The following is a 144,179-nucleotide window of genomic DNA, read 5'->3' on the forward strand; positions in this document are numbered from 1 at the left end:
TGGTTCAGGCAATCGAGGCCCTACGTCCAGTCTGAGAGATCGATCTTGTATTCCTTGCACCGGAGTGCTCGTAGTAGGGGGTTACAAGCTAGGTGAGAGAGGGAGCTAGCCCCAGGTCTCGGCGGAGGTGGTGCGGGTTGCTTGAGGCGTTGTTCTCAAGCAGCGTGGAAGCGTGTAGTTCTATTGGGGTGTTCGTCTTTCCGTTTGTTCCCCTCTCCTCAGAAATGGTACCGGCTACCTCCTTTTATAGCCACAAGGAGGAAGCCAGAAGTACATGAGAAGTTTACTATTTGCTGACGTATTCTGCTCCCTGGAGCAGCGCGGCGTCGTGGGAGTTCCCGTTGGTGTCTAGTCAGTATGGTCTGCAGGCCGACGACATGCTGTGCTCCTGTACTTTCGTTGACTTGGTGAAGTGCCGAGACCTGGTGGCTGAGGCCGAGACCCGCTGCGCTGAGGCCTTTGCAGTCGGCGATGCGGGGTCTTGGCGGCCATCGTCGTAGTTGATCTAGGCGGAATAGTGCGGAACGTGCGTCTACAGGATATGGTACCCTGTATTGTCAGTAAGGGATGGTAAAAAGGCGATTTGACCGTTGTCCCGTCGCTCCTGTCGCGGCGCACTGCCGATCGTGGCTTACGTAGTGGGTGCAGCTGGGCGCATTGATTGGATGCGACAGCCCGCTAGAGCGACTTTTGAGGTGGAGGCGACGAGGTTGCAGGACGAGCCCAGCCTCGAACGAGGCGGAGCATGGCCAGCTCGCCCGAGGCCCTACCGGGAGTCTCGGGCGAGGCGGAACTCGGTCAGTTCGCTGGTCCCGAGGTCAGAGGTCACAGGAACCCAGTTCTGACTCCCCACGTCGTGTTCGTCCTTGGTGCAGGAGTTTAGGCAGCACTGTAGCTGGTAACCCCTGCACAGTCCCGTCGTGGATGGCAGGGCGCCGACGTGCTGGTCATCGTGCGATGACGTCGTAGGGAGCCGTGGCTCTGTTGATGCCGAGGCCGAGCCATCGTGGGGGCTCGGCGGGCATGGACCCTCAGGCTGCCGAGCCCCTGAAGCAAACTGCCGAGGCTTTGGAGGGAATTATTGGTCCTGGGTACTGATTCCGAGGCCACAGTATCCCACACATGGCTCCCCATGCTGCGTTGTTCTCGGAGCAGGAGTCGGCAGCACAGTGAGGCATGGGCATCAACCATGTGCATAGTGGTTGGCACAGTGGCGGGTAACCCCTGCCCAGTCCTGCCTCCTGTCCCGTCGGCCATTCCGCTGTACTGTGTCGAGCATGCGGCCGACGTCAGGGGCAGCAGTTGGCTGAGTTAATGCGACACGACGTTTTTTCAGAGGGATGGGTGAAGGAAGAGGCAGCAGAGTGCTGCCGAGCCCGCCTCGCGCGAGACGGAGGTCGGCGGCCCGGCCGAGGCCTGCGACGGGAGGGTGTCGGCCGAGGCCTTCGGTGGGGGATCGCCCGAGGTCAGCGGTGAGGGGGCCTCGGGCGAGTCGGAGAATCGGCCGAGGCCGGCGGTGTTTAGCTGGTTTCGATCTTTACGAAGTCTAAGCGGTCGTTTTTTGGTTCTTGCTTAGGGTACCCCTTCTCACGGTATCCGACAGTAGCCCCCGAGCCTTGGGGGGAGTGGAGGCACTCCCCCTGAGGTTCTGACGAGAACTGGCTCTTGATAGTTCCTGTCGGGATGTCGTTTTTGTACTCGAGGTTTCGGTGGGTGCGCGCGAGCGCACCCGCCGGGTGTAGCCCCTGAGGCCCTGGAGGAGTGATTTCACTTCTCCAGGGGCTTTTTTCTCTTTCGAGTGAGGGGTTTTTATTGTGTTTGCCAGGCCCATGGGTGCGAGTTCGGATCGCAGGGTCTCGACGATGCTGCGGAAAGAGCCCCTTAGCCTCCGCCTGGAGTGGGAGGGCCGTCAGGGGTTCCCCCGGCTTTTTGTACGACCCTCGTGCTTCCTTTTCGCTCGGAAGGAGGGGTGGAAGATGCCGTGCTACCCTCGGTGGGCACGAGCGACGGCATTTCCGGTGAGCTGTTATCGGGTAAGTCCGAGTGGAGGCCCGTACCCCGTTCACTGGGGGTCGGCTAGCGGTCCGGAGACGCGCTCCAAGAATACTGGCGGGTTTCTCTAGTGGGTGCCGAGGCCGTTCGCTGGGCCTCGGTGGCTCGATGCCTCCCTACGGTGGGATCCCATTCGGAGACCTCCCTGCCGGTCTCGGACACGACACAGGGCGCGCTCGTACAGGCTCGTCCGTAGTCGTCCCTAACTCTTTTGCCCTGGGGCAGCTGTCGAAACCCCTTGGGGCCCAGCCTTCGAACCCCTGGACCGTAACGGGCTTGGGTCATTTGTCTTTATCTTGGGTGCAGGAAGAGCCCCCGAGCCTCCGCACGGAGCGAGAGGGCGGTCAGGGGTCCTCCTGGCTTTTTTGTCCGTCCCCCGCACGTCCTTTTCGCTCGGACGGGGGGCTGTTTGCCGAGCCCACTCGTGTGCGAGCCTGAGCCGCTGGGTCTCGGCAAAGTTGCAGGAGGAGCCCCCGAGTCTCTCGCACGGAGCGAGAGAGCGGACAGAGGTCCCCCTGGCTTTTGGTTCGCCCCTCGCGCATGAGGGTCTGTCTACCGAGCCCCCCTCGGGTGCGAGCCTAGGTCGTGGGGTCTCGGCGTCTTTTACAGAAGGAGCTCCCTAGCCTCTGCACGGAGCAAGAGGGCCGTCAGGAGTTCTTCTGGCTTTTTGAACGACCCTCGCGCTTCCTTTTCGCTCGGAAGGAGGGTTTGTTTTGCCGAGCCCCCTCGTGTGCGAGCCCAAGTCGCTAGGCCTCGGCAATGTTTTTGCAGGAAGAGTCCCTTAGCCTCTACGCGGAGCAGAAGGGCCATCAGGGATTCTCCTGACTTTTTATTCGACCCTCGTGCTTCCTTTTCGCTCGGAAGGAGGGGTGGAATATGCCACGCTACCCTCGGTGGGCGCGAGCGATGGCATTTCCGGTGAGCTGTTATCAGGTGAGTCCGAGTGGAGGCCCGTACCCCGTTCGCTGGGGGTCGGCTAGCGGTCCGGAGACGCGCTCCAAGAGTACCGGAGGGTTTCTCTAGTGGGTGCCGAGGCCGTTCGCTGGGCCTCGGTGGCTCGGTGCCTCCCTACGGTGGGATCCCATTCGGAGACCTCCCTGCCGGTCTCGGACGCAACACAGGGCGTCCCAAGCATTTCGCTTGCTTGGGCCTCGGCCTTGCATAGGCTCGCCCGTAGTCGCCCCTGACTCTGTTGCCCTGGGGCGGCTGTCGAAACCCCTAAGGGCCCAGCCTTCGAACCCCTGGACCGTAGCGGGCTCGGTGCCCAGTTCCTTTGCCTGAAAGGAATCGGGTGGGGGCTATCTCTCTCCCTACGGCTAACAACAGCAGGCGCGTCTTTTGAGGCGGCTTTTTCGGGGAGGTAAAACGGCGCCTGCTGCTGCTGCGGTTGGACGCGACGTGGCGTCAGCCGACGGGACGTAACTGCACGCGCAATTAATGAGGAGGGAGTGGGCGCGTGGGCGGTAAGACCGGATCTGGGTAACCGCAGCGGATTTTTTGGGAAAACTTTCTCGATTTCGTCGCCCGGTGGTTTCGTCTCGTCCCTGCATAAATACGCAAAGAGCCTCGCCCTCCCCCTCCTTACCTTTTCCGCGTTCGCTTTCGCTGCCTCCGTGCCGTCGTTGAGAGCATAGAGCGGGGAGGAGAAGGGCGAGAGAGAGACTGAAAGAAAGAGGGAGAGAGATTACCGCCGTAGCAGCGTCCTCCGCCGCGCAATGGCTGGTGGTCCCGTCATCCTCCCGGCGGATCCCTGGGAGCGGTCTGACGTCACCGAGGAGAAGCTGCAGTCGCTCGTGGAGGCCGGTCTTCTTCGCCCGATCACCGACCCTGACGAGCCGGAGTGGATCGCTCTAGGGAACGAGTCAGAGCTGAGGCCGTGTGACGGCTACGTGGTGAGCTTCGTCGTCTTCCATGAGCGAGGCTTCGGGTCGCCGGTGGATCAGTTCATGCGGGCGCTCCCGCATTACTATGGCGTGGAGCTTCACAATTTCAGCCCCAACTCCATCGCGCAGGCGGCCATCTTCGTCGCCGTCTGCGAGGGGTACTTGGGGATCGCTCCCCACTGGGAGTTGTGGCTCCACTTGTTCCGAGCGACGTTCACCACCAAGCCGGGGGGAACGAGGGGGGCTCGGAAGGTGACGAGGGCCAGCGGCTGCACTCTTCACGTGCGCCAAGACCGGCAGTCCCTCTACATCCCGGCCCAGCTGTCATCGTCCAACCGTCGTTGGTATGACAGCTGGTTCTACCTCCGCAACGACGACGGAGGACTTCCCCCTTATACCGAGCGGGTTGTAGAGAGTCAGCCAGAGAAATGGGGATACGGCGTCATCAAGGTCGATCAGCCTAGGCTGGAACCGCTCTTGAGGGCCTTGGGGAAGCTGCGTGACCGCGGCCTTTCGGCGGCCGTGGTCGTGGCGGCTTTTCACCGCCGGAGGGTGTTGCCGCTGATGGCCCGGCGGCGGCGGCTGTTCGAGATGACCCCGAGCGATCCGATCGTCGGTATCAAGATGTCCGCCTTCGCCCTTACCGACGACGAGACCCTGCGTCGGGTGAGAGAGGCGGTAGACGGGAAGCCGAAGCTCGACGATTTGATGCCGTTCCCGATGCGCCCGTCGCGGGGGCACATTTCACTGGTAAGTTGGATGTTGCCGAGGCTTTCGCGGCCTTCTTGTTTTCCGCCTTTTTTGTTTGTTGTCTTACTTCGTCGTTCCCGCAGGGGATAAGAGACGTGCGAGGCTCGCCGCCGCCCGTTCCCGAGGACGCTCGGCGGTGAGCCGTGAACAGGGCGCGCGCCGAGGAGGAGAAGAAGAAGAAAGATGCCAAGGAGGCGAAGCGCACGAAGAAGCTCCTCGCGCGCGAAAAGCTGGACGCCCGTCGTCGGCGTCAGAAGCTCGACGGTCTCCCGTTGGAGCCGTCTCCCTCGCCGTCGGTGTCGGATTCTTCGGGTGATGGCTGCGGGCGCGAGGCGGGGACAGCCTGCCTGGAACACCTCCCCGACATTAGGGAGATGGTGCCCAGGGCGCCGGCAAGGAGCCTGACGCCCCGAGGAGGAGGTGTCCCGGGGCCGGTGGTGGCCCGTCCCGGGGCCGAGGCCGACACGCCCGAGGCGCGGGTGTCGGAGGAGCGTGCCGTCAGCCCGATGGGCTCGATGGTGGAGGTGGAGCGAGCGATGGTGGGGGCGACCCCATTGTCTCCGCGAAGGGTCGAGGAGGTGCCGGGGTCCGGCGGAGGCTAGCTAGCACCGGTGGACATGGAGGCCGTGTTGCTGCTGCCACCGCCGCCATTGCAGAGGAGGCTGGCGGTGTCGAAGCGGCTGCATCCCCGTTCACGGTAAGCGTCTTTTTCTGGTGGAGTTCGTAGTACTTCTTGTTTGCCCATTGGTCGCATGCTGACCCTGGGAGTGTCTTTGCTTCCAGCCAGAAGCATCTGGTGGAAGATCCTGCCTTGGCGCCCCGTAAGGCGCTCAAGGTGAACGTTAGCTCCTCCGCCCATCAGGCAGCGGAGGCGCAGGCTGGCGTACAGCGTGGCGCGACGTCGGGCGGGGCTGTTTCGGAGGAGGCGGCTGCCCAGGAAAAGGGTGCCGAGGCGGCCGTGGAGCGAGTGGAAGAGGAGGAGCCCACGCCCCGCGATGTCGTGGGTCTTGGGGCGAAGGAGGCTGGGGCGTCCACCATCGCCGAGGCCATTGAGGGTGAGGCCGGAGCCCCCAAGGCCTCCGAAGTCAGGGCGGTTGACGCCGGGGCCGACGAGGTAGAGACGGCGGAGGCCAGAGCCCCCGGGTCCGTCGAGGCCGAGGCGATGGAGATGGAGACGGAGCAAGTTTTGGCGCCGCCCCTGGTACAGGCAATCTCGTCTGATGATTCCTCCCATGGGAAGGAGGCGGCGGACGTCGAGGCGGCCAGTACCGCGGAGCAGCCAGTCCTAGATCCCTCCGAGGGGAGTTCGGCCCTTGTCCGGCTACGGCCCGAGCCCTGTGGGTGGAACTTCCCGCGTGTTTTCTGGCGGAACCGGGCTGACCCCGAGGGGGAGCCCGTGTTCACCCTTGAAGATACCGCAGAGGGGGGGCATTGGGACACCCTCGAGCAGTACCGCCAATTGGCAGTGCGGTCGCTGGAGACAGCGATGACTATTATGAGGCGGGACTTGCCCGGTGTCACACAGGTAAGTACTTTCCTCTCTCGTGCCGCGTTGTTTTCTCTCCGAGCCCCCTCGCAGTGTTTGACGTGCGTTTTTTGTTTTGCCTCCTTAGGAGCTCGAGACCTGATCCCTTGGGAAATCGGTGTTCCTGCGAAATGAGAGGGATATCTGGGACCAACTCCGGCGGCAGAAGGGCCTGCTTGCCGATGCCCAGGGGCTTTTGTCGGCACGGAGTGCGGAAGTGGAGGACCTCCGCCTTCGTTGTGCTGACATTCAGGCCGAGTTGGCCACGGCTAAGGAGCAGTCCGCCCCTCTGGTGGCGAAGATCAAGGAACTGGAGGAGGAGCGAGACTCCTTCAGGTCTCGGGCCCAAGAAGCGATGGCCTCTGCCAAGGTCACAGCCGGGCAGCTGGGTGCGGAGCAGAGCGAGCATCAGGCGACGAAAGTCGCCTTGGCAGAGGCTACCAAGGCGGCCGAGGCCTCTCGGGTCGAGGCCTTAGACTGGAAGAGCAAGGCCGAGAGTAAGTTCCGCTTGAACCGTGCTCCTTGTTCTTTTTGTCCTGGTTTGCGTTTGACTCCTGACCCCTTATCGCGACGTAGATCTGGAGAAAGAAGCCTCCCAGGCGGCTGAGGCCTCTGTCGCAGCGCAAGCGGCGCTGGATGTTGAGGTCCGGGAGCACGAGGCGCTGCGCAGCGCTGTCCGTACCACCTGCGAGGCCCTGGACGTCGAGGGAGTCCAATCAGCCAGCTCCCTTGGGAGCCGCCTGATTGCGTTGAGCAGCCGCGTCCACGAGAGGCTCCAGGAGGCGTTGCACACGGGCGTCAAGCGCGCCCTGGCCGTCGTCTCCTCGCACTACGCCATCAACCTCGAGGCTGTCAGCGACGGCTACGTGTTGCCAGAAGATGACGAGGAGGCTGATGCGGAGGTCGTGAAGCTGTTGGAGGCGGCTGAGGCACCTGGCACAGCGCTGGCCGGTCTATTTGAAGAAGAGGTGGTCCCTCCCGCGCCGGCCGCCGACCCTTGAGCTTTGACCTGGGCCAAAAGGGGCCATGTAATCGGATTGAGTTAGTTGCCATACCGTGACATTTTTGTGGCCGTCGAGGCCTTTAAAGTTTTTGCGTATGTGCGTCTTTTAACCGTTTTCTGTTCTACTTCCGAGCCTGTTCCCTCTGTCTCAATCTTGGGAACCCGCAAAGGAATTCCTCGGAACCTAAGCCGTCCTTTGGCGAAGGGTGGTGAGGGAGCTGCCGTAGCCCAGAGGCGTAGGCCGTTCTCATGACTCAACCGGCCCTTTGGCCTCGAGACAAGCTTTTGGTCTTTGGGTTTCTTGTGAAGGTCCCGTCGGAGCGCGAGAGAGTTTGGCGTAGAAATTTTTTGAAAGACCATTAACAAACGGTGTTCGGGGCTTAGGGGGTTCCCCCTTTATAGCCCCTGAGGGAGGCTCGGCTTTTGCAGAGGCAGAGCCGAGTCTCCCTTATAGTGCTATTGTGGCGTCGAGCCCCTATTGATAGACAAGCTCTCTGTACAGAACTTCCTCGGAGCCTACGCTGTCCTTTGGGTGAAAAGGTGGTGAGGGAGCTGCCGTAGCCCGGAGGCGTATGCCATTCTCACGGCTCGGCCGGCCTTTTCACCTTTGAGACGATCGTTCGGTCCTTAGGTTCTATACAATCGACTTGTCTATAAGGGGGTTCCTCGAAAGATTATAACAACTAAGAACGCTTTTTTATTGTATTTCGAGAAACAATGTAAACAACGTTTGGAAATTTAAGGGTAGAAACAACGTAGCTGTTCTATGTTCCAAGCGTTGGTGAAGATTTCGCCCTTCTCGTTGGCTAACTTGTAGGTCCCGGGCTTCAGTACTTGAGCGACGATGTATGGCCCTTCCCAGGGTGGGGTCAGCTTGTGGCGGCCCTTGTTGCTCTGCCTTAGTCTCAGCACCAGGTCGCCCACCTTCAGGTCTCGGCTTTGGACGCGCCAGGCTTGGTAGCATCGTAGGGCTTGCTGGTATCTGGCCGAGTGTAGCAGCGCGACGTCTTGGGCTTCCTCCAGTTGGTCGAGGGCGTCTTCGCGGGCAGTGCGGTTGCTTTGCTCGTTGTAGGCCTGTAGTCTCGGGGAACCGTATTCCAGGTCAGTGGGGAGGATGGCCTCGGCCCCATAGACCAGAAAGAACGGTGTAAATCCCGTGGCTCGGCTCGGTGTATTCCTCAGGCTCCAAATGACCGATGGGAGTTCGGCAAGCCATTTCTTGCTGAATTTCTTCAACCCGATTCGCACGGAGGGACCTCCCTTGGTATGCCTGGCATGTCCGAGGGACTCCATGCGAACATATCGACGTTCGCACAGAGAAAGTCGACGGGCACGGCCTCCTATTTGCTGTCGAGGGTGGCGCTGACCTTCAGTCCTCAGCCGTCGGGGACGGTGGGATCGACGGGGATGAGCTTGACGTCCTCGGCGGGCTCGAAGGTCCCGACGCGCCGCTTGGCGTCGGGAACCTCGCTACCAAGCTGGTCGAGATCGGCGATGAGGGTCTCAGCCTCCGCGATGGCCTCGGCGTACTCGATGCACTCGACGTCGCAGTCGTATGCATGTTCGTACGTGGACTCGACGGTGATGATGCCGTTGGGGCCTGGCATCTTGAGCTTGAGGTAGGTGTAGTTGGGGACCGCCATGAACTTGGCATAGCACGGGCGCCCTAAGATGGCGTGGTAAGCCCCCTTGAATCCAACCACCTTGAAGGTGAGGACCTCCTTGCGGTAGTTGGAGGGAGTGCCGAAGCAGACGGGTAAGTCGATGCGCCCGAGGGGTCGTGTGTGCTTTCCTGGCACGACGCCGTGGAAGGGCGCGGAACCGCCTCAGAGTCATGACTGGTCGAGCTCCAGGAGCTCCAGAGTGTTGACGTAGAGGATGTTGAGGCCGCTGCCTCCATCCATGAGCACTTTGGTAAGCCGGGTGTTGCCAATGATCGGGTCGATGACAAGCGGGTACTGCCCGGGGTTTGGAACATAATCGGGGTGGTCATCCCGATCAAAGGTGATTGCCTCTCGAGACCAGTCGAGGTACCGGGGGGTGGCCACCTTGACCGAGAAGACCTCCCGGTGTTCCCTCTTTCGCTGGCGCACCGTGAGGCACGCCGAGGGTCCGCCAAAGATCATGAAGGCGTTGCGTACCTCGGGGAACCCATCATCTTTATCACCGTCCCTCTCGCCGGCGCCCCTTTTCCTGGCGTCATCGTCGTCAGGGAGCCCAAGCCTAGCGTAGTAACGCCGGAGCATGGTGCATTCCTCGAGAGCATGCTTCACCGGACCTTGATGGTGAGGATAGGGCTTCTTCAGCATGTCGTCAAATAGCCCGGGGCCCCGGGGGCCTCGGGGATTCCTGCGATCTGCCGTGGCGACATGGCCGGCCTCGAGGACCTCCTGCTTCCCTGAGCGACCCTTCTTCTTTCTCTTGGGGACGCGGGTGGGCGAGGCCTCAGGGGCCTCGTCCTTCTGCTTCCCCTTGGCGTCGTTGTTGGGGAAGATGGCCCCAACCGCCTCTTCGCCCGAGGCGAAGTTGGTGGCGATGTCAAGGAGTGCGGCCGCCGTGGTTGGTACGTTCCGGCCTAATTCTCGAACCAGGTCTCGGCAGGAGGTGCCAGAGAGGAACGCTTGGACGATTTCCGAGTCCCCGACGCGGGGCAACTCGGTGCATTTCTTGGAGAAGCGCCGGATGAAATCTCGAAGAGATTCGTCCGGCTTCTGGCGGCAACCTTTGAGGTCCCAGGAGTTCCCGGGGCGCACGTAGGTGCCCTGGAAATTCCCGACGAAGACCCTCACCAAGTCGCGCCAGTCGTGGATCTGTGCGGGGGGAAGGTGTTCGAGCCAGGCTCGTGCTGAGTCTAACAAGAACAAAGGGAGGTTGCGGATGATGAGCAGGTCATCGTCCGCACCACCTAGCTGACAAGCCAGGCGATAATCGGCTAGCCATAGCTCAGGGTTCGTCTCGCCGCTATACTTTGTGAGGTTGGCAGGTTGCCTAAACCGGGCTGGGAAGTGCGCGTTGCGGATGGCTCTACTAAAGACCCGAGGGCCAGGTGGCTCGAGAGAAGGACTGCGGTCCTCTTCACTGTCGTAGCGACCGCCTCGGTGTGGGTGGTAGCCCCGGGCGGCTCCGTCGTCGTGGCGCCGTCGCCTGCCAACTACTTCGTGGTCGCCTCGTGCCTCGCGCTGGTCTCCAGGTCGATCGCGTACCGAGGGGGCCCTACCGACCGTCGGCGCGCGAGCAGCCTCGGGTCGGACCGAGGCATCCTGGCCCTGGCGAGGTCACGCCGTGGGTTGCTCCGAAGTGCCTCCGCGCCGGCGGGAGGCGGAACTTTCGGCCTGCTGCACTGCTGCGGTCTCGAGGAGGTCGCGGAGCTCTCCGCGGACCCGTCGCCCCTCGGTGGTGGAGGGCTCGGGCATTGCTCGGACCAGCATCGCAGCCGCTGCGACATTCTGGCTAGCGCGATTAAAGATTGGGGGTGGCTCATCCCCCTCGTTGTCGTTGATGCGGTGATAGACGTCGCGGGCCCTCCATCGGGCTCCTCCGCCCTCACCGCGCTCTTGCTGCTCCTGCTCGAGAGTGTCCCGTAGCTGTTGCAGAAGGAGTCGGTCTTGTTCGACCTTGGATTGAAGCTCGCGGAGCTGCTCCAGGTCTGGGCGTCGATGCTCCACGCGGACGGGATTCTCGTTCCGTGCTGTCGGGGCTTCGAGACGCGGAGGTGTGGCATCGCCCGCCCCTGCTCGGGGCGGGGAATGGTTGCCTGTCCTCCCTTCCTCTTCGCCCGCCCTTGGCATCCCGAGCCCGACGTGGAAGCACTCACGGGATGGATCGTAAGTCCCTTCATCGTCGGAGTCGGAATAGCCGAGGCAGTAGTCGCTTGCGGCCAAGAATTGGCGCAGGGCCCCAGGGTTGTGGAGTTCAGAGAAATCCACCCCGGGCCATGCCTCGTCCTCGTCCGAGGAGTCGGAGTGGGTGCTCAGGTCGAGAGCGAAGCGCTGGCGGCGTTCCGAGGGGTGCTCGTGAGCGGCAGTGTAAGCGTAGGCATAAGAGGCGGCGGCATTTCTTAACCCAAAGGGGTATGGGGACGGTGCCGTCTCCAGATTCTGCCCCGCCGGGGTCGGCTCTTCAGGGAGTGGTGAAGCGGAGCTAGACGACTGGGCATCGCCGCGAGCCTCCAGCGATTTTCCTTTGTCCATGCTCAGGTCAGACAGGTCCCCGGCTAGGGACCCCGTACCAACAGCTGGTCGTAGGATATCGGCGGGGAGTGGCGTGCCGCTCCGGGTTCGCGTAGCGTCGGGGTGGCCTTGCTCGCGTCGTGCCTGGCGGGCGCGGCGAGAGCGGCTGCCCGGGCGCCGCCTGCGCCTGGGCTGCCGGGGCGTGACTTCATCGTCGGACGGTGGGGCTCGGGGAGTGAGGAGCACCATGTCGTACTCATGCCCTAGAGACATGAACTCTAGGCTCCCGAACCAAACTACGGTGCCGAGATGCAATGGTCGTATGGGGTCTGCCATCCGGAACTTGTTAGGATGACGAAGCTGACACGCAGAGTCCCCTACCTGGCGCGCCAACTGTCGGTGTTTTGGAACCGGGGGTCCTCAACCAACGGGTAAATTTGTGCTGCGTGCTCCCGAACCGGATGGTGATGCAAAGAAACACAAGGTTTATACTGGTTCAGGCAATCGAGGCCCTACGTCCAGTCTGAGAGATCGATCTTGTATTCCTTGCACCGGAGTGCTCGTAGTAGGGGGTTACAAGCTAGGTGAGAGAGGGAGCTAGCCCCAGGTCTCGGCGGAGGTGGTGCGGGTTGCTTGAGGCGTTGTTCTCAAGCAGCGTGGAAGCGTGTAGTTCTATTGGGGTGTTCGTCTTTCCGTTTGTTCCCCTCTCCTCAGAAATGGTACCGGCTACCTCCTTTTATAGCCACAAGGAGGAAGCCAGAAGTACATGAGAAGTTTACTATTTGCTGACGTATTCTGCTCCCCGGAGCAGCGCGGCGTCGTGGGAGTTCCCGTTGGTGTCTAGTCAGTATGGTCTGCAGGCCGACGACATGCTGTGCTCCTGTACTTTCGTTGACTTGGTGAAGTGCCGAGACCTGGTGGCTGAGGCCGAGACCCGCTGCGCTGAGGCCTTTGCAGTCGGCGATGCGGGGTCTTGGCGGCCATCGTCGTAGTTGATCTAGGCGGAATAGTGCGGAATGTGCGTCTACAGGATATGGTACCCTGTATTGTCAGTAAGGGATGGTAAAAAGGCGATTTGACTGTTGTCCCGTCGCTCCTGTCGCGGCGCACTGCCGATCGTGGCTTACGTAGTGGGTGCAGCTGGGCGCATTGATTGGATGCGACAGCCCGCTAGAGCGACTTTTGAGGCGGAGGCGACGAGGTTGCAGGACGAGCCTAGCCTCGAATGAGGCGGAGCATGGCCAGCTCGCCCGAGGCCCTACCGGGAGTCTCGGGCGAGGCGGAACTCGGTCAGTTCGCTGGTCCCGAGGTCAGAGGTCACAGGAACCCAGTTCTGACTCCCCACGTCGTGTTCATCCTTGGTGCAGGAGTTTAGGCAGCACTGTAGCTGGTAACCCCTGCACAGTCCCGTCGTGGATGGTAGGGCGCCGACGTGCTGGTCATCGTGCGATGACGTCGTAGGGAGCCGTGGCTCTGTTGATGCCGAGGCCGAGCCATCGTGGGGGCTCGGCGGGCATGGACCCTCAGGCTGCCGAGCCCCTGAAGCAAACTGCCGAGGCTTTGGAGGGAATTATTGGTCCTGGGTACTGATTCCGAGGCCACAGTATCCCAGACATGGCTCCCCATGCTGCGTTGTTCTCGGAGCAGGAGTCGGCAGCACAGTGAGGCATGGGCATCAACCATGTGCATAGTGGTTGGCACAGTGGCGGGTAACCCCTGCCCAGTCCTGCCTCCTATCCCGTCGGCCATTCCGCTATACTGTGTCGAGCATGCGGCCGACGTCAGGGGCAGCAGTTGGCTGAGTTAATGCGACACGACGTTTTGTCAAAGGGATGGGTGAAGGAAGAGGCAGCAGAGTGCTGCCGAGCCCACCTCGCGCGAGACGGAGGTCGGCGGCCCGGCCGAGGCCTGCGACGGGAGGGGGTCGGCCGAGGCCTTCGGTGGGGGATCGCCCGAGGTCAGCGGTGAGGGGGCCTCGGGCGAGTCGGAGAATCGGCCGAGGCCGGCGGTGTTTAGCTGGTTTCGATCTTTACGAAGTCTAAGCGGTCGTTTTTTGGTTCTTGCTTAGGGTACCCCTTCTCATGGTATCCGACACATCCATTTATGGCTGCATCAGTAGCTCATACATTCATGGCCCAAGTCTACAAACTACATGGACTTCCACAGGCTATTGTCTCTGATCGAGACAAGATATTCACTAGTTCTTTCAGGAGGGAACTCTTTAAGCTCGCTGGTGTGGAATTGCGCATGAGCACGGCCTACCATCCCCAATCCGATGGGCAGACCGAGAGTCAACCAATGTGTTGAGACATTTCTGAGGTGCTTCACTCACGCCTGTCCACGGCAATGCCATAAGTACCTGGACCAAGCTGAACTATTGTACAACACTAATTGGCATTCAACACTGGGACGTTCACCATTTGAAGTCTTATATGGCTACCCACCATGGCAGTTTGGCATTGCAGCTGGCCCAGATACACCTGTTACAGATTTGGCGTCCTGGTTATCTGATAGAGCTCTCATGATAGATGTTATTCGTCAGCATCTCCATCGAGCCAAACATCGTATGAAAAAGAATGCTGATGAGCATGCTTCAGAGCATCAGTTTCAGGTTAATGACTTGGTTTATGTTAAGATCCAACCTTACATCCAGTCCTCCTTGGCGCAGCGTGCTAATCAGAAGCTGTCATTCAAATTCTTTGGCCCATATCGTGTTCTGGCTCGAGTTGGGTCTGTTGCTTATTGGTTGGAGCTCCCGACTCCCTCTTCTATTCATCCGGTCTTTCATGTTTCCTAGCTAAAGAAGTCGGTGGGTGCTCACCATTCAGTTACAACACATCCTCCATCTGATACTGTGCTTTGGAGCGTCTCTTAGCATATTCTGTAGAACTGCACCGTCCTCAAGGGTACGCGTTCTATTTCTCAAGGTTTAATCAAATGGTCTAACTTGCCTACGTCTCTTGCGACATGGGAGGATCTGGAATTCTTGAAGCATGAGTTTCCCCGCGCCTCCATCTGGAGCTGGCCTGGCGCGCAAGGGGGAGAGAGTGTTACGACACGGGACACTGTTCAGCATCCGACAATGGCAACACAAGACATTGTTCCTGGGCCTAGGCCGATGCCACCGAGAAAGGTCCACCAGAGCGCGAACGCAGAGCAAGCGTGTGACAGGCGAAGACTGGGTCGCGGCGTGATCAACCAGCTCAGCGCTGCCTACATATATGTAATAGGTGTGAGGGAGAGATTCATCTATGATAAACATTGTAACAAACTTGCCCCTTCTGCAAGCTTCGTCTGATCCCTGCATGCTGCTTTGTTTCCCTGCCTAAAACTTCAATTCCTATTACTACTTCCCCAAATTCTGTATCAAACCTATCCATATCGTAACATGGTCATCGCACCACACCCAACGGTGACGCCCCGCCAGGCTGCAGTTTCTAGGACGTGGCCCTTCGTCCCGGCATGGTTCCACTCGCGTCGTTCACCGCTCGGTACACACCGGTGGTCGGTGGAAGAGCACGCGGGCCAAGGGAGATTGGAACTGGTGGGCGCTCAGCTTTGTGATCAGCCGCTTGAAGCCGATGATCACATCTTATTCTAGTGTTGTTTCTCGGCACAAGATTGGCCAGATATCCTCTCCTGTCTCGGCTTCATCGACACCTGCCCAAGCGCCTCTATGAAACTACCCTGTTGGTGGCTCTGCAACGCCAGTTGCTAAAGGAGAAGATTTTAACACCTTGATGGCATTGGTGACATGGCAACTCTGGAATGATGTAATACTAAGATGGAACCATATGATATTTCGTTTCTTGCTCCTCCACATCCTAGCGCAGCCGGCCTCCTCCATGGACCCCGCGACTGCCTCGAGCAGTTGAGCGCGGTGGCGTCGAACACGGCAGCCGACTTCGAGCGGCCGGATCCCCTTCCCCCTCTCTCTGTTGGCATCCTGTGGGCTTCGGGCTGGCCCGACCCGTTAGCCGTGACATGCTTTTCGGGCTAGGCCAGCACAAAAAAACAGCCCAACAGGTCATGCCTGGGCCGTTGGCTAAACCGAAACCTAGTTCAGCATGGTGCCAGCGAGCCGGCCCGAATAGCAATCTATATCTCCCTCTTAATTAGACCTGAGCTTTTTGCGGGTCGGGCCGCAAAAAGCCCGATTATTTTGGGCCAAAAAAGTCCGTCAACGACCGTCCCACTAGACAAGTTGGGCCAGGCCCGGGCTGGCAACGCATTTTATAGTGTAAAATAGCTAAAAAGAGTATTTCGGGCTAGGCTCGGGCCAAGAAAATTTTTGGTAGGCAGCAGGGTCTGTGCCCAGGCCCTATCCTTTAAGGTTCGTGGGTGGATCAAAACCCGTCAGGCTTGGCCCGGGTCGCGCTCAATTTGCTCAGGTCTACTCTTAATATAAATAAAAATTATGAAGTTATACAAGCAAAAAAAATATTGTGATATGATAGAGGTGCCATGGCCCCTGCTGGCCCACCCTTGGCTCGGCCACTGTATGTTCGTACTGTTACTTATAGATGTGCAAGACTATGGCCTGTTCGCTTTGCTGAAAAGCCATGACTGAAAGTACTGTTCGCTGATTTGTTGTGAGAGAGAAACACTGTTCGTTCACTGAAATAGTACGGCTCATAAGACAAGCGAACATGACCTATATTTCCCAACTATTGTCAAACTACTGGTAGATGCTTGTCTGCAAAGGAAACACGTATTCTAGCGTCGACTGATTCTGCATGTTTGCCGAGCTAGTGGTGTTGGTGTTCATCCATGATAACCTCAACCATCGAATTACCATGACCCTTTTTCAAGTATATGCTTTATTGTCTGTATCGATTGGCAACTTACTAATCCCAACAACAATTGTTAGAGACTATGGCGGCGGCGAGGAGGAGCACAAACATGAGAGTAGGATCAGCCTTGCACGCGCACCATCTCTCGATAAGTCCATATCTTCTACGTGATGGTGCTCGGTCAAGGAATACTCCACCTTGTATCCTGCACGCTAGAGATGTTCTCATTCATCCCTCGAAGATCTCTTGCCCGTCATGGTCGATTTAGAGGCCACCTGTGAGTAGAATCCGTCGATCTATACTACGGATATGCCTTAGAGAAATGCATGGAAAATGATGTTGTTGCTTGGAAGTGGATGCACATGAGGAACAATGCATGCACACGGGGGCATATGCTCTTAGGGGCAAAAAGGCGATGTCATACGGAACATCCGATCCCACTGAGGAATTTTACAACGATCTTGGTTGACCGGTTTAGATATATCAATAGTAATGAGGTCTGGGGGGAAGAGAGATCAAAATCGTGTGGCATTCATCTACGTATACGACATTAGTGATCCTATCCGATCTAAGTAGGAGATCCTATGAATGTATGAATGTAGAATTTATATGAATTTTGATGAGATCTGGGTGGAAGAGGAAATAAAGAACAATGTATCAACATATATTGGTAATTTGGATTGGCAAGACGAAGATAGATTTTGTAATGTGGCATAGTTATGCAATTACAAAATTACTTCTGAAGGCAAATCTAGTGCAACTTTTTCTAGATATCTAGGTCAACATGTAAAAAGGTAATTTGTGACTAGCTGAGAACTAGAATGGCATGTGACCTTAGGTTGGTAGGCCCATATCTACATATATACTAGGAAATAAACCTATTTGTTGTAACATCCCAGATGTCAGGCACATGATAATAAGTAGAGTTTTAACACTTAATAAAACATGTCAAATAGTTTTCATGTGCTCTAGATCTCGAACTTTATGTTAACAATGAACATGTAGAGTTTAAACTCTTTTAAATAAGGTCAAACTCAATTCTTGGAAGAGAATAATATATAAAAGATATTTCGTTATGATAATTTAAACATAATGTGGATTTGTCACAAAGGGTGTGCTGGTTTGGCTTCTAATCATTGTCCAACTAAAATAATAGCAAACCAAAACTTAGGCTTGTCAAAGTCACGACTTCTCGGCGAAAGGACCTTTAATTTAGTGGTTACAAGAGCCTCAGTAGCACATCAGGTCCTAGGTTGGACTCCTCGTGATAGCGAATATTTAGGATTTATCAGCGTTGTGTATTCAGTGATAGACAAGATTTCCGTCGATAGCGAGACATCCGTGGTGACTTCGTCAATCTCAAGAATTTACCGACTCAGTCTTCGAAGATGCTCGTAGGAAATTGTCTTGCCATCATTTTTTTTATCTCGTACTCGGCCTTCATGGCCTTGTATTAATAGACGTGAACTCAGCCAAATCGTTAGCTACCGTATCAATGGAAGGGGTTAATCCACACCAACGATTGACCTGGTCACCTGGGTCCCAACTCAAAGTTACTTTAGCAGTTTCGTGCCATGATTTTGGTTTGATAAAAATTGGAAGGCAACAATCAGATCCAAAGTCTGCAAGAATTTTGGTGAACACTCGGCGGCCGAACGCGGATCAGGCCACCTGCAACTGCAACTGCTATTCTACTGACTCGGTCAGGCAAAAAGAGAAGGAAACGCGGCGCACGGCTGGGCCTCACGAGCAGCGGAGCACGTGCAGAGGCAGAGCACAGTTCGGCCAGTTCCATACGGCCCATTGGACTATTGGAGCGCTTCTGCGAGTTGTGGATCCTCCCCTTCTGGTGGGCCTCTTTTGATTTACACCACAGTGGAACCGCAAGGTGCATTTGGTTTTTGTTTGAGGGGACTCTCATCAAAGTTCAAAACCGCACATCTCCTTTCTTGTATATCTTATCAAAACGAACTGGAAAAAAAATTCAAATAATGGAAACTTTCGCTTCGATATCCTTTAAAGAGGATACATCAAGCCTCGACTATTACAAAGGGACAGGTGGACAGCACACGTAGCTAACAGCCTGATTAGCTATGCTCTTCCGGCTGCAGCTACATATATCTGTAGGAATAAGTAGTTTTTTTTAAAAAAGAATCAAGCTGAAAAACTGCCGATTATATTAAAAAGAAAAAAAACAGACTAGACATTACAACGAAATTGAACAATTTGATCTCTGCAGCAACAGCTGTAGCTACAACCCCACAAAAAGGTAGCCAATCAGGTCCTAAGACATCAAAATGTATAACTCAACTATAATACACTTACATCACCTGAAGCTCTGATCAACAAACCAAAAGCCACTATTAGAAAGGCCTTACATAAACCACGAAGGGGCCGTGTGACTGTAAATGACACTGAAAATTCTTGGAGACGGCAATAGTAGATCAGGATGACAAGTAACACTATGGACCATCAAATCAAAGCAGTATCCTGATGACAAACCTCTGCAATGAATCGATCATTGATTGGCTGGGAAGTTTTGGAGCCTACACAGTCGAGTGAGCTGACAATCAATCTAAACCAGCTGGTAACTAACAATGACAGAGGGACTGGGGATGAACACTGGTAGCTCAGTCTATCAGTCGCTGCCTCAATTTTCCACCAAGGAAGTTTCTCCAGTCCTACGATTTCTTGCGATTCTTGCAAACGGATTACACTACTCTTTCGCATGGTCTAGCGCGCGTTTCTTCCGCTGCCGTGCGTGCCGGTTCACGAACTCCGCGACGTCGCCCACAAACTTCTTGCTGTCCGCGAGGTCGTCCAAAATGTAGAACGCGTGGATGGCGTCCGGGTACTCCGCCACGGTGACCTCCTCGGCGCCCGCGGCGCGGAGCGCGTCCGCGTACGCCCTCTGCCTGTCCTGGTGCACGTCCCACCCGCCGACGCACACCAGCGTGGGCGGGAACGCCCGCCACCGGTCCGCGCCCGCGTCGCGCCTGATCGCGGCGGGCACGTTGGCGGCCTCGTGGTCCCGCGTGGCGCCGGGCGGCAGAAACGCGCGCCACAGCCACGCCAGCCGCTCGGGGCCCCCGAACGGGGCGTCGCGGAGCCGCAGCTCCGACTCCGTCGGCGCCTCGCCGCCGAAGAAGGGCTGCACGGCGACCAGGCCAGCGACGGCGTCGGGGAGGCGCGCGGCGACGTGGTGAGCGACGTTGCCGCCGGCGCTGTCCCCGGCCACGAAGGCGGCGGCGGCGGGGGGGAGACGGAGACGGAGACGGCAGCGCGCCACCCGCGCCGGCGAGGACCCACCGGAGGGCCGCCTCGCCGTCGTCGTACTGGGCCGGGAAGCGGTGCTCGGGTGCGAGGCGGTAGTCCACGGAGGCGATGACGGCTGGGATGGCCGACGCCAGGCGGCGGCAGAGGTCGTCGAACTGCGCCGACGCCGCGGAGTGGAAGACGAAGCCGCCTCCGTGGAAGTACAGGACCACCGGGAGCTCTTTGCCGCCGCCGCCGGGGATCTCTGGGACGAAGAGCCGGACGCGCAGGTGGTCGGAGACGGCGTGGTCCGTGGATGCCACGCCGCCGACGGGGGCCGTTGGGGTGGGTGCCGCGGTGCGGTCGAACAGGGAGAGCAGGAAGCGGTTGACGGTGCCGTCGCGGCGGAGCGAGGCGGCGTGCAGCGCGGAGGCGGCGCCCACAAGCAGCCGCGCGCGCCACGGCAGCGGGGGCTTCCCTGGCCGCGGCGGCGGGTCTGGCGTGCCCATCGATCTCCCCAGTCCTGTCCCTCGGTTTCTCGGGCTGGCACAGGTCGCTGGCGCTGATGATATTGATAAGGGCAGCGGCAATGGAGCGGATGACGAGTCCTTGTCGCGATTTAATCATTGAGATTTGAGAGACGTTTATAACCGCAAAAACGTCCTACTCTCCAGTCTTGTGTTGACGCCTTGACGAACAGGAGACTAGTCGTTCTGACGTTCTCAAACAGAAAGTTGCATAACCAATGGGGTAGGCTTGATCGAGGCATGTAAAAACATATACATGGGCGGCCGATGTAGAAGATTTATTTGTTGCCGAAACAAGTACTGGACCATTGTCGGAGCGTCCAGACGCCGACAGTCTCTATTCACGCTATGTGGTCTCACGTTGTTTACTTATTGTAAACACCGTATGTAAAAAAAAAATATTTGATACCTCTATCTTAAATGGTCACTTAGACTTATCCTCGCCTGTTCGATCTCGTGTGTCTCTCTCCTCCACCATGTCTCCGTGAAATCACAGAGCACCACCACTGCCTCTTTCTTCCACCCAAGTCGACCACGTTGCCTCCTCCCTCAGTTCGTGTAGTGTCTCCTCGGCCTCTTCTTCAACCCCAGCGCTAACCGGATGTCTCGCCACTACGAGGGCGCTGGCCGATGCCCGCTGGGCCCACGTGCCGAGGCGTCTCAGATTGTCCCCAGTCGAGCTAAGGGCATCCATGAGCACGGTCGGTGCTGGTGGTTCTCATGCGTCGCCGCTCGCAGCTGGCTCCCACCCCGACAGCTGGAATAGATCGACCCCGGCCTCCCCTCCCATGTGTTGCAAATGTTTGTTTCAAGTGTTTCAGATGTTTCGGTGGTATGTTGCAAATATTTTATAAGGATGTTGCAAAAGTAGATCAGGACGTTGCAAGTATTTCAGAGGTATATTACAAGCGTCTGTTCCCAATGTTTCATCTATTTTCAGTTTTATATTGCAAAGTGTGTTTATCTGGATGTTGTATATATTTAACACATATGTTGTAAGTGTTTTAACTGGATGTTGCGTAAATGGTTTTCAAGTGTCTTTGCAAGAGTTTCAAACGTATGTTTCATGTGTTTTATCCGTCTTCTTTTGTAAGTTATAAGTGTTGGATCTGAATTCTTCAAGCAGATCGGGTCTTGCACATGGGATGTGTGTGGAAAACGGGAGGGGACGCGAGCGACGTCCGAGCGGCGCGGCCCCCCGTGTGGGCCCGCGAAACGCAAGCTTGACGGGTGAGTCCGGGCAACGAGGGCTCCCGCATGGACGCGCGAAATGGGGGCGCAAAAACGGACTGCAGCGGCGAGCTTCGGGTTGAGGCGTAGAAACATACGTCCGGATTGGATTTTTATTTATTTTTAATCCATTTTTATTTAATATTTTAATAATAATCGTTTCTAAAAATATTCTATAGATCTGACCCTTTTGGTCGTGCCAGTGGACAGGCGTGACCAAATAACGTTGTCGTTTCACATGCGTTGGCGCGACAAGATGTGCCACGTCGTACGACATTTTCGACGTAGAAATCCTTGTCGCGCCACTCTCGTTGGCACGACAGCTCAGTCTTGTCGCGCCACCGGGAGTGGCGTGACAAGATTGAATTTTCGAAAAATCATAACTCTTCAATACGACGTCGTATGAAGATGATTTTTATATAAAAATTGTAGATCTCGACTTTCTAGTTTTGAGGTTTTTCAATTGAGGAAATTAAGATGCTCAAAAAAATTATATAAGATTTTAGAAGCATAATAATCACGTACTAGCGCTTGTTGCATTAGAAAAATAATATCTTTTTTAAAAGGTGCAAAATGAAGATACTTTTATATCAAAATTGTAGCTCTCAATGTGATCTACAACTCTATAGTTTTGAGGTTTTACATTTGAATTTGTTAAGATGCACGAGAAAATAAGATAAAGTTTCAGTTGCATATTAATCGAGATACTTTATATTATTTTCTCGAGCATCCTAACAACTTCAAATATAAAAACTTAAAACTATAAAGTTGTAGATCATATTGAGAGCTATAACTTTGATATAAAAAGTATCTTCAATTGACACCTTATAAAAAAGATATTATTTTTCTAATGCGATAATCATCGTTACGCGATTATTATGCTGCTGAAATCTTATATAATTTTTTTTAAAATCTTAACATTTTCAAATGAAAAAACTCAAAACTAAAAAGTTGTAGATCTCACTGAGATCTATAATTTTCATATAGAAATCATCTTCATCCAACGTCGTACCGAAGAGTAATGACTTTTCAAAAATTCAGTCTTTCACGCCACTCCGGTGCGATAAGACTGAACTGTCATGCCAGCGGAAGTGACGCGATAAGGTTTTTCACGTTGAAAACATCGTCCAACGTGACACGTCTTGTCATACCAACGCCTGTGGCGCAACAACGTTATTTGGTCACGAGTCCCACTGGCGCGACCAAAGATATCTAAATTTTTTTAAAGCGATTATTATTAAAATATTAAATAAAAATGATTAAAATATAAAAATTTAGCGGTGTCGATTAGCGAACCAGTGAAAGTTGTTGCAAGTTGTGCGTGAGGTATGGATCGGATGAAATCTGCAATAGCCACTAGGGGCACCGCCATTCTGTTCTTTTTTTTTATAAGAGCCATCCCGTTCAGCCTATATACAGACCATTTCTTCTCGCGTATTTGATTTTACGGCTATACTTTTCGTCCTCAGGCTGAATCAGTTGCCTAAGATACGGTCCCGAAGTTGCCAAGTCACTGAACTCAGGAAGCAAATCACTAGACTATTAATGATGCTTTAGGTGGCTGAAGTTATGCCTAGCATGTTGAGTTCGTTTTTCATTAGCATCATTCTCAAAAGAAAAATAATTAAAAAGCATATAAATTGTTGTTTGGTGCTGTAAATTGTATCGCTTAGTCTGTCGACTCTTTCAGTCAACATCCCTTGTAGCTTTGTAATCAGCTCAGCTAACATCCCTTAACTTCGTTGCTATCATTTCTTTTTATTTTCTTTCTTCCCCTAAGTAAGGGTGACATGTTTGTCTGTGCACAAGCTGCTGCACCTACAGCAACTTCGCAAGCCTGCAGGGTGAAGCAAGGAACAACCTGCGCAAAGCCCATGGGCTGAAATATGTGACTAGTAAACGGGCTGGCCTGAGGATTTAATGTGAGTTTATATTGGTGTAGGGGTTTATTTTCGGTATAAGGGTTCGTTTGGATGTACTCCATTAGCGTTGAAATGGACTAAGGTGAATACGAGTGCAGCTATACAAGGCCTAGGAGCTCATGCTAGAGTTATAGAATAGAGCAACTTTACCTAATTTTTATATTATATGTCTTCTGATATGATAGTACCCTAAAATTATTTTAGCACATAGGAGTTATTGTTGGTGTTGTTGTTGCTACTGCTTCAGATCATCTAAAATTTGTATTCTATATCTCTTTAGGGATAGAACCATGACTAGGGGCTCATGTTGGGTTTCAACTCTAGCCTATCCCAACTTGCTTGAGACTAAAAGGCTTTATTGTTGTTGTTGTATATTTCTTTAGGGATAGGAGAAAGGGGGTTCTCTTTTCACTAGGAGAGTGGACATGTTTTATAAGATCTTTTAAAAATTATAGGTATAGATAGAAGATCTATGTATTACAGTACCATTATCTTATGAATAATAATTTTTGCGTATATACGATCAAGATGGAATGGGAGAGCCGGTAAAGATACCCTAAAATCATGCAAAAAAAAAAGGTTGGCGGGTAACGGTTGGCCTTGCCCCACTACCAGGCCTGCATGGCCCTTGATGGATGTTGTCATTTATTTGGGTCAAAGCTAGTAAAAAAACTAAGGGAGTGACTACACAACTTTCAGTTGATTTTGTTTCATTAAATCAACCAGATTTTCAACCAACCAAAGACTGACACGTCACAAGTCAATCTGATTTAAAATCTGGAAGATATGGGACAATAAAACAACCATAAATTAATTAGCCAAGCACAATAAAAAAAGTGATTGAAAAACTAAAACTGCCAACAATCAGATCTCAAACGTTGAGTGGATCACACCCTACTACTGACCTCCACAAGATCCGATCCATTCACATGAGAGAAAGGAAAGTGGCACCTCACGTCCTCACATGACATAAAGATTCAACTTGAGTGCCAAGAAAAAAATGATGAGAAAGAAGAAAACTAAGACAAAACTTTTAAGGATTAAGAATAGTTGAAACCGAAACAAATTAAAAATTATACTTACCCTTACAAATGATTTAGCAGAATTCAAACCACCAAGAATTTTGTTAGCATGCTTCACAGGTGCATCTATGGGGTTATTTGGAATAACCTACAATTTTTTTTTAAATAAACGCAATATGAAGCCAAATAAAATATCAAACCATTCGAAGTGAAATCAATTTTCTCAAATTCCTAACAACTAGGATAAATCCACAAAATTGAAAAAAAAACAAGGTTGAATTAGGTTGAACTGACCAATAAAAACAAAGAGAGAGAAAAAACCTTGCTGCCAAGATCAATGCCTCCCTTCTCAACTTCTTTTCTACCTAGAGGATGAATTAGATTCACTGGGGCATCTTGCCTTAATCTTTTCTACAAAGGTGCTGCACTAAAAATCATTAAAAAACACCTCAGATGAAGAAAATGAAATATATAAGAATACAACATCTAGGAAATGAGAAATAAAATAAACCATTGAATCTCATAACTCATTGGACTAAAACTAATAGCACATTTCAACTACGTAACAGGGTCGGTGCTACTAGTAGTGGGAAGATAATAGGGTTTGGTGTGGTGGAGCAGCATGGAGGTGACGACATCTTCGTCTTCCTCTAGTAGGATGAGAGAAGAGGAGGGAACAGAAGGAGCAGAGGGATTGCAGCTCTTGCCTCGGTAAGTACATGAGTTGGGCATTAGATCCTTTCCCACAGTTAAACCTCCCCCCTCAAAAATGAAAATGAAAAATGAAAAATAAAATAAAATGAACCACTGAATCTCAAAACTCATTGAACTGAAACTAAATAGAATATTTTAACTGAAAATGAAACTGAACAAATAAAATAACTTGACTAAACAAAACAACAAATTCTGAAACTCAACCACTGACAAAAGAACTAGCAACTAATAGAATCAAATTACCAAAAACTTGCCCTAGACATAAAATAAACTACATGTTAATGGAAACATCTGACTAAAATCTACTGGACAAATTTAAAAGATGACACAAAAGACTACACTTGAAAAAAACAAATGGCAAAGGTACCAGGTAACAAGTTATTTAACTCCAATGAAGCAAGGTTTCTAAATAACATAAATATTGAACCACTGACACTCGAAAAACATAATAGCTAAAACTGAATAAAAGAACAACTTCTTTTTTTAAGACAATGGGAATAAATATCCGGCTTCATCCTCACTCAAAGGTGCAGAATCAGACCAAATTATTATAAAAATAAATAAAAATAACAACTTCTACAAATGAACAACTGACAAAAGAACCATGTACTGAAGCTGATTACTGAATTCTCATTTCCTTTACAAATGCCAATGTGCTCAAGCTATACTGTACTTATTCATCGGGATCCAACAATTCTATACTTATTCATCGGGCAAACAATTTTTGTTCCCTATATACTCCATATATATATAACATGTTCATGGCACATTTTCACACTGCATGCCTGCATACGAGCACTATTCCAAAAAAGTAGTATGAGTATACGATTCTATCTTTTTTTATAGGGAAACATGAGCAGCACTGACGACGCGGAAGCTCGGGACGTCCGGCGAAGCTGTGGTTCCCAACGTGCCTCGAGCTCGGCGCAGACACGGCGGGTCGCGGCTGCGTGGCCGGTCACTGCTGATACACAGCCCAACAAGAAACTGAAACGGCCCAACAAGAAAGAAAGCCACCGAAGATAACTCGAATCTCAACAAAATCGTAGCAATAGAAAACTGATCGATTAAGAGACAAAACAACACCCGATAGATGAATAGAAATCCCCAAAAAGTAATTATGAATCACTTTAGAAGGTTGGGCCTTAGATTAGGTCATTTATTGAGTCAATTGCACTGGGACGATAAATTAAAACCCTTTTCCTTTTAGGCTGAGGAAGATTTTGCTGGTACTTAGTAATGTTGTTTGATTAGTCCTTAGATGAAATCATAACAGTACAATTTAGAACTTTAGTCACACCATATTTATATAAATATAATGTATTTACTAATTAGTACTATTTCTAGACAAAAGAAAGAAAGAAAAATCCTCATATACATTTGAAAAGAAAGGAAGAAAAAAAAACGAGACCCCATTTTCACCTCCTAATTAGGACTTGTCGCCATTTTGGGGGTTTTCTTTTTTTTCGTGCAGTATAGAGTACATATGCAAACACACTTATAAACACACGGTTAGAAGCAAGCGCGCTCACCCCTAGAAACACAAGCACACAAAATGTGTCCCTATGAGTATCTCTGAAAGATTACCTTACAAATCTCAAGTTTTCCAAGAAAATGATCACTAAACTCAACCCCTCTCCCAACAAAGATCTCCGTCCCCTAGTACATAGCAACCAGCACGGATCTGCACTGCACGTCATCCTTGCTGCACTCACACTTTCTCCTGGAGCAACAATGGTGCGTCTCCTGCTGAGCGCTACCTGACCGCCCCGAGGGCCACCACTACGCGTTGGGTTGATTTCGTTTGAGCCTTTGAGGTACAAAGACCCGTAAACAGTCTCAAACAGAAAGCTGCATGATCAGTCCGTCAATAGAAATTTATGGGCCCTCATAGGCCAAACATAGTTCAAACCAATCACGAATCATTTTTTATTCGGAAGGGCTGGGCCTTAGATTATGTATGATCATTTGGGACCATTGGGCACTTCAATCTCTCACAATTCACAAAGAGGGATAGAGGCAACACCTTTTGATGCTGTGACGAGAAATTTGTAGGTAGTGTGGTTCTTTAGATGTGATCGATGAACAGTGCGGGAGTAGAACTTTAGTCTTAGAGCATTATTATATATATATATAGTAATTTTGGATTTTGGATGCAACATATATACTTTATACAATGCATTTGTTATATTCTAGAACTACTCCGGTCTAAATGAGACAGAGAGAGTGTGTGTGTGTGTGAGAGAGAGAGCAAACCTCTCATATACTCCCTCCATTCCAAAATAAATAACTTTCTAATGTTTGAAATTTGTCAAAAGAATAGCATATATTCTACATAAATATGAAACACTATCTCCTAATACAGAAGCTAATCAGAGGTGTATATAAACGATAACTGTGAAATTCAAAAGATATCCTCTAGAAAAGGAAAGGAGAGATAAGAGCATATGTGTCTTTTGCCAAGGTTGTTAATCTGTCTAAAAATTTTTAGGGAGGGACGGAGTATTCCATGTAGTAACGTTAATTTCAGATGGAAGGAGGGGGAAAATCCTGATGCTCTAGCACTTTCGGAAAGAAAGTAAACCATGTGTCCGCAGCCGCATCCATGCATGCACTTGATGTACTCGTTGGCAGCTGACCCTTGGCAGAATGATCGATCTCTTCAGCGTTGTGCAACTCTCACTAATAATCAATGAGAAGAAATGCGCAAATGATCTGTCAAGTCACGAGTCAACCATTCTTTTGGGCGCGGCAGCCGACCGGGCGCCACCTGAAGCACTAGCCACCAAAGACATATCGCATATATTCTGTGGTGGAATGGAATTGAGGTGTGGAACCACGTAAACACTGGTGCATGACTGAGCATCAGTCCAAATTGAAAAACCTTAAGTCCTGGTTTTCGAACCCGGATTGCGAATCCAGGACTAAGGTGGTGTTTGGATCCAGTGACTAAAATTTAGGAGGTGTATCGGGAGAATGTTGCATAGGGTGTTCGGATACTAATAAAAAAAACAAATTACATAATCCATCAGTACTCCATAAGACGAATTTTTTAAGCCCAATTAATCCGTCATTAGCACATGTGTACTGTAGCACCACATTGTCAAATCATGAACTAATTAGGCTTAAAATATTCGTCTCGCAAATTAGTCGTAAACTATGCAATTAGTTTCGTAATTAGTCTATATTTAATACTTCATGCATGTGTCCAAACATTCGATGGGACAGCGACTAAAATTTAGGAGGGACAACCAAACACCACCTAAAGGCCACCCCTTTAGTTCTGGTTTTGGGAACCAGGACTGAAAGTGGACCTTTAGTCCTGGTTGCTATTACCAGCCGGGATTAAATGGTCCCCAGACCTTGTCCCGGGGCTGACATTTAGTCCCGGTTGGTGTTACCGGGACTAAAGGTTCCTTTTTTTCATTTTATGGGTTCTTTTCAATTTAATTTTTTTTGTTTCGATTAGCTTTTCGTATACGAATTCTACGCTGCTAATATACATCCATATATACGTACGTATAAGGTTCTGTTCGAGCATTATACATAAATAACACACTAAAATGTATGAAACTATATATATAGAAATATTTCAAGAGGTTGTACGAGCATGGAATATGTACATAATAAAGTCACAAAAACCTTATACTCATGCCCTTGGGATTTTATTCAACCTGAATTTTCAGTCGTATAGCTACTAGGTAATAATTCTTTAGGGTCATAGTAGTAAGCGCCTTTAAGATCTATGACCTGATTCATAAGAAATCATGATAATGACTCTTGAATTGCTTTGATTTGGTCACATCGTAGAACCTTTTGTTTCTTCCATTCAACCTTCAATTCAAATAAAAGAAAAAGTATGAATATATATATGATTATATATATCAACACAATGGTAATAAATAAATTGTATATATTTTTTACGTACTTCGAGGATCTCTTCTGGAGTTCTCCTTGAGTACTCCATGAGGAACTCGCGAACGTAGTATCCACATAAGTTATTGCCGATCCCTGCTGCAGACACCACTTTACAAGAAAAAAATTCATCATCAACCAATAAAGCATGGTAATAATGAATTGAACTAAATAAAGATGCGGTGACCTAGCTAGTACTTACTGAGTATTAGACTATATTTAGAGGCACTTCCCAATGACCATAATGGTGTTTCTGGGTGAACGTTTTTCGAGCACTGCCCAACAAAATAAATAAATGGAGCTATATCAATAAAATGGCATAAGAGAGTATACAGTATGCGATACCGAAATTACCACTGGAGAATATCTATCATTTCTTGGTAATCTTCTCGTGGTTTTATCGCTGAGTCAAAGATCTTTACAAGTGTGACAGAACCGCCCGAAATAACTCACTTACGGAGGCGCTTGTCTTTCACTAGACACTGAGCACCCCGAAGGTGAGCTACATCAGGCAGTTCTGTCGAGTACACCCCATGGGAGAACCAAAAAATCTATATTTTTCAACAGGATCCTAAATAGAAGAATAAAGCTTACAACATTTTAGCCATTTCTTACATCACTTTTCATGCAACACCAGAGTATAATATTTATTGTTTATAACTGCGGAATATAACCATATTATCAGAGTTTCAACGTAAATAAAATCATTTAATGACAAGTTAAACATTAACATGATGATCCGTTATATACATCATAACAGGTTATAAGTTTTTCCATTATAAAACATTTTGGGTGAAAGTTTCAAATAAACTATATGTCCGCAACGTTAAGAAAATCCTCGCTGAGCCCACCAGTAGGTTTCCACACACAAGTGTCAGCTCCACAAGTTTCTGTCACTTGCAATAGGGTAGAACAAACCCTGAGTACTCAATTGTACTCCGCAAGACTTACCCGTCAAAAGGAAAGAAAATACTCCAAGAATATGCAAGGCTATCTGGCTTGTGAGTTATTGCATCTATAGGAAGCATTACTAAGCGTGCATCCTTATATTCAATTTTATTAGCAGTCATCATTAGTTCATTAACTAACCATTCTATGTAAGCACCTATTCTACTTTCAAGCAGCTGGTAAGCAATCAGAATTATTTTATCATCTTTCATATTTTAGTTCTTACTATGATGCTAGATCATAGCCAAGTCGTACCATATTACACGACGATTCGTGAATCAATGTAGCCCAGCTGGGTACCCCAAAATACACGCCCTGCTTGTACCCCAGGTACAAGCAGGAGCAACCCACCACTCTCCTGTCAAGGGGTCTAGGTCCTCGTTCAAACTTGGACTCTAAGCCCCCACACCTGAGTCCCGGACTCAGTGTGGTGCTTAGACCTCCACCATCCCCGTCTCCAATCGGTCGGTCCAGAAAGAGCCGGAACCCATGACAAGAGAGCAACGAGCCTTCCCATCCCCCATAAGCAAGTATGTGCTCAGGATAATAAGTCTGTGACCTGACTAGAATCCAATGCAACGGTCGGTCTTTAACCGACACAGACGAAACAAGTGTAATCCGAGCCTCGCTCGAATGCCAAACCAAGTCTAGATCCAAAGTATTATTCCGCCTAGTCTCCAATTATCGTTCATATATATTCTATGTGATAGTCATATAATAACAACAATAATATCTTTTCTATCTCTCGCGAGTGATAGGCAATCACTCGACTTCTACCGGAGTCCTGCAGCATAGCAATCTATATGATCCTGTCCTACTAGTATAAAGATATATATATATATATATATATATATATATATATATATATATATATATATATATATATATATATGCAAGTGGGTTTTCATTTAACTCCTTAAAACTTAATGCACAAACATAAAATAAAGTTCAGAATAATAGGGGTTTTGCACCAAGGCTTGTCTGGGTAAGATATAACCAAAAGTTAGCATTCCATCATGGTGGCACGATCATCAAGGCACCATCTTTTCTGCTACTTCGGTCATCTCCATGATCCATCGTTGTTCCTATTATGATATACATGGATGTAACGTAGAGACAAAATTAATCAATGGTAACTGCAACTCTATAATACGATTACGCTCCGTGAGCTAATGAGCTAGCTTAATTACTAACGTACTAGTCTACGTATCTACGTCGCCAAGTAAGGCTTGTTTTTGGAAAATGTTTTTGTTCTACAAACTCCCAATTATTTTTGATATTTGATTGATTAAATATATATTTTCGTACTAGGGCTCATTTAGTTACCTTAACAAACTAATTCCTATAGAGCTACAAAAATTACAGTGAGTACCTAATAGTTATAGGAATCTACTGTAAAAATTTCAGATCCATTAATACTATCAATTCATCACAATAATTCCTACAAGTTCATATTTTACCCATTTTAAGTGCTTCAAATTAATTAGTCTACTCTAGAAAATTCTATGAAACTAAGTGAATAAAACACATTAGAAAATATATCATGATTTTAGAAACCTAACAAAATTGGTTTCACAATTTTTGGTTAACTACACAATTTTATATTGAATTTACAATTTTACCTTAGAAATTAAATTAGAAAATACATTAGAAAAAAGAAAGGGCCGGCAGCGACCCTTCAGGCCCGACAGTCCAGCGCGGCGGGCTGCGCGCGCGCCGTGGCGGCCCAGCAACGGCCCAAGGCCGGGGCGCCTGCGCGCGAGGACGACTTTGTAGAAAAACCCAAGGCCGGGGCGCCTGCGCGTGTGTCCTCACACCGGCCGCCACCAACCAGCCGGCGGGCCTCGCGCGGCGTCGTCGCTCACGGTCACGGCCGGCCTCACGCACTGCACCGCGCGTACGTAACTCGTACCTCAGCTCGAATATAATTTAACCCACTGCTCTTGTTTGCACTGCACAAGATATATAATCCCCGTCAAATCACTACTTTGATGTGACTGCCTCGTCAACGAAGTGCAATCAGTCCAAGGAAATGATGATCCTGCCAGATCGTCAGTTGGGATCTCCTTCTAAATCTCAACATTGCAATGACAGTGGTGGTGCACACACCACACATCACAATCGAATCAGTCAATCTTGCTCTAGCAGATATTTTTTCGCCTCTGTTGCTCTACTAATTTCGAGCTCATTATGCCACCAGGCAGGGGTTGTTTTTTTGGACGAAACGACTGCCACCTGTGGCGACCACCGACGCGTCACTTGGTAGCTGAAGAGTGGAGAAGAGACAGCAATAAGCAGACGCTGGGAGATCACTGATTAGCGGCAGGTCAGGCTGGTCAGCAGCCGGGGGCACAGTAAGCAGCACGTACTGACAGTCTGACACAGCTAGCACTGTTAAAGAACCAACAGAGAGATCATCGTCAGCTTCACTCCACATCCCCATCGACCACTCCATCAGCTAGCTCGCTCACTCGTGCTGGAGTAATGTGAAATGTCTCAGACAGACATGGGTAGGGCAGCAGGCACTTTTCTCCTCACTACGGGATCATGGCCGTCAGCGTCACTATGCTTTGTATAGCCTCGCTTACTTTTCCGCTTAATGACGATGCGTGCGGTATTACAGGCCACATATTTCACTAACCCTGCCCAGCCGGCCCGTAGATATCAATGCATGTTCCATGTGGAAAGGAACTTGTAACCTGCAAGGGCATGGTCCCCATCCGGTCGAGCAGTACCGGTTGCACTCCAAATTATTATGGAAGTGTCTACGTGACGTTCAGTTAATTTGGCCACTCCTATCAACCGAATTTTTCTCATGTACTTTAACTGTCAGCTACACTTACACTGTCTTATTACTATATTTACAACAACTTCTTCAGTATAATTTATTGGACAGAGTGATATAATTTGGGATAACACAATACCTTAGACAAATATATACCAATTTTCAAAAAAATATAAATTTTTTCTATGGATTCCAGATACCAGAGAAATATATATCAAATTGTTCACAAATATCATTAAATTGTTCACCAATTTACAAATGGAAGAACAAAGAGGACAGAAAAACAAGAACAGAGCTACGAGCAACAGAACAAGAGAGAAGGAAGCAGAGGACAGCGGCGCTCGTGCGGGGACGCTTGCTTGGGATGCCCGCGCCCGCGCCTGAGCCGGGGCGGCGGCGGCGGCGGCGGCGGCCTGGGTGCGGCGGTGCAGCAGGCCACGCGGCGGAGCAGGGCCACCGGCCACCGGGGAGGGGCCGTGCGGGCAACGCGCAAGTAGAATCTGTCGGAGGGAGGGGAGGGGCCGTCGAGGAGGCAGAGGCGTACTGGGACCATCGGATGGTGTGGGGGTATGACCCCCCGGTACCCACAAGACAAGACATGGGCCGCGCCCCAAAGGTGGTCCATCCCACAAGATCAAGGCGTGCACCGCAAGACTACATGAAGATGCGATTTATTGTATAACATCAAATATGATATTTTTCTTGTAACCCTACTCCTCCAGAGTATATAAGGAGAGGCAGAGGTCCCCTAGGCGGGATATATATCGAATTTGATACACAATCAATACAAAATAATAAAGCACAGGTTGCAGGGTGTTATGTCAAGTTGACGACCTGAACCTATATAAATCTTGTGTCTTGTGTCTCTGTTACCATCCGGTTCCTAATCACGCACACCCACTGATCATCTACTACCATGGGTATACCCCTCGGTAGACTGGCGACCAAATCTCGTCGATAGTGGCGCGCCAGGTAGGGGGTATGTGTGCTGATCCTCTGGCGAACCAGATGGCTTACCTCAAGATCTAGCTACGTCGTTCGTGGCAACTCGGCTGATACAGGTAGCATCACGATGCAACTCACGGCGGCGTGTCATGGCGTGGGAATCACAGCGCATTGCTCTTCGTAAGGTTTGATCCGATCTCCAACTTTTATCCAAAAAGCCTAGCTTCTCGTGTGGAGTACGCATGGCGATCTGTACCTATCGCCGAGGTGCATATACTCGATCGAGCAAGACAAGCAGCCTCGATGGCGCCGCCATGCAGCGTGAAGTCATGTTTCTACGATTCGAACGCCAAAGTTCTCCGGAGGTCCAACGCTGCGCTTCGTCTGTACCAATCAGGGAGAAGGCTACATGCGGCAAGCCAGCAGCATGTAGGTCAACTTCAAGTAAGATTGTATAATGATTTTTTGCATTTGTGTATATGCATATATATATGCGTCAGGTGTGCACATGCCGTACGATCCCCTTGCTACTCGTTCGCCTTTTTGAGGATCGACTCCATCGCAAGATCAACCAGAAAAGCTAAGTCAAGATTTTCATTTAGCTATATATAATACTTTTATATATCCAAATGCTTTTGGCTACATCTACTTGTCTTCCTCAGTAGTATTGGCAGGAATCAGCTACGTCTCCCGCCGTCACGTAGCACCTATCACATCATCAATCAAATCATTATCGTTCAGCGGCGATCGTCGTCTGACTCATCGCCCCTCGTCTATGGCAATCATCATCGATCTATCGGTGGTTACGACGGACTAGATGCCCTGAAGTCCTCATCGTTGTTCAGCTCGCGTCGTCGACCCATCGCCATCATGTAGCAGCCCTCGTTGTCGTCCGACTTCATCGACTTGTTGTGGCAGCATGCGACAACATGCCTCCAGGCTAAGTCATGTTTTAATTAAATATGTTATACGTCACATGTATATCCCAAGTATCCGCATATGTCTACATGAGCATTATAGGTAGGAATTCGGTTGCGTCGCCCGACATTGACTCATCATCATCCTTCGGCAGTGCTCGTCAGCCCTCATTGACGGCTCGCGTGGTCCTCACTATCGACTCGACGTTACGAGGCAACTCACGGCGACGCATTGTGATTTTCACTAAGATCAACGCCAACAAGCAAAGGACGACGTATTATCTACAATACCATGCAAGATAAGTAAAAAACCATCACGGTGCTTTGACTGCATCTACATACAGCCTCGAGCATGAAGCAAGAAATAAATTCCCTTGCTACCGATCTACACTCACGGGACGTGACTCCAACGTCATCAATCCAAACGACTAAGTCATGGTTTTTTTCTATTGAGTATTCTAACATATATGCATACATGTGGATAACTTTGTCTACCTTGATAACTGTCAACAGCAGCGGCGACCATGTGCTATCTCCATTTATTTTCCATAATTTTTCTCAAATTACTTATTTCTCCATGCTAAACATCTTTAAGATGACGTATATTATTGCCATTCAAATCGGACTGCGCCCTTGTCTTGGTTGGACATGCTCAAGGGCTTCGCCTCCCCACGCGAATTGACTACGTCAGGCTCTGATTACGCCCATTTGCCCACGACTCTGTGTAGTCGCCTGAGCCGCCCGAGCCGCCCACGCCACCGCGCCGCCGAGCCACCCGAGCCGCCGAGCGAGCTGCTAAGCGAGCCACCTAAGTCATAAGCAAGCCGCGCCGCACCGTGATGATGACCGCCACGAAGAACGACGTTGTGACAACAGCGACCGCCGCCATGACGACAGGCCAGAAAAGCTCGAGGGCTGGGCAATTTCATCACCGTCGACTAGTCACGTTCTCATTTGTGTTTTCCAGAAGCAGCCCTGTCCTCGACTTAACACCTAAACATGCATGAGCAGTAGCGCTCTGCGTCATAGGCAGTTGGCAGTGGCTCCTCAGTGATGCCTATACTCTTAAGCGTGATCAAGAGCTAAGTTCTTTATGGTTCAATGGGCCTCAGGGCATACTGAATGGCTGTGCCAGTTTTCATAGGGTTATCTCTCCAAATTTCGTCACGGTATAGTGCTAAGCACTCTCCATATTCTCCAAAATTCGCCACGGTATAGTGCTAAGCACTCTCCATGTTCTCTAATTTCTCCATGTTCTCTAAATCTCTCCATATTATCCAAAATTTGCCACAGTATAGTGCTAAGCACTCTCCATGTTCTCCAAATTTCTCTATGTTCTCCAAATTTTGCCACGGTATAGTGCTAAGCACTCTCTATGTTCTCTAATTTCACCATGGTATAGTGCTAAGCACTCTTCATGTTCTCTAATCTCTCCACATTCTCCAAATTTTGCCACGGTATAGTGCTAAGCACTCTCCATGTTCTCCAATTTCACCACGGTATAGTGCTAAGCAGTCTCTATGTTCTCCAATTTCACCACGGTATAGTGCTAAGCACTCTCCATGTTCTCTAATTTTGTCACGGTATTGTGCTAAGCACTCTCCATGTTCTCCAATTTCGCCATGGTATAGTGCTAAGCACTCTCCAAAATTCGCCACGGTCAATTGCTAAGTACTCTCTCCATTTTTAAGTGTTCAGTACTCTCTAATTTTTAATCCTATGTCCAGTGCTAAGCATGGGGATTCCGGCCTTTATACAAATATGAATAAACTCCAAATAAACATAAACTGCTCTGCAGGATATAAAATTCACCGATACATTGCTTCTGATAAACTCCGCTCTATTTTCTTCATCACCGAGTTCATATATTTTATTTTTAAATCATGTACTACCCGTCCTACACATTTGTATTATAGGATCATCGTCTAGGTGGTCGCACCATCTGGCCTTCGGATTTCTCCGCAGATTTACTGGTTGGACCGCTAGGTTCATGACTTCATCATCAACCAATTGGTCGGACTGTTCGGCATTCACTTCTACTCGGCGCTCACTTCGTCGCCGACCAGTTGGTTGGGTTGCTCAGTACTTGATTCTTCGCCAACCAACTGGTCAGATTGTCTGTCGCTTCATCGTCATCTACGCTGGGGACTTCGTCTGTCGATTCGCCTATTGGCTTACTACGTTTTGCCGACGCTGCATGTCATGTGTGATATCAAGGTGTTCCATGCTATCTAGATCAGGGTGCTGATCCTGGGCAGCACGTCAGGGACTTTGATAAGTATATCTATCGCAGCAATCTAGTGCTAAGCACTTTCCGTTTTCTCCACGTTTTACTGCTCAATATTATCAAGTTTTACTCTATATGCCTAGTGCTAAGTACGGGGACTTCGTCCTTACACTTAATTCTTTGATCCTGCTACAAAATGTTTCTCTATCTTACAGCAGGCTTGGAGACTAACTGTGTACATTTCACCTTATGGTGAATGTACTGTTTTTTTCTTCTTACTGGTTTTTCAGCTAAGCTGGGGACTAGCTGTGTGCTCGACTAAGCTAGGAATTGGTTGTTTTGACTAAGTGATCGATGAAATTCTTTGATCTTGACACCAGGTGTTTTTTTCACCTACTGTCAGGCTCGGGGACTATAATGTATACATTGCACCTTGCGGCGCATGTATCAATACTAACATCCTCTTTGACTAAGTCATGGATGATGATCATCTGACTTCACCAACGAAGCCTAAGTGTGTACACTTTACCTAAGGTCGATGTCTCCGGCAAGCTCTGTCGCTGTTTTCTCCGTCGATCAACTGGTTAGACCGCTAGGTTCATGACCTTCGTCGCCAACCAGTTGGTCGGACTATTCGGCGCTCACTTCACCACCGACCAGTTGGTTGGGCTGCTCGGTGCTCGATTCGTTGCCAACCACCTGGTCGGACTGTTCGACGCTCACTTCTACTTAGTGCTCACTTCGTTGCCGACCAGTTGGTTTGGCTACTTGGTGCTTGATTCGTCACCAACCAACTGGTCGAACTATTTGGCGCTCACTTCGTCGCTGACTAGTTGGTTGGGCTACTCGGTGCTCGATTCTTCGCCAACCAACTGGTCAGATTGTCCATCGCTTCATCGTCAGCTATGCCGGGGGCTCGCCAGCTAAGCTGGGGACTCCTCGATGTTCAGATTGTTCATCGCTTCATCGCCAGCTAAGCTGGGGACTCCTCGGCGTTCGGATTGTTCGTTGCTTCATCGTCCACTACGTTGGGGCTCGCCAGCTAAGCTGGGGACTCCTCGGCTTTTGGATTGTTTGTCGCTTCATCGCCAGCTAAGCTAGGGACTCAACGTCCGGATTCTTCATGCAAAAGTCACCAGCTAAGCTAGGGACTCCCTTAGCGGTCGGATCTTGCTATGTCTTATCGGTGTGCTATTAGCTTGCTCCATGCTATTCGGATCAGGGTGCTGATCATGGGCAGCACGTCTGGGTTTTAGTACGCACATGTCAGATGATGTCGACAAGCTTTTAGATTTATTTTCTTTGACCCTGCTACAAGATTCATTCTTCATCTTTCCGCAGGCTCGAGGACTACGTGGCTACACTTCACCTAGCGATGAATATAGTGCTCTTTTCTTGATTTACCCTCCTTATTGACTAAATCATGGATGATTCCTCGTAAACGGAGTCTCAGTGGCTACGCTTCGCCTAAGATGGAGAATTTTCAATTTTTTATCTTGAACCCCTTACATCCTTCTGGCAAGCCTTACTTGGCTAAGTCCGAGATTTGCATACCAGTTAAATCGGTCGGCTTCGACTTTCACCGCTCAGTTCACCAATTAAACTGGTCGGCTTCGACTTCCACTACTCGGATCACCGGTTAAACTGATCAGCTTCACATCAAACTGCTCGGACTTGTTCAAGACAGCGTTGCTCAAATGATACAATGCGTTCGGGGACTAGCTGTGGAGGTATGGCCCCCGGTACCCACAAGACAAGACATGGGCCGCACCCCCAAAGGTGGCCCAGCCCACAAGATCAAGGCGTGCACCGCAAGACTATATGAAGATGTGATTTATTGTATAATACCAAATATAATATTTTCCTTTTAACCCTACCCCTCCAGAGTATATAAGGAGAGACAGGGGTCCCCTAGACGGGATATATATCGAAACTGATACACAATCAATACAAAATAATAGAGCACAGGATGCAGGGTGTTACGTCTGACGGTCTGAACCTATATAAATATTGTGTCTTATGTCTCTGTTACTATCCGGTTTCTGATCACGCGCACCCCCACCGATATACTGTCGATCAGATTTCGTCGACAGATGGCCATAGCCATCGGACGGACGCCAACAGACGGCCACAAAAATGGTTGATACAATTGGTTTCTGATTATTATTGATCGTCAAGCTATTGTCTCTGTTCCAATTATAAGACATTTTGGATGTTTTTAGATGTATAGTTTTTATTATATACTTAGATATACATTATATCTAACTATATAATAAAATCAATATATCTAGAAAATTTGAGCGTCTTATGATCTACGAGTACTACTCAATCGGTTCTAAAGTATAAATCTTTACTATAATATATCTAGACACAACATATATCTAAAAAATCAAACAGTTATAATTTTGAAAGAAGTGAGTACTAAATAAATAATCAAATCCCGGCATCCCGCTAATGATAACTGTCCAACAACAATCATGGCAAAAAAAATCAAACTTTATTTCATCGTTGCAAATTGCCATGTTATTAGGCGGGGTCAATCAAGTGGAGCACCCATTAAAAAAGGGACACCGTAGTTTGTGGCTTTTGAGCTCGCGCTTAAAGGAAAACAATAATTTGTGGCTTTTGAGCTCGCGCTTAAAGGAAAACAAAGCACAAATGACTTATTATATGTACTCTGAGTTTAATTTTAACTAACGAGCTGTTCAACTGATGGTTTTTGCTGCTGATAAGCCAGCTGAAGCTAATTTATTGTGAGAGAAAACACTATTCTATGACTGATAAGCTAAGCTAATAATGGACAATATTGTTGGCTCATTATGACTCATGCATGATGCATACCTTTTAGAACGAACGAAATTCTGAGCTACGGAGTAGTATTTTCAAATCAAATCAATTATTAGCCGACACTAGTAGGTACAAAATTCAAGTGTGTGAAACCTAGGAAATATACAAAAGGGGCAGTGCACAAACTTGGGCACTTCAGTCGATGCCACTTGGCAGGCGTCGTAGAAGCTTTGACCTAGATATATGTTGGCAGCATCGGCTGCTTTTGCATCACTAGAAAGAAAATTGCCTCTTTTCGGAGTGGTTGGCCGTTTACTTAGTGGCCAAAGGTTATATATGTTTTTTTTATCTATGCTTGTTTAGTGGCGTGGGTGATGTGGCATCATTTTGGATAGGGACGTCTCCAACTAGCCAGTATTTTGATATATAGGAGCCCTGTTGCCCGATTGGTGTTTTAACTATATATATGTAGACATATGGTATATATAAGTGTATAATAAAAACTTCCAAATTAAGAGTCGTGGATGTACCAAAAAAATCAAAGCGACTTATAATTTGAAACGGAGGGAGTATATATTAAAAAACATATTATAATTTTAGAATGGAGAGTATTAGCTAATAATTAACTAGCTAATAGTTAATAACTTTAGAGTTAAATGCATGGTAGGTTCTTGATCTTGTATGGAGGTGTCACTTATATTCATGAACTCTCAAAATGCATTCTTGGCACCCTAAAGTTGTTTAAGTATGTCACTTAGGTCCATAAGCCTACGTGGCATCGCCAGCGTGGCGCTGACTGTTCACAAGGGCAGACGTGGCGGCACTCCTCGACGTCACCTGGTCCCAGGACGTGCGCACCGCGTTCAGCCTCTACAGCCTGGGCAAGGGCGACAGGGAAGGCTTCTACGCCGCCGTGCTCTGGATGCGCGCACGGGATGCGAAGACGCGCTCGCCCTCAGCCACTAGAGAGGCAGCCATGCATGCGACGCCACTGGAGCTCGGCGGCCTCATCGTGCGGCAGCACCGCGTCCGTGAGCATCCTGGCGCAACCGGTGCACACCTCGTTGAAGAAGCTGGCCACGTGGTGCTTGCCGTGCTTCTGGAACACCTTGTACTTGTTCATAGCCAAGGACGCCACCCCCGCGTACGACAACGCTTCAAACTTGCACGCACACATGTAAACCTCCTGGAGCTCGGGGGCCTTGCGCAGCGGCACCAGCACCTCGCGGCGGAGCCGATCATGGACGCGGTAAGCATAGTGCTTGTCCGAGATGTTGAAGTACTCCTGGTTGGACTCACGTGGGAAAGTAGAAAAACGAATCGTAGTATTTGATTGATGAGGGTATATGTTAGCTTTTAGATGGACTTGTTTTCTAGGATTGCCGAAAGGCTCATCGTGCGCTGCCGCTTGAGCCCCGCGGCGCCTGATGATGCCGCCACTCTCGACTCCTTGGCGGCTGATGACGCCGTGCGCTCCAAGACGCCGCTGCCCCCTCGCAGTCAACGCTGTCATCTGCGATGATGATGAGCATGTTCTCGACGCGGCAGCCAAGGGTGGTGATCTCGACCTTGAGCGTGCGGCTGAGGTCGTCTCAGCAGATCAGCGCGCGCATGATGAGGCAGCCCCCTCCCTCCCCATGTCTCCTACCCCAGGCCTACACCTGTGCTAGTGCTATCGGATGGAGAGCCAGCAGCTAGCAATGGAGTTCACGAGCACGCGGACACATGCATGCGTTGCAAGTTGCATTCATAGATTACTGGATCCGTGTATGTCGTGACGACGGTGATCGAGCTAAGGACGAGCGTAGAAGCCTTCCTTGTCGCCCTTGCCTAGGCCACAGACAAGCCTATGCACGGTGCGCGCACCCTGGGACTAGGCGACGTCGAGGAGTGCCGCCACGTCTGCTCTTGTGAACTGTCAGCGCCACGCTGGCGATGCCATGTAGGCTCGTGGACCTAAGTGACATATTTAAATAACTTTAGGATGCTAAAAATACATTTTGAGAGTTCATGGACCTAAGTGACACCCTCGTACAAATTCAAGGACCTACCATGCATTTAACTCATAACTTTAGCTATTATACTTAGCTAACTATTAGTAGCAGTGGATCCAAACATGTTCCAAGTATATATTAATATCTTAACATAGAGGCTCCAGAAAAGCGTATAGTTAGTAAAATATTACTGAATCGTTTTAAATTTTATTAAATATTTTGGTTGTTCTAAGTATATATAGTTTTGGCTATATATCTAAATACTCCATCTATCTCTAAAAAAGAGTCATTCCCGCTTCCAAAAAAGTCAACAACTTTAAACATTGACCAATTTTATTTAATAAAGGATTAAGTCCACTTTTGACCCCTCAACTATCATGTTAGTCTAATTTTGACCCTCAACTATAAAACCGTCTGGTTCAGGAACCTCAAGTTTGAAAACCGTTCACTCTTGGCATCTAGACATGGTTGTGGCAGTTTCATGCCAACGTGTACCTAGTTTTGACCCGCAACGCTGGCTTTGACCGCCACGTAGGACGCACGCACGGAGGGATAGCCGCGCTCGAAACCGATTTACGCCGCAGAGCGTCGTCTCTGGCGGACTCTTCGCGCGTAGGCCACACCTCCGCCGGCCACTGCGGCCCCCTCCCTCGAGCATAGGCTCTCCATGTGCACGCCGGCCGTCATCATCTTCATGGGCGCGCGCTCTTACTCAACGACACGCCCAGTAGCCTCGTCGTGCGCGCCCACGCCGCACTCGCCCGGGTACGTGGGCCCGGCGCGGATGTGGACGTGGAGCTCAAGGAGATCTCACGCGTCGGAGCGAGGACGACGCGTTCCGCCGGCTGGCGACAGGGCACGAGTACCGCCCGCATCGGGTGCTTGGCCTGGCCGTGCCCATCTTTTGCCAGCTCACCAGTGTCATCGTCCTCGTCCTCTTCGCGTCATCGAGCTCGCCACGATGAAGCAACCGTCTGCCCTCTGCCGCTGCACCTCTCCCTCACCCTTCGGGAAGAGCATCCAGCGGCGTGGGTGGAAGCGCGGGTCCAGCAGGGCGTGGCCGCGTGGGAAGGCGGTGGTGGCGCGCCTATGGGAGCAGACCGCGCGGAAGCGGAGGTAGTCCAGGAAACCGCCCGTCGTGGGAACCCACGCCGAGATGAGCTGCGTCAACTCGATGTGGAGCGACGCTTAGTCTGGCGCCGCCTCCTTGCGCTCCCCGCCACCGCTGCGCAAAGAAGCGCCTTGCCGTAGTGGCTCGACGGCCATCCCCTACGTTGCCTGTGTTTTCTTTAGAAACCACGTCAAGACCGCGCTCGCCCCGCCTTCGTCGTGTGTGGGGATGTCGAAGGAGACGACGAGATTGGGCCTCTTCGTCGTCTCCACCTTCTCCTTCGGCTTCCTCCTCGAGATGGGCAGCGCGCTGGAGACGCTGTGCGAGCAGGCGTACAATGCGGGGCAGCTGGACCTGCTGGGCGTCTACGCACAGCGGTCTATCGTGGGACACGCTTCGGGGGCTCTGGCATTTCGCCAGGCTCTCCCTCGCCTCCGCCATCATGCTCCACGACGCCTCGACGGTGCTCACCGGACGCCTCGACGACACGGAGATCGCCGTCGGATCCGTGTCCATATATGGTAGGTACTCCAGTCAGTCCACAACCATTTCTTTCCATCAATTCGTTCTATGATCCATCCACCATATGCATGATCGATGCATGATTGATTTCAGCATGAACCTAAACAGTTGGGAGGCGATGTTGTTCATCGGGCTGAACGCGGCGATAAGTGTGCGCGTGTCCAACGAGCTGGGCTCCGGCCGGCCGCGCGCCGCCAAGCACGCGGTGGCGGCGGTGGTGGCGCAGTCGCTGGCCATGGGGCTGGTGGCCATGGCGCTAGTGCTGGCGTACCACAACAGCTTCGTGGTGCTCTTCACGAGCGACCGGGACATGCAGGCAGCCATGGGGAAGGTGGCGCACCTGTTGGCGGCGATCATGGTGCTCAACAGCGTGCAGCCGGTGATCTCCGGGGTGGCCATCGACGGCGGCTGGCAGGCGTTGGTCACCTACATCAACCTCGGCTGCTACTACGCCGGTGCAGTTCGGTTGAGTCGATGACGCGTGGGCCCCACATTGGACAAAACCGCTCCACGTTGGACAAAACAGCCTCACCCGCGTCCAGGTGCTAAAAGTGAACGGTCTTGACAGTTGGGGTACTAGCATTAGACGGTTTTGTAGTTGGAGGTCAAAATTAGACTAACATGATAGTTGAGGGGCTAAAAGTGGACTTAATCATTTAATAAAATATTAATATTTATGGTATATAATTAGTATCATTAGATAGATTGTTGAATATACTTTTATAATAAACTTATTTAGAGATATAAATGTTGCACGCATTTTCTATCGACCTTGTCAAAGTTGAGAAAGTTTGATCAGCACGATTCTCATAGTGACTCTTTTTTTTCGGGACGGAGGGACTATATAGTAATAGAAAAATCAAATGATTTATAATTTAAAACGAAAAGAGTATCTGGAAGCCTGTAACAGAAACAAACAACCACCAAAGTATGTAAGACAAGTAGCCACTAGGTAGTAGCACTCATGGGACATCGCTAGTTCTCAGCGCCGATCATAGGATGGTTCCGGTAGCAATTTTACTGAGAACTTGATGGTGTCAATTCACCTCTCACCATCTCCCAAAGATCTTTGCAGTTGAAACTAGCGCGCCTAGCAGTCGCCGTTGCTGTAGCGTCGTAGACACGTCACACAAGCGGTCAATGGACCCAGGACACGTCAGGCTCACCCCTCCACGTCCTCACTCCTACGTGGCAGCCACCCCGGGGACCACCCCGTGGATCATGTTGTAGTATGGTATTATGAACAGTAGAAAGTAGAGAGGAACAGTAAAAGTGAAGGTGTAAAACTTTATTGATGAACAGTACACAGATATATACATGCCCACGATGGGGCAGTTCCAGTGAACGTGGGAGAGCCCCGCTCCCACGCCTTTCAGTGGTCACGGTAACTGCAATTAGCAGTTGCTAATTGCCCACTAATTGATTATTAGGAATATTATAATATTCTTAACACTCCCCCATAATCAATTATCTTCTGGAGCTCCAATGTTCATCATAATCATTAATATTATTAATCCTTAGAAAACCCTGTGGGAAAAACTTAGGAACACATTGATATATCAGGATAAAACTCCTTAAAAAACCCGATGGGAAAATATAGGAGAAAACACCATGATAATCATATAGCAATGTCTTAATATATCATCTCCTAAAAAACCCCAGTGGGGAAAAACTAGATGATATGACATACATAATGCTGATACTGCCTCGTTAAAAACTTTATATGAGAAAACCTTTCAAGGTAAAACTCATACAAAGAAAAGAGTATAATACGATGTGAAATGGATTAAGTATCGAGAGATACTCCCCCTGATTTCTGCAAGTCTCTAAGTCTAACCATACCAATTCCTTCAATGCATTTATGAAACGTAGAATATGGTAGGGACTTTGTGAATAGATCGACAAGATTATCACATGATTTAGTTTGCAGAATCTCAATTTCCCCATTCTTTTGCAACTCATGGGGATAAAATAATTTGGGGGTGATATGTTTCATCAAGTTACTCTTGATGTAACCTGATTCCATTTGCACAACACAAGCAGCATTATCTTCAAAGATAATTGTTGGTGCATCAAGTGCACCAATTCCACATGATTTCAATATGTGGTCTACCATTCTGCGAAGCCATACACACTCTCGTGAGGCTTCATATAATGCAATAATCTCAGAATGGTTGGTGGATGTAGACACTAAAGTTTGCTTGGATGATTTCCAAGAAATTGTTGTTCCACCATTTAAAAATACAAAACCAGTTTGGGATTTGTCATTATGGGGATCAGATAAATAGCCAGCATCTGTATAACCCAATAAATTTTGATCTTGATTCTTTCTATAGAATAATCCAAGACCTCTTGTGCCATTGAGATATCTAAAAAGAGTTTTAACTCCAACCCAATGACGCTTGGTAGGAGCGGCACTATGTCTTGCTAATAAATTAACTGCAAAAGCAATATCCGGCCGGGTACTATTAGCAAGATACATCAGTGCACCAATGGCACTTAGATAAGGAACCTCGGGTCCCAAAATCTTTTCACCTTCCTCCCTTGGTCTGAAAGGATCTTTCTCAACTTCCAAAGATCTAACAACCATGGGGGTTTTACATGGGTAAGCTTTATCCATATTGAATTTCTTTAACATTTTCTGGATATAGGCAGCTTGATATACAAAAATCCCAGATGAAAAATGCTCAAGTTGTAAACCTAAGCAAAACTTGGTTTGACCCAAGTCTTTCATTTCAATCTCCACCTTCAAATGATGACGTGCTTCATTAATGTCATGTTCGTTACCAATGATATTTATATCATCAACGTATACAGACACAATGCAAAAACCCGTTATGGATTTCTTAATGAAGACACACGGGCAATCATCATTATTTGTGTATCCCTTATGTTTAAGGAATTTACTTAACCGATTGTACCACATTCGGCCCGATTGTTTTAAGCCATATAACGACTTCTGCAACTTAACACAAAACATGTTGCGATTTGCCTCAGGATTTGGTATACTAATTCCGTCAGGAACTTTCATGTATATCTTAGAATCCAATGACCCATATAAATATGCGGTCACCACGTCCATTAACTGCATAGACAGACGATTTTGTACTGCCAAAGATATTAAATATCAGAAAGTTATGCCACTCATGACTGGAGAATAAGTTTCGTTGAAATCAACGCCAGGCCTTTGCGTGAAGCCTTGTGCTACTAGCCTTGCTTTATATCTCATCACTTCATTGTTTTCATTCCGTTTTCGGACGAAAACCCATCTATATCCAACAGGATGGACACCAGGAGGTGTTGGCAATACGGCCGAAAACACTTCCCGTTTTGTGAGCGAGGCTATCTCTATTTCTATTGCATCCTTCCACTTATTCCAGTCCGAGCGCTTCTTGCACTCTACCATGGATTTTGGATCTGGATCATTTTGAAGGATTTCAGCAATTTGTTCAGAGAAAAAGATGTCGACAGTTGTAGCATTTCGATCATAAGACTCTCTAGTCTCTATATAATTAATAGCAATTTCATCAACCCTTAATAGATCATCATGATTTCCCAAAACAATAGATCTAGGGCCTTCCGATGTCCCAGCCTCAGTATTTATGCGCATGACTGGGCTAGGAATCAAATCAAATCTTTCTAGAAGATATTGATTAGTAACAAGGTGATTCACATCAACAGATAGTTGATCTTTGTTTACCACTTTCTTTTGTTTCTTATCTTGCACCTTGGAATTGCCTCTCCCCCTCTTGCTTCCAAGAGGGATAATTTGAGTGGTTTTATTTGGTACCTCCACTTTTTCTGGCACATTCCTTGCAGGATAGAAAGATTTAACAACACCTTTATAGTTGGTAAACGCATCTGACAGATTATTTGCAATGTTTTGCAAATCTATAAGTCTCTGAACTTGATGTTCAGTTTCCATAGTACGTGGATCAGAATAGGAAATGCCTTCCGCATTCCAATTAATTTCCCGGCATTCATTTTTATGGTACAAATCTCCCCCTAATGCCGGAAAATAATCCTCGTTGAAAATACAATCAGCGAACCGAGCCGTAAATAGATCCCCGGTGAGGGGTTCTATATACTTAATGATCGACGGAGATGTAAATTCCACATAGATCCCCAATTTTCTATGTGGCCCCATAGAGGTACGCTGAGGTGGTGAGATGGGTACATAAACAGCACACCCAAACTTACGCAAATGGGAAATACTTGGTGGATTTCCACATACTAATTGCAAGGGGGAATTTTCATGATATGCAGTCGGTCGTAGTTGGATTAATTCAGCAGCGTGCAGAACTGCATGACCCCAACACGAAGTAGGCAACTTGCAATTCATCAACATTGGTCTAGCAATGAGTTTAATTCTCTTTATCAATGATTCAGCCAAACCATTTTGAGTGTGTACAAAAGGTACAGAATGTTGAACCTCAATTCCCGTTGCCATACAATAATCATTAAAGGCATGGGATGAAAATTCAGCAGCATTGTCCATTTGAATTGATTGAATTTGATGTTCAGGATAATGCGCTTTCAACTTTATTAGTTGGGACAATATTTTGGCAAAAGCATGGTTGCATGTCGATAATAATGACACATGAGACCATCTTGTAGATGCATCTATCAGAACCATGAAATACCTAAAAGGTCCACATATTGGCTGAATTGGACCACAAATATCTCCTTGGATTCTCTCAAGGAATTTTAGTGGTTCAGCTCTGATTTTAAGAGTTGATGGCCTTAAAATCAATTTCCCTGATGCACATGCAGTGCATATAAAATCCGAAGATTGTGGGAACTTTGCTTTATGCAAATTATGACCAAATGAATTGCAGATAATTTTTCTCATCATCCCTATTCTAGGGTGACCTAGTCTATCATGCCATGTCTGGAATGAATTAACATTTTGAAAAATTACCTTATATGCAACATTAGATATATGTTTTATGTATGTATAGTACAATCCAGATTCGAGGGAGGGAATTTTCTCACAAACTTGTTTGCTAGATCCAGTAAGTCTAGTGAAGAAAATGAATTCTTCTTTGTTATCTACATGTGTTTCAACATGAAGACCATTCTTACGGATATCTTTATAGCTTAACAAGGTACGAGTTGATTCTGGATACAATAATGCATCCTCTATCGTTAATTGCGTACCCATAGGGAGAATAATAGTGGCTCTACCCGAACCAACTATTAGAGCATCACGTCCAGCGATGGCCATAACATTTCCTTCTCTTTTCCTAAGAGTCTAGAAATATTTCATCTCCCTTAGAATAGTGTTTGTGGTTCCACTATCTACAAGACATAATTCCTCCTCAGGATTGACATCAGAAGACATCTATAGTAAAATAAGAATGCAATTAAAATTTCTTATTGAACATATAGAATCACATACATAAACACAATGTATTACAATACCAACATATGAGTATGACATTACAATACATATTTATTCTCACAATACTCCCATCACTAACAAGTATGTACAACTCAAAGAACATAGAGTTTGCACAACTTAAATTATTACAACACTTGACTTGCTTAACATAATAATTAAACAGATATCAACTACGGATCAAGATCTTTAGTTGAAGTCTCCATACATGTCATTTGAGTTGAACTCCACGATCATGTCTTCCGTTCCTGGAAGCCTCTCATCCTTGTGAGCATTGTTGTTCTTTGGTTCCTCAAGAGCCTTGCTTGAATAACCCACTTCCTTTATAGCCTCAAAAGCAAGATTGAAATGAGCTTCATATCTTGTCTCTTTATCTTTGCCTTGCTTTGCTTCCTTTAAGGACTTTTGGTAAAGTGCAACCAAGTGCTTAGGAGTATGGCAATCCTTTGCAAAATGGTTGAAAGTACCACACCGATGACATTTAGTGTCATTTTTGGACTTAGCCTCGCCATTTTGCTTATTTTTAGCATTTGGCTTTTGCTTTTTGTTGAACTTGCGCTTACCGGGCTTGTTCTTTGGATCATCAGAAGAAGATCCTTTGAACCTTTTATTATTCTTAACTTTTTTCTGTACATTATGAACTTCAAGAAGAGGTGCTGCACCAGTGGGGTGCTTGTGATGATTCTTCATAAGAAGCTCATCATGTTTCTCAGCCTGAGTTAATGTATGAATAAGTTGAGAATACACAGTGTAATTACTAGCCCGATATTGCTGCTGCAAGACTCGGTCAGCGGGAAGCATGGTAGATAGAGTCTTCTCTATCTTATCGGCATCCGTTGGCTCTTTCTCACAGAATTTCAACTTCGAGGAAATTTTATGAACGGCATGATTATAATCAGCAACGGACTTAAAGTCCTGCAAACGCAAGTGGTTCCACTCATGATTAGCCTCAGGCCAGATGAGTACCTTTTGCTGATCATAACGCTCCTTAAGAGCAAGCCACAAAGTATGGGGATTCTCTTCCAGAAGGTACTCTTGTTTGAGATCCTTATGGATATAATACCTTAAAATCATTAAGGCCCCGAACTTCTTTTGCTCATCAAGCACCTCCTCCACAATGGGTTCATTTATATATGCCAAAAGTCCACGGGATGCAAAGTTTATTTTGATATCCGAAGCCCAAGTAGGGTAATTGTGGCCATCTAAGGCAAGTTCATCGAACTCCTTAGCTAAGGCCATAGCCTACAAAGTAGGACCATTTGATTCATTAGACTTACACGTGGTAAATTAAAATTCAAATGGTAAAGCAATGTTGTAATAAATGCAAATTAATTTAAATGACATAACTCATCATGATTAAGACAATCCAAGGTAGACAAATAAACATGTAAACCCCAATTATAACTCTCATCAATTGACTATATATGGTTAGATAATCTCAAATGCCAAAGGACATAGAGTAGATCTTAATAGTAGGCAAATAATTTGCTGCCTAAGCACGGTCTCAAGGCTGAATAATTAATTTTTGAATTAGACGCAGCCAATGCTTAAGACTCTACTACACCATGTATAGTACAAATTAATGATTAAACAATGGTAATCACTACAATAGTGTAAGCCATAAATTTTCTTTAGTCTTAATCTTTTATTTTGAGAACAAAACATTATATAGGTAATCATCTAGTCCAATGGACATGATGTAGACCTTTAGTAATAGGTGAATAAATCACAGCCATGGCATGATCTCTAGGCAAAATAATCCAAAAGGATTAAATGCAGCCTTTGCCTGGACTCTATTACCTAATGCTTTCATCTCAAAATAATAGAGATATGCATAAATTAATTGCCACAAGTCATCAGTAATTATAAACTAATGAGAACAGCGTTAAGATGGAGTATGTGATTTAAAAATTCGCAATAACGAAATAAGTATGAAAGTGCAAAAGAATAACACGAACATACTTGCATTCTATATTAGAATTCGAAATTGCATAGGTACAATGTAAACAAACACATTTGTACATTCACATAAACATCAGATGTCTAATCTCACAAGAACATAGACACCAATACTAATGAACAGCAGTAATTAACAAAGTCTAAACACAAGGATTAAAGACTAAAACTGCTGAAATTTATGAATTCGGAAATAAAACAGATAAATGATAAATGGCTTCTGGCCCACGAGCACTGGCTGGCCCGCGAGGCCACTGTAGCCAGCCCAGCAAGGACCAGCAGCAGCCGGCCCAGCAAGGACCAGCAGTACAGCCGGCGCTGGGGCAGGCCGCAACCTGGGCCTGGGCTGCCGAAGTGCGGAAGCCGTGCCGCCGTCGCGCGCTCAAGAGCCGGTCCGCCGGCGCCGGTAGCCGCTCCGTCGCCGCTCTGGTCCACAGCGTAAGCGCGCGCTGATGCCGCAGTGCCGCGCCATCGTAGCGCCCAGGAACCACGTCGTCGCCATATGGACCGCCGCTGTCTTCCGCGCCCTCCTCTCCCTCCGTCGCGCCCTCTATAGCCGGTGACGAGCGCCGGCGCAGATCGGGGAGGAGCCCGCACGTCGGCCCCAACTCAGTCGATGGCGACCAAGACAGAGGTCAGCGGCTCCCCCTCCCCCTCCGGTAGAAGTTCAAGCGGAAGGAGGGGCGCGCCCCTCCGAGGAGGAGGAAGCGCCACCACCGCCGTTCGCGCGTGGACTGGCGTGCCCGTTCTCCAGCACCGGGACGCGTCCGTTCACGCGAGGACTCGCCTGCGCGCGTGTGGACGGGCCATGCGGCACGGAGATCCAGGTCCGACGCATGGTCGGGCTCACCGCCTGGTCGGCTATGTTCACTGCCGGAGGAGTGGACGGAGATGGTGGAGGCGGAGCCTGCAGGGCCGGATCTACGATCTCGCCGGCCTCCCTAGAGAAGAGTCGGAGCGGTGCAGCGGACCTGCGCGCAGCGAGGGTCGCGCGAGGCCGTGGCGTCGTCGGAGACGGAGTCGCGGCTGCGGCGGTTCCGTTGGCCAACGGTGTCACAGCTGCGGTAGCCGACCCTGTCGCCGGTGGAGGTGAAGCCGCCGGAGCCGAAGACGATGGGCCCGCACCGGTCGAGGAAGAAGGTCCGGCGACTGGTGGCATGGCGGCGAGCGCAACTGGTACCCAGTCGGAGGATCCCGGCGCCATGTTCGGCCATGGTGGGTGGTATGGAGCCGCGCCATGGCCCGAACTGTGGTATGGAGCCGCGCCATGGCCCGAACTCCAGGACGCAGGGACTGTAACCGCTGCTTGGGTCGGCGCCACGGGAGCAGATGATCCGTGACGACCACGGCGTCGGCGACGAGCAGGGCCCTCCCTGGTTCCCCCACGTTCCTCCCCAAGGAGGTTTCGCAGGGCGTTGAGGAGGGAATCACGGATGTTGTCGTCGTCGAAGGGGACTCCAATGCGACGCGCGCGGTAGTACACCATGAAGACGAGGCGCAGAATGAGCGCCGCAGAAGGTACGTAGGGCATTGGTGGCATCGTGTACCTTGATCGATCCAGCGATCTCCTGTCTTCACGAAGTCCTTCAGGCACTGTTCCCGGCCTTCTCGCTCAGCGGTAGAACGATGATAACGTGTTGTAGTATTGTATTATGAACAGTAGAAAGAAGAGAGGAACAGTAAAAGTGAAGGTGTAAAACTTTATTGATGAACAGTGCGCAGATATATACATGCCCAAGATGGGGCAGTTCCAGTGAACGTGGGAGAGCCCCGCTCCCACGTCCCGTCCGTACGACGTCTTTTGGTGGTCACGGTAACTGCAATTAGCCGTTGCTAATTGCCCACTAATTGATTATTATGAATATTAGAATATTCTTAACAGATCACGCACCCGATCGCGCGCCTGGCCCACGCGGAAGGCGGACGGCCCCGGCCCCGGCCCCGCCAGCGTGGCGGAAACGGACGGCATCGGCGAGCGCCGGCTGGCCCCCAGACTTATCGACAAACAAACGGCCGGCGGCGCGACACGTTGCCCCCTCGATGCGTTCTTATCCCCACGATGCATCCGACGAACGCTGCCCCATTCTCCACTCCGCTCTCAAACCCCCTCCCCCGCTCTCCTTCCCAGTTCCAGCTCGCGCTCCGCCTCCGCTGCTCTCCTGCTCTCTCATCTTCCTCCCCTCCTCCCAGTCCCAGGCCAGATTGATTCTGCACGTCCTCCTCTGCGTTTGGTGCGCTCCCGCTGCTGCTGCTCTTGACGTTCTTGCTTCGGAAGCAGTGCGTTTGGATCGTTTCGGTCAGCCTCCTCGGAGTTGTTTGACTTGACCGGACGACACTGTTTGGTGGCTCGGCCTCGGCCGCGATGCCGGACTCCGACAACGAGTCCGGCGGGCCGAGCAACGCGGACTTCTCGTCGCCGCGGGAGCAGGACCGGTTCCTGCCGATCGCGAACGTGAGCCGGATCATGAAGAAGGCGCTCCCGGCCAACGCCAAGATCTCCAAGGACGCCAAGGAGACGGTGCAGGAGTGCGTGTCCGAGTTCATCTCCTTCATCACCGGCGAGGCCTCCGACAAGTGCCAGCGCGAGAAGCGCAAGACCATCAACGGCGACGACATACTCTGGGCCATGACCACGCTCGGCTTCGAGGACTACATCGAGCCGCTCAAGCTCTACCTCCACAAGTTCCGCGAGCTCGAGGGCGAGAAGGCCGCCACGGGCTCCTCCGGCGGCTCGCAGCCGCAGCCGCACAGGGAGACGACGCCGTCGTCAACGCACAATGGCGCGGGCGGGCCCGTCGGCGGCTACGGCATGTACGGCGGCGCCGGCGGAGGCGGGAGCGGCATGATCATGATGATGGGACAGCCCATGTACGGCGGCTCCCCGTCGGCCGCGTCGTCAGGGTACCCGCAGCAACCGCACCACCAGATGGCGATGGGCGGGAAAGGTGTCGCATATGGCCACGGCGGAGGCTCGTCGTCGTCGCCGTCAGGGCTCGGCAGGCAGGACAGGTTGTGACCGACCGTCGCCGTCCATGCTTGCATGGCTCAGGCCCGCCGCCGGCTTCTTGCTTGGTGTCGGCAATTAGCGCCGGCCTTCTGGTTAAGTTAACCTTCATTTTCCTTTTCTTTTTGTGGTAAGTAATGTTGTGCTGAATGGACCCAGTGATATGGTTAAGATAGTTCCTTAACCTCTCGGTAATCCCATGATCTGTACTCCTATATAAGCTGCTGCTAAACTGAGCTATGGCGAACGACGAGTAGCCTTGCCATGACACAAATGCTGCCATTGACAATATGACATGCTTAGCTTACCTAGTATGTTATGACTCTGGTAACTACTGACCGTGACATTTTTTCTATTTTATTACTCTCATTGCTGTCTTAGAACTACTTAATTGGTGTTTTTCTTCCACTGCTGTTGAGATAATTTTAAATTTTAAGATGTCATGTCACGCGATGACAAGTGCCGGCACGAGCTTAACCATTCAAAAAGAAAAAAAAATGATACACCCTCCATTTCAAATTGCACGTGGTTTTGACTTTTCTAGATATATAATTTTTACTACGCATCTAGGTATACGTTATATCTAGATACATAGAAGCTATGCATCTAAAAATACAGAATGATTTACAATTTGGAATGGAGCGAATATACTTGGTTCTAGTCATCCTTGTTAGTTGAGTGCATAACTTAGGCAAGAATAAAAATTTCTTTTCCTAAAAAAAGTCATCCTTGTTAGAGTCGTTCCGAACATAAAAATGTAGGAATAGTAAAAAAATTCCCATATTCTAAAAATGGTCTAATCTTGTATATATTACTGATACTGAAGTTTTAGGAATTAACTTGTTGCGAGCCAGGAAACTTTTCAAGAAGAGTTGCAGGTAACAAACTTAAGACTGATTTAGACCCTGATTTAATCCTCAGAATCACACTAGCATGAACACCAATATCCCAGCTGAAGAACAATGCAAAAATAGATCCGGTGAACAGAATCACAAGACAGGAGCATATATACCAGACTCCGCATCAGCGTATACGCTCTCTTTGCAGTATATATTCTTTATTATCCAGCGCATCAGAAATCTTGACACTTGGACATCAGTGTCGGCACTTAACAGTGGGGCATATATAAAATAAAATAAAAATATCTGGGGACCGCATCTGCATCACATTCACATCCTCAATGTACAAGAAATGACATGCAAATCGTTGATCTATGAGGAATCACCATCTCACTATCAATATGAATAAAAAAAGCTAATGTTTTTGTTATCCTCCCTGTCATGCAATGCCAATGCCATGGCATGCATTTGCGGTTTGGCAAAGGATAAGCAGGGTGGCTTTCACTCACAGGCAGCAGCGAAAGGGGGCAGACAAAATAGAAGGCAGGCAGGATAAGGATGGATAGCTCGCTGGATGAATAATGGAGCATCTGGCTTGTGCAGGGAAATGCAAGACCACCTCAATGTTGCCGAGAAGGGGAGGGCCTGCCTGCACTTCCTGTCTGGCATTGCATTGCATGGAGGCTTGGTATGACGTTTCTAATTAGGTTCCGGTCACTGTCCGTCTTGTATGGACTGTAGTCTACCTCATGGTTTTTAAAGACTTGGGATTTTTCACCCGAATTTTAGATCGACGGATCTGTGCTGGGATTCAGGCTTATGACCTCCTTCCTCAACTGTAGTAAAGGCTCCAACAACGACCTTCTCTTTTAGCAAGCAATTAGGGCTTTTTTTTTTTGAGCAACAGCAATTAGGACTAGTGTCTAGGATTTGTCGGTTTGGGCTCCAATCTCCGATGAGCTCCACTTGGTCTCGAGGTGTATGGACTGTAGTCTACCTCATGGTTTTTAAAGAGGGAAAGGAGGTCAGAGGGAGTAGCTGTACCGTTAGGAGAAAATTGGGCATTCAAATAGCCAATTTTCTCCACCGTTGGAATCAAAGGATGTACTCAGTTCCGCTCCTAAGCTATAGTTTGGCTTTTTCCTAAGTCAATTTTTTTAAAATAAATATTATAACATATATTTCTAGAGAACTTGATAAAATCGAACAAATGTTCTACATATTGGTGTACTTTTTATAAACTTTACCATAGTCAAATGATTTTGATTTGGGATAAGCACAAGTAAACTATATTATTTAGGACCGAGGGAATAGCTGGACTAAAAGGTTCAACTGAGCCTCCAAAACATAGGACTTCTTTTATTGATTGCGAGGGGAGGGGGTATTATCCATTCCAGGTGAAAAATGGATTTGAGAGCATATTATAAGAAAAAAATTAGGTGTTTAAGAGGAGTTCAACATCTAGATTAAGGCCCTATTTAGATGCAAAGTATTTTTAAAGTATTGAAGAAATGCTATGGTCTTAGAAAATACTTTGATTTTCAGAAGCTACTAGGTATTTGGATACAACAAATCTTGTAGTCTCTAAAACTATGGTTTTATCAAAACTGTAGTTTCTAGAGTTTTAGAAACTACACTCACACAGCTTGTTGACCTCTTTTTTCTAAACCACGATATGTGTCCTTTTGATTTATAATGTTGAGCTATGATCCAAATTCAAGTTTGGGCCGAAGCAAAGCGGCCCATTAGCGTTAAGAGGGACTACACCATCTATTAGTTCAGTATTGCTAATAGACAAGGGTGTGGGGTTTTTTCTCCCTATATATACGGACCACCTCCCTCATAGGCATCATAGACTTGTATACGGGAAGGCCCCTAGGTTAGGATATCCCAGGTTGTAAATCTCCGGCGTTTGTAACCTCACCCGATATAGTGAAGATTTGCTGGCTGGTGCCCGTGGTTTTTCCCTTCCACCTTAGGAGGGTTTTCCACGTTAAAATCTCGTGTCTCCTGTGTTTGATCTACTGTTCTTTGTCGTTTATATTGCCTATCGTTTATAACAAGTGGTACCAGAGCTTGGTTTGACCTTAGGGTTTTGCGATGGCATCGATGAAGTTTGATCTACCGCTGCTGGATTACAAGACGAGATTTGCACTGTGGCAAGTCAAGATACGAGCGATTCTGGCACAATCTTCAGATCTTGATGAGGCGCTGGACGGTTTTGGAGGAAAAGGGCAGAAGTCATGGACCGCTGAAGAGAAGCGGAAGGATCGTAAGGCTCTGTCTCTGATTCAACTTCATCTACATAATGATATTTTGCAAGAAGTGCTGCAGGAGAAAACTGCCGCAGAACTTTGGCTCAAGCTGGAATCGATTTGTATGTCCAAGGATCTAACCAGTAAGATGCACGTGAAGATGAAGTTGTTCACGCACAAGCTGCAAGAAGGTGGTTCGGTGATGAACCACTTATCGAACTTTAAGGAGATCGTTGCCGACCTAGTGTCGATGGAGGTAAAATATGATGATGAAGATTTAGCTCTTCTACTGTTATGCTCACTGCCTACTTCATTTGCAAATTTTCGAGATACCATACTATTAAGCCGTGATGAACTAACTCTTGCGGAAGTATATGAGGCCCTCCAGACGAGGGAGAAGATGAAAGGTATGGTTCAGTCTGATGTGTCATCCTCCAAGGGTGAAGTGTTGCAGGTTAGAGGCAGGCCCGAGCAGAAAACCTACAACAACAATAATAATCGAGACAAGAGCAAGAATGGTAAAGGTCGTTCGAAGTCCAGAGGCAGGGATAAGTTCTGTAGGTATTGTAAGAAAGATACTCATGTCATTGAGGATTGTTGGAAGCTGCAGAATAAGGAGAAAAGAAACGGTACGTATAAACCAAAAAATAAATCCGATGGTGATGGTAAGGCCTCTATTGTCTCCGCTGTTGATAATTCTGATTCAGGAGATGTTCTGGTTGTTTTTGCTGGTTGTGTTGCTGGTCGTGATGAATGGATACTTGATTCTGCATGCTCGTTTCATATATGCTCTAACAGAGATTGGTTCAGTTCTTATGAGTCTGTGCAGAGTGGAGATGTTGTGCGTATGGGAGATAACAACCCCCGTGAGATTATGGGCATTGGCTCCGTTCAGATCAAGATGCATGATGGCATGATACGCACACTGAAAGATGTGAGGCACATACCAGGGATGGCCAGAAATCTCATCTCCCTCAGCACACTCGATGCCGAGGGGTACAGACACTCCGGTTTAGGTGGAGTGTGTAAGGTATCAAAAGGCTCTCTCATTTATATGATAGGTGATATGAACTCTGCAAAGTTATATGTTCTTAGAGGAAGTACTTTACATGGTTCCGTCACTGCTGCTGCTGTTTCTAATGATGAACCAAGTAAAACTAATCTCTGGCATATGCGTCTTGGGCATATGAGTGAACTTGGTATGGCAGAATTGATCAAGAGAGACCTGCTGGATGGCTGCACTGTGGGTAAGATGAAGTTCTGTGAGCACTGTGTTTTTGGTAAGCACAAGAGGGTAAAATTCAATGCATCTGTTCATACCACCAAAGGTACACTTGATTATGTACATGCTGATTTGTGGGGGCCGTCTCGTAAGCCCTCTTATGGTGGTGCTCGTTACATTCTTACCATTATTGATGATTACTCTAGAAAAGTGTGGCCTTATTTTCTGAAAAGTAAAGATGATACTTTTGCTGCTTTTAAAGAGTGGAAAGTTATGATAGAAAGGCAAACTGAAAAGAAGGTAAAATTGCTTCGTACTGACAATGGCGGTGAATTCTGTTCGGATGCTTTTAATGATTACTGCAGGGAAGAAGGCATTGTTAGGCACCACACCATTCCGTACACTCCTCAGCAGAATGGTGTGGCTGAGCGCATGAACTGAACGATCATCTCGAGGGCTCATTGCATGTTATCCAATGCTCATATGAACAGGCGTTTTTGGGCTGAGGCTGCTAACACTGCCTGTTACTTGATCAACCGGTCACCTTCTATCCCACTTAATAAGAAAACTCCCATTGAGGTATGGTCTGGTATGCCTGCTGATTATTCACAGTTGAGAGTTTTCGGTTGCACTGCTTATGCTCATGTTGATAATGGAAAGCTAGAACCTAGAGCCATTAAGTGTCTGTTTCTTGGTTATGGTTCTGGAGTTAAAGGATATAAGTTATGGAATCCTGAAACTAAAAAGACTTTCATAAGCAGGAGCGTTGTTTTCAATGAATCTGTTATGTTTAATGACAGCTTGTCCACAGATGTTTCACCAGTTGGTTCTGATGAGGAGCAAGAACATGTTAGCGTGCAGGTGGAGCACGTAGATGATCAAGAAACTGAAATTGTTGATAACAATGTTCATGATATTGTTCAGCACTCACCTCTTGTTTTGCAGCCTCAAAATCAGTCTATTGCAGATCGCAGAACAAAGAGGAGTTGTGGACCTCGTCCACGTTTAATTGAGGAATGTGATATTGTTCATTATGCCTTTAGTTGTGCTGAACAGGTTGAGAACATTTATGAGCCGGCTACGTACACTGAAGCTGTTGTTTCTGGTGACCGCGAGAAGTGGATTTCCGCTATGCAAGAAGAGATGCAGTCACTTGAGAAAAATGGCACATGGGATGTTGTGCGCTTGCCTAAACATAAGAAGGCCGTTCGTTGCAAATGGATCTTCAAGAGAAAGGAAGGTTTGTCTCCTAGTGAGCCTCCAAGATTTAAGACAAGGTTAGTAGCAAAAGGTTTCAGTCAGATTCCTGGTGTTGATTATAATGATGTGTTCTCTCTAGTTGTAAAGCATAGTTCAATTCGTACATTTTTCGGTATTGTTGCTATGCGAGATCTTGAGCTTGAGCAGTTAGATGTAAAGACTGCGTTTCTTCATGGAGAGCTAGAGGAGGAGATATACATGGACCAGCCAAAAGGGTTCATAGTACCTGATAAGGAGGATCATGTTTGCAAATTAAAGAGGTCCTTATATGGTTTAAAACTAGTCTCCTCGTCAATGGTATAAAAGGTTTGATTCTTTTATGATGTCACATAGGTTTTAAGAGGTCTGAATTTGATAGCTGTGTGTACATTAAATTTGTTGAGGGATTACCTATATACTTGCTGTTATATGTTGATGATATGTTAATTGCTAGCCAAGAGCAAGAAAGAAATCACTACGTTGAAGAAACTGTTGAGTAGTGAGTTTGAGATGAAGGATCTTGGTGCTGCTAAGAAGATTCTAGGTATGGAAATTACAAGAGACAGAAATTCTGGTTTGTTATTTCTTAGTCAGCAAAATTATATTAAGAAAGTTCTTCATCGTTTCAACATGCATGATGCAAAGTCTGTTAGTACTCCTATTGCTCCTCATTTCAAATTATCAGCTTTACAATGTGCTAGTACGGATGAGGATTTTGAGTACATGTCAAGAGTTCCATATTCTAGTGTTGTTGGTTCTTTGATGTATGCCATGGTTTGCTCTCAGTCCTGATTTATCATATGCTATGAGTTTAGGTTAGTAGATACATGGCTAATCCTGGTAAAGAACATTGGAAGGCTGTTCAGTGGATTTTTAGGTACCTTCGTGGTACAACAAATGCCTATTTGAAGTTTGGCAGGACTAATAAGGGACTCACTGGCTACGTGGATTCAGATTTTGCTGCTGATTTGGATAAGAGGAGATCTCTCATAGGTTATGTGTTCACTATTGGTGGTTGTGCTGTGAGTTGGAGGGCAACATTGCAGCCCATTGTTGCCCTGTCTACCACTGAAGCAGAATACATGGCTATTGCTGAAGCATGTAAAGAATCAGTTTGGTTGAAAGGTTTGTTTGCTGAGCTTTGTGGAGATAAATCTTGCATTAATTTATTTTGTGACAGTCAAAGTGCTATATGTCTCACTAAAGATCAGATGTTCCATGAGAGAACGAAGCACATTGATGTCAAATACCATTATGTTCGCGATGTGGTCGCGTAAGGTAAGCTGAAGGTATGCAAGATAAGCACACATGATAATCCTGCTGATATGTTGACAAAGCCAGTTCCTAGTTGCTAAGTTTGAGCTTTGCTCAAGCTTAGTTGGTATAACTGTTTAGTTCAAGAGGCTATTTGGCACCGGAAGTATTTCTTTGTTGTTTCAGGGTGAAGGTTCGTTTTATGCTACAAGAAAGAATTTGTCTCAAGGTGGAGTTTGTTGAGCTATGATCCAAATTCAAGTTTGGGCCGAAGCAAAGCGGCCCATTAGCGTTAAGAGGGACTACACCATCTATTAGTTCCGTATTGCTAATAGACGAGGGTGTGGGATATTTTTTCTCCCTATATATACGGACCACCTCCCTCATAGGCATCATAGACTTGTATATGGGAAGGCCCCTAGGTTAGGGTATCCCAGATTGTAAATCTCCGGCGTTTGTAACCTCACCCGAATATAGTGAAGATTTGCTGGCTGGTGCCCGTGGTTTTTCCCTTCCACCTTAGGAGGGTTTTCCACGTTAAAATCTCGTGTCTCCTGTGTTTGATCTACTGTTCTTCGTCGTTTATATTGCCTATCAGTTTATAACATATAAAACTACAGTTTTGTGATTTACAGTTTTCTAAAACTGCATCATCCAAACAGGGTGTTGTAAGAATCAATTGAAATATTCTTTTCCCACGTCTAAATTTTTTGTTACACCAACTCTTCCTAGAAATTTCATCAAAATAATCGATGCAACCATGGTGGCATGATATGAGACTACGAGTCGAGTGTAAATCCAACATCAACTGAAACTGAGGTATGGGAGAGAAGATTTTCAACCGAATCTTAGTTTTATCGAAAATATTTCCTGCAGGGCGTCTGTCCGTGACTTTGCATCCGGACGCAGCTCCCCAGGAGCGGCCCCCAAACAAAAAACAAATCCCTATTTCCTTGTGTTTATCCGCTCATCCCTCTCGATCCCATAACCCACTCCTTCGTGCTTATCCGCGCGGCCCCAATGCAGCGTGGCTGCTCATCCGTTCGTCCCCTTCTCCAGGGTGCGCTCGTCGGGCTGCTGCACCGCTCACCTGCGTGGTAGCCACGCCTGTGTCGCTCGGCGTGGCTGCTCATCCATCCGCCCCCCTTCCTCAGCACGCGCTCGTCGGGCTACCGCGCCGTGCCCTTCCCCCCATCGCCGGATGCGTCGTGCGCCCTCGCTCCATGCGCCGCTCACCTACGTGGCAGTCACCTGTGTCGCTCGCTCCCTCAGTCGTTCGTCTGTCGCCCATCGCCGTTGGGCGTGTCGCTGACCCCACCATGGCCGCTGGCGCAGACGTGCCTGTGGCGCCTCAGGTCTTCCCCGGCCGAGCCAAGGGCACCCATGAGCGTGGCCGGTGCTGGTGGTGCTCGCACGCTGCGACTCGCCGCCGGCTCCCACCCCGACGACCGGAATCGATTGGCCCGCCTTCCCTCCCCTATGTATGTTTTCAAGTGTTTCAGATGTTTTAGATGTATGTTGCAATTATTTCATCTTGATATTGTAAAAGTAGATTGGAGGATATTGCATATGTTGAAAGTGTTTCAGAGGCATGTTGTAAGCGTTTGTTCAAAATGTTTCATATGTTTCCACTTTCCAGACGTCTGTTGCAATCTTTTTCTATCTGGATATTGCATATGTTTCACACATATGTTCCAAATGTTTCAGTCCTATGTTGCAGCAAGTGGTTTCATGTTGCAAGTAGCAAATCTGGATGTTTCGTGTGTTTCACACACATTGTTGCAAGTGTGTGTTCCAAATATTTCAACTACTTTCAGACATATGTTGCAATCAAATGTTTTTCATGTTGCAAGTGTTTTATGATGTACGGCCGGGGTGATCAGACTAGGCGTGCGGCGCGTTGGGGGGGGGGGGGGGGGTCGGCGGATGGGGCCGCTGGGGGCCGGCGAACGTTGGTGCTGCGGTCGGGGCACGCTAGGGCGGGCTCGTCCTCAGCTGCTCATCTCAGGCTCCTGAGTGCTGCCCGCACGGAGAGAGAGGAGAGGGTTAGGGGCGGCCGACGGACGTAGAGACGGGACGAAGTGCGCACGTGGGGCGGGACGAAGGCGGACGGGGGCGGGCTACGTGGACGTCCGGACGCACGCATACCTCTAGACGTCCGGGCGCTAGGCACGCCCTAGTTTTATTCCATCATGCAGGTTTCACCTCGGTGACACAACCCTCCAGGAGACGACACACACTGTCAGTGGAGGCTACGAGGTCAACGCTGCGCTTGTGCCCAGAGAGAGATCACCAGTGCCTGCACTGCACTGCACTTGCTGCCGTGTCGCGGACGATCGTCACGAGGCGTCACGTCCGGAGCACGACGATGTATGGGGCGCGCGCCTGTCAACTCGCACCACCAACCGAGCTTGGGCTCGTAGCGGCGGTGGCCTGAGGGGATCATGTCTCCCCGGGGTCAACGGCGACTCGCTCTCCAATCTCCATGCCCAAAAGCAATCCGTGCCCTGCCGCGCAATCCAGGGGCAAAAGAAATCTGGCCAGCTGCCGCCAGGTCGCAGTCGCAGAAAGCTGGGGGAGGAGCAAAAGTCGTGCCTTGGCGTCGTGCGTCCGGCCGGAGTGGAGACGCTGACCGGCCGGGCACTAGAGAGAGTGGCCGGGAACCGAGTGCACGCAGCACAGCGGGAGCAACAGGAGTACCGATGGTGAGAGGTGGGACGAGGCTGGACTGGACAGGACGTGTCCCGAGCGTCCGCCACCGGCGCCGCGCCACCGCACCGGGATAAAAAGAGGTCAACGTCGACGACGTCGAGACAGGAACCGCGATTGTGCGGCGCGCTTCGTGTCCACGGAGCGTGGGCGGCGCGCGAGAGGTCAACGGCCGGCGGCTAGGCCGCAATGCACCTGGCACCTGGGCTAGGGGTGATGCACGTCCGAACATGAGCGGGCCCGCCAGTAGCTCTCACATGACAATTTGTGCCTGTTTTTTGGATGTATAGATGTATGGACCCGATTGTTGTAGGGTGCTATCAACTTTGATATGACGAGGCTACAAATGTGAGTACACTGAACCCCTACAATTCTACATCTACAAACAGGAACACCAAACAACGCTGAAGTTTTTTCTGTTCTTTTTTTTATTGCGAAAAAAAAAGTAATGAACACATCACTCCTCACTACCTACTGTCAAAACAGGCGCGTAGCTTCGACGTCAGCTTCCGCTTCAAAGTACGATCTCTCAAAGTCGATTACTCCCTATTACCAAAGACAATGTTATACGTCTACTGCAGTGATCGACTGGTGAGCGACACATAAAATTTAACAAGCGTAAATCACTTACCTTTAGAATCAAAATTGCCGCCTCCTCGTCCAAAACCTCATTATATTCGCTGCATGTCAGTGACTGAAAAAATTAGAGGATATCAGATCGAAGAGGCTCCTGTCTTTTCTCTGAAGTTACAGTTCTGCACAGCATGCGTTCAGACTTACTTGGATACAGTTTGGACAGCCAACGGCGCATGTGCAGTTGCACGTGGAAACGAGTTCTAAAGCAGCTAGTAGAAGTTCCCCGAAGAGCATTTGGGCCTACATTTTGAACAAAAAAGACAGAAGGAATATTTTAGACTTTCACTTAATCAGTTAAAACTAATTGTGCTAGCAAAAACTGTTGATTTATACGGCTGCAGTAGATCCATGAGTACTCCATCACTCTAATGATTAAGCATCTCTCAGGGGAGAGTGACAACATTAACGGATTTACAATCTCTGTAAGTACAACATGTACAACATTAGACGGCAATACAATCTCAACCAGCGAAAAATTACCTGTGATACTATGCCGATACCACCTGGATGTCTATCATATAAAAGGATTCTGTCCGGGATGCCACGGGTTTCATGAGGATTCGCGCATTCTGTTCCTAGGTCAGAAGCACTGCACATCATATGCCTGCGAAAATTTATGCACAATCAACACAAAGTTACAGACAATTAAAAGAACAAAAAAAAACCTGAACAGTTGCACTATAAGTCTCTGGTGTAGCTCCAGAAAGAAATATTCACTACTGCATTACCAACCACCCATATTCTGGTTTAAGAAAATATTTTCTTTAGAAAATTATCGTGACCAGACATCAAATTTTCTGGGGTCAATGAATAACTTACAGAGGCACTACATTCAGGAGTGCATGCGAAGCAGCATGTGAGCCACCTCTGAACTCTAGGTTTCTTTCCTCCACGATCATCTTTACTGAGTGGGGAATTCGCACCCAAACAGCCTGGTTGGGCAACATACAGAAATGTAAGGATCATGTGGGAATGTGTCAAAATTTTATGCAGTAATCGTATTCAAGCCACGGACCTGGGAAATAAAGGAATATGGGGGCAGGTTAAGCTCAAGGCTGTCGGATATTTTATTGCTCGATTTTGATATACGATAAAAACCAAACCATTTAGTAGTCACCGTACAGTCATTTGCTTGAGCAGTTGTCTTCACGCGATTAGTTTTACATGTGCTTGTAGGAAGATAAGCCTTCAACATATATTGGAAGAGTCAAAGTGCAAGAGTTCATAATATTTGATGAGCTAGATTAGAGTTAAATAAACAAGGTAGAAAAATAGTAAACAAAATGAAGTGCTGAAAACCACTCCAGGGGATGAGTCAACAATGAAGAAAATGTAAAGGAAGCTAGAGATGTCAGTCTTGAGAGCATACAAATTCTCCTCCGAGGACATTGATGTCAGTGTAGTCTCGTGTTCTTGTGTAATATTTCAAATCAGCTTTCCTACAGAAGGCTGTCCTTGATGCCAAGTCAAGTTCCTCAACCAAGTAATTGACACCCTGATGCATGTAAACAGCACCTTCATAAACCTGAAATTGAAGAAAATGACGCTTGATACAGATGACAGAAGACATAGTAGCAGATCTACAGTACATACATATGAGTCCATAATAACATACATAATTTTTTTATGCTAATTCAAAAATCCATCAACTAATCTGTCGGTTGTGCTAGTAGTGGAGAAGTATTGAAAGAGGCCTATAGAGATGATGTGTAGTGAAGGAACATATACCTGAAAAAAGGCTTTACTTTCCTCAATTTCCTCAAGTAATCGATTATTTAACTTGTCAATCACTTTATACTTGTCCTGCTCAATTGCCCGTATGCTTACAGCCTGTGAAGGGCTTTTCTGCAGAAAGACAAAATACTTCTCTTACTAAAACAAAATAAGAGACATTATAGGATACAAATAAAGAATGAACAAACCTCAGGTCCAATATAGTTCCACATGCTTGAAGAGAAAGATCCAGCTCGATTATTAATGATATAACCTTTGTCTTTAAGGGTTGTCATTACAATATCGAGACTAGAGCCAAAGTAGCGCTCATCGTATTGCAGGCACAAGGGATGTTCATAAGCAGCGCAAGCAAGGTGCTGTCCTAAAACCTGTAATAAATTTCAATTTTGAGATAAAAGAGAAGGGTTAGGTTCTCAAGGTATTATACTTACCAATTAGTTAATAAAATAAACACAGATCTATAAACCTTTAGATTATGTGAATCAACTTGGCAATGCTCAATCGGCCTGCCAAATAGTTTAGGTGGGAACTTCATGAAATACTGATCTAAAGGACCCTCAAAGGCAACATAAATGGCTAGTGATTGTTTTGCTCTTCTTCCAGACCTACCGGCTTGCTGCCACAAGCTGCAGTTAAAATTCTGTATCTTAGCAGGATGACAAGATAAACATAGAGCTTCATTGAATATGTCATTCTTCACCTACCTGGCAATACTACCAGGAAATCCAAGATGTAATGTTGCATCAATATGCCCAACATCAATCCCTAGTTCAAGAGCATTAGTAGCAGCGACTCCACGAAGTTTCCCCCCGAAAAGACCAGCCTCGATTTTTCTTCTGTCCTGAAAACAATTCATTTCTCACTGACAAAAGTCGGCGTATAATCAGACTGTTTTCTACCAACTAATGAAGTGACACGCTGCTCTCCTGCGTGTTCGGAAAAAAATATTTTTGAGACCATACTACATTGCACAATAACATAGCCTCTGAACTTGTCAGGGGGTGCCACTTAGGTCCACGAACTTTGAAAATGCATTTCTAGGTCTTTAAACTTGTTAAGTGGTGCACCACACTGGTTGGTATGGTCCAGAAATGGCCTTACAACACACCATCTTAATAAAATGAGCTCTGCGTGTTTTCTGTTATGGTCGGCCAAGTGTACCAGCGGAGGCAACGCACCACCAGTGGCTAGAATGCGGCTTCAGTTGGTTAGATCAGCTTCAGCTTGTTAGATCACAGGAGCTTTTCACGGAGTTTGTTGGAAGTTTGTTAGCTGCAAGTTTAGTTGTTAGCTGCATGTTTAGTTTGTTCCTCAATTAGTGGCATGCTTGTATTTCGCCTATAAGGCAAACCATTGGTTTAATGAAGAGAGAAACCTGGGATTGAGACATACCGTCTCCCTTGGGTGCCCAGCCGTAGCACTGTTCACCATCACCTCCTTGTCGCTCAGAGTTCAGGCGCCGGCCACGACGCCGTCTGTTCGCCGCCGAGGATTCAAACCACGGCCAGCAACCTCCCACTCTTACCACCTGCGCAGCTGCAACAATCTGGTATCAGACTTCATGGTTTCCTCGGGACTGTCCGCCGCCGCCATCACGCCCACTACTGCCGCCGCTGCCGCCATCGCGCCCACCACCACCACCACCGACGTTGCCGCCAGCGCGCTCACCACCGCTCCCATCACCGGTATCTCCGCCGCCGTCATACCATCCGCTCATCCACCCCAGCCTACTATGGCCGCCATCCCCCTCGAGGCACTCAACGCCTTCACCGCCGCCATCCAGGGCTTGCAGACCCAGATGGGCGACATGTGCCTGCAAATGGGCACTATGGCCACCAGACTGGCGACAATCGAGGGTCGGCCATCCCTCTCCGCCCCGCTGTTCCCGTAATATGGCCTTCCCGGCTCTGGTGGCATTCCGGCCCTGCCGGCCTCCACGGGGCCGGTCATCTCCGAGCTGTTCACCGCACAGCCGGCCACGGCATCACACCCACCGCTGTCCGCGCCTGTCTCGACGTCGCCGGTCTCGGCATCAGTCGCGGCGTTCACGCAGCCGCCACCACCGCCGTCGACTCAGGGGGTTCCCATCACTCAAATTTCGTTCCCCCACTCACCGTCGCCGGTGCCGTCCCTGTCGTCCATCATGCAGATGAGCATGCCCATGCCGTTCGCACCCATGACAACGCCGCTGCCGCTCCCGCACTTTTAGCTGGACACCGATCACCTGATGGTCCCCAAGTACCACAAGCTATCGTTTCCGTCGTTCGACGGCCGGGATGATCCGCTTGGCTGGCTGAACAAGTGCGAACAGTTCTTTCGTGGCCAACAAACACGCCCGGCTGATCAAGTCTGGCTGGCGTCGTACCACCTCACAGGCGCGGCACAGCAGTGGTATCTCGTCCTCGAGAGTGAGATCGGCTGTCCACTTTGGCCGACGTTCCAGACTCTATGCCAACAGCGGTTCTGTCCGCCCCTCAGCACCAACCACCTGGCCGATCTGGCCAGGCTGCCCTTCACATCCACCGTCGACAAGTACATGGAGGCGTTCCAAGCGCGCGCGGCGCATGCGGGTACTCTCACTCCCCTATAGAAAGCACAACTCTTCACCGGCGGTCTCCCGGACCACATCCGCGTCGATGTCGAGCTCCATGAGCCGCAGACCCTCCAACACGCCATGCGGCTGGCACGCGCGTATGAGCGGCGCAATGCATCGATCCTCCCCACGCTACCAGCACCGGCACGGCCACATCGGCGGCCCGGGGGCGCGCCCGCGGCCCTTCCGGCTCCTGTTGGCTCTCAGGCCGCGCCCACGGCTTCGTCGCCCTCTGCCACAACTCCACCGCCGCGCGTCTACAAGAGGCTGTCCTCGGATGAGATGGCTGAACGCCATAAGCAGGGGCTCTGCTACAATTGCGACGAATCTTACATCCGCGGCCACAAGTGCGCACGCCTCTTCTTCCTCGAGGCGGCAGACTACATCGTCCAGGAGCCCGAAGATGAGGACAACGGGCCAGCGGCATCGACCGTTTCGGCCGCTCCGTTCGACCCCGACGAGCCGCTCATATCCCTCTCCGCTATCACGGGGATCCACGCGGAGGACACCATGCAACTCTGCATCCGGATCGGCGCGCACGGGCTCACGATTTTGCTCGACTCTGGCTCCACCCACAACTTCGTCAGTGCATCGGCAGCTCGGCGCACCGGGCTCCAGTTCCAGGACAGCCGTGGCGCCCACGTTGTCGAGGCCAACGGCGATCGCGTGGCCTATCGGGGGCTTGCCCACGATGTCGCTCTGCGGATAGGAGAGGAACACTTCACGGTGGACTGTGAAAGGATCAAGATGCCCAAGAGGGGGGGTGAATTAGAATAATTCTAAATTTTCTTGCAATAGTCAAATCCTACGGATAGCCCAATTAACCCCTTGTGCCTAGTAAAGTGTTTCTATCAAACTAACGCACAACGGACTTGCAACCTATGTTCTAAACTTACTTTAGCATGGCAATTCTATGAATGTAAAGACAGGTATTGAATTGCTTGAAGTAAATACTCAAAGTAAATGCTCAAAGTAAATAGAGAGAGAGGAACACGACGATGTTTTGCCGAGGTATCGGAGAGTCACCACTCCCCACTAGTCCTCGTTGGAGCACCCGCGCAAGGGTGTAGCTCCCCCTTGATCCGCGCAAGGATCAAGTGCTCTCTACGGGTTGATTCTTCGACACTCCGTCGCGGCGAATCACCCAAAGCCGCTCACAACTTGAGTTGGGTCACCCACAAGCTCCGTCAGGTGATCACCAAGCTCCCAATCACCACCAAGCCGTCTAGGTGATGGCGATCACCAAGAGTAACAAGCACGAACTCTCACTTGACCATGCGAAGCCTAATGAGAAGATGGATGCACACTTGGCTACTCTTGATTCACTAATGAGGCTACTCTCTTGGATTCTCAAATCTCAATCACCTCACTAGGACCTTGCTCTTCTTGGCACTCACAAACATGTTTCTCAGCTGTTGGAATGAGCAAAAGTCACTCCACACACGAGTGGAGCTTCTATTTATAAGGCAGCCTAAAAAACAAACCGTTATGAGCTTCTGCGGGTTGACCGGACGCTCCGGTCGTACGGACCGGACGCTCCGGTCAGTTCAACCCACGAACCAGTGAAAATGTGTTGACCGGACGCTGGCAGGGTCCGGTCACCACTGACCGGACGCGTCCGGTCGCATTAAACCCTTACTGGAACCTTACTGTACTCGACCGGACGCTGAACCCCCAGGGTCCGGTCAGTACTGACCGGACGCGTCCGGTCGCAGATTCCCTTCTCTGGAACCTTACTGGAGTCGACCGGACGCTGCCTTTCAGCGTCCGGTCACTTGACCTCTCCAGCGTCCAGTCGCACCGAACGCAGTCTGTTGATCAAATGAACTGATCGGACCCTGTGGCCAGCGTCCGGTCGCACCGGGGCCAGCGTCCAGTTAGCATTTGACCCTTCATTCACTTCTAACTCTCGATCATGTGTGAATGAAGTTTGCTCCAAAAGATCTTAGGCATTCGTAGGAGCTACCTAGAGCTAGTTTTAACAAGTGTGCACCATACCTAACTCACTAGACTCTTCTAGGTCAAGCTATCCGTTCATACCCCACATAATAGTATGGCCAAATGAAAAACAAAGTCCTAAACTACTCTAAGTGTCACTCCAACTTTAATCGACACTTAGAACTAGTCATCCTTAACCTTGTTGTCCATCCTTTGAAAACCGAAACGATTTCCATCGTAGGGGCATGACAACCTTGATTGCCCAATTGATCTTTATTACCATGACCTAACTTACTTGTCTCTGCAAAACACACGTTAGTCATAGTAATCTTGTATTGTCATTAATCATCGAAACCCAACTAGGGGCCTAGATGCTTTCAATCTTTCCCTTTTTGGTGATTGATGACAATACCACCTCGAGTATGTGAAAGAGTGAGGTTTTTGACGGGCTTGGTTCACATAAGCTTTTGTCTATAAGAACAAAAGTGTTAGGCAAGCTTATATGACCCAAGCCAACATAATGTACTCAAATAATATGAATTAAGCATGAGTACGAGTAACAAAGCTCATTTGCATCGGAGTATAAACGCAGAAGCAAAGACAAATGAGCATAACACAAGTGATATGACATATAAATAATGTAAAGTAGAGAGCACACACGTCATGTATCACAATGACGTAGATATCACTATCACATAGATATAATAATATGCATGAAAGTAACACACGAATGCATAATAGTAATAGTGTATCACACAGACAAAACTCCAAATGTATATAATAAGCTAATACTAGATAACTAGCTCCCCCTAAACGACGCTCCCCCTAAGTCTACATACTCGAACTCTCTCCCCCTTTGGCGTCAAACACCAAAACCTAAGGGTCGGTCGGCGGGGCTACAGCGGATGAGCCGGGCGCTGAGGTATGAGGAGCAAGCTGAAACTGGGCACCATCATCATCTGCCCCTGAGCTCTGAACTGGCTGACCTTCTGTGGCTGGCAATGTCTCTGAAGCGGTCTGGGTCTGAGCTGAGGCAGGTGCTGCCTGTGATGCTGCTGGGACGTCTGTCGTAGGATCTGATGAGGCGACAGACGAGGGGAGCCTCTGAGTAGTCACAACGACTGGGGCTGCTGTAGAAGGACCGGCGGTATGCATATGAGGCGGTGTAGGCATGCCGGTCAACTCGCTGAAGGATGCTCCAAGACTCCTGGAGACTGACGTGTCAGGCACAAATAGCAATGGTGACTGCTCCGGTGAGAAGCCCATGTGATATGGAGTGAACTGCGGAGCTACCACTGGTGAGGACAACCACTGGGACACCTGAACTGTAGGTGAAGCAAACTGAGCTGTAGGTTGTCCCTAACTCTGAAGCCCACTGGACTGTACAGCTGGAGTCGTCGAAGTGGTGGCAGGCTAAGCAAGCTGGGGCGAAGGCTATGGCAGTGGGGCCCCAAGTGCTGTCACTACATACTGCATAAATTCCATAAGCTGCTGCTGCATGAGTAACTACTGGTGATGCATCTGCTGCTGCTGCTGCTGGAGGAGCTGCTGCTGCCGCTGGAACTTGTCCTGACGAGCCTAAAACTGTGCGAAGTTGGTAGCGGTCTCCTGTGCCTGTCGTGCTTGATCCTACTACAACCGCTCAAGAATATCAATCAAGGCGGGGTTCGTCTGCGGTGCAAGAGGAGCTGAGCTGGAACTGTCGGCCTCTGCATCATGTCTGCGTGGAGGCATCTGAGAAATCGGCTGATAGTCATCATCCGAACTGTCACTGGACTCGGTCATCTCCTGTTGTGCCTCAAGCTGCTCCTCCTCAGTAGCGGCTATGCCACTGATGATCTCGTCCTGCTGAGCTGCTGACTCTGGAACATCTGGACAACGACTGGGCCGAGCGGGTGCCTGTGGTGTGCTGTGCCGAATCCTCTGTGCCATGTTCTATGCTGAAAACTCAGTAGTGGCACCTCTGTACTCAGCAACCATCTCTGGGGTCCGAACCTGCATAGACTGAAGCATCATGAAAGTGATCCAATGTGCATACGGAAGATGTCTGCGACCCTTGAAGCCCTCAGCAATAGTATCCTCCGTCTTTGATAGAAGGAGGTCCCAAATGTCGAACACGGTCTGCTGCATCAGGGCATTAAGGAGCCAGAGCTGTAGGCGAGTCAGACCCTCTCTATATCCCAACCTGGGAAGTAGTGTCCTCCTGATAATGGCTTCTAGCACACGAGCTGTAGGAGTCAGGTCACTGGGGTTCCTCCTCAACCCCTCACCAAAGGGCTCTTTGAAGCAATGTCGCACAAGATCAGTAGGGGGCACTAAACCTCCATGAGAACACCTGGGAGACTCTTGCTGTCCATAACATACCTCATGCAATTTAACAGGCTAATCCTGTAACCTCAGTATCTCCCGGGCCCTAAAACTCATTACCCTGTAATCTCTATCGTTGAATGCAAAGTGAATGAAGTTGTGATGCGGATCAACATAGAGTGAAGCATAAAACTACCGAACCCAAGATGGTACATATACTCCTGTCCGGGCAATCAGATCTGTGAGCCCCGGCAAATATGACAAGTAGGGGCGGATATGCTCTCCGGCTGCTGCCACAATAGACTCTATACTGCAAACTCGCTGAGATCTAAACACTGCCCCACTGTTGAGATAAGCATTGTAGAAATCCTCCTAGAGCAGTGTATAGAAACCCTCTGCTGCTCTCTCATCCCTCCTCGGAGGGAATCACACGTCAAACTCAACAAACCTCAGCTGGCGAACCTGTCTGGCTGTGGCGGCCCTCAAGTCAAGGTGAACCACTAGAGGCGGACCCTGTGGTCTGGGCGATGGGCGTGAACCCCTGCGCTGTGTAGCTGGCCTCAGTGGAACTGTAGCACTGGTACGACCAGAGCGGCATAGCTGGGGTGCCGGCTCGGTCTCCTCGGTCTGCTGGCCCTCCTGAGTCTCCTGAGCTGGCTGAGGCTCTGCTGCTGTGGCTCCTGCTGAGACTCCCTTGACGCTGAGGCTCCTCAATAGCTAGACGACGTCCTGCCATCATGACAGTCCCAGGTGGACTACCATGAAGTCGCTCAATCTCCCTCAGTCTACCCTGCGCGTCTGGTGCCAGCTGATCTGCTATGACAACTCCACTGCGGGCACCTTCCTCTCTCGGCACGCTCTGTGGCCTCAGCGACTGCTGCTGCTCTCGCTGTCTCCGCGTTAGGGTACTTGTGCTTCTTGGATGTCACCTGCTTCGTTGCCTTGCCTTTCGATCCTGCAGGCTGGCGAGGCGGGGGCCTCCGATCGTCACCTCCTGGACCACCACCAACGTTCTTGGTGCGAGCCATCTGATCTGACAAGAAGATGAACTGCCGCTGAAGAAGATCAACTGTCAAACTGACACTCCCGAGGCTTGGCCTGGATCCTTACTCGCGAGCTTGGCTCCGAGTTGACTGACAACTGCAACAAGAACCTCAACGGCACCGACTCGCTGCACGATAGAATAGATGGATATACGAGTAAATATAATATATCTAAAAGATGCGAAAACCCTAGGAAGCAAGCAATGTAGGTACGAAATTGAGACGACGGGCTTTCTACCTGACGAACCGACGATCCGAGAGAAGAAGAGACGTGTCACGCAGGGGAAACACTGAACCGGCTAGGGTTAGGGCTCACGAAGCTCTGAATGTGATTTGAAATCAGTGCATTGCAATTTGATATAGGTCACAGACAAATCAAATTGGGAGAAAAGGTCTGGCCTTACCAACGAACAAGGAGGCTAGGGCTAGGGCATGGCAGATCGGCTCCGGCGGCGCTGGATCACGAGAGGCACGCGGTGGCTTGAGCGCGCGAGAAGAGGCGCGGTGGCGTGCGAGGCTCTACTGCGGCGGCTCAGTTGCGGGAGGCCTGCAGATGCGGTGGCGCGAGGGGCACGGCACGGGCAGTCGCGGATGGTGACGAGCGCGGGCGGCTGGAGATGAACAGCGGCAAGAAAGGTTGGCGGCGTGGTGGAGCGGTGGTGGCACGGCGGCTAGGGCACGGAGGCAGCTATGGCAAGCTTGCAGGTTAGGTCAAGAAAAAAAATGCGATGGCTACGGTTAAATGAGTACCCCCAACGCGACAGAGAAGAAAACGGGAAAAGAGTCCTGACGCCGCACGAGATCCACTGACCGGACGCTCCGGTGATAGCGACCGGACGCTACCACCCAGCGTTCGGTCGATTCCAGAGAGGTCCAATTCCTCTGGAATCGCGACCGGACACGTCCGGTGGTCCATAACCGGACGCAGGCAGGGTCCGGTCAGTACAGCCTGTTCCTTCTTCAAACGACCGGACGTTGGATCCCTTCCTGACCTTACACACAAACGCAACGTCCAGTCACTCCTTCAGCAGCAGTTCACCTCCTGTGAACTGACCGGACGCTGGACAGCAGCGTCCGGTGGTCCTTTTCCAGCAAATCTTCAAAGTTCCTTCGCGCTGTCTGTTCCCAATCAAGTCCCAACTTGAATAAGATCCAGATAAACACCAATTAGGACTGATGTGAGTGACCTCTCTCAAACCCTCATATTTTTCAAAATATTTTGCCTTAGGCTATAATTCTTTTTAAGAAAATAAGCAATAAGAGGGCAAATGGAACAAAACGACAAAACAACATCCATGCATATGGAATACTTTGGAAGTAAATCTAGTTGCTTGTCAAGTTTGATCCAAGGTTAACCTTCTTCACACGCTTTTCGGCGGTTATCTTAACCATGTTAGACAAGCTCTATATGCATTGCGAAAAATTAAACATGTTGTATATTACAATGAATGCAAGAGACAACACAAGCTCAATTTTTAGTGAAGTTGCTAAAGTCAAGTACATTGAGCTCATTCCGCAATCTACAAAATGTAGTCTCATCTAGCGGTTTAGTGAAGATATCCGCTAATTGATCTTTGATTCTTACACCTTCTAGTGATATATCATTTTTAGCAATATGATCTCTTAGAAAGTGATGGCGGATATCTATGTGCTTGGTGCGAGAGTGTTGAACCGGATTATTTGCAAGTTTTACCGCACTTTCATTATCGCACAAAAGAGGTACCTTTTCTAGAACTACACCATAGTCTAGCAAAGTTTGTTTCATGTATAAAATTTGTGCACAACAAGCACCCGCGGCAATGTATTCCGCTTCGGCGGTGGACAAAGCCACACTATTTTGTTTCTTGGAGGACCAAGACACAAGTGATTTACCAAGCAAATGGCACTCTCCGGATGTGTTTTTTCTATCAACTTTGCATCCGGCGTAATCCGAATCGGAATAGCCAATTAATTCAAATATAGCTCTTTTGGGATATCAAAGGCCAATGCTTGGTGTGTGCTTAAGATACCTAAGGATTCTTTTTACGGTAATTAAATGTGTTTCCTTAGGACTAGCTTAAAATCTAGCACACATACACACACTAAATATGATGTCGGGCCTAGATGCGGTTAAATATATCAAGCTACCAATCATAGAACGGTAGAGAGTTTGATCAACCGGGTTACCCCCCTCATCTAGGTCGAGATGTCCATTGGTAGGCATTGGTGTCTTGATTGGCTTACATTCATCCATCTTGAATCTCTTGAGAAGATCTTTTGTGTATTTCTCTTGAGAGATGAAGATACCTTCTTTCATTTGCTTGACTTGAAAACCAAGAAAGAATATAAGCTCACCAATCATTGACATCTCAAACTCATTCGACATCAATTCATCAAATTCTTTATATGAGTCTTCATTTGATGATCCAAAGATGATATCATCAACATATACTTGACAAATGAAGATATGCCCATCAAGCTTCTTGGTGAATAGTGTGGTGTCGACCTTCCCAATGGTGAAGCCCTTCTCAATGAGAAAGTCCCGAAGGCGCTCATACCAAGCTCTTGGGGCTTGCTTAAGCCCATATAGTGCCTTGGACAACCTATAAACATGATTAGGATATCTAGGGTCTTCAAACCCGGGAGGTTGATCAACATAGACTAGTTCATTAATAAAGCCATTTAAAAATGCATTTTTTACATTCATTTTATATAGTTTCATTTCATGATATGATGTATATACAAGAAGGATACGGATGACTTATAATCTTGAAACCGGTGCAAATCTCTCCAAAATCCAAACCTTCAACTTGAGAGAACCCCTTTGCAACTAGTCTTGCCTTATTCCTCACAACAACACCTTGATCATCTTGCTTGTTGCGGAACACCCACTTTGTTCCAATGACTCTTGCACCTTTTGGTCGCTCTTCAAGAGTCCAAACTTCATTGCGAGTGAAGTTGTTCAACTCTTTATGCATGGCATTGATCCAATCCAGATCTTTGAGAGCTTCTTCTACCTTGGTAGGCTCATAGCAAGAGACAAAAGAGTGATAAGCAATAAACGAAGCAAGTTTTTGAGATCGAGTCATTACACCCTTTGATGGATTCCCTATAATGAGATCTTGTGTATGATCTTGTAGGAGAGGTATTTCTTCTATTGACCACTTGAGGAGGAGGTTGTGGAGCATCAATATCTTATGCTTGTACCATCATTTGCTCATGGGAAATATGAGTATCTTCATTTTCTACTCTCCCATCTTTCTCACCATCTTATGGCACACTTGATGAAGAAGTTTGATCAATGACTTGTACATCATCTTCATCATCTTTTGGCTTGATGTCTCCCACCGGAATATTCTTCATAGCCTCCCTCAATGGTTCATCACCTACATCATCAAAATTATCATGTGCTCCTTGGGAGCCGTTAGATTCATCAAATTCCACATCATATGTTCCTTTAACCAAGCCGGTGGCATGATTAAATACTCTAAATGCTTTGGACTTTGATGAGTAACCAACAAGAAAACCAATATCATAACGTCTTTGGAACTTCCCTAGGTGTTGCCGCTTTTTGTAGATGTAGCATTTGCAAACAAACACCCTAAAGAAAGAGACGTCCGGCTTCTTTCCATTGAGCAACTCATAAGGAGTCTTGCCAATAAACTTTTGAAGGAATAGGCGGTTGGATGCATAACATGCGGTGTTGATTGCTTCCGCCCATAGAGCTTCGGGGGTGTTGTACTCATCTAGCATTGTCTTTGCAAGAGTGATCAAAGTCTGGTTCTTTTTCTCAACTACACCATTTTGTTGAGAAGTATAAGTTACGAAGACTTCATGCTTGATCCCAACTTCATCACAATAGGCTTCAATGTTTGTGTTGTCAAATTCTTTGCCATTGTCACTTCTTATCTTCTTGAGTTTTACTTCAAATTCATTTTGAGCTCTCTTGGCTAACTTCTTGAAGCAAGATGCAACTTTGGATTTGTCATGAAGGAAGAATACCCATGTATACCTTGAATAGTTATCAACAATCACAAGACAATAGAGATTCCCTCCCAAACTCTTGTATGTTGTTGGTCCAAATAAATTCATGTGTAAGAGCTATAGCACTTTTGTGGTTGACATGAAAGCTTTGGTTGGATGAGTATTTGCAACTTGCTTGCCGGTTTGACATGCACTACAAAGCTTATCCTTCTCAAACTTCACATCGTTCAACCCTCTCACCAAATCATTCTTCATAAGTTTCTTGAGTGAGCCCATCCCAACATGAGAAAGTCTTCTATGCCATAGCCACCCAAGTGTTGTTTTGGTGAATAGGCAAGTCTTCAAATTTGCGTCTTCAGAGGTGAAGTCCACTAGATATAAGTTGTTGTATCTAAATCTAATGAATATCACTTGATTGTCATCTACCTTGGATACAACAACCTCCATCTCGATGAACAAGCATTGGAAGCCAAGATCACACAATTGTCCAACGGATAGCAAGTTGAAGCTCAATGAACCAACATAGAGCACATTGAAAATGGAATGCTCATTTGATATTGCCACTTTGCCCAATCCTTTAACCTTGCCCTTTGAGTTATCTCCAAATATTATTTTCTCTTGTCCATCTACCTCTTCATCTAGTGAGGTGAACATACGAGGATCACCGGTCATATGTTGAGTGCAACCACTATCAATAACACAATGACTTCCACCGGTCTTATAGTTCACCTACACACAAGAGATTCAAGCTTTAGGAATTCAAACTTGTTGATGGCCCTTCACCTTCTCAACAAGTGACTTAGCCACCCAAATCTTCTTAGGCCTATTCTTGTTAGGGGGAACTAAGAACATGACTTTCATTTTTCCACTATAGTCCTTTCTAAGCATGTAGTGAGCATTGAAGGCAAAGGGTCTAGCATGCTTAGGTAAGGGTTGTGGCGGTAGAGTTTGACACTCATGAGCAAAGTGACCTTCTTGTCCACACTCAAAACATCTCTTTGGTTTTGGCTTTGGCTTTGATTGTTGTTGTTGAACTTGAGCCTTCTTCTTCTCTATACTTGCCACATATCCAATGCCACTTTTATCCATTTTCATGACGGTGTTCATGAGTAGCTCATTTTGGAGATGCTTGCCTCTAGCAAACTTGCTCAATCCAATCTTGGGATGCTCTTTATCTAACTTGAGCTTCTTATTTTCTTCCTTAAGAGCATCATCTTTCTTCTCTTCCTTGAGCTTCTTGTTTTCTTCTTTGAGCTTCTCATTCTCAAGAATCAACTCTTTGTCATGATCAAGAGTTTCTAGCACAATGGTGTTGTGGCTTTTCATTTCTTTAAGATCTTTCATGAGCTTCTCATTTGTGTTCTTGAGCTTGACATATTCATCATAGTCATTGCACTCAACCACTTGCTTGCCTTTGCCATTAGATCCTTGCTCAATGCTCTCATCAATCAAATCATCATATGATGTACCTATATCAATCTTAACAACTTGGTTAGTAGCATCATGTGGCTCATTTGGTAGAAATTCTTGAGCAATGACAAGAGTATCATGATTGATCTTAAGAGTTGTATACTCATCTTTTAGTTTGTTGTCACTAGTGATGAGCTCATTGTGCACCCACTCAAGTTTATTATGTTTATCTTTAAGCTCTTTCTTAAAAGATTTGAGCTCCTTGAGTTTGGATGATATAGCATCATTAGTTTCTCTAAGCTCATCATTAGCCTTTTCTAATGTATCGCACTTAGCTAAGAGTGAATCATTTTTAGCATCAAGCTTTTCATTTGTAGCTCTACTCTTTCTAATGATCTTAGTGTATTTTCTTAGTATTTTGACAAGATCATCATATGTAGGTGAATCATCATCATCGCTATCGCTATCATCATCACTACTATCATCATTCTTAGTTACCTTGCGTTCACCCTTGGTCATAAGACATAGGTGTGTAGAGGATGATGGCGGTGAAGATGCAAGATCAATAGCAATGGCGGCCACCTTCTCATTGTCACTATCATCATCGGATGATCCACTTGATGAATCAATGTCCGTGAGCCAATCACCGACAATGTAAACCTTTCCACTCTTCTTCTTCTTGTAGAAGTCCCTATTTTTGCCATCTCTCTTCTTGTATGACTTGTTCTTCTTCTTCTCATCTTTATCTTCATTACTTGAGTCATCTTTCTTGCCCTTGTTCTTGTTCTTGAACTTGTCTTTCTTAGGCTTTGTGCATTGATGAGCTAGATGGCCAAGTTCGCCACAATTGTAGCAATCCATCTTGGAGATTGGCTTTCTTCTTGAGCTAGTGAAGAACTTCTTCTTGCCGTCAAACTTGATGCCACTCTTGTTTAGCTTCTTTAACATCTTGGCGGTCTTCTTCACCATGAGAGCAAGACTTTCTTCATCATCTTCATCACTTGAGCTCTCATACTCAAGTCTTGCTTTGCCCTTATCTTGGCTAGCTTTGAATGTTAAGTCCTTTTCTTTCTTCTTTGTAGAGGATGAGCCATCTTGTGGCGTGATGTGCATGTACATCTCATGAGTATTGATCTTTCCCAAGATTTATGTCAGTGTAGCGGCGGAAAGATCACTTTGATGTAGCACGGTCACAATGTGCCCATATTTGTCAATGGGGAGGACACTCAAGATCTTTCTCACAACATCGGATGGTGACATTTGAGTAAGTACAAGCCCATTGACTTCCTCTACAAGAACATTTAAACGAGAATACATCTCATTAGCACTTTCTTTGGGAAGTATTTCAAATGAATTTAGCTTTTTAATCACAAGATGATAGCGTTCCTCACGCTCACTCTTGGTTCCCTCATGTAGCGCACAAACGTCCGACCATAGTGCATGGGCGTCTTTGTGGTTCCTTACACGGTTGAACACATCTTTGCAAAGGCCTCTAAAGATGATGTTGCGAGCCTTTGCATTCTATTTTTCATAATTAACCTCATCGCCTTGTAGGTTAGTAGCATCCCGAGGTTTTGGAAAGCCTTGAGAGGTGGCTCTAAGAATACCAACGTCTAGAGCTTCTAAATACGTCTCCATGCGGATTTTCTAATATGGAAAGTCATCTTCCTCAAAGATAGGAGGAGGTCCATCCCCGTAAGACATCTTGCTCTAAGCGGTTAAGCTTAAAAATGTGAGCACGAGGCTCTGATACCAATTGAAAGAATCAAGATGACCAAGAGGGGGGATGAATTAGACTAATTCTAATTTTTCTTGCAATAGTCAAATCCTACGGATAGCCTAATTAACCCCTTGTGCCTAGAAAACTGTTTCTATCAAACTAACGCACAACGGACTTACAACCTATGTTCTAAACTTACTTTAGCATGGCAATTCTATGAATGTAAGGACAAGTATTGAATTGCTTGAAGTAAATACTCAAAGTAAATGCTCAAAGTAAATAGAGAGAGGAACGCGGCGATGTTTTGCTGAGGTATCGAAGAGTCGCCACTCCCTACTAGTCCTTGTTGAAGCACCCGCGTAAGGGTGTAGCTTCCCCTTGATCTGGGCAAGGATCAAGTGCTCTCTACGGGTTAATTCTTCGACACTCCGTCGTGGCAAATCACCCAAATCTGCTCACAACTTGAGTTGGGTCACCCACAAGCTCCGTCGGGTGATTACCAAGCTCCCAATCACCACCAAGCCGTCTAGGTGATGGCGATCACCAAGAGTAACAAGCACAAACTCTCACTTGACCACGCAAAGCCTAATGAGAAGATGGATACACACTTGGCTACTCTTGATTCACTAATGAGGCTACTCTCTTGGATTCTCAAATCTCAATCACCTCACTAGGATCTTGCTCTTTTTGGCACTCACAAACATGTTTCTCAGCTGTTGGAATGAGCAAAAGTCACTCCACACACGAGTGGAGCTTCTATTTATAAGGCAGCTTAAAAAAACGAACCGTTATGAGCTTCTACGGGGTGACCGAACGCTCCGGTCATACTGACCAGACACTCCGTTCAGTTCAACCCGTGAACCAGTGAAAATGTGTTGACAGAACGCTGGCAGGGTCCGGTCACCACTGACCGGATGCGTCCAGTCGCATTAAACCCTTACTGGAACCTTACTGTACTCGACCGAATGCTGAACCCCCATGGTCCGGTCAGTACTGACCGGACGCGTCCGGTCACAGATTCCCTTCTTTGGAACCTTACTAGAGTCGACCGGACGCTGCCTTTCAGCGTCCGGTCGCACCGAACACAGTCTGTTAATCAAATGAACTGACCGGACCCTATGGCCAGCGTCCGGTCGCACCAGGGCCAGCGTCCGGTCAGCATTTGACCCTTCATTCACTTCCAACTCTCGATCATGTGTGAATGAAGTTTGCTCCAAACGATCTTAGGCATTCGTAGGAGCTACCTAGAGCTAGTTTTAACAAGTGTGCACCACACCTAACTCACTAGACTCATCTAGGTCAAGCTACCCGTTCATACCCCCCTTAATAGTATGACCAGATAAAAAACAAAGTCCTAAACTACTCTAAGTGTTACTCCAACTTCAATCGACACTTAGAACTAGTCATCCTTAACCTTGTTGTCCATCCTTTGAAAACCGAAACGATTTCCATCGTAGGGGCATGACAACCTTGATTGCCCAATTAATCTCTATTACCATGACCTAACTTACTTGTCTCTGTAAAACACACGTTAGTCATAGTAATCTTGTATTATCATTAATCACCGAAACCCAACTAGGGGCCTAGATGCTTTCAGACTGCTACTCCATTCCCCTCGACTGCTATGACATGGTCCTCGGGGTTACATGGCTGCGCACCCTGGGCCCCATCTTGTGGGATTTCGAAGACCTCTGCATGGCATTCAACCACCACGGCCGTCGTGTTTTGTGGAAGGGCATCGGGTCGACCCGCACGGACATCCCACCAACGGACCGTCTCCACGCTGCCCGCGTCCACGCCGCCCACGGCACATAGTCGTAGTTCCTGGAGCAGCTACTGGACGCCTACACCGACATCTTCGACCCCCCGTCCATCCTACCGCCAGCACGTCCGTGTGACCACCGCATTCATCTCAAGCCGGCCAAGGATCCTGTAGCCGTACGCCCTTACAGGTACCCCCAACTACAAAAGGATGAGCTGGAGGCGCAGTGTGAGGCGATGCTGCAGCAGGGCATCATCCGGCCCAGTACTTCCTTATTTTCGGTGTCTGTCCTATTGGTCAAGGAACAAGATAAGACCTGGAGATTTTACGTCGACTACAGGGCTCTCAACGCAGCCATGGTGAAGGACAGGTTCCCTATTCCCATGGTAGAGGAACTCCTGGACGAACTTCATGGCGCACACTTCTTCACAAAGCTCGACTTGCGCTCAGGGTATCACCAAGTCCGTGTCCATCCGGAGGATGTGGCCAAGACGGCGTTTCGCATGCACCATGGCCATTTTGAATTCTTGGTCATGACGTTCGGTCTCTCAAATGGACCATCGACGTTCTAGGCCCTAATGAACTTCGTCCTCTAGCCCTTCATGCGCCGCTACGTGCTCGTCTTCTTCGACGACATCCTAATCTACAGCGCGCCTTGGACCGAGCACCTACAGCACATCCACGCCGTCTTCGATGTTTTGCGCAAGCATCAACTACACCTTAAACGCTCCAAGTGCGCGTTTGCTTCGTCGTCGGTCCAGTACCTTGGCCACGTGATCTCGGCCGAGGGCGTCGCGATGGACAGCTCCAAGGTGGAAGCCGTCCAGGCCTGGCCGTAGCCACGCTCTGCCCGTGGCTTGCGCGGGTTCCTAGGCTTGGCCGGATACTACCGGCGTTTTATCCAGAACTTCAGCTCCATCGTGGCTCCACTCACACGGCTGCTCAAACAGGATGCGTTCCAGTGGTCCGTGGCCGCAGAGGCAGCGTTCGCGGCCCTAAAGGCCGCCCTATCCGGCGCCCCTGTCCTGCATCTCCCCGACTTCAGCAAAGAGTCCGTGGTGGACTGCGATGCATCCGGGTCGGGCTTCGGTGCGGTACTTCACCAGGGCGCGGGGCCACTCGCCTTCTTCAATCGACCGTTCGCGGCCCGGCACCTCAAGGTGGCCGCATATGAGCGCGAGCTCATCGGCCTCGTCCAAGCGGTGCGACATTGGCGTCCCTATCTGTGGGGGCGCGCATTCGTCGTCCACACCAACCACTACGCCCTCAAATATATGTTGGATCAACGGTTATCAACCATTCCACAATACTAATGGATTAGCAAACTGTTTGGTTCTGATTTCAGGGTCGAGTACCAACTCGGGCGACTGAACACGGTCGCCAACGCGCTGTCGCGCCGTGACGGCGACACGCCCCTGCTGACGGCCCTGTCCATGTCCTGTGATGGCGACACCTCTCTCCTAGCGACTTTGTCTATGCCCACATTTGCACTCTACGACGACCTGTGCCAGGAGCTCGCCCAGGACGCGGAGCTGCGGGCACGCCAGGGCGCTGTCGCGGCAGGCAGTCATGGCGGGGACTGGAGTGTCCGTGATGGCCTCATCATCTACGATGGTCGCGTCTTCGTGCCTCCCACGTCGGCTGTACTTCCTGACATCTTGCAGCTCGCCCACACCGCGGGCCACGAGGGCGCCCAGAAAACGCTGCAACGCCTACGCGCCACCTTCTACCTCGACCACGACCGCCGCACCGTCAGCGACTTCGTCCGTGCCTGCTCCACCTGTCAGTGGAACAAGACGGAGCCTCTGCATCCCGCGGGGCTGCTCCAGCCGCTGCCGGTGCTGTCCCGCGTATGGGCGGACATCGCGATGGACTTCATTGAGGCACTGCCCAAGGTGCATGGCAAGAGCGTCCTTCTTACTGTGGTGGACAGGTTCTCCAAGTTCGCCCATTTCATTCCGCTGGGGCACCCGTACACGGCAACGTCAGTGGCTCGCGCGTTCTTCCACGAGATCGTCCGTCTACATGGGTTTCCTGACTCCATAGTCAGTGACCGCGATCCGGTGTTCACCGGTCACGTTTGGCGTGACCTGTTCCGCCGCGCCGGCGTCCAGCTGCGGCTGAGCACCGCCTTCCACCCCCAAACGGATGGACAATCGGAGGCTGTCAACAAGATCATCGCCATGTACCTCTGGTGCATCACCGGCGATCGTCCGCGGGACTGGCTTGACTGGCTGCCGTGGGCGGAGTACTGCTACAACACCTCCTTCCATTCGGCGCTCCGTACGACGCCGTTCAAAGTCGTCTATGGCAGGGATCCCCCGGAACTGCTGCCCTATGCGTCGGCCTCAACTAACACTAACACCGTCGACGCTCTGCTCTCCAGCCGCGACGAGTTCCTGCAGGAGGTGCGCGCTCGTCTCCTCCAGGCACAGGAGTATGCTCGTCGCCACTACGACGCCCATCATCGACAATTGGAGTTCGCGGTGGGAGACTGGGTGCTCCTTCGCCTGCTGCACCGGCCCACCAAATCCCTAGTTCCCGGCCACCGCGACAAATTGGCCCCCAAGTACACGGGGCCCTACCAGGTGCTGGAACGCATCGGACCGGTGGCTTATCGCCTGCGTCTTCCGGACGGCGCCAGGATACATGACGTGTTCCATGTCGGCATCCTGAAGCCGTTCCGCGGCGCCCCGCCAGCTACCGTCCCTGCTCTACCTCCTCTCCAACATGGCAGGCCGCTACAACAGCCAAAACAGGTCCTACGTGCCAGCCTTTGGCGCGGCGAGGCGAGTGGCAGATCCTCATCCAGTGGGCCAACATGCCGGCGTCAGAGGCAACTTGGGAATCTGTCGAGGCGTTCCGGGCAGCATACCCCTCGTTCCAGCTCGAGGACGAGCTGTTTCCCGAGGGGGGGAGAGATGTTATGGTCGGCCAAGTGTACCAGCGGAGGCAACGCACCACCAGTGGCTAGAATGCGGCTTCAGTTGGTTAGATCAGCTTTAGCTTGTTAGATCACAGGAGCTTTTCGTGGAGTTTGTTGGAAGTTTGTTAGCTGCATGTTTAGTTGTTAGCTGCATGTTTAGTTTGTTCCTAAATTAGTGGCATGCTTGTATTTTGCCTATAAGGCAAACCATTGGTTTAATGAAGAGAGAAACATGGGATTGAGACATGCCGTCTCCCTTGGGTGCCCAGCTGTAGCACTGTTCACCGTCACCTCCTTGTCGCTCAGAGTTCAGGCGCCGGCCACGGCGCCGTCTGTTCGCCGCCGAGGATTCAAACCACGGCCAACAACCTCCCACTCTTACCACCTGCGCAGCCGCAACATTTTCATTTTCCACTTAGTAACAGTAGCAGAGCAAGCCTCTTACATGTTGATTGCCTTGGGCTTGAGCTCTGCGTATTTCCACTTAGCTATTAGTTATTCCATTATTTAGTGAATGTGTCAAATATTTTCTCCCCTGCCAATCTTTTTTCAAAGCATTTTGATGCCTAATGTGTCGCTGTGAAAAAATCCTAAAAACATTTTGCAACACATTTTTTTAGTAAGGGACAAAAATTCCTGAAAAAACATAATTGCTGAAGCATTGCTGCTACTTGTAGGTTTTGTAAATGGATGCAAAAGAAGACCTCATTTTGTTTTTAATTTTTTGATGCTCACATCTATGGGCAGGAAAGGGGAACGAGGGTGTTGTAAGTGTTATCCTAGATGGTAGATAGACGGTCACCGCATGACTAGCAATTACTCTTTGACTAATCGCTGTCTAGGTGGTCTAATTGCGCATCCCACATGAGTCATGATGATGGCAGCAGCAAAGTAAACCATTCAATCCTCCAGGGCTCCCACATCTTCACTGTCCTTTCTGACAACACCCCTGTCGTCAGGGTGCCGCTGGTACAGTCGCTGTCAGCGTCATCACCTCCATGCCTCCGCTTTGGCACACATTTGCGTGAAACATCTGTGAACCTCCTGCAGGCCCAACAGTCAAAGGGCGGGGACCAACTGCATTGGCGGTAGCAGCTGCTCGTCATCAGATCTTCTGACCTTGGGTTAATCAATTTTGAACCAGAACCGGCACAGCCCGTAAGAGCAAGGCTAATAATACAGCCGACTTATTGGCTGTAAGGTTCTTTGCAGCCTTCTCTCAGCCCACTCATATAGTAGTTAGCTCTTTATAGTTAATACATGGCCCACTTGTCTCTCTCACAGACTTTCTTGGTTCTTGTGCCCAAGCTGGCTGTAAGCTTACAGCCCGCTTCTCCTCTCTCTCCTCCCCTCTCTCCTCCATCTCAGCATTTAGTCGGCTTACAGCCTGCTATTATACTTGCTCTAAGTGGCTTCTATACATGGTTTTGACTGTCTTTCTTTTTTCTTGAATACACAAGAGAGCAGGAAGATTAAACATACAGGGTAGAAAAATGAATGAGCACCATAGGCAGAAAATTACAGACCCGTCTATTAGAAGTTTAAAAAATTGAAGTGCTGGGCAGTGGGCAGTGCCGCAAGTATGTATAGTACTATGCTTTTAAAAACCCAACATGTAGCAAACCAATTGTGAGATCATGGACAAGAAATATATTTATAGTATTTTGTCAGCCCAAAAGTCATTAGAGCATACCACAAATCACAAGCAGAATGGCAGAACACTTTAGCGATAGGACATACTAACCTCAGCAATGTAGCCAGCACGATATACACAGATAGAATCTACCAATTCTTTTGCAGTCTCCTGAAGAATTTCACGCCTACAACAAATGGGTTATGGGTCATCTGTAGTAAAAGTGCATGTTCCCGAAAGTTCAACAAAAACAGAAAAATGGTATACATAGAAAAAATGTGTCCTTACGTGTAAGCTAGGACAAGCTCGCATAGCTTCCTACTTTTACAGAATGCAATGCAGCGGAGCCCATGTTGAACCATCTCGGAAAATAACCTCTACTATTGAGCTAGCAAAGAAAACAATGCTATTAGTGTATTTTCATGAAACAGTATCTATTGAAAAGATACTTCTTAATATAGGTGCAAACACCTATTCACTGGTGAGCAGCAGTAAACAAAGTACTTTAAACACATAATGTGTTGCTTATATACAATAACATAGTACTCAAGAATGACAGTGTTGCAGATAAGCAATATTCTTCTGAAAAAGGAAAAAAAAAAACTCAAGTACCATGCTCTTGAATTTCTGAGAATTTCAAGTAACATGGAACATTAAAGTAGAACATTTTCTGATGCATGAAATGCTGTCAAAAGACTAGCCAGTAGTGTAAATAAGGTTACTCCATGGCAATAGACGACCCCTTGGCCTTGTCCTTAATATAGGGAGGCACCAGACCTTGGCTAGATGAGAGACATACTAGCCATTCTTCTCAGGGATGTACCACTTCGCGAGCACCTGAGTTTGAGTCCAGGCGGGCAGCCTCATCAACAGGAGACGCAATCAACCGAGCTATCGCTTAGCATGACTTTTAATAGAAATTATGCTTTTAACCAGGCAAAATAAAACTAGGGAACTTGCAATCTGGCATCAATGATCAAACAATCATAAAAAGATCACAACCTAATTACAACACTCATTTATGGTTGGCAGCGGGTAACTACTTTCTTCACTTCTAATTGGTCTGGGATAGGTGCTTGACTAAATTACTTCCAGCCTTATAGATGGCGTGTTCATTTTCTTATAAGCACCTCTCTATTAAAGATTCGTTCAACATGGGCAGCAGATTAAGTGATTTATTATTGTCCCTTCTTCTAGAGGAGGTGATACACCATAAGTAACTACCACTCTACAACGCATATAACAACAAAACAACTTAACAACAAATGGGGATTTATTAAGTTTGAACATAGACACCCTGTTCGCTAGTTGGTTTCAGCCAGCCCAAACCAGCCAGCCAACAATGTTTTTCTCTCACAATAAACCAGCCCCAGCCAACCTAAACCAGCCCAGAAACCAATCAGCGAACAGACAGAGAGCAGTGACTGAAAAAGGTAACAGCACATATATAACTAGAAAGAAGTGAAAGCGTAGTAAATTGGTGCCGGGTTCTACTCCAACAGTTTGATACCAGTCAGCCTTGTTCATAGCTTTCTCAAAAAATTTGGACCATTTCTTGATTTGTGCGTGTCATCCTTGCGCAGGGGCCATGCTAATCTTCTCTGTATCGTTCCAATTTTATCGGATGTCTCCGAAGATTAGCGACCCCTCTCGCGACTTCCGCCTACCCTGGCGGCGCCACCACGGAACCGCCGGACAAACCAACCCAGCACCACCGTCCGCCCATTAGCAAGCCGCCGGAACGGCCAGGAGCCGTGCCTGCCCAGCTCGTGCCCCACCCCAGCCCACCCAGCGACACCAGCCAACACCCCAATCCTAGCTCCACCATAGCTTGCAATGAGCCAGCACCCTGCAAAACTCAAGCCGGCCCCAATGCCCGGTCTCGCCAGCGACTTGTGGAAGGCAACGACGCCAGCTCCAGTGTTCAGGTACGTCGCCCCAATGCCCGACCAGGAGAGCTGCTGCAGGATCTTTTCCTTCGAGATTTCCACTCCACCGTTCTTCCCCACACTGTAGCCCCCTCCTCCACCTTCTACGTCTGGTTCACGCCTTCCAGTACAGCACCCCGATACAACATTGCCTTCGTCCGCAACATGCTGAACTTCCTCCTAACCGCGAGTCCGGGTCGCCTTCGTGTTGTCAGCCTGGGTTCTAGAGTTTTTCGTGCATCTGTCGCGAGTCGTAATGTGGCAAACGTTCTGGTTGTTCGTGGCCCTCTCCACCTCGGCAAATCTGTCCTAGTCCCGCACTCGTCCATGGCTGCGGCGAGGAAAGCTGCAAGTTTGCTCCCTCCCGTGGTTGAAGATGACCATACAGATTCAGTTACTGCGCCTCACCTGCCCATGCCAAACAATGGAAAAGAAGTCCGTTCTTCAGAGCGGTTATGTGGGCGTGCGGCTCGAGGGCGTACGTCGCAGAAAAAGGATTCAATGGTGCCGATGGATTGTCAACAACCTTGCCAGCTGCCCCCGTTACTCCCAACACCAAAGGCCTTTGCTCCCCACTTACCAGTCACCTCACGCAGTTAGGCCCCGTTTAGTTCCAAAAATTTTTGGCTTTTGGCTACTGTAGCACTTTCGTTTTTATTTGACAAAAATTGTCCAATTATGAACTAATTAGGCTTAAAAGATTCGTCTCACGATTTCTCGGCTAACTGTGTAATTAGTTTTTTTTTTCGTCTACATTTAGTACTCCATGCATGCATATGCCGTAAGATTTGATGTGACGGATACTATGCGAAAAATTTTGGTTTTTGGCTTCAACTAAACGGGCCTTACTTGCAAGCCGCCCTGACACCTGCAAAGCACTCGCCTCCAGCACCGAACAAGCTGCCTCCCTTCTCCCCTGGTGGCTGTTTCCGCTGTCTTGCTCCAGACCACCGCGTCCAGGATTGCCGCGACCCCGTCCGTTGCCGGCGGTGCCGAAGCTTCGGCCACCGTCAGCGGCACTGCAAGTTGCATGTCAGGCAGCCCATTCGTGTCTGGCACAGGGCACAGGGCAGATCAACTTGGTCCGGATGGTAACCTCGCCAGGTCCTCCCAACCCCTTCCGCCACCTCCGCCGCCGCCGCCTGCCGCTGGTGCTCCGCCTCCACCTTTCCCTCGTGGACCGCTGCTACCACACCAGCAGCCTCCCCCACCACCACATGCCGCAAACCAAATGTTTCCCCCGGCGCCCGCACATGCTGCTGCCAACACCGCGCCTGCCGCCCATACTGAAATGCTGCTTCAGCTTGCAACTGCAATCGCCACCAGCGCCCTTACCAAACTCATGCAAAATGCGCACACAAAAACCCTGGTGGCGCAAACCCCACTGCTGCTGACCTGGTATGATTCTGACGGCACCGAAGCCCCCCATGCTCCTCCTGCAACACCGGCCACCTCCGAGGTTGCCACGTCGGTGCCCAGCATCAGAAAGACTAGAGGCAAGAACAAGGAGCCAGGGGCAGCTAAGCGCCATAGTTTACGTCTTGCAGAAAAAGCACCTGCCTCCTTTGTGGACATGACTGACAAAGGCCATCAAGCTCAAGGCCCTTCAGAACTCACTCCAGCCTTGCTCCGCGGCCTTGAAATCTCAGGTGGCAAAGTGCAAAGCAATGACCAGATCAAAAATATCAATCCCAGTTCCGGACCTTCGCAGGCTCGTCTATGCAGCAGGTCTGGGCTGCAACACTGCCAGTGCAGTTGGGGTGGTGCAAAACCCACCAGAATGAATGAGTCTTTTAAAAAGATCTTCGTTATGTCATGGAATGTGCGTGGCTTAGGCGACCCGGACAAGTGCACGATTGTGCACGATGCGATCTCTGATGCCTCCCCAACCATTGTCTGCCTCCAAGAAACCAAACTCCATGACATGCCCCACACAAAAACACACTCCTTCCTCCCTTCAAAACTAGCAAACAACTTTCAGCTGATCAACGCGGAGGGTTCGCGTGGCGGCATCCTCACAGCGTGGGATGAGAGACAGCTAACGCTGGACTCAGTCACTAGCTGTCAATACTCGCTCTCTACATCCTTCTCCTCTACGGTTTCAGATTTCTCAATTACAGTCACAAATGTGTATGCTCCCTCTGATCATAGACATTCTGAACATTTTCTCCAATGCCTTAAAAACCTCAAACATGTTTTCACTGGCCTGTGGATCATTACCGGGGACTTCAATTTGGTCCACTGTTCGGAGGAGAAAAACACAGTCGGTGTGTCCCAAAGGCTTTGTGATCTTTTCAATGAAGCCATCGACCATCTCGAACTCCATGAGCTCCCTCTTCTCGGACGTCGTTTTACTTGGTCGAACAAACGAGACCGCCCAACCCTCGCCCGACTTGATCGGGTGTTGGTAACATGGATCAATGTGCTAAATTCCCCGACACCTCCCTCAACCCCCTCCCCCGCCCTACATCAGACCATACTCCCATCATTGCCTCCCTCTCCACTCAAATACCCCGCTCTTGCATCTTCCGCTTCGAAAATTACTGGCTCCAAAACACCAACTTCCTTCCTGCAGTTCTCCCGGCCTGGCATGAGGCCCCTCGCTGCGCTGACGCTGCTGGCCAGCTCGTTGCTTGCCTCAAGTCAGCTCGAACCGCGGCAAAGGTATGGGCTAAATGCAACAGAGCGCCAGTCTGGCTCATCCACAACTGCAAATTTCTAATTCTCTTGTTCGATTATCTCGAGGAAGACCGTTTTTTGTCTACTGCTGAATCCCAGGTCAGACAGATCTGCCAAGAAAGGCTAGCATTGGCACTGAAAGAGAAAGCAGCATATTGGAAACAGCGAGGCAAAAGAAGAGCAATTAAAGAGTCTGATGCAAACACCGGTTTCTTCCACACTCACGCCACTTTGCGTATGAGAAGGAACCTCATTAGGGAAATACAGGTCAGTGGTACGCAGATCACTCACCATCAAGGGAAGGTGGAAGCACTGACAGCCTACTTTACAAGTCTGATGAATCAAACAGTCAGCGCAAACTGGAATTTCAATCTTCAGTCACTTTACACAGGTCTGCCCACAACAACCACAGCCCTCACTGCTCCTTTCACTGCAGTTGAAGCTTGGACAGCAATAAAAGGATGGTTTTGGGCCGAGTTTCTACAATGCAGCTAGGTCTACAACGCGAGCAGCAGTGATGAAGTTCCTACAGGGGTTCTATGACTGCAATATCGATCTGCAAAGGGTTAATAGAGCTTTCATGGTGCTGCTACCAAAGAAGCCGGGTGCAGTGACTCCGGACTCCTTCAGGCCTATATGTCTTCAGAACTGCAGTGTTAAAATCGTCTCCAAAATAATGACCACAAGGCTGCAGCGAGAAATTTCAACACTAATATGGAACGATCAGTCAAGCTTCATAAAAGGGAGATCCATCACAGACACCTTTGTCTATGCAACAGAACTGGTTCAATGCTGTCACAAGAGGAAAGTCCCCACCCTGGTACTTAAATTGGACTTTGCAAAAGCTTTTGACACCGTCAATTGGGACAGCCTCACCAAGATAATGAAAGCCAGAGGTTTCCCTAAACTTTGGTGCAATTGGGTCATGGAGTTGCTGTCTTCTTCGAGAACAGCTGTCCTTGTCAACGGATGCCCGGGTCCATGGTTCACCTGCAAAAAAGGACTCCGCCAAGGAGATCCACTATCCCCCTACCTCTTTCTTCTGGTCGCAGACATTCTGCAGACACTAATCAAGGCCAACCCTGAAATCCGACACCCAATCGTGGATTCAACCCCATGTGCAACACTACAATACGCTGATGACACACTAATTCTACTTCGGGGCCACATCCAGGACGTCACACTGCTCAAACAAACCTTGACAGCTTCTCAGAGGCAACTGGGCTGTACATCAATTACAACAAAAGCACAGTGGTACCTTTGCACATGGACGAAGCAATGATACAACAATGCATACAGATTCTAAACTGCAAGCGGGATGGATTTCCACAATCCTACCTGGGGCTGCCCCTCTCGCATGAGAAGCTGCGCCTACAAGCTATACATTTGCAAGACCGATCGGTACCTGGCGGGTTGGCAAGCCTCACTACTAAATGCCATGGGCAGAACGGTGCTTATCAATTCGGTGCTTGACAGTCAGTTGGTGTACCTCATGTGTGCAACTCCGCTGCCACCGGGTGTGGTTTTGCAGCTTGATCGTCGAAGACGGGCCTTCCTGTGGAACGGCCAGTCATCAGCTTCGGGCGCTCAGTGCCTCATCGCCTGGGAGCGCGTCTGCTCGGAACGCGCCGCTGGAGGACTCGGCGTCAAAGACCTGGCCATCCACAATGACTGTCTCATGTTGAAACTGATTCATCGGTTACATCAGAACTCAACCTCGTCCTGGGCCATCTGGGTCCACGAACATGCCTGCATTGCCACTATGGAGGGCAATCTCAACGGCTCGCACTGGAACGCTCTGCGATCCTTGGTGCCGGTTTACCGAGCTGTCACTACAGTGAAACTTGGGAATGGATGCCACACCTCCTTCTGGTTCGACGCTTGGGCTGGAGAAAACTGCCTTGCAGACATGTTTCCTGTGCTGCTCAGCCACTGTAGGAAGCCGACTCAGACTGTAGCTCAGGTTGTTACTTCAGGAATCACTCCACACCTTGTGCCACGTCTATCACCACAAGCCACTGAAGAACTTCAGACTGCCCAAGTTTTGCTGCAACAATTTCAGATAACTGATGAACAAGATACTAGACAAAGAACCGCGACTAGCAACTTCTCTGCATCACTGCTCTACAAATTGCTAAAATCAGGGCAGCAACACGATGATCGAGCGAAGTTCATTTGGGGAAGTCGCGCACCACCAAGGGTGCAATTCTTCGCCTGGCTCCTCCTCAACAATCGCATTCAGTGCAAAGAAAACCTGTTCAAGAAAATGATAACTGATGACAGTACATGCGAAATCTGTTCATATGGGGCTGAAACAGCAGCACATATTATGTTCAAGTGCCCTTTTGCCAAAATTTTCTGGGACTTGATCAAGGTTCAGACAAGCGATATCACCACAGCGGCAGACATATATAAGCTGGCTAGGCCCAGTCATATCCCTGCAACTCATTTTGATGTTTTTATCATCCTTTGCTGCTGGCTACTCTGGAAGAGAAGGAATGATTTCATATTCCAAAGGCAAGCGACCTCAATGAGGCAGCTAGTCAGTCAGTGCAAAACAGAAGCTCAACTTTGGAGTCACAGACTGCCTGCCCAATCAAGAAACGTAGCTTCTGTATGGTGCTCAATCTTCACAGCGGCCTTGGAGCAAAACAACGGTGCTAGTATTTTTCAAACGGGAGCTTTATAAGCTCAGTGCTGATGTAAACTTAAGTGCTGTTATTGTAACCTTGACATCAGGCCATAAGGGCCAAATCATCAATATATACAGGTGGGGGACTCTCTCTCACAGCCCCCCCCCCCCCCCCCCCCCCCCCCCCGCCGGTGATTTCATAAAAAAAAACGTAGTAAATTGGGTATAATGTGTGGGGTGTGGGAATAGATTGCATTGAGTCTCTCGGGCGGTATATATAGAGTACAAAGGCCTATAGAGACAAGTGGCCTACCAGAAACATATGACAATAAACATCCCCTGACAGTTCTAGCGACGTCGCATTACAGATGCTACGACTAGAGTAGAAACCAACAAGTAGCTCATGTGGACAACAGCCCTTTTTGTCACCGAAGTAAACGAGGTCGGACTGGTCGAAATTGTGGAGGGAGGAATGGGTCCAAAGCATCAACAGAGGCACAAGTACACATAATCATCAGCTTCTTGATGATGACAGCAGCACGATGATGAGCTGACCAAATGGTGAAGGCAAATGGGGCTGCCTGGGCGTATCAATAAGCACTCACGCGTCATCCGTCAATGACATTGGCGACGATGTCCAAGAGGTGGCAACAGTAGGCACGGACTTGGATCGAGAGCCAGTGTGACGAGGAGGACCGACAGCATGGGTGGCGCTAGCCTGGATGGTGCCATTGGATATGCGGTGCCCGTGAAGATAGCTTGACCACAAGCAATGTCATTCTGCCTGGGAGGGCACGTAACGACAACCTTGTCCTTGGGAGAGTAGACTCTAACCAGGGAAAAAAAAGTAGCATCTCCTCTGTGTGGCTAACAATGACACAACCCAACCAGCGGCGGCGGCGAGTATGGCACGCCACGGCCTGCAGTGACACCCTACGAGGCATTGCACCCTAAGATGCAGCCATGGCATGAGAGTTGAGACAGTCACATGGTCCAGCAATGCCCGTGGTAGATCAACCTAACAACGCACATTTGGAGGAGGTCTGATGTTGCCGCCCAATGCTACTTGACGATGATACGCACGGCAGATCAACTGGATCAGCCCAATCTAACTACGAGGGCGCTGCCCACAGTGGAGATCGATCTCCTAGGGGCCGCGGCAGCAGAAGCCTTAGGGTTCAGGAACAAAACTTGAACTCATGATGCCATGAAAGCATAGTAGCTTGGGTATAACGTGGGGATACATTGGGGGCAAGTTGCCACCCAGATACATGTGACAATATCGAATTACAATCCAAAATTACCAAATATACTCTAACAAAAAGGAGCATATATCACTATACCTTGAGCGCCTAGGTACTGAACTAGCTTTTGACCTTCCTTCTGTCATATGTAGTGGGGGATTCCACAAGAGAATGTACTTGGAACCACAAGGACTTCCATCATTCTGAATCAACTCCACTTCATCCAAATTGGCCAATTCCTAGGACAAACATATTTCATTGTGAAGATAAAATACATCCAGTTCCACGCAAATGCAATATTCTTGAAAGATCGGATGAACATAATTTTTAAGAAAAATTATAACATGAGGCCACTATATTTTAACAAAAGGAGTAAATACACGAGCAGTTAGCAAAATGAGTAAAATACACAAGCAGTCCCTGAACTTGTCCTTGGCTGTCACTCAGGTCCCGAACTCTCAGAATGTATTTTCAGCTCCCAACACTTGTCATATGATGTTCCCCTATCTTAATTGAAGGGCAGAGCTCCTACCATTATGTTCAAAAAAAACTTGCCATATGATGTCATTCAGGTCCTGAACTCTCAAGATCCCCACACTTGTCCATCCTCAGTGTCATATAGGTCCTGGTCCAAACAGGACCTGAACTGCTCCACACCTTGATGTCGCATGCCACAGTAGATCCCCTTGGCTCAGTTCTTGACCAGTGACTGCCACATGATGGTGGGGCCCACAAGTCAACCTCTAGCTTCGTGAAACACCAGCTTCGCTCTTATGGCCTTCACTACCAGGGATGTCATTGGCTTTGAGGAGGGGGGTGAAGAATGAAGGCATGCTGGGGATTGCGATAGCTGCGAGGTCTGCTTGGTGATATAAATAGAGAGAAAGGACGAGGAAGGCAAAGCACGGAGATGGAGCACCAAAGGTTGGCATGTCGCCCCTACCATACATGACTCACTGGTCAAGACCTAAGCCACCAGGGATGCACAGCAGCCTGCCACATCAAGGCGCAGAGTGGATTGGAGCCCCTTTGGACCTGGATGACACGATATGAAAAATTCAAGGACGTGAAAGTAACATTTTGAGAGCTTTGGACTTCAATGACACCCCAAGATAAGTTCAAGGACCTGAATAGCATTTTGAGAGTTTGGAGACCTGGGTACCACCCTGGGACAAGTTTAGGGACCACCCTGCATTTTCCTCTTGAAAAAAATATTAAGAACAGCAGGTTTCCTTTTTGCTAGGTACAACCATGTCTTCTCAAAACTATGCTAAAGAGAGGGAATAACCTACCATGACATGCTCACATGGATTTGCTGAGGTTGCTGTACAAAATATGAATGTAGGATGACTACCATAAACTGCAAATACAGAAAACCAAGGGCTTTTATAGATTATATTATATGTGTAACTGCATAAGTAGCATCCTAAATTTTTATAGGTCTGCAAAGTCATCACATCAGAAGTTACAGCTTGTAAGGAACTTACTGTAATTTTTTGAGCTCTGATTAGGATTCTGGGAGTCAAGTAATAAATTCATGTAACTACAAAACCTAGTCCTAGTACACAAGATAGATGAATAAGTCAACTATCAAATAAAAAGTTATACATACCATTTGAACAAATACGCTTCAATCTCCGAATTATAAGTGCAGTATGGCAGCCAAATGCCCCCTTGTATGAATGTGCTTCATCAATGACAATATACCTGAGTAAAAATTGCAACAGAAATGATGTCATTGTGGAAAACACAAGAAATTGCGTACATACTAGCAAAATGCACACCTATTCATTCGGAAACTTAAAGCATATCCCAGATGAAAAAAACACATCATTGATAAAAAAAAGGACCAATGAATAAGATCATTGAGAAAACTAAGGAACCAATTACTTTTACCTGAGATTTGATAAAATCCTCTGGAATTGACCATGATACGGCAAGATTGACACATGCAACATATCTGGGTTGGTAATGAACTGAGAGTAAAACGGTATGTGATCAGACGCGTTAAAATAAAGAAATCAAATTAAAAACACAATTCTATAGCCCTAGACATAGTTACCAGTCGAGCATTATCCCTGATCCACAAACGATCTTCTCTAGGAGTATCACCATCATATATTTTAACATCAAATCAATATGAGATGCATTCTTCATCTCTAGTAAAGTCCTCAACTGATCTTGAGCTAAAGCCTGGAAAACAAAAGGAGCATGAATTTCTATCGATATTATTGATGAACAATTGACCATTACTAAAATGTAATAGGTTATTTCCCATACCTTTGTCGGAAATATGTACAGAGCACACGCCATCGAGTCTTGGGAAAGAGATTTAAGAACAGGAATATTGTAACATAGAGACTTTCCACTTGATGTAGAAGTTGCAACGACAATGTGCCTTCCAGAAATAGAGGACTTTATGGCTTGAGACTGCACTCAAATAAAAAAACAACATAAGACAATGACCTAATTAAATATGCACCAAATGTGACACACCCCGGCATACCTGGTGGCTATACAGTCTAGATATTCCAATACTCTTCAGCGCTTCTCTCATAGCTTCTGAAAGATTACAAGGAAGATTTGTAAATGATGCCTCTCTAGATGGTATCTCTTGGATATGTACGATCTGCACATACAAATTGCAACGATTAAAAGACTATTTCTTTGTTTGCAGTATCAATTTCAGAAAGTTATATAAGTGAAAACCTGCTCCTCCTTTCCAAGTCCTTGTTTCAGATGTTCAACCATTTCAGCAGGTTCCAAAGGGTGCATATCCTGCATTGCAACCACATGATAATCAAAAAGATATCCAGCTTCTAAGGTAAAAAAATATGTATGGCAAGCCAATATGTATGTGGTATGCCATATGCCTATTGCATTCTTCTTGGGCAAGAAACACTAAGCTGCCATTTGGTTTTCTTCTCCGGGTGATGAAAGTTAAGATGAAATTGGCAGTGGCAGAGAGAAAAAAGAGAGGCGATACATACATGACATGACATAGCAGCAGATTTGGCCACCCCACTTTTCTTACTTATGTTGTGTTTCTCAGCTGTACCATTCGCTTCAGGGGACACCATTTGTGGGGAACCATTTCCATTTCTCTTGCAATGTTTTCCTCCGTTTCCTTGATGACCCACTTGACGAACTTTGACCAGCTGTCATATCCTCCATAAATCTCCTAGAGAACGGGTCACATGAGGAGTAAAAATCTTTGGAAGCAGCATCAGACTGTGGGCTGGTTGGCATTGCTGAGAGGTCATCCATAATGTCTTGCCAAGCTGAATTAGCCGCAGAAGACACTTCTGGTTGTTTTGGTGGATTGAGGCCCTGCTCTTGACTTGCCGTGCAAACTGAAGAACGTTGCTGTGGCATCCTTGTGAAGGGTACGAGAACAATGAATTCATTGCCGCCGATTGCAAGGCTGCCAATCTCAGCGTCTAAACGCAATTTGGCACCCTTCAGCACACGAGGAAAATTTCAGCATGAGTAAGGTGCTACTGTATTCAACTAGTGTCGATAGTGAAGCTGCAACCACTAACAGTCTTAACCCAATGAGGCATCAATGCCATGACGAAGCGAGACAGTCTTGGCACACGCCGGAAAGCTAGAGGTAGGTAGAGGTAGGCTGTTGCGCGCCTTAAGGAAGAGGTGGAAGCTGGGGGCGACTTGCGCCGGCGGGAATGAGGTCCGGAGCGCGGCCTTGAGGTCCCGGACGGAGCCGCCGGGGGGCAGCTTGACGACCGTGGATCGCCCATCGAGGGCCCGGACCTGGACCTCCCTCCCCTCCTGCTGCACCGTCATCAACAAGCGCGGTGAGGAGGTGGAGGAGCCGGAGCGTAGGGCTGCGGCTCCGGAGCCGGAGCGTAGGGCTGCGGCTCCGGAGCCGGCGGCCGGTGGCTGGTTTTGGCGCGTGCCGAGCGAGGAGGTGGGGCGGACGCGGAGGCGGCGGCGGTTGCGCGGCGCCGCGGCCGTTTCACACTCTCGTCGTCCCGTCCCGTTGTGTGCGTGCTACCTGATGTGGGCCGGTTTCGTCCTCTTGTCTGGCAGAGCCCAGCTTCAAAGCATGGGTTGTCCCCTGCCATAGCCCATATCCATCCACAGCATACAGGGATGCGAATGGATACCCCCAGTGGCCAGTGGGCCGTGAGCCACAAAGTCGTTCTTGCCCCCGTTCTGGTCTGATACGTGGAACTCTATTAAATCTATGGCTTTCTCCAAGCCTGGCTAGGGCTAGCATAAGACCGTCTCCGGCAAGCCAAGATGGATTTGTTTGGTTGTCTACACAATCTAAGCCTGGCTAGCATCTAGTTTGTTTGGTTGGCTGGTTTAGCTTGGATAGAGTCACCTCTTCTTTGTGTAAGTAACTTCACCACCTTTGAGGCAATTCGTCAAACACGTGGTGAGTGTCACTTCTCTGCATATCGAAGCCATGGAGATGGCCGGCGTGGAAAATCCACCAAAGCAAAAGATGAACCATCAAGTAACAACGAGTAGAAAGAGAATAGTTTACTACAAGTTGTAATCTTGTCGCTTATGATCTAGTACTACTTCCTCTTATCGCCCTCTTGCACATGAGGAGATGGGTCAATGGCTCAGCCAACGTCGGCGCCTCTCCGTCATCCTCCCAGGACTAGTAGAAGAGAAGGTGGCCCTCTCGCAAGCCAATCTTAACATACAAGTTGTCCACCTCATCAATGTATCTCCCTCTAACGCTGGCTACCACAAAGCAACCTGCCCTAAGCCCATCGTTCTCGCTCTCTTCCCTTGCCTCCTCCTCCCACGTAGGAGGGAGCCTGGTGGGGCGTTCAAGGGCTCGTTGGTGAGTGGACGATGATATCCTTGATGCCTCAGATGTGGAGTTGTCGCCGACCACTTCCCCACCCCTACCTGGATGTGGTTCGTCAGGAGCCGCCACCGCCGCCAAGGACGTCGCAGCTGCCTGAGAGAACTCCGTCGTGCCCCATCTCGTTGGAGGCATGCGCCGCGATGTCGTTGTTGAGAAGGGTGTCAGGTGGCGATGCAAGTGCCCAAAGCATCGTCGGCTACGCCTGCGGCTCATTCACGAGCTTCCCGTCCGCGGTAGGGACGATAACGGCGGAACTAACCGGGTTGCACACGATGACACGCGGTGCGTGCTAGCCCATCTGCAGCTCGGACCACAACCTACCTTTGGCGCTCGCATGCGCATCTCCGCTCGGGGATGCTGATGGTTGGCGCAAGGTCTTGTCGCAAGGGCCATTAGGCAGCCGGAAGACCGTCGACCCTCTACCCGTTTCCCGATAGACCTACATGGGGCCGATGTGCCTCAACTGTCTCTCTTCCTTGCACATGTCTGTCGCGACCTTTGATCAGCGTGTTGTTATGGTATTGAATTGCAAACTTTATAACCTTAATCCTTATGTATGTTGCAACCCCTAATTAATATATGCCTTGTAACCCTAATTAGGGAAATCTCGACCTAGAAACTATGAGGTGGTTTCCATGCTTACCAAGGCAACTAGACATTACAAATAGAAACCACATTTCCAATAGATAGTTTTTTTTAAATTATTTTTTGTCCTATCAAATGTTTTCTCTCTCATATCATCTACCATTCAGATTTCTTTGTATCATCGTTCCTGTGTAGACATAGTTTCCTATATAAAAACTATTTCTCTCTCTCTTATTAACTACAATGCTACGTCAATATTTTGTTTAGTTGGTATATTAATTAATGGTTATAAAAAAATCTAATTTCTACGTTGAAAGTGTCCTTAGTAGGATAGTACGATCCTAGTCACAATATATATATATATAGAGAGAGAGAGAACTACTATCATGTAGCTGGCTACAAAATAATTTATTCTGTAGCCACTTTGAGTTACGATAATTACTATGTTAATTTACGAGATTATAGTAACTTCTTACTAAGTGATTTACTATAACATTAGGGTAAATATCCCATGTGTTATAGCAACCCAACTATCATAAATATTTATTGACATTATCGTGAATTAGTATATAAAATTATCGTAAATGGAGGTGGCTACAGAATAACTTATTTTGTAGCTGGCTACTGAATATACTCTCCATATATATATACATACATACATACATACATACATATATATATATATATATATATATATATATATATATATATATATATATATATATATATATATATATATATATATATATATATATATATATATATATATACATACATACATACATACATACATACATACATACATACATATATATATATATATATATATATATATATATATATATATATATATATATATATATATATATATATACTATGCAGCTGGCTATAGAATAACTTATTTTGTAGCCACTTTGAGTTACGATAATTACTATATTAATTTACGAGATTATAGTAACTCCTTACTAAGTGGTTTACTATAACGTTACGGTAAATATCGCCATGTGTTATAGTAACCCAACTGTCGTAAATATGTATTGACATTATCGTAAATTAATATATAAAATTATCGTAAACGGAGGTGGCTACAGAATAACTTATTTTATAGCTGGCTACTGAATATACTTTCCATATATATATATATATATATATATATATATATATAACACATAACGTAAGCCCATGTTTTTAGGCAAGAAAAGAGGCCCTGATGTCCATACCTGTCACGATCACTCATTCATGCACGTACCTAATGCACATCCTATTAATATAATGAACATGCATACAGCTATTTGTATTAAAATTAGGCTCGCACGTATTCTCTGCTCATTTAATAGCGTGTTTGGTTCGATGGTGAGGGGAGCCTTGCATCTCGGAACCAGGCTTTCGCAAGGCTGTGCAGGTGCAAGAGTTGTTGTTTGGTTGTTTGGGTGTATAGAGTTTGGTTAAGAAGAGATAATATTCGTACCGTATGAAATAAGAATGAAAAAAAAGACCTTAAAATATTTAACTTGTATAACTACACTCTAGCTGTCCATATTTTACTTTGAATATCTTAGTCTACTTTAAAATATACTAATGTCACTTAATACGTATTAATCATATGTTAGGCCCCGTTTGGATGACAGAAATATTTCGGATTTTCAATAGAATCATCAGAATCGCTGCCAAACACCTAAATAGGTGACAGAAACGTTTTGGATTCTCGGAGAAACTTTTCTCGTTTTTTACTAGAAATGAGAATCACCCAAATAGGTGTTTTGCAGTAATTCTAGTTCATTTCAAGGAGAATCTGGATCAATAACCAAACGTTTCACCGATTCTTACTAGGTGATTCCTATTTCAATGGAGAAATATTTTTGGAGAGAATCTAGATCTGAAACGTTTCTGGGAAAATATGGATCCCTACTAAACAGGCCCTTAATAGCATCATTAAGAAACTTTGCGATGCAACATGCGAGCCATGCTCGTGAGAAACACAAATGAAATCCATATCTAGGGAGTCAGGCTCTCTGGGCTATCTTTAGCATATGAAGAGCCAGATTCTAATGGCAACCAAACACTTTAAAGATGTATCGGAGCAGTCTGATTAGGCATGAACCAGGCAACCAAATAGGCTCTAAGGGGATGTTTGGGACTGCTCCGCCGCTTCACGTTTTTTAGCCAAACGGTTTCAGCTCCAAGCACTCTGTTCGAACAAAAAGGGTGGAGTTGTGAGAGCACCTAAAGAGGTGCTCCACAAACTCCAGGTTTTTATGGAGCTGCTCTGTGGTGAAGTTTATGAAGAGTTTGTGGAGCAGTTTCACACGCCCCCTAGATAATTCCAATGCTCTACATGCATACATGCATGAGGTAGGTGTAGTTGGGGACGGCCATGAACTTTGTGTAGCATGGTCGTCCCAAGATGGTGTAATAGGTTCCGTGGAACCCAACCACTTCGAAGGTGAGGGTCTCCGCCCTATAGTTGGATGGACCCCCAAAGGTGACGGGCAGATCGATCTCCCCAAGTGGCATGGCTTGCTTTCTAGGCATGACGTCGTGGAAAGGCGCTCCGGTCGACTGGATGCGCGCTCGGTCGATGCCCATGGCGTCGATCATCCCAACGTACATGATGTTGAGGCCGCTGCCTCCATCCATCAGTACCTTAGTGAGCCGCTACATGCCGACGATCGAGTCAACCATGAGCGGGTATCTCCTAGGTTGCGGGATGCTCTCCGGGTGGTCGGTCCGATCAAAGGTTATGGCGGACTCCGACCATTGGAGGAAGGCAGGCGTGGCTGGCTCGGTCGTATAGACCTCGCGGCGCGCGAGCTTCTGACGGCGCTTGGAGTTAAAGGCTGCTGACCCTCCGAAGATCATGAGGCAGCCATCCAACATCGGAAAGCCGTCGTCCTTCCCCTCGGCATCGTCCGTGGTCGGATCGGGGTCCTTCCCACGCTCCCCTTTGTTGGAACCTCTGGACAAGAACTGCTTCATGAGGTCGCAGTCCTTATACAGATGCTTGACAGGGAAGGCATGGTTCGGGCATGGCCCCTTGAGTAGCTTCTCGAAGTGGTTCGGAGTGCCCTCCGCGGGCTTCCAGCCACCCTTTCGGTCGGTGATGGCCACGAGCGAGCCCTCGCGCTGCTGCTTGTTCTTCTTCTTGACAGGACGGTTGGAGGCGTCTTCACCGATGTCCTCGTCCTATTTCGCCTTGCCCTTGAGGTGGTTGAAGATCGCTCCGACCGCCTCTTCGCCCGAGGCGTGGCTGGTGGCGATATCGAGGAGCTCCTTAGTGGTTCGTGGGCCCTTGCGTCCCAGCTTGTGAACCAAGGACTCACAGGTAGTCCCAGACAGGAAAGCTCCTATAACGTCGGTGTCGGCGACGTTAGGCAGCTCGTTGCACTGTCGGGAAGAAGCACCGGATGTACCCACGAAGGGTTTCTCCGGCCTTCTGTCGGTAGTTCTTAAGATCCCATGGGTTCCTAGGGTATTTGTACGTGCCCTAGAAATTCCCCACGAAGATCTCCTTTAGGTCCGCCCAACTTTGGTTCTGTTGGGCAGGAGGTGTTCCAACCATGTTCGCACCGAATTAGCCAAGAACAATGGAAGGTTGTGGATAATGAAATCGTCATTATCCGCTCCACCGGCTTGGTAGGCAAGCCGATAATCCTCGAGCCACAGTCCGAGGTTCATTTCCCTAGAGTATTTTGGGATGTTGGTTGGTGGTCGGTACCTTGGTGGGAAGGCAGCGTTGAGGATGTATCGACCAAAGGCCTGAGGCCTCGGCAGGCCAGGGCTCGAGCTTCGGTCCTCGCTGCTGTCATAGCGTCTGCCATGACGAGGGTGATAGTCGTGGCTAGCTCCCTCTCTTGGGTCATCATGGGTACGTCTTGGGCGTCGAGGGTGTTGTGTGCGTCACGGTTGCGGCTGAGACGCTGATGCACTAGGACAACAATGCATTGTCTACCGCCTTGTGGCGCCTAGTGGACTGATGTGTCTTTGCTAGGGCGCTCTGAGGGCGTGTGCTGGCTGACGTCGAGCTCGCATCGCTGAGACAACGAGCTCTTGGCCTACTATGCCACCGCACGCTCGAGCAACGTGCAGATCTCGCGGTGGGCCCATCGATCCTCAGGCGTCATAGGTCCTAGAAGCCCCCTGAGCAAGACTGCTGCAGCAGCGATGTTCTGACTTACCCGGGTGAAGTGCGGGAGCGCTTGATCATCCTCGACGATCCTTCGGTTCATGTCACGGGCCATGGCGCGTGCACGCCCACCGTCTCTGTGGCGCTCGATCTCTCGATCGAGCTTCACGCGCTCCTGCTCGAGCTAGAGTCACGCTTCCTCGAGATCTTGGTGTCAGGCTTTTAGTTGCTTCACCTATATATGAGGTTGGGTGACTATCTCCCCCTCAACCTCATCGTTGGGGTCATTCATCGAGGTAGCCTCCTCCTCGTGGATGCTTTCGACGTGTCCCTTGGGGGTACCTATCATGAAGCATTCACGAGAGGGGTGATGGCTCCAACTGCTGGAATCAGAAGCCAGAGGGCGACTTTGGCTCCTCTGCGAGGAGGTCATGGAATGACTCCATGACATGTTCGATCACCCCCATGAACTCGTTGTTCGCGGGGGATGGAATCATGTGTTGTGCCACAAGATGACCAACGGTCTCTGCGGCATTACGAAGACCGAACGAGAGCACTGTCGGGGTGCTCCGGATGAGGTATTCCGAGGAGAGGGGCTCTCCTCTGGCGAGCTGTGCCATGACGTTGGCGAACGAGAAGGTGAGGTGGCACAGGTCTTCCCGGGACGGTCGTGGTCCCAGGAAGACGTCGAGTTGGTGCCCCAACCTCCCATAGTCAAAGTCGAGGGGCTGGTCCTCCCGGGGGCATAAGCCTCCGATGCGTGTAGCTGTAGCTCCTCAAGCGCCTCGGTGATTGTGTCGAGGCCAGCGGAGGGGAGTGGTCAAACGACGGCGAGAGCCATCGCCAACTCCTCCTCCGTCGTGATGATGAAGTCCAGGTCCTTGAAGCGCACGTGCGCACCTAGGACCCAACTGATATCATGATTGGCCATCCAAAGCCTGGTGTTGATGTCGAGACGCACAAAGGCCCCTACCTAGCGCGCCAACTATCGATATTTCGAGTAAACACCAATAAATAAATTTGTATTATTGCGCGTATGGTCCGGATGGTGTGCTAAGAGGACACGAGGTTTATACTAGTTCAGGCTGAATATTCCTACATCCAGTTCATTGCTGTTGCTCGTGTTACTAGCACCGAAAAGTTTGTAGTAGGGGTTACAAACGGACGAGAGAGGGACTGGTCCTAAGTCTCTGGTGGTGTGTTGTTCGTGATGAGGTGCGGTGAACCAATGTTATGTGATGCACTTGTTTTGATCCCTCTTAATGGGATGCCCTGCTTTCTCTTTTATAGGCTAAGGGAAAGCACGAGTTACAATGAGAGAGGAGGAGAACGAGAGGCCAAGGAAGTCTTCAGGGTCGTCGGGCCTTCCTTTTCCTCCATACGGGCCCCGCTGACATAGCAGGCGGGTGACAGGGACAGCTCCACGCGTGGTCGCCTGTCCCCTGACAATGCCATGCCCTGGCATTTGTCTACGAGTTGTAATGTCCCATTCCGCCTCGGCGGGCGGTGCAGTTGACCAATGTGCTGATCAGTGGCCGCACAGGGAGTGGGCAGCACAGTGACCACGTGTCTGTCACTGTGGGCGATGTGAGTCCACTAGAATGACATGTCGCGGGGGCGGGTCGTGTTGAGACATGACCGCTCCCTACACGATGACAGAGGTTTGACCTTGGGTCGTACTTTCTAGCCCATAGTGGTTGGCGGCAGCGTGAGCTTTCGTTAGAAACCATGTCCGAGGGATCGGGCGAAGCGGAGCCAGCCCTCAGACGTCAGGCGAGGCGGAGCCAGCCCTCGGACATCGGGCGAGGCGGAGCCAACCCTCATACGTCGGTTGAGGCGGAGCCAACCCTCGGGGGTCAAGCGAGGCGGAGCCAGTCCTCAGACGTCGATCGAGGCGGAGCCAACCCTCAGGGGTCGGGCGAGGCAGAGCCAACCCTCAAGCGTCGGCCAAAGCGGAGCCAACCCTCGGGGGTCGGGCGAGGCGGAGCCAGTCCTTAGACGTCGGCCGAGGCGGAGCCAACCCTCAGATGTCGACCGAGGCGGAGTCAACCCTCGGGGGTCGGGAGAGGCGAAGCCAGTCCTTGGGGGTAGGGCGAGGCGGAGCCAACCCTTGGGGGTCGGATGAGGCGGAGCCCGCGACCTCAGTGTCCACCGAGGCGGAGCCAACCCTTGGGGGTTGGACGAGGCGGAGCCCATGACCTCGGTGGTCGGACGAGGAGGAGCCCGGCAAGAGGTGTAGTCGTGCTCTTGACCGCTCGAACGAATCAACGTTGATGGTCATTAGCCCCTCCTCTTCGGGTATCTAGTATTGGTCCCCGATAGGGACTTTAGTCCCGATTGGTAACTCCAACCGGGACTAATTCTTTTTTTTAGTTCTAGGTCCAAAATAGCCAGGACTAAAGGGTTGTTTGATTCCTGCATAAACTCCTAAAATTCTTATCACATTGAATGTTTGGACACATGCATGGAGTATTAAATATAGACTAATTATGAAACTAATTGCATAACTTACGACTAATTTGCGAGACGAATCTTTTAAGCCTCATTAGTATATGATTTGACAGCGTGATGCTACAGTAACATGCGCTAATGATAGATTAATTGGGCTTAAAAATTTATCTCAAAAATTAGCCTCTATCTATGTAATTGATTTTGTAATTAATCTATATTTAATACTTATTATTAATATTTAAACATTCGATATGACATAAATTTTAGAAGACCAAGCGGAAGTACGTTCTCCACCGGTGAAAAGCCCTCGATCCATGAAATGTCACACACACATGTGACATGTCCCCTCGGGTAGTAACAGTATATATGCATGCGTAGGTACGTACGTAGGGCATTAGCCCATTACCCATGCGATGATGATGAAGCTAGCTAGCTAGGATGGCTGTGATCATCATCATTCGTATGATCTCTACGCGAATCCGCAACAGGGAGCAATGTTTTGCAGCAGTCAGCAGATGAGAGATATTGTTGCATGCAGCGGCAACAGTATGTCTCAGTGTGTGTGGGTACAATCCGTGCACTGTTGGTCATCATGAATCCATGATGGTGGAGCGCAATCGTGGCAGGCAGCAGGCCGGCGGTGACCCTTTGTTGTTTGCCCGTGTTTAGTCGGCCCAATTTTGGAATTTGCGCTACTGCAGTACTTTCGTTTTTATTTGATAATTAGTGTTCAATCATGGACCAATTAGGCTTAAAACGTTCGTCTCGCGATTTCCAACCAAACTGTGTAATTAATTTTTTTTCGTCTACATTTAATGCTCTATGCACGTATCGCAAGATTCGATGTGATGGTTACTGTAGCACTTTTTGAGAATTTAGATCTGAAACTAAACGCGGCCAGGTTGCGACGGATGTAGCTACCCACCGCCGCGGCCGGCGGTGCAGCAGGGACGTGACATCATCGGATGAAGTTTGTAACTTGGTTACTGTAGTACTTTCATTTTTATTTGGTAATTAGTGTTCAATCATGGACTAATTAGACTCAAAACGTTCGTCTCGCGATTTCCAATCAAACTGTGCAATTAGTTTTTTTTCGTCTACATTTAATACTCCGTACACGTATCGCAAGATTCGATGCAATAGCTACTGTAGCACTTTTTGGGAAGTTTTTTTTAACTAAACACGGGTCAAACGAGCGACCACGCACATCCATCATGTCATTCAAGTACCGTACGAAGCGAGATCTAGATTTGACAAAATAAAAATCAGCCAGTACAAAGCGAGATAGCCTTGTTTAAATCTAGGACATAAATTTTTAAGGTGTCACATTGGGTGTCATATGTGGTGTTTAGATACTAATAAAAAAATAAATTATAGAATCTGTCAATAATCTGCTAGACAAATTTATTAAGCCTAATCAATCCATCATTAGCACATGTGTTACGATAGCACCATATTGTCAAATCATGAACTAATTAGACTTAAAAGATTCGTCTCGTGAATTAGTCCTAAATTGTGTAATTAATTATTTTTTAGTCTATATTTAATACTCCGTGCTTATGTCTAAATATTTGATGAAATAGAGAGTAAACTTTAGGGAGCCACTAATCAAGGCCTAGATTTGAAAGAAAGGCCGTGCAGTGAGGTCGTCGCCATGCTTGCATTGGTGACTTTCTTGTTCGACCGACAGCGCGAGATGGCACAAGGTTGGGTTGACGCCGCTTTCAAGAGCCTGTCAACTGGGCCACAGCGAGTCAGAAGGCCAAGCTAGCTAGGCCGACGCAGCCGCTAAAAAATCCTACAAAAAATCACGTCCGGCCGGCCCCATGGCGCGCGTTGGGTCATGCATCATCATTGAACGAAAGCTACTCGCCCACACGATGGCTGAAAGTTTAAAACGTCACTCTTTCTAAGACGAAGGGGTATGTTACACCACCAGTTGCCTGATGGACCGGCAACTCACCCCCGCCGGCCAGCCGCCCGGCCGGTTTCGTCTCTACGACGAAGTCATCCGCATTAATCCCCCGGCGCCGCCCGCCCGCGCGTGTCCTCACACCGGACGCCACCAACCAGCCGGCGGGCCTCGCGCGGCGTCGTCGCTCACGGTCACGGCCGGCCTCAAGCACTGCACCGCGCGTACGTAACTCGTGCCTCAGCTCGAATATAATTTAACCCACTGCTCTTGTTTGCACTGCACAAGATATATAATCCCCGTCAAATCACTACTTTGATGTGACTGCCTCGTCAACGAAGTGCAATCAGTCCAAGGAAATGATGATCCTGCCAGATCGTCAGTTGGATCTCCTTCTAAATCTCAACATTGCAATGACAGTGGTGGTGCACACACCACACATCACAATCGAATCAGTCAATCTAGCTCTAGCAGATATTTTTTCGCCTCTGTTGCTCTACTAATTTCGAGCTCATTATGCCACCAGGCAGGGGTTGTTTTCTGGACGAAACGACTGCCACCTGTGGCGACCACCGACGCGTCACTTGGTAGCTGAAGAGTGGAGAAGAGACAGCAATAAGCAGACGCTGGGAGATCACTGATTAGCGGCAGGTCAGGCTGGTCAGCAGCCGGGGGCACAGTAAGCAGCACGTACTGACAGTCTGACACAGCTAGCACTGTTAAAAAGAACCAACAGATCGATCACCGTCAGCTTCACTCCACATCCCCATCGACCACTCCATCAGCTAGCTCGCTCATTCGTGCTGGAGTAATGTCTCAGACAGACATGGGTAGGGCAGCAGGCACTTTTCTCCTCACTAACTACGGGATCATGGCCGTCAGCATCACTATGCTTTGTATAGCCTCGCTTACTTTTCCACTTAATGACGATGGGTGCGGTATTACAGGCCACAGATTTCACTAACCCTGCCCAGCCGGCCCGTAGATATCAAGTAACCTGCAAGGGCATGGTCCCCATCCGGTCGAGCAGTACCGGTTGCACTCCAAATTATTATGGAAGTGTCTACGTGACGTTCAGTTATTTTGGCCACTCCTATCAACTGAATTTTTCTCATATACTTACATTGTCATCTAGCTATATTTACACTGTCTTATTACTATATTTACAACAACTTCTTTAATATAATTTATTGGACAGAGTGATTTAATTTAGGATAACACAATACCTTAGACAAATATATAACAAATTTTCAAAAAAAAATTATAATTCTTTTTCTATAGATTTCAGATACCAGAGAAATATATGTCAAATTATTCACAAATATCATCAAATTATTCACAAATTTACAAAAGGAAGAACAAAGAGGATACAAAAACAAGAACAGAGCTTCGAGCAACAGAACAAGAGAGAAGGAAGCAGAGGACGGCGGCGCTCGCGTGGGGACCATCTGGTTTCTGATCACGCGCACCCCACCGATCATCTACTACCATGGGTATACTCCTCGGTAGACTGCCGACCAGATTTCGTCGACAGTGACGCGCTAGGTAGGGGGTATGCGTGCTGATCCTCTGGCGAACCAGATGGCTTACCTCAAGATCTAGCTACGTCGTTCATGGCAACTCGGCTGATCCAGGCAACATCACGACGCAACTCACGGCGGCGTGTCTTGGTGTGGGAATCACAGCGCATCGCTCTTCGTAAGGTTTGATCTGATCTCCTACTTTTATCCAAAAGCCTGGCTTCTCGTGTGGAGTACGCAGGGCGATCTGTACCTGCCGCCGAGGTGCATGTACTCGATCGACCAAGACAAGCAACCTTGATGACGCCGCCATGCAGCGTGAAGTCCTGTTTCTACAATTCGAACGCCAGAGTTCTCCGGAGGTCCAACGCTGCCCTTCGTCGGTACCAATCAAGGAGACGGCTAAATGCGGCAAGCTAGCAACATGTAGGTCAACTTCAAGTAAGATCGTATAATGATTTTTGCATCTGTGTATATGCATATATCTATGCGTCAGGTGTGCACATGTCGTGCGATCCCCTTACTACTCGTTCGCCTTTCCGAGGATCGACTCCATCGCAAGATCAGCCAGAAAAGCTAAGTCAAGATTTTCATTTAGCTATATATAATACTTTTATATATCCAAATGCTTCTGGCTACATCTACTTGTCTTCCTGAGTAATATTGGCAGGAATCAGCTGCGTCTCCCGCCGTCACGCAGCACCTATCACGTCATTGATCAAATCATTGTCGTTCGGCGGCGATCGTCATCTGACTCATCGCCCCTCGTCTATGGCAATCGTCATCGATCTATCAGCGCTTACGACAGACTAGATGCCCCGAAGCCCTCATCGTCGTTCAGCTTGCGTCGTCGACCCATCGCCATCGTGCAGCCCTCATCGTCGTCCGGCTTCGTCGACTTGTCGACATGCGACAACATGCCCACAGGCTAAGTCACGTTTTAATTAAATATGTTATACGACACATGTATATCCTGAGTATCCGCATATGTCTACATGAGCATTATAGGCAGGAATTAGGCTGCGTCGCCCGACATTGACTCGTCATCATCCTTCAGCGGCGCTCGTCAGCCCTCATCGACGGCTCGCGTGGTCCTCGCTATCGACTCAACGTTACGAGGCAACTCACAACGATGCATTGTGATTTTCACTAAGATCAACGTCAACAAGCAAAGGACAACGTATTATCTACAATACCATGCAAGATAAGTAAAAAACCATCATGATGCTTTGACTGTATCTACATACAGCCTCGAGCATGCAGCAAAAAATAAATTCCCTTGCTACCGATCTACACTCATGGGACGTGACTCCAACATCATCAGCCCAGCCAATTTAGCTCAGCCGAATGGCCCTCCCTCTAACAACGGTGTGGTGATTCGCTGATTGCACGTCGACTTGGTGCCGCATGGAGAAGAGAGAAGCAACGGCTAGGCGTCGGCTGTTTGATTGAATCCTCGACCAAGCAAATTCCACCACGTGGGGCTGTTTGGATTAAATTCCAGGCTACAAACAACTTTTTTTTTATCAGATGTCTCCGAAGAGACAGGCTACACAACTTTTGGTCACGCAGTAGAGGCTGTTTGGATCGGGAAAAAAAATCGGTGCAGTCTGGCTGCACCCTCCCGCCGTGTAGATCTATTTGAATCCGGTGACACGTCTCAAAAAAAAACCATCACACGTCTAGGAGATAGAGTTTTCAGTTGCTTATTTTTAGAGTATCATGAGAAATTTTCAGTTGTCTATTTTTAGAGCATCATCTGACAGTGTGATAGATTTTCTGAGACACGTGTCACCAGATTCTAACAGGCCGGTTTGCACGGTGGAAGGGTGCAGCCAGGCTACACCCAATTTTTTCCTTGGTTCGAGCCTCAAAAACACATTGGCTCCCAGGCATTGGAGAGGCAAGTCTGCCTCGAGTGCAATCCAAACCAACTCTGACTCCAGACTGTAAAATTCAACGTCTAGGAATATTTTGCGTGCCGGCCAGTCGGGTTTGCCTGCTAGTGTAAAACTAAACAGGTCCATTGTGTCAAAGAGAGAGAGAGAGTTACCTACGGGCGCCTGATGTGGGAGTTAGGTCAAAGCATTTACTATACAAGTTAGTTTGCTAGGACTGTGTTTGGCTGGAAAATACACAGGAATGGGATAATCTCATATCAGTTTCTAGAGAACGATTCGGTCTGTTATGTGTTTGAGGGAGGACGGGACTTTGATTTAGAGACACCAAAAGTGGAATGAGACATATGTAGGAGCCACCGGTCAATTTTCTTTTTCTCCTTTTCTTTCTTGTTCCTTTCCTACGCACCAAGATGCCCGCACGGCTACACACGAGGGGGGCGGCGGCGGAGATCGCCCACGCAACCGCACACGACATGGCCGGCGGCATAGATCGCCCACATGGGCGCACACGGCAAGGGTGGCGGCAGAGATCGCCCGCATGGCCGCACACGGCAAGGGCGGCGGCAGAGTTCGCACGCACGGCCGCACGCGGCAGGGCCGATGGTGAAGCTTGTCCACACGGTAGCACGCATCGAAGCCAGCGACAGGGCTCTCCTGCATGGCAGTGTGCGGTGGGGTCGGCGACAGAGCTCGCCCACACGGTCGCACGCGGCGGAGCCAACGACGAAGCTCGCCGGCCACCCTCCTCCGCGGTACGTGTTGGTTCGTGTCCTAGGTGGGATGGACAACTCCATTGAAATTTTGGAGATGAGGTTACCCCGAATCTTAAAAGAATATTCTCACGAGAGATGATTTTAGATAGGTTAGTTCATTGGGTAGAATAGAGTAAAAGGGTCTATTTGATGCACCCAACTAAAATTTAGCTATCTAAAATTTTAAAGTAAAACTTTTTTTTGAAAGAAACTGTGGAGCCACGCTCCCCAGCAGAACTATATTAAAAACAGCGAATAAAAAAGGAGTTATAGGGGGGTGTTAGACAAACCTTAAAAAACAGCACTACCTATTACAAAGAATTTAGCCACTGGGAAATTACATGCTGAAATTTGGGTTTGAAGCGGCAGAAATGAAGCTTAACTTCATTTACAAAACGTTGCTTCCAGGCAGCTGGCGATGGAGGTTTCCCATTGAAAATGAAATCATTTCTTTCCTTCCAGATGCACGAGGTAGCAATCATAAAGAGGTCCATGAAGCACGGGATGTTGAGCTGAGCTTTCTTCTGTATAAGCATTTGGAAAATACTACCCTGGACAGACCATTGGATGCCAATCATAAACCATCTAGTAGTAGCCGTGGAGCACTAAAAAAACAGATGCATAACGGTTTCATCAACATTATCATGGCAAAGTGGACAGGAGTAGCCTTCTTCTAGGAATTTCCCTCTTCTTTCAAAGTAAAACTTTAGCTAGCTAAAAGTTTTCAAGCTAAATTTTAGCTGGGGTATTTGAATGTTCCAGCTAATAGACTCAACTAAATTTTAGCTGGCTTTAACTAGGTAAAAATAGCTAAATTCAACTAAACTTTAGCTGGGCTATTCAGATGCCTGCAACTAAATTTAGCCAGCTAAAGTTTACCTAGTGCATCAAACACGTCCACTGTTGTATCTTGACACTCCTGTTATTTCAGTTTGCCCATTTGCTAGATGCTGCAGCCCATACACATTCAGCCACTTTGACAGCATTCCACGTAAATAAACGCAACGTAGCGCACGCCTACCTCACAAGCTCTCCGCCCACGCAGAGTCCGCAGAGTAACGATGGGGTCATCGCACGTCGCCGTGGTGGCTTTTCCCTTCGCCTCCCACGCCCCGAAGCTCCTCATGGTCGCGCGCGCCCTCGCCACCGCGGCGCCGTCCGCGACCTTCTCCTTCATCTCCACCGCCGACTCCCTGGCGTGGCTTGGTATCGCGGCGGTCCCGGGGAACCTGCGCTTTGTGGAGGTGCCGGCTGCAGGAGGCGACGATCAGGGAACCATGCCGTGGCGTCGGATGGAGCTGTTTGTCGAGGCCGCGGAGGCTGGTGGCCTCAGGCAAGCGTTAGAAATGGCACGCGCCGCGGCTGGGGGCGCCATGGTGAGCTGCGTCGTCGGGGACGCCTTCATGTCCATGGCCGCAGAGGCCGGGGTGCCCTGGGTCGCAGTCTGGACGGGCGGCCCGTGCGCGCTCCTGGCACACCTCATCGGCGACGCGATCCGCGAGGACATCGGTGACCAGGGTATGACCGATTCTGTTGAAATTATTCGGCTCGAGACCTCGAATTGCACGCGCTGCACTTTGCACAGTGACATGCTAATACTGTTGCGCCGCATGCAAATGCACTTGCAGCCGCGAACAGGACCGACGAGCTTCTGACCTCCCACCCAGGCCTCGGGAGCTACCGCGTCCGCGACCTCCCCTTCGGCGGCGTCGGCGCCAGCGGCGACATTCACCGTGTCATGAGCCTCCTCCTCAGTCGCCTGGCGCAGCGCCTGCCCCGCGCCGCCACCGCCGTCGCGCTCAATGCCTTCCCGGGCCTCTTCCCGCAGGACGTGTCCGCGGCCCTCGCCGACGCGCTCCCCAACTCCCTCCCCATCGGCCCCTACCACCTCCTCCCGGGCGCCGCCGCGCCAGCCGACGACTCCCACGGCTGCCTTGCCTGGCTCGCTCAGCGCCCCGCTGGCACCGTGGCGTACGTCAGCTTCGGCACGGTCGCGGCGCTGCCACCGGACGAGCTTCGTGAGCTGGCCTCCGGGCTCGAGGCCAGCGGCGCGCCCTTCCTGTGGTCGCTTCGGGAGGACGCATGGGCGCTGCTCCCGCCGGGGTTCGTGGACCTCGCCAAGGCCAACGGCTCCGGGCTCCTGGTGCCATGGACGCCGCAGGCCGCGGTGCTGCGGCACCCGGCAGTGGGCGCGTTCGTCACGCACTCCGGCTGGGGGGCCGTCGTCGAGGGGATGTCCGGCGGCGTGCCCATGGCGTGCCGCCCCTTCTTCGGCGACCAGCAGATGAATGCGCGTGCTGTGGCGCGCATGTGGTGCTTCGGCACCGCGTTCGGCGACGACACGCCGATGACGAGCGGTGGCGTGGCGGAGGTGGTGACGTCGCTGCTGACAGGGGCTGAAGGGGCCCGGATGAGGGCTACGGCGCGGGACCTGCAGGCCAGGGTGCTCAAGGCGTTCGGGCCCGACGGCGGATCCTTGAACAACTTCCACAATTTTGTCGAGGTTGTTTGTGCTCGTGTGTGATCCACAAAGATGACGCCGTAATGTCACCAGAGAAAGTTATACGAGGAGGTTGCAATGGAACATAGGAGATCACTAGTGATTCTTCTCGTCAGATGGAAAACTACTAGCTCGATTGCAACTGTTGGAATAAACTGTTAGCAAGCAGTTTCACACGTCCTGCGGCTCTCCTTGAATGTAGCTAGATTAGTTAGCTCCATGACCGTGATGTACTTGTACAAAAGGCGTAAGCCTCTGATGAATACGATTGAGTTGTCCTCATTCTTCTCACTTCCGCTTACATGGTATCAGCAGTTCCACGATCCACTTCTTCCGCTGCCCACATCTCTGCTCTCTTCCTGTCGCCATGAGCTCCTCGTCCGGCTCCTCGTCCGGCTCCGATGACAACTCCAACGCCGAGTCGTTCCTTCCCCACACGCTTCGCGTCCAGACCGAGCCTGCTGCTCCGTCCGTCGTCCACGGCATCAACATCCTCAACCGAGTGCCCATCGTCCTCGACTTCAATGATGCCAATTACGTCGCCTGGGCTCGTTCCTTCTCTGCCATCTTCGGCCAGTACGGGCTCCGTGATCATGTCGACGGCTCTACGGCCAAGGGCGACAACGACTGGGTGCAGAACGACTGCGCCATTGTCTCCTGGTTCTACAACCGCATCTCCACCGAGCTTCTCTCCATGGTCTCCGAGGACACCGACACCGCCTACTCCATCTGGCGCGGCGTCCGCAACCTCTTCCGCGACAACAAGGACACCCGCGCCGTCTACCTCGGCGCCGAGTTCCGCAACTTCTACCAAGGCGACCTCACCGTCCTCGACTACTGCTCACGCATGAAGGTCATGGCGGATCGCCTTGCCGGCCTCGGCGCACCGGTGCCTGACAAAGACCTCATCCACAACATCGTCCGCGGCCTCAACCCCCGTCTCCATCATGCGATCCCGCACATCACCCTTCGCCGTCGCCTACCGTCGTTTCTCAAGACTCGATCCATGCTGCAGCTCGAGGAGCAGCGCATCGCCGAATCTGAGAAGATGCAGGCTGCGGCGGCCATGATCGCCCAGGCCAAGTACAAGGACGCCGGGTCCTCCTCGTCTCCTGCACCAGCTGCGACGCCGTCGGCTGCACATCTTCAGGCTGCCGCCGCCCTCATCGCCCATGCTGCACCCGGCGCGCCCGCACCGCTAGGCAACACCGGCAAACAGCCGGCCGCGCTGCCGGCTGCACATCCCCGCACATCCGCGCCATTCTCCTCCAACAACAAAAAGAAGAAGAAGAAAGGCGCTCCACCGCCCGGCTTCTGCCCGACGACGAATCCATGGACCGGCATGGTTCAGGCGTGGCCATTCCAAGGGCCACAACGCGATCCGCCGCCCGGCATTCTGGGCGCACGACCTGCGGCCCCAGCACCCTAGGCTCACGTCGCTGGCGCTACCTCCCAGCTGGATCCACAACTGCTCGCCACGCTGAACCAGCTCTCCCTGCAGCAGCCGCAGTCCACCGGCGACTGGTTCTTCGACACTGGCGCCTCCTCGCACATGTCACGAGGCTCTAGTAACATCACTTCCCTCTCTCCCAACTCTTCCTCAACACGAATCGTTGTCGGTAATGGCACCTCTCTCCCAATTACCCACACTGGTTCTTCCTCTCTACCCACTACCTCCAATCCTCTCTTCCTGAACAATGTTCTTGTCTCTCCCTCACTCATCAAGAACCTTATTTCAGTTCGTGCTCTTACACGTGACAATCCTATCACAGTTGAATTTGACAATTGTGGTTTCTCTATTAAGGATCGGCACACCCAGGCGGTGATTCTCCGCAGTAACAGCGAGGGCGATCTCTATCCACTGAACCCGGCGACCCCTGCATCCAACCACTGCCTCGCCGCCGTCTCTGCAGACTTGTGGCACCAGCGACTTGGCCACCCCGGGAACGAATCCTTCCGTCGTCTTCTTCAGTCTTTTGATTTCAATTGTAATAAGGAGCCCTCACATACTTGTCATGCTTGCCGTACAGGCAAACATGTCCGTCTTCCATTTCATTCATCTACTCATAAAACTACAGTTCCTTTTGAATTGATTCACTGTGATGTTTGGACCTCGCCTGTCTTAAGCTTTACTGGATTTCAGTACTATCTTGTTCTGCTAGATGATTTCACACACTTCGTCTGGACTTTCCCCCTGCGCCACAAATCTGACGTTGCCCAACATATCATGTCTTTTCATGCTTATGCTCGTACGCAGTTCAATAGCTCCATTCGCGCTTTCCAAACAGACAATGGACGCGAGTTTGACAACTCTGTCCTTCGTCGATTCTACTCCACGCACGGCGTTCTGCTCAGGCTCTCCTGCCCCTACACTTCTCAGCAGAACGACAAAGCTGAACGGATCTTGCGCACTTTAAATGAGGGCGTTCGTGCATTGCTTCTTCACGCTGCTCTTCCTCCCGTCTTCTGGGTCGAAGCTCTCCACACCTCGACCTATCTTCTGAACCGCAAACCCTGCAAACCTCGATCACTGTCCACGCCATTTTCCCTACTCTACCACACTGATCCCGACTACATGTCACTGAGGGTTTTCGGTTGCCTGTGTTACCCAAACACCCAAGCCACAAGCTCTAATAAACTCTCACCGCGCTCTGCAGCTTGTGTGTTCATTGGTTACTCGCAGGATCACCGTGGATACCGGTGTTACAACATGTCAACGCGGAAAGTGCTCACCTCCCGGCACGTCTACTTCGACGAAACAGTCTTCCCCTTTCGATCGGGCACTGCAACAAACTCTCCAGCATCCTGTGCGTACGATCCGTGGCGTCCGGATCTTCGCGCAACAGAAGATGAGCCACCTCCACAAGCGTCGCCAACAGCGCCAGGTGCCCACGGCTCTCCGTCCACTTCGCCACGATCCCCCTCGCCAGTGCACGGTGCGCACGGCTCCCCGTCGGCTTCACCACGAACACCGTCGCCAGCGCACACCTCGTCGCCACCAAATCCGTCGCCCAGTACATCGTCATCGACACCAGATCCTACGGCTCCTACCTCGTCACCAGCCCCGGCCGCCCCTCAAGCCACTCACCCCATGGTGACCAGGGCACGTGTGGGGACGTTCAAACCCAACCCCCGCTATGCCGCGACAGCAACCACGACGACCATCTCGCCCATCCCGCGCACGGTGAATCAGGCGCTCAAGGATCCCAACTGGAACAAGGCGATGCAGTCCGAGTTTGATGCCTTGCTCGCCAATAACACGTGGGAGCTCGTTCCCCGTCCCCATGGTGCTCACATAGTCAGCGGCAAGTGGATCTTCCGTCACAAAATCAAAGAAGATGGAAGCTTTGACCGGTACAAGGCACGTTGGGTCGTCCGCGGCTTCACCCAACGCGCCGGCATCGACTACGGCGAGACGTACTGCCCGGTCGTCAAACCAGCCACAGTGCGCACGGTGCTCGCTCTCGCCGCGCAGCGCCAATGGCCGGTTCACCAGCTCGACGTCAACAACGCCTTTCTTCACGGCGTCCTCGACGAACAGGTCTACGCTCGACAACCCGCCGGCTTCACCGACAACCAGAACCTGGTGTGCCGCCTCTCCAAGAGCCTCTACGGCTTGAAGCAGGCGCCCAGGGCCTGGTACCTGCGGCTGGCGACAATCCTCGGCTCGATGGGATTCCGGGCCACACGCTCTGACAGCTCCCTCTTCGTTCTGCGCCGCAACAAGGAGTCTGTGTACCTTCTCCTCTACGTGGACGACATCGTGCTCACAGCCTCCTCCAGCGAGCTGCTGCGCTGGGTCGTGAGCACCATCAACGCCGAGTTCAAGCTCAAAGACATGGGGGCCGTCCACTACTTCCTCGGCATCCAGGTTCAGCGCAACGCCGATGGATTCTTCCTCCAACAACAGCAGTACGCCCTCGACTTGCTTGATCGCGCCGGCATGACAGACTGCCGGCCCTGCGACACACCCGTCGACACCGCCGGCAAGCTCTCCAGCGACGCTGGCTCCCCTCTGTCAACTGCGGATGCCTCAGACTACCGAAGCCTCGTCGGCGCGCTTCAGTATCTGACGATGACTCGCCCCGACCTGCAGTATGCCGTCCAGCAAGCATGTCTTCACATGCACGCCCCCCACAACGGCGCACCAAGGCCTCGTCAAGCGAATTCTCCGCTACGTCCGCGGCACCACGGCGCTCGGGCTTCATCTCCGGCACAGCAACAACTCCGACCTCGTCGCCTACTCTGATGCAGACTGGGCCGGATGCCCTGACACCCGGCGCTCGACCTCAGGATTCTGCGTGTTTATGGGGGACTCCCTCATCTCGTGGTCGTCAAAACGACAAACCACGGTCTCCCGATCAAGCGCCGAAGCTGAATACCGTGGCGTTGCAAACGCTGTGGCTGAGTGCACATGGCTCCGGCAGCTCCTCAGCGAGCTCGACTGCCCACTGATCAAGGCCACGATCGTCTTCTGCGACAATGTCTCCGCCTGCTACATGAGCTCCAACCCAGTGCACCATAAACGCACCAAGCACATTGAGCTCGATGTGCACTTCGTCCGGGAAAAGGTCGCTGTTGGCCAATGCCAAGTTCTTCAAGTACCCACGACACAGCAGCTTGCCGACGTGATGACTAAGGGCCTACCGACGGCAAGCTTCAGAGAGTTCCGAGACAGTCTGTGCGTCGCCGGCAACGACGCTCAAACTGCGGGGGGGGGGGGGGGGGGGGGGGGGGGTGTTAGCAAGAAGTTTCACACGTCCTGCGGCTCTCCTTGAATGTAGCTAGATTAGTTAGCTCCATGACCGTGATGTACTTGTACAAAAGGCGTAAGCCTCTGATGAATACGATTGAGTTGTCCTCATTCTTCTCACTTCCGCTTACATAAACGTGCTTGGCCTCATTGAGAACTCCAATTATTTCGGAATAAAATCTTATAAGGCAATGCCGCAGCTTGCATGCCGTGCTCCGATGACCACAACCTGTCGATACTAGAAACCGATTCTACCCATGTTGCAAATCACATCCGTATGAGGAAAACAATCCCTGAATTTTCAATTGGTTGATCGGCCGCTGAACGTGCGTTGGATGTTGCACGTAAGCCAGATACGGCACCGTCGCACACAAATTCTTTCCAACTATTTCCAATAAGCCTCAAAGTCATCCATGTTTTGCCGGTGTATGATTGTGTGAAGATTTAGTTCCACCTTACTAATTGAGATAGAGGATGATATGCTTAAATATAAAAGCTCTCTCTACTCCATGTGGAGGAACCGAGGAAGATAAGGCAGTTTCACATGCGCGTCAGCTCGCCATGCAAAGACTTTCAATCAAGTATGGTGTTGAGACGAAAAGGACAGCGAGACTGTTAGAATGCAAAGCCTTCTTTGCGATCCCGTACTGGAAAAGGACAACGAGACTTTCACACAAGTCATGGTGTTGTTCCTGTTTATGGTGTTTGGTTTAATTAGTATTATATTAGTATGTTTGAGAATTATACATGGTAGTCCATGCTTTAATCATGATTTAATTATTCATACTGTGAAATTATCTTTTTTTCAACAATAATTGGGCCATTGTTTTGCAATGGATTTAAATAACTAGTGTCCACGAGATCTGTATGCAAATCGGGGGAAGCATCAGTTACACTTACAATCAAAGTGTGTCAATTCAATTTGCTAAATCTGAAGGCTACGCAAATGAATAGAGACAAATGGCAATCAACAAAAATACAAAATGAGTCACTAACTACTACATAATATACTGGCAACCAAATTTACACGACTCAGACGAGGAGATAATATTATTATTAATCCTTTTTAAATTAATACTTTAAAAATAATCTACTCTAAAAATGTTTAGAAAAAGTAGCAGTCAAATTGTAATATATGTCCAAAGTAATCTAAAATAGAGCATTCCCCATACAAGCAGCTGAAGATTTACGTACGGGTACGAACATCTCAAAAGACTATAAACCAAACTCAACAGGGCAATACGCATGATGAGGTTGACGAATACAGTTGAGTTCCATAATACCTTGGTGCATGACTGAAAAGCTAGCCGGAACAACAATATGCCAACACGCAACAAAAGTTGTATCCGTTGAGATGGGGGAGCCAGCAGGAGGAGTGCCGGCCGCTCACGACTCACGAGAACGAGAGGCCAGATCCACGGAGCTTCTCTTCCATGACGGCGTCCAGACGTCCGGCCATCTCTGGCGCCATGTGGTTGGCCCAATCTCCTGCTTCGCCCCTCCTGAAGTAGGAGTCATTAGCGAAGGTGCCTTCCAGCACCACTCCGACGGACGCCGACGACGAGCCTGCTGGCCTGTTGACGTCGAGGTAGGTTTCTCGTCTTCTCGAAGCTGCACAGCGTCACGATGTCCATGACGACCCCAGCCGCCTCCTCATCCTCCGAGAACGGCTGCCCGACGAACTGGGCAAGCTTCCTGGTGCCGCCGGCTGGGTCGCGCAGCATGTGCTCGGACCTCAGGAACAGCACCGTCTCCGGGCTCGCCTTGCTGGCATTCCAGTACCCGAGGACATGGTCCAAGATGGGGCCGCTCAAACCGCTGCCGTCGCAGGCCGGCTCGAACACGTCGAGGAACGACAGCCTGGGTTGCATTCTCCTGCCGAAGTGCCACATAGAAACCACCATGTCCTTGGGATCCCTGCATATGTAGACGATCTTGCAGCAGTCGGGGGTGGCGGCGATGGAGGAGGGCAGGAGCGCGTGGTGCATGTGCGTGGCCATGAGCCTCGGCGACGGCAGCGCGTCCACCCGGCTCCCCCACCCCGCGGCGAACAGCTTCTCCATGAACGGCACGCAGTCGTGCGGGTTGAGGCGGAGGAGCGGGTGCGCAGCGTCGTGCGCCGGCGGGTGCGCGCCCCGCGCCATGGTGGCGAACGCCAGCGCCTTGAGCCACGTGGTGCCGCACTTGGGCGCCCTCGCGAGCACCACGTCGCCCCGGCGTGGCGCGAAGAGCCCGCGCTGCACGGCCATGATCCTCGGCACCCACGGCGCCAGCAGCCCAGCACCCAGGTGCTCTGGTAGCAGCGCAGCCGCAGCTTCGGGTTGCTCGGGAGCGCGGAGGCCAAACTCTCGTACTCCTTCACTCGGGGATCATTCTTCTCGGCGTCCGCGTCGGCGTCGCCGGTGCCGGCGTTGTTGAATGGCAACGGCACTGGCCCGGTAACGTTAAGCACGATGGTGCTAGCCAGGGTACGTACAGTACGTAACAGGCTGCTGCTAAAGCGCTCCGCTAAGGAGAGCAGAATCGTGACATGGTTTCCCGCAGCGTATCAGCGTCTGGAATGGTCAGCGTGCTCTCTGCTGATTGTTGTGCGACTGATTAAAATTGTGCGAACGATCAGACATCTCCCTAACATTCTCTTTTAGAAAAAAAAAATCATTTCCGCATGATTTCTTTATTGGCTGGTCTCGTGTGCGCGCCGTTGTTTCAGTTTTCACGTGGTCCAGCGCTTGTGGTGATGGTAGTCAAATAAAATATACTTTTGTAAGCTAGATGATATGTATGTAAATGTTAGATTAGCAAACTTACATGTACAAAGTCTCATTGATAACTTATATAATAATAATTGGTTTGTATAACTTATAAGTAAGATTAACAAACTTATACTTTCAAGTCAACATTGATAACTTATATTACAATAACTTGTTCAAGTCAACGTTGATCTTATATTATAATAACTTGTCTGCATAACTTAGATATATAACTTAATGAAAGACTTAGATATAAAGTTAGACGTATAAGTTATATTCAAGAACTTAGATATACAAATTAATATAATAACATATTAGCATAAATATGAAACTATGTATGAAAATAACAATGTGGTATAACTTATAAATATGTCAAAAAAGAAAAAAATGGTAGAAAAAAAAGGAACATTCACAGGTGCAGCCATGGCACGGGGCAAATCCAACCAGCATGCACTAAAAAAACTCACACATATGGATATTTGCATGTCACGGAACGAGGAGAATATATTTGAGGACTGAGTAAAGAAAAGGACGGAAATGAACGGCATGGAAAAGGGAAGGTACGAGTCTGCGCAATAGCGGTCTATCGTTCGCCGCGGTAGAATCGGGTGAACGACCGCTGAAATGGAATTGGGTTTTTGTTCGTCTCATCACATAAAACACACTGGTGCAGACGGAATTAACTTATAACTTATGTCAAAACTTACAAACACAAAAGTTAGATGAATAAAGTTATATGTATAAAGTCAGCATGGATAACTTATACGATAATAACTTGCTTGTATAACTTAAATATCTAACTTGATGAATGACTTAGATATAAGGTTAAACGTATAAGTTATATTCACGAACTTAGATGTACAAATTAATATTATAATATATTAGCAGAAATATAAAAACTATGTACTTACTAACTTGTATAAAAATAAAAAAAGAGAAGAGAAAAAAACCAAAAAAATTAAAACCATAATATGATATATTAATGCACGACATGTCCTCGTATGTAAGTACTAGTAGGATGGCTCACTCAAACGGCTCCGTCTCTATGCGCCGATGGCTAATACTTCGCTGAATGCGTAACTAATAAGCGAGGATTGGCCCATCTTGCACGTGACCCACTGATCGTTCGCTGAGTTGGAGACGCGCGAGCGACCGTGGTAATGGAATTGGGGTATTGACGTGGTTGCTGGATGGAGGAGACGGATGGGTGCCAGTCGGAGTCGTCATAGCTTTCAGGCGACGAATTGCTAAGCGTGCAGCTTTCATGACCGGCCCATTTTTGCTTTGCTCGCTCTCTTACTCGCAGCCCAGATAACCTCTTTCCCTCGTGCGCTTTCGGTCTCGGTGCTTTCTTCCTCCATGTTTTTGTCAATTCACTCCATGGCCCAGCCAAGAGGCTTTTCCCGGTCGATAATGCTCTAACTCGAGTGTATCTGCTCCCCATTCCCGCGCCGTGCTCCATCATGCGTCGCGCCGCGCGCTCCATCTCCTCCCCCACCCCACCCTCACCCACACACGCGCCACTACGGCCGTCCACCACGCCGTCGCTGCCCTGCCAGCTAGCTCCGATGAGGTACGTGTTGTTGGTGGTGGCGAGCGTGCCAGAGCATCCCATGGTGTTTGGGGCGGCCTAGAAGATGACATCCCTCTCGGGGCCTTGTCCTTGGCACTGCAGCGCCTCCGCTAGGATGGCCTCCTCCTCGCCATACCGCAGTTCCCCACTCGGTAGGCTAAGGTCGCGCGACGAATGTTGTGTTTTAGGCGTTTTAGATTTTTGTTTCAAGTGTTTAATCTGGATGTTGCAAAAACAGATCTGAATGTTGCATATGTTTTCAAGCGTTTTAGCTGTTTTATACTTTTGTTTCAAGCATTTCATCTAGATGTTGCAAAAGTAAATATGGATGCTGCATATGTTACAATGACAAAATACGCATGTTGCAAACCTATGTTTCAACTGTTTCGGGTCTTTTCATACGTATGTTGCAAATATTTCATCTGTATGTTTCAAAAGTCAATCTTGGTGTTGTACATGTTGTAAATGACTATACACACATTAAGTGATTCATCTGTCTTAAAACGTATGTTGCAGTTGTTTCATCTAGATGTTTTAAAAGTAGATCGAGTATTGCACATGCTGCAATAGCATCGGTGGCCTGCGCCTTCCTCGCGTGGCGTGCCTCGTCCTCTCCTCTCCTCTCCCTTCCCTCCCCTCCCCTCCCTTCCCTCCATCTCGTTGTGGCCGTTCAAGCTCGACCGACGAGCGCGCGGAGTTGCAGACGTCGGGTAGACACAGCAATAGGCGTGGCCTAGGCGGGCAGGCGCAGCAAACACGAGTAAGCTGTGGGACATAGTCCCCGGGTACCCCGCATCATGCAGGACGTGGTCGATTATTTTCCTTACCCGGATCCAACTACAACGGCTATAATCTACTACAAAGCCTTCCACTCGGAAGCATATTACTCGGCGGTCGTCCTGGTTGCCACGAAGCGCATATTCAAGTCGGACCAACATGGAACAGCTGAAACTTCATCGGTTCGACTACATGCTACTCGGCATGGGATGCCGCCCTCGGACTTGGCTCTCAGACTTTGGCCGACTAAATCAAGATACTTGCATATACACATGCATGTGCACATCCACCCAGCATGCATCACGTACATACGGCATGTACTCGGTGCTCGTAGCAGCTCGAATTATCATAGAACTGCAGTGTGTTATCATGACTTCACGACGGCGGCATCCCTCGGCATTCGGCAACTTGCGACGACACCTAGTGTTGCGCGCGAGCCACGATGGCTCCTGGCGTTCAGCATTTCAACAAGACACCGCATCAACGAAGACATGCAAACGTCAAAAGCCATGCTGTGTCATCACGTGCGACTAGCACGGGCAGCTCTAGGAAGCCGATGCGTGCAGCTTTCACCTCGCCGACTACAACGTCATCATCTCGCTCGTCTTCTACTGTTCCTCCGGCATGTATACGTCGCTACGTAAAAAATGATTTTTTAGCAACGATTCATTTTTTTAGGAGCGGCTGGTGATGGAGCTGCCCCTATAGTGGCGTGCTCAGATGCCCAGACACCACCCGCCCCTACAAATAGAACAGCAGGGGCGGCTGGTGATACGAGCCGCCCTTACAAATGGGGTCTGATTTGTAGGGGCGGCTCAATCACCAGCCGCCCCTGGAGTTGCTATTTGTATGGGCGGCTGGTGATTGAGCCGCTCCTACAAATTCCTCCGTATATATAGCTCCGATTTATAGGGGTGACTCAATCACTAGCCGCCCCTACAAATGACCCACATATAAAACAGCTGCAGCATCATCTTTTTCATCGGGTCACTCACTCCAACCTGTGAAAGAAAGGTGGGGAGACCTTGAGCACCTCCTAAAAACTGCTCTACTAAGGAGAAAAGGTTTTTGTCTCAAATCCTTTGGTGGAGAGGTTGTAAAAGGTAAAAAAATGTTGTTCCACACTTTTTTTAAAGTTTTAATGGTTGGTTAGTGAGTAATTAGAGTTTTGTTTTTCTCTCTCTTTTATGGTGCTCGAGCTACTTATGCAGCAAATTAGACCCAAGTTTTAAATGTACTAGGGTAAATTAGAGAGGGGAACAAGATCATACCCTTATTTGGTCCATGTTTCTTAATTTTAGTGAATAACTAGTTAGTTTTATGGATGTTTCATGTGCATGTGGATCTAGATCTAGGGTTTGGTTTTTTTATTAATTTTATTTTTGTAAATTTATGTTTGATGAAATTGGAGTAGGGTTTGTATGAAAGATATTGGGTAAAGTATAATTGTTGCTAATTGTTGTCTTTGAAATTATTTATTGTAATAAATAAATATGTATTTTAATTATTTATGGATAAATAGGCCATTAGTTAATTTTCCTCTACCATGGTGTGTTTGTATGCTTCATGTAATTATATTAGATTTATATTCATATATATCTGAAGTATATACAATTATTCTCAAGTAATTATTAATTTGTTTTATTTTTATATATATCTGAATAAGTAGTCCTTTAATGTTTGTTTTGTTGTTGTTGTAAAAGATGGAGTACAAGAACTCTTGGATGTATGGTTCGTTAAGGTTCAAGGCAGGTTTCCGTGAAGAGGTGGATAAATTTGCTGAAGCCGCAAAGAAGCATGCAACGACATTGAAATAGAATAAGGATATAATTATTTGCCCATATAAAGATTGCAAGAACCGTATGGCATGAACAGATGTGACTATCATTAAATTACATTTGATTATGCGAGGATTTATTGAGGACTACACAGTGTGGATTTATCATGGTGAAACGGTTATTGTTAACGACGATGATGAGGACAAATACGACGACAAAACCATAGAATCCATGTCCTAATATTCAACAGAGCTTGATGCATGAATGGATTTCGAGTTTGACAATGAACAAGGTGGTGATACTGGTGGTTGGGATGGTAACGACGAAGGTGGTGCCAATAATGATGGTGGAGCATATGTCGGGGATGAAGATGATTTGGAGGACATGATTCGAGCTCTTGCACCAGAGATTTTACTAAATAGCCCGAAAGGTCTAGAAAATTTAGAAAGAGTGACAAAAGCATCGAAGGAGACTGTGTATGGTGTTGAAAAGGGCTGTGCGACACATTGGACATTGCTACGTTTTATGCTTGAGCTGCTCATCCTGAAGGTTAAGTACGGCTGGTCAGACTATAGTTTCAATGATCTATTGCATCTCCTGTCATGGGTGCTGCCACAACTAAACTCAGTTCCCGCCAACACATACCAAGTGAAGAAGGTCATAAGTCCATTGACAATGGGGGTTGAAAAAATCCATGCATGCCCCAACCACTGTATATTTTTTTGTGGCGAAACATTCAAGTCACTGGATAAATGTCCCCGGTGTGGGCCAGCCGATACAAGAACAATGACCTTTACTGTGGGGACGAAGCCTCCATGGGGAAAAAGAGGAATAAGAAGGGTACAAAAAAGGTGGTACAAGAATCTCAGCCCCCAGAGGACACTTCATTAGGCAACGATGCAAAGCAGAGAAGAATTCCTGCCTTAGTAATGTGGTACCTGCCAGTGACCGACCGATTGAGACGTATCTTCCTAAACCCTAAAGAAGCCGCACTCATGACATGGTGGGATGATGGGCGCAAGGTGGATGATGATAAGATTGCACATCCGGCTGATTGTAGTTAGTGGCAAAGGTTTGATTAGAAGCACAAAGAATTCAGCGATGACCCAAGGAATGTACGGTTTGGCTTGAGCACCGATAGAATGAATCCCTTCAATGAGAGGATGAGCGACCACAGCACATGGCCAGTGATCTTGACCATGTACAACATCCCAACATGGTTGTGTTAGAAGAGAAAGTACCTTCTCCTCACTATTCTTATTTCTGGCCCTAAACAATTAGGCATTGATATAGACGTGTTCCTCGAGCCATTGATGCAAGAAATAAAGAGGCTATGGAGGCATGGGGAGCAGATGTACGATACGTTCTGAAAGGAGGACTTCATATGTAGAGCAATAATATTTATTACTACCAATGATTATCCCACGTTGTTTGCTTTGTCTGGACAGATCAAAGGGAAGACGGAATGTTTGGTTTGCTTGGATGGTACTACATGGGTGTACCTAGATGCATCCAAGAAGATAGTTTACCTAAGGAATCGACGCTTCTTAAAGACAAGTCACAAGTACCGTAGCAAATTATTCTTTAGATTTTATGACAATGCCTCGAAGATTGAACCCCCTCTAGAGAGACGTCATAACGGAGAACACGTGTACAGAATGGTGAAATCATACGCGTCGTCTATGGAAAGAAGAATCCAGATGGGACGAACAGAGAAAGAAGCACACCTCCTGTCGAAGGCATACCTTTCAAGAAACAATCGATCTTCTTTCAGTATCTACCTTATTGGCCAGACTTGGAGGTCCCCCATGCCATTGATGCTATGCACGTGCAGAAGAATGTCTTTGAGAGTCTCATTGCTACCTTGATGGACACAGACAAGTCAAAGGATGGTCTAAAAGCACGGAAAGACATGGTGCAGCTAAACGTGATGCCACAGCTTCACCCGGTACCTAAGGCTAATGGAAAATACACTCTGCCCACGGCGTGCTTCAACCTAACACCAGATGAGAAGAGAGCTATATGCACTTTCCTGAGGGGGATCAAAGTCCCGGCTAGGTTTTCAGCAAATGTGAAGAAGCTAGTGTCGATGAAGGACTTGTCAATAGCACACTGCAAGGCTCACAATTACCATGTGATGCTGATAGTGTTTCTACCTACTACAATCAGGGTTATAAAGCCAGAGTTCTTGAAAATGGCCATCACCCGCATGTGCTACTTCTTTTCGAAGATCTCACAGAAGACGATTGGCAAGCAAGAGCTAAGTGACCTACATGAATTTGTGGTGGAGACACAAAACCAACAGGAGATGTGTTTACCTCCTGCTTTTTTGATATACTGCCACATCTCATGATTCACATGGTTCATCAAATACAGGCGTTAGGCCCTTGTTACTTGCATGAAATGTGGTCCTACGAGCGGTTCATGTCAGTTCTAAGTCGATACGTGCTTAATCGAGCATACCTAGAGGGCTCTATGATAGAGGGTTACAGTACTGAAGAAGTCATCGAGTGCTGTCAAGAGTACCTAAAAGTACAGAAATGGATTGGTAACCCGATTCTCGTCACAAGGGTAGGCTGGCTGGGAAGGGCACTAGTGGTAGAAAAATGTTCATCGACCATGATTACAAAGAGATGAGTCGGGCGCATTACAGTGTCTTGCAGAGTACACAACAAATGCAACCGTACATTGATGAACACTTGACTATCATTATGGCGGAGAGAAATGGTCGTTCGGATGATTGGGTTATAAAACAACACAAGCAACGACTAACTACATGGTTGAAGGACCAAAACATATCGCCTGAAGAAACCATAGACTCTATTACCATTAGTAGGTTGGCGGAGGGGCCATCGAGACAAGTGATATCTTGGAATGCTTATGACATCAATGGTTATACCTACTATACCCACATAAAGGATAGTAAATATGTGAACCAAAACAGCGGCGTTCGAATAGAGGTTCTCGATGGATTAGGGCGAAAGATCCAATACTTTGGCATCATTAAAGAGATATGGGAACTTGACTATGGAAGGGATATAACGGTGGCCCTGTTTCGATGCCGCTGGATCAAACAACACCAACTGAACAAGATCGGATTGAGAGTCCTAGACCTCGAGAATCTAGGCTACAAAGATGACCCTTGGGTGCTCGCTTCACGTGTCGCACAAGTTTTCTATATGTCTGACCTACAAAGTAACCTTCCCCCGAAGAAGAAGACAAAGCACGTGGTTGCCTTCGGAAAACAACACATTATTGGAGTTGATGGCGTGGACGATGTTGAAGCTTACAATAACTATGATGAGATGCCGCTATTCATAGACTTTCCTAAAAAGATCGGTGTTATGGAAAAGAACCTCCCCAAAGACATAATACCATAGAAACGAAAAGATGTCAAGGGAAAAGTCATTACAGTGGGCTAGCTAGTTGTTGAACGTGGAGTGTTTGTGTAAGTGTGTGTTTGTAAGACTTGATTTATGCATGCGTGTGAGACTATATATTTATGTACGTGGGTAAGACTACATATCTTTGTATGTGTGTGAGACTACATTTTATGCATGTGTGTGAGACTATCCTTTGCAACGTCCAGATGACTCTATTTGAACATCCACTCTATTACTACTAAAACTTTATGAAATCACTTAACACTTTATGAAATGAAGAAATGACCAAAATAAAAGTAGGAGATCTTGATGAGTTATACAACTTTTATATTCATCACCTTTACAGCTGAAATCATTTAGTATTTGAAAATCAGGTTTGAAGCTATCATTTTCTGAAATTAAAAATTTAAATTATTCAAAATTAGTGACAAAGATAGATGACTAGACTAAAATGATAGAGCATGATTTTAGAAAATTTTAGGGTAAAAACCATCAAAATTGGAGTTAGTATGAGGGAGAAAAACTAGTTACAAGTTTCAGCCACAGATTAAAAAGAGAAATCACACTTGTTCATCATTGATCATCATAAACAGTTGTGATTTTTCTTTTTAATCTCTGGGTAAAATTTGTAACTAGTCTTTCTCCCTCATACTAACTCCAAATGTGATGATTTTTTTCCTAAAATTTTCTAAAATCTTGCCCTATCAAGTTAGTGTGTTGATTTGGTCATTCTTTTCATTTGACAAAGTTTGAGCACTTCAAATTTTCAAATTTAAAAAACAAGTTCGAACAAGATTTTCAACCATTAAATGATTTTAGCTGAAAAAGTGATGAATACCAAAGTTGTATAACTCATCAAGATCTACAACTTTTATTTTGATCATTTCTTCATCTGACAAAGTGATAGTAAACATTGTTCACAAATCAACATGTTTCTCGTATAGTTCACGAAACTATGAGTCATATGTGAATTTATGAACAATGTTTACTAATACTTTGTCACATGAAGAAGTGACCAAAATAAAAGTTATAGATAGTGAGGAGTTCAACAACTTTTATGTTCACGACCTTTATTGTTGAAATCATTTAGGGTTTCAAAATCTTGTTTGAAGTTGCCATTTAGTGAAATTCAAAATTTCAACTGTTCAAATTTGGTCAAATAAAAATATGATAAAAATAAAATTTGTACATATTGATGAGTTCTACAACTTTTGTATTCATGAGTTTTTCATCTGAAATCATTTACTCTTTCAAAATATTGATTTTCAAGTTAAAATTATTTGAATTTTAAAATTTGAATCGTTCAAACAAAGTCACATGATAGGATGACCAAAATAAAAGTTGTACATGTTGATGAGTTATACAAATTTTATGTTTACAACATTTTCATTTTATTTCATTTAATGTCGTAAAATTATATTCGAAGTTTTAAAATTCAAAATTTTAAATTTTAATTTTTTGTTTTCTATATTGTTTTGACTACAATTGTTTATATATATATATATATATATTTCTTCATATATAGAATAATATAAAATATTATATTTGTGCATATACATAAATTTTTTTATATTACTTTGTGTTTTTATGATATAAAAAATATAGAATTTATGATTTAAAAAAATAGAAAATATTTGTAGGGGCGGTTGGATTAGGAACCGCCCCTACAAATGCATTTATAGGGGCGGCGAGATCAGGAACCACCCCTACAAATGTATTTGTAGGGGCGGCTGGATCAGGAACCGCCCCTATAAATAGTCCCGAGTATAAATAGGAGGGCGCACGTGAGTCATCTAGTCTGGGCGCTGTCTTCTTCCTCTGACACCGTCAGGCTGCCCCGTGCGCCTAGGGTTTTCACCGCCGGCCACGCCGTCGGCCCTACCACCGGTCCCACGCCCACACCCGCCCACACCCGGCCCCCGGTGTCCCGCACCCGGCCCCGCGCGGCGACGACGTAGGCTCCCGGCGCCCCGCGCCCGGCCCCCGGTGTCCCCTCCCGCACACCGACGACGCAGGCTCCCGACGCCCCTGCCCCTGCGCACCGACGACACAGGCTCCGGCGCCCGGCCTCCCGTGCCGCCCCTGGGCCCCGCGCGCTGCACGGGCGAGCTCAACCCCGCCTGCCACAAGCCGCGCAGGTGATCTCCGCCCCTGCCTCCGCCTGGTGATTCTTTTTAGAAAATCAAAGCAAGTACATAGCCACTTTGTCAACAAAAATCAAAGCAAGTGGGAGCCAAATATTTATACATAATCAAAAGAAAACTAGGCTTCTAGATGAGCAAGACTAGGCTTTTTTGGCTCTGGTCTACTATATACAGTAACTTCAGTGTAAAGTAATGTCTCAACAAGTTGATCCATCAGCAAAAGCATTTGAAAGTTCTAAAAACATGACCTAATTGCTATTTCTACCACCCACCAAAATGAATGTTTTTACAGTAGGGAGACCTCTACTCTCTCTATGTGTGTGGTGGGGGGTGGGGGGGGGGGGTTATATATATATATATAATGAAAACCTAAAAAAGGAACAAGTGGGGATCAAATGAACATGAAGTTTAAACCATGAGTCATCTTAAAAGGAAGGTGGCACAAATGATACCAATACAGGAAATGGATGGAATATTAGCAAAGTAGCATACCTTGTCATGAGAAAATGAATTTGAGAAACTAAATGTTCTCCCTTTGAATATATTTGATCTGCTACTTCCAGAATTCATTGTGGATGTTACTTGATATTGGGGCTGGTACTCGCTAACATTGACCATTCCATTCTGTTGACTTGATTTTGTAGTCCTGGCTGCTGATCGGGTTTTACTTATACTGTTTTCATGTTTGCCTCTTTTTGGTTTTCTTTCAGATGACACATCTTTTTCATGATGTTTGTCATGTAAGTCATCGACAGTTGGAACATGAAAAATCCAACCTGAGCTTTTGGCTACCTTAGTTTCACGTGTATCAGCAGAATTTTCCATGCCCACTTGTGAAAATCCTATGTTCAAAAGATAGAAAAACATTGAAAGTTAAGCATGGATAATATATGTTTTAACTTTTAAATACAACTAAATCTGGTGGGTTCCATACCCTTCAAGAGGAGCTCAGTAGCTATATGCATTGGGGATACTTTCACTTCCTTTTTTGCTCTATTGCAATCTTCTAGTGTGTAATTGCAGCTCTTGTGCTTTTGCCTTGGATCAGTTGGATGGTGAACCACTGCCATAATAATTTCTGTCATAAGCAAAGCAATTTGCTTTACTATGCCACTTTGGCATTATAAATTAGCCTATGTGACCAAATTCATTTCAATTTAGAGTCATGCAGATTGAAATCGCACGTAATGATCCCTACTAGTAAAACATCATTATGATTGGTTTCATGCTACAAAGTTAGACATAGCAGAGCGATCTCAGTTACTGAAGTATATCATATGTAAATATTTTTGTTACTTACTCCACATCATTTTTCTTAAATACCTAGGTTTTCCTAGGATGACACTGTTTTTATCTTGTAATTCTTAATGAACTGGTGCTTATAGCTGATTGTTTTGGATACAACTGTTTGTATATACTACTACTACTACTATACTGAACTACTACTACTACTCTACTCTACTGAACTACTACTACTCTACTTGCTACTGCTAGCTACTCCTACTCCTACTAGCTGGCTGCTACTCTACTCTCTTCCCTAGCTACTGGGTGCTACTCTTAACTACTGGCTGCTACACTTCTCTACTCCTCCTCTACTCTACTCCTCTACTATTACTCTATCTACTATTACTCCTCCTCTACTCAGCAACTGTTGCTTTTTTTTACACATTTTCCTCTCTATATTTGCTAAGTAGTTGTTGCTTTTTTTGCCAAATCTCCCCTCTTCTCTCCTCTCCTTTGTTTTGCCGATGATGAAATTATCCAAGTCCATACATTATATGGAATATGAGTTGATGATCAAGAACTTGTGAGGAACTTGACATCATTAGCAGCTGCCTCTACATTACCTTCTCCTCTCTTCTCTGTTATGATGCCTTGATGCTCCAAGTTCAAGATCAGATGATGATTGCCATGTTTCTGAGGCCTCTACTACTGCTATTTCTCATTTTTTATATATTGTTGTTTTATAGGACTACTTTGGTTTATAGACCTTTTTGATTTCTTATACCTTCTCACGTACCTAAAGCACACTTCCTTCCATCTATTAGAACAAAGCGCGAAATAATGTTGCGGACACCAAACAGTGCAGCCCGATGCCCCGAACATGATGAGCAGCCAACCCTTGAGGAGCAAGCACTAGAGGATCAGCTTACTCAGGAACAGTTCGATAACGAGGTAGAAAAGGATCTAGAAGTGATGCTTACTCAGGAGCAGTGTGACGAGGAGGAAGGCCCCGAAGGAGAGGCTGCTGAAGGCGAAGAAGAAGAGGATGATGATGATGATGACTCAGAAGAGGGATATGAAAGTCCTAAGGATCCTTTCCCACGTGAAGCCAGAAGGAGGCCAACGAAGGAAGATTTGGACAAGGATTTTGACCCGAACGAGGAGGTAGGGAAAAAGCCTTAGCTTGTAAATTTTGCTAAAGCTTTGGTTGTGTTACTTCTACTAACACTTTGACCTATCATATATACAGGTCCCTCCTAAAACTCAGAAAAGACGACGTCGATGTCCGTGATATCTCGCTGGACAAGACGGAGTAGAGGAAAGGAGAGTAGAGGCAACAGCCACAGAGACGGATCACGATGCCTCTGCTCCACAACCTCAAGACACAACCATAACTACCAAGCCTAAGAGGAAACGAGGGGATAGAAAAGGAAATCTATATCCAGATATGGCATGCTATGTGATTACGGAGGTCGGGCCAGCAGGGGAGATCCTTGAGCCGAAGGAATTAAGAGGACGATTCCGTAATACGATTGGGGCCCTAGTAAGAGATAAATTGAACCCAGCAATCTCTAACTAGAAAGATGTACTAGAGAACAAAAAGAATGAACTATGGGATAGGCAGCTGAAGCTTAATTTTAGATTTCCAGAGGGTAAGCACGAACTGGTAAAAAAATGCTTTCAGGATGATGAGAGAGTCATTCCGACATTGGAGGTCGGAGCTCAACACGAAGTATATCCAAAAGGGGTTAACTCCCATCAACGAGTTCGGCAAAATAACTCCTAGTCAATGGGAGGAGCTCATGGCTCAGAAGACTTTATCGGAGGCATTGGAGCTCAGTGCCCGTAACACCAAGCTAGCGAAGAGGAACAAACACCACCATCATCTAGGCCCCGGTGGCTACTATGCCAAGGAAGAGTAGTTTAGGAAGATAGATGAAGAGGCCACAGCTGCTGGGAATATCGATGTGACAAATTTGAAGGTACGCTCAAGGAATTGGATATATGCGAGGAGTACAGAATCATCCGGTGATAATCTTAAGTTTGATAAGCCGAAGACCTAAGAGGCAGTATCAAGGATACTAAAATATGCTGAAGATAAGGAGAAAGGCTCATTCAATCCTTCTAGAGAGAGGGACAAGCTTAGCCTTGGCTTGGGAAACAAGGAGCACATAGGCCGCACCAGGGGGCTAGGGAAAAGGACGACCTAAAAGCAAGGATTCGAAGAGGATAGGCACATGTACAAGAAACATGGCAGAGACCGGGAGACTAGTCTTGAGCTTCAAGTGAAGGCTCTAGTTGCGAAGGCGCTGGAGGAGCAAGGACTGTCTATGGAGCCACGGATATTAGTGACGCCATCGGGAGAACTGGCATTAGTTGGCAGCCCTCCGAAAGTTTCTAGCAGCCAAGGTTCCACTGTAGCCACAACCCCCGTCGATCGCATACGGGAACTAACTAGTTACACCTTGGTGTTTCTCAGCGGCCGGTAGAACACTGTGATGGAGGTGGCAACGGGTGTGGCACATCCTCCCGGTGGCTTACACCACAATAATAAGATACCGTCGGACTACACTAGGGTCAAGGTGCATACAGTGAAGCCTGAGTTCATACAGTGGCGGATAGACTACGTAACTCCCGAGGGGCTAGTGTTACTCGAAGACATTGTGGGGCAGTTCATCCTCTGGCACAAACAGGACATTATATTGACTGCTTCTTCGCCGCCTCCCCCTCTCCCAAATTTGGAGCGAGTTGTTGAGGTCGGGGAGATATTTTCACCGTCTCGTGACCCCCACATTCTTGAGATACCACATTCTTCCCCGCCTCCTAGTGAGCATGTGCCTGATGAGATGCCATAATCTTCTCTAGCTCGTACCAAGCAAGTGCATCATGAGATACCATAGTCTTCTCAACAAGCACAGCCAATATATGAACAACGAGTGTCTCCTAAAGAAGGTGATGCATAAGAAGATGAGGACGTGCCTGAATGGGAACTTCAAAAGAAGCATCCAATCACTATAAGGCCAGTTTATGTTCCGATCAAAGACGTCTCGTCGGTGTCCAAGTAGTTTTCCCATGACCAGTTCAAGCCTGAGAACCAAGTTAAAAAGGTCCCATCACGGGGTTCTGAGGAGGCTATCACTAGCAAACTACACCAAATTACAAAGCAGTATCCAAATGTTGATGCCATCAAATGGTCAAAGGATTGCCCAAAAACATATGAAAGAGGCAAGCCCTTCCTACCAAACCGGGACATCCAGCGCCTACCACTTAGAATGAAAAGTTTCCATGATTGGTACTTATGTGTTCTCCTAACAAGCATAGATCTCATACAAGCATGCTTCCCTACTAGCACATTTGGAAGCCTAGCCGGGAAAATTGTCTTTGACTTCAATGACATGCAAACATGCTTTCACCTGGGAGAAATAGAGATGAATTTAATTCGCACGTGGTGCCTATAAGTCCTTGTCCTCCGATATGATATGAATGTAATCTTTGAATTTTGTTGTAACTAACCCACGCCGTGATTTGTAGAATGCAAGTGCACATTGTCAAACAAATGCCAAGTATGAAAGCCGGGTATGTAGACCCTCAAGCTATAGCCCAAACAAATTTTAATTACCCTAAACGATGGACACTGGATGCCAAAGAGCTAGCTGCTGCAAAGACTCTTCGGGAGAAATAGCGCATCCGTACGATGAAACTAAGGGAAGAGTCCCTTAAGGTTGCGGCATACATTGCCCTGGCTTTCAAAAATCTCCAACAACACTCTACTATATGGCTACCATACAACTTCGAGTAAGTTCAACTCTATACTTAAAGCTTTGTTCGATATATTTTATTTGATGCAAAAGAGCTTATCTAGTTCTATGATTAGATCCATGCAGCAACCACTGGATTTGTATAGCCATCGATGTCGGGAGGAGCATGGCATGGGTCTTTGATTCATTAGATAGGGACACGGTGACATACAAAGACTTCATATCGATTCTCAAGACGTATACATATTGATAATTCTCATTAGCTTATATGTTTGTATACATACTTGTAACGTTCACTTTTGGATACTAATAAGTTGTATTTGCTAAAATAATTCGAACGGGGCATTTAGGTTCTATGTCACTAATCATCATGGAAGACATGATCCAGCAAGGAAGGAAAAGCTGGCTATAAAAACACTATGTGCGGTAAGTATAACTTACTTCTTTAGTACTCCGTTACATGGCTATCAAAAGCATTACTTAACATTTTTATATGTAAAACACACAGTGCCCCAAGCAGAAGCCTAGGAGTGTACATTGGGGATACTATATATGTTCTATGATGAGTAACACCGGTGCCTACAGAAGACACCCCTTAAGGGTAAGTTTGAACCTCTTCATGCATAGTATAAAAACTTCATACATGGTATGAAATACTAAACCGAAACTTGTTCTCTTATAGTGGAGAGAAGAGAAAGGAATGAAAAGAGACCCATACAAGGATGACCAACTCTTAGAGCTCGTCGACGACCTTTGCAACTTCATATTGGACCAAATTGTACACGTCAGAGGCGCCTACCATGACCAAGAGTCTGAGTTAGGTACAAATCCTCAGTACCAACATCTTCGTGAGACTGAAAGACTAGCTCTATGACATTGATAACAATATGTATAGAATTTGTATATTTAATGATGGATTGTATATATTCTTATGAATTGGACTTGTAATTGTAGTTTATAGAATACTCTTATGCTTGTAGTCGCGGTCGCGGGGCGTTTGGCAACGCAAACGCGGTTCAGAACGTTGGTCGCGGGGCGTTTGGTAACGCGAACGCTTATCGCGGGGCGTTCGGCAACATGAACGCGGTTCGGAACGTTGGTCGCGGGACGTTCAGCAACGAGATTTTGAATTGTAAATTTGATTTTTTTGTGGGAAAACGTACTGTAGGGGCGGTTCTAGATTGAACCGCCCCTACAAATACCTGTTTATAGGGGCAGCTGGTACTACAGACGTCCCTACAGATCGATTTGTAGGGGCGGCTGGTACTACAGCCGTCCCTACAGATCGATTTGTAGGGGCGGCTGGTAATACGAGCCGCCCTTACAAATTGATTTGTAGGAGCGGCCTGGGAACCGCCCCTACAAATGCATGATTTGTAGAGATGGTTCGGTAGGGGCGGCTGGCCAAACCGCCCATACAAATGGTTACGAGCCACCCCTAAAAATCGATTCTATAGTAGTGCGTACAGAACGAGATTTTTGGGATCAGACTCCAACATGAGGTCAACGCCAAGGAGCATGTTCTACAGCAACATGCAAGATGACGAAACAATCTAGCAAGCTATTGGAAGACTTAAATCATACATACATACACGCTTTTACTACAGGCGTACATGTATATGCTCATCCATCTACTCGGATATCCCGCCACTAAGCTCGGGGCTCGACCAATATCACAGTTTATTCGGCTTTACTCCAACTACGCTCGGGGGCTCGGATTCAAGGATGAAAGACCAAATTTACAAGCATTCAACCACTCGGCGACAAGCGGTCATTGATCATTGTCTTCAGGAAGTTACTCGGCTGCACCCTTGAGGACATCTATAAGATCCTATAGTCGACTCTGAGTAGTCAGCTTTAGGCTCGGGGGCTGCGGCCTGCGGGATACATATCCTCAGAGGATGCTTTCAAATTTCTTCGAAAAAGAATTGCGGATAAGACCCTCCAACTCTCTGTTCCAAACAGTAAGAGGTTCGGGGGCTATCCTTAGTGAGTGCACTTTTCCGAAAAGTGCACACCACTTGAAGATTTCAAGAAGCACTACATGGTTTCTCTCAGAAAGCACTCGGACGAAGCTTGTTTCTACTCAGCAAGACCTAGAAAAACAAGAAGGCTTCCAAGATCAACCATACAGCGCTCGGGGGCTTGTGGGACATAGTCCCCGGATACCCCGTAAGGACAGGGGAAGATCTAGTCCGGCTAGGAATTCTCTGCATGTAATACTAGTAACATTACTATCCTATAATTCTACTAGGACTCTTACATTATAACCGACTAGAAGACTTGCCTCCTGGGCTATATAAAGGAGGGCAGGGCTCCCATTATCGACAGGCCATGACACACAATTATACAATCAATCCAACGCAAAAGGCTACACACCGACTGGACATAAAAGCTATTACTCGACGAGAGGGCCCAAACCAGTATAAATTGTTCGTCTCTTTGCGTTTACTGTCAAGTTCTATGTATGCCGAAGCCCTTCGAACATCATCCCGGATAACCCCGTGACGAGTTGCCAGTTATCAAACACCGATATAGGCACAATAGCTTACGCAGGAGACGGGGCAGGTACGGGCGTCCGGACGAGGCCTAGAGTTCGAACGTCCGGGCACTAGCCGTACCGTTCCCTATGAGCTATTTGGATGGAAGACAACAGAATCATGTTAAACTACATGCCTTAGTTTTTTTTAAGACACCATTAGATGAATGGCTAGCAAACAGATTTTTTGCAACAGGTTTGGCCTAATACCATTGAAAAAAATAATACCTGAAAAAAATCTAGTCTGTGACTAGACCAAGCCAGGCAGACTAAATAGCGAACGATCATTGGAATTGAAGCCAGCGAACAAATTTCCAACATGCTTTTATTTTCTTTTTTAGAAAAAAATATTCGACCTTTTTGCTGTTCTGGACGGTGCAAGTGCGCTCAGTCATTATCTTTTGGGTTCTCGGCTGCGCACGCACTCACCCCTGCATGCTGACGTCAGCGCTGATATAGGCGAAAAAAGCAAAACATTTATTTCAAATTGATTTAACTTCTAGACGGTGTATCTGTTTTTAATTCCGTCTGCACCGGTGTATTCTACGCGATGAGATGAAGAATTTTTTTTAATAGCAATTATGTTTTGAAGAAATTTTTTCTTGTAGCAAGTTATGTGTACTGACTTATAACATATAACTTATAACATATAATTTATAACATATAACTTATGTGGAAAAACTTGCAAACTCAAGAGTTATGAAAACACTAACTTATTTACAAAGAGTTATTAAACACAAAAGAACGAATTAACTTATAACTTATGCCAAAACTTACAAACATAAAAGCTATTAACATATAAAGGAACAAATTAACTTATAACTTTTACCAAAACTTAGAAACACAAAAGTTATAAAACACAACTTATGTACAAATGTTATTAAACACAACTTGTGTATATAAGTTATTCAATACAACTTATATACATAAGTTATTTTATACAACTTGTGTACATATGTTATTTGATATAACTTATGTGCATAAGTTGTAAATTATAAGTTATATGTTCTAATAAGTTAATATACATAAATTGTTACTAAAAAATTCTTCAAAACATATGCGAGTGTGATCTAGTTTTGTTCACTTCGTCGTATAGAACACATCGATGCAAACAGAATTAAAAATGGATACACCATTTAGAAGTATAACATTTTGAAATAAATATATTGTTTTTAAAAAGTGACGTCTAGGCAGCTAGAGACTGTGTGGCGCATGCAGCTTTGCCGGTCAGATCGTTCGCTAGGCTAAAATCCAATGAACGATCGCCAGAATGGATTTGGGGACCTTAGCGGTGGAGCTCATGACGATCACACTGACACCTACACCAAGGGGAGAGAGGGAGGATCATTTGATTTTTTTTAAAAAAAAAACAGATATGTTGTGTGTGGCGAGTTTTTCAATAAGGCATGTTATGTTTTATAATAGAAGATATGTGTTGTTTAGGTATAAATAATTTATTTTAAAGTATATCAATAATGGTATTTATGTTAGAAATCTTTCAGAAATAACAAAATCTAAGGGCTATTATTGTCGATTCAATTAGAGTTTTTATCTAGCAATGTGTGATATCTGAATTTTTAAGATTTATTTTTTTTTCAAGCATGTATCATAAGAATAATAGTAAGATCGTCGAACAGAAAGTTTTTTTTAGTGATACCTGTTTAGCGACAAAACTTTTTTCATCTTACTGTTACATCTCTATGCCTGACATGAATCAATTAATCATCTGCGTACAAAGTTCGATTCACAAATTACAGATTTAGACATAGCCCTTGTCCTTCGCTCTCTAATTTCTACTAGTAATTTGCACGCGCCCATGCACGCGTGATAACATCTTTGCGATTTTGTTTGAGAAATGAAATAATGCTGAGATAACAAATTATTTTATCTGGCAACCCAAACAGTATATAAAAAGATCGCCACAAAAATATAGCACAGAACGCAATCACAAACCAAGGAAAAATGACCAAAAAATAGAAGCCAGTCGCTGAATCGCAGGAAGATTCATTGTTTTCCCACCATACATAATGTCAGCGGCAAGTGTATTTCTTACAAGACCATCTGAACCGCAGGGTCCATAGTTTTCCCCAGCCGCAAGTCTATTAAACGGGATAATCTAGCCAACACTGCAGTATTGGGGGGAAATCATATAAGCAGAGGTGAACACGGGAGCAGTTAAATAAGACATCAACGCAGTCATTAGCCCATTATGCACAAACATAGGAGCAGCTAAATAACACTGAAAAATGTTGTAGGAAAGATTTCCTCTTATCACTTTAAGGCCACAGGTTAATTTTGGTTGCATGATGCACCAGACATCTCTCGGACCCATTTTCATTTGTATTATTTGAATGGAAGCTAAAAATAAATGTTTTGTACAAAGCAGAAGGTGCAACAGGCAACCAGACATACTGGCCAATCTAATGCTACTCTTCGAGAAATACTGAACAGAATAGAGGATAATTTGAGAAAAAAGCATGGAATGCAATAGAGGATAATTTGAGAACAACGATCACCTCGTAGAGACTGTCCTCCATCAACTTTAAGGTCCATAACACCTCCTTCTCTAGGATCTGCAACCACCAAAAGCGAACTTTTTAGCCTTCATGTATACAGCTAAAGAACTATAAAAATTTGTCAACAAATTCGAAACAGAACTGCATTTATAGCATGTGTTGAAGGACATCCGTACAAACTTTAAAATTACTAACCAAGGCTTAACAGATACCTGGATTCCTCGGTTGAACTACTTTACAACTGTAGCTCCATTTTGAAACAACGAAAGAACTTAGCAAACTTATATTAAGAAAAATTGGTTTCGAGCACGCAGCAACAATTTAAATGTAACTGAAAACAGTGGAACACACTATACTGACATTTCATCAAACAGTTCAACGAATCTAAACTGTTTGATGACAAATTGTCTAGGAAATAGCATATGCTACCTTTGGGTCAGGAACACATTCTTGCTGAGGCAAGATAACTTATAGGGGAGAGGCACAGGTGGTACCTTGAGCTGCAAATGGTGGCCGACTGCAAGTCACCACTTTCGATGCCGGGTCGCATAGGCACTGGAGTGATTGGTATTGGTATTACATAGTTCCTCCATGCATAAAGATTAGAAATCAATAAAAGATTTTTTTTATCTATCAAAGGAGAGCAATCAATTAATCTTACAGCCTTTCTGTGTTATATAAAGCGAAGCTTGGAACAAATAAACTGAAAATTGCCTACATCTGTACAACTCGGATTTCGTGTGAGGAACGCAACAGTCAATGTAACATTTGATGGGACAAAACTGGTGGCAAGGCAAACCACAGTTTCCATCCATTTGAACAATCCAAGAGAAAAGAAATCGCAATGTATCTTTATTTTAGTAAGGAAAACATATGTTATATGACATAGAATAACTTTATTGGCAGGTAGGCAACATTTCTAAAATAATGTCTAGATATGCTTCTGCAAGAGAATTAAAGTTTGAATTTGAATTCACCTTTTCACAGCAAGAAACTAAAGCTAATCCTTGTTCAGACAAAACAATAAAGTTCATCCTACGGATTCACACTTCTAAACCAACAAAAGGGAATAAAGTTCCTCCCTTTAGCTCATTAGGCTACAAAATTGAAACAAAAAGAAAGAGGTGATATTAGCAGTCACCTAATCTCTTCAAATTTAGAGGAACAGTGTTAGCTGGAAGTCTCATCGCCTGTTTTTTCTGTATTGCTTCATTGCTGTCATTCACCTATGGTTATAAATATTATTTAGAAATGGAAAGTAATTTCATAAATTGACAAACCAGCAAGCCAACTCCTAAAGAGCGACCAACAAAAAGCTAGTAAGAAATCCACTATGGTCATGCACAGAGGCTTTTCTTCCATAGGTGC

At 48.0% G+C, this 144,179-nt stretch overlaps 6 protein-coding genes, 1 non-coding gene and 4 pseudogenes across 7 annotated transcripts; 5 read left to right on the top strand and 6 right to left on the bottom strand.

Moving 5' to 3' along the window:
* The first annotated feature begins 3,985 nt into the window (after positions 1 to 3,985).
* LOC136547159 (uncharacterized) lies at positions 3,986 to 4,849 on the top strand. The gene is made up of 2 exons (XM_066539130.1): positions 3,986 to 4,685; positions 4,769 to 4,849. Exons 1-2 carry the CDS (start codon positions 3,999 to 4,001, stop codon positions 4,823 to 4,825), a joined length of 744 nt encoding a protein of 247 aa, XP_066395227.1. The 5' UTR covers positions 3,986 to 3,998; the 3' UTR covers positions 4,826 to 4,849.
* A 13,511-nt stretch (positions 4,850 to 18,360) lies between these two features.
* LOC136547160 (probable carboxylesterase 18) lies at positions 18,361 to 20,018 on the bottom strand (annotated as a pseudogene).
* A 22,684-nt stretch (positions 20,019 to 42,702) lies between these two features.
* Positions 42,703 to 43,474, top strand: LOC136544539 (protein DETOXIFICATION 35-like; annotated as a pseudogene).
* Positions 43,475 to 48,586: 5,112 nt separating this feature from the next.
* LOC136544540 (uncharacterized) lies at positions 48,587 to 49,636 on the bottom strand. The gene is made up of 2 exons (XM_066536672.1): positions 49,364 to 49,636; positions 48,587 to 49,111 (listed from the first exon to the last, which is right to left on the bottom strand). Exons 1-2 carry the CDS (start codon positions 49,634 to 49,636, stop codon positions 48,587 to 48,589), a joined length of 798 nt encoding a protein of 265 aa, XP_066392769.1.
* Positions 49,637 to 51,020: 1,384 nt separating this feature from the next.
* Positions 51,021 to 51,893, bottom strand: LOC136547614 (endochitinase A1-like). The gene has a single exon (XM_066539571.1). The coding sequence runs from the start codon at positions 51,891 to 51,893 to the stop codon at positions 51,021 to 51,023; it is 873 nt and encodes a 290-aa protein (XP_066395668.1).
* A 556-nt stretch (positions 51,894 to 52,449) lies between these two features.
* On the top strand, positions 52,450 to 53,666 carry LOC136547161 (nuclear transcription factor Y subunit B-10-like). Its single transcript, XM_066539131.1, has one exon. It carries the CDS (start codon positions 52,716 to 52,718, stop codon positions 53,367 to 53,369), a length of 654 nt encoding a protein of 217 aa, XP_066395228.1. The 5' UTR covers positions 52,450 to 52,715; the 3' UTR covers positions 53,370 to 53,666.
* A 9,488-nt stretch (positions 53,667 to 63,154) lies between these two features.
* On the bottom strand, positions 63,155 to 99,009 carry LOC136544541 (uncharacterized; annotated as a pseudogene).
* Positions 88,078 to 88,185, bottom strand: LOC136547757 (U6 spliceosomal RNA). Its single transcript, XR_010781714.1, has one exon. It is a non-coding gene; the product is annotated as a U6 spliceosomal RNA (small nuclear RNA).
* A 15,062-nt stretch (positions 99,010 to 114,071) lies between the features above and the next one.
* LOC136547162 (anthocyanidin 3-O-glucosyltransferase-like) lies at positions 114,072 to 115,881 on the top strand. The gene is made up of 2 exons (XM_066539132.1): positions 114,072 to 114,634; positions 114,745 to 115,881. Exons 1-2 carry the CDS (start codon positions 114,178 to 114,180, stop codon positions 115,638 to 115,640), a joined length of 1,353 nt encoding a protein of 450 aa, XP_066395229.1. The 5' UTR covers positions 114,072 to 114,177; the 3' UTR covers positions 115,641 to 115,881.
* A 110-nt stretch (positions 115,882 to 115,991) lies between these two features.
* On the top strand, positions 115,992 to 119,893 carry LOC136547163 (uncharacterized). Its single transcript, XM_066539133.1, has one exon. The coding sequence runs from the start codon at positions 116,311 to 116,313 to the stop codon at positions 117,043 to 117,045; it is 735 nt and encodes a 244-aa protein (XP_066395230.1). The 5' UTR covers positions 115,992 to 116,310; the 3' UTR covers positions 117,046 to 119,893.
* A 1,869-nt stretch (positions 119,894 to 121,762) lies between these two features.
* On the bottom strand, positions 121,763 to 124,734 carry LOC136544542 (cytosolic sulfotransferase 8-like; annotated as a pseudogene).
* Between the last annotated feature and the right edge of the window lie 19,445 nt (positions 124,735 to 144,179).

Source organism: Miscanthus floridulus, chromosome 3, assembly GCF_019320115.1.
Source record: "Miscanthus floridulus cultivar M001 chromosome 3, ASM1932011v1, whole genome shotgun sequence".
In the NCBI taxonomy this organism is placed as follows: domain Eukaryota; kingdom Viridiplantae; phylum Streptophyta; class Magnoliopsida; order Poales; family Poaceae; genus Miscanthus; species Miscanthus floridulus.

Excerpts from the sequence above, each read along its gene's own strand:
- LOC136547159 (XM_066539130.1), top strand. The coding sequence starts at position 3,999 with ATGCGGGCGCTCCCGCATTACTATGGCGTGGAGCTTCACAATTTCAGC. Across the intron at positions 4,686-4,768 it reads CGCGGGGGCACATTTCACTG|GGGATAAGAGACGTGCGAGG; the intron begins GTAAGTTGGATG and ends TCGTTCCCGCAG.
- LOC136544540 (XM_066536672.1), bottom strand. The coding sequence starts at position 49,636 with ATGGCCTTAGCTAAGGAGTTCGATGAACTTGCCTTAGATGGCCACAAT. Across the intron at positions 49,112-49,363 it reads AGCGTTATGATCAGCAAAAG|GCTGAGAAACATGATGAGCT; the intron begins GTACTCATCTGG and ends ACATTAACTCAG.
- LOC136547614 (XM_066539571.1), bottom strand. The coding sequence starts at position 51,893 with ATGCCACCAATGCCCTACGTACCTTCTGCGGCGCTCATTCTGCGCCTC.
- LOC136547161 (XM_066539131.1), top strand. The coding sequence starts at position 52,716 with ATGCCGGACTCCGACAACGAGTCCGGCGGGCCGAGCAACGCGGACTTC.
- LOC136547162 (XM_066539132.1), top strand. The coding sequence starts at position 114,178 with ATGGGGTCATCGCACGTCGCCGTGGTGGCTTTTCCCTTCGCCTCCCAC. Across the intron at positions 114,635-114,744 it reads CGAGGACATCGGTGACCAGG|CCGCGAACAGGACCGACGAG; the intron begins GTATGACCGATT and ends ATGCACTTGCAG.
- LOC136547163 (XM_066539133.1), top strand. The coding sequence starts at position 116,311 with ATGGTCTCCGAGGACACCGACACCGCCTACTCCATCTGGCGCGGCGTC.